Below are 119968 nucleotides of genomic sequence, written 5' to 3'. Positions count from 1 at the left end.
GATTATTCAAATTCTTAGTGAATTCAAATTAGGCACTTAAATGAAATATCCATCCAATAACATATGAAACTAATTGATTGTGGATAATAGTAATAGGATTCGAATTCAGAAACCGCCACAGCATCCTTTTAGAATCCGCTTCTTTTAACAAACCAATTTGTCCCATTTCTTCACCAGGAATGATGATAGGAATGACTTATCAAGGATTGCCTAGGAATTCACAATTATCAATGTTGCACAGAACTTTTTTTTTATTAATTAATGTGGCACACGGATGATAATGAGATTACAAGGGTAGGGTTTCTTGAAAGAAAGACTCATTACGTTCTCTTGTCTTCGAGGGGTTCAAGATTTATTTTCACGCAAGTTTGCGCCAAGTTAAACTGAGTCATAGTATAGCAAGGTGAGGTGAGGCCTTGGTGTGTGTGTGAAGTTAATTTTTTTTTGCTTCGGACCAAAATTATGTCTGATTTTTCTTTTGTTGTTGTCGAATTCAAGTCTCTTAATATAGTTGGTTTGTTTTTAAACGTCAGTCAGAATGTCTTCAAAGTCGGGGTTTATCAGGAACCTTATCAGCATATACTACATTCTTCCGATGTTGAACGCAATTTTTTCAACGTTGAATGAGCATTACTTGCATCAACAATCTTTTGTTGCATGCCATCTAAAATACTTTAGACAACAGTAACAATTAGTTTTCTATGTCTCTCTTCTTGAGAGACAAATCTTTTGGGCTCATTTGAACAAAGTGTTTCCAAGGGGGCATCTCTTCTCTATAAATAGAGAATGTCTTGGACACTATATAATATGATTCCAAGTGTTCTATTAACTCTCTCGTAGTCTTTGCTTAGTGTCTTTGGTTTTGTTCTATCGCTTATTGGTTTAGAGTTCTCCTTGTTTCATTCTTTTGGTTGAGTGAGCACAACCTAAATGTGTCTCAATGTGGTCCAATAAATTTTGATTTTCAAAAAATTAATTTAATATTATAAGGGCTTATGCCCAAATACCAAATATCAATATTTAACTAATAAGACATGAGTTGGTCTCTACAATTTATGCATGTATATTGTTGTTTTTTATCCTATGTTTTTTAAATCTGAATGTTTAAAACATGTATCACTCATTTTCATTTTTCTGCAGTTCTTGTTTGACCGTATTTTGACCGTCTGATTCAAATTCTAAGTTGCTTGCAACACATTGTGCATAGACTTTTTTTTTTCCGTTTTCGTTTTAACTAACTATAGGCGAGTCATGATTCTATCGTCGAGTAGGTGAGAAAGGGTTGTGATTGTGGTTACCTACGGACCTTTATCCGCTCCAGTACAACAGTCGTTGCTGTGCGTATCGTGCGGCGTAACAGCGGTCATGTCCACTGTGCACACATAGCCGCTGTTGCACTGCATGAAGCGTACAACAGCACTGCCTGTACAGCAACGGATAAAAATTCGGATACCTACGATCTTTTATTCATATGTAAATTCATCCCAATTGAAATTTGCTAAGTGATAAAATTAAGTATTAAAAAATTAAGAGTTATAGAGTAGGGCTGCAACAAGGTCGGGTTGGGCCGAGCTTTTTAAAACCCTAGCCCAACCCTAAGTCCCCTTAGCTAGGCCCAAGCCCTTCCTGACCCTAGCTCAGGGCCTAAAAACCCTGACCCTGACGGGTCAAGCCAAGCCCAAGGCCGCCTTGACCCTGACCCTGACCCTGACCCTGACCCTGACCCAAGCCTTTGCCCTGGCCCTGACTCTGACGGTCTGACCCTACTGCAATAAACAAATTAAAATAATTGAATGTTTATATAGCAACACAATAAAGGGACGGATTGACATTAATCTGGTTATTTTATTATGTTTCTTGTTCCATGGTCTAATGGTTAGGCTCCATTTTAAATAATTATATTCCTTGATCACATGTATCATAACTTCTATTTTTTGATAAATAAAGAAATTTCTTCATGGAGTACAACCCATAAATGATGCTTTAGTGAACCAATAAACAAAATCAAGGCCAAAAATCAAAGTTGGAATCACAATCGAGCTAAGCCCGAGGTCTCAACCCTAACCCGGCCCGACCCTGACTTACAGCCAGGAATTTCTGGCCCTAATCCGCCCTCAGGGCTAGAAATCTTTAGCCAAAATCTGTTTGGGCTCAAGGCAGGCCAAGGCAGGTTCGGGCTAACAGGGCCAAACTTACAGCCCTAAATAGAGTATAGAGAAGGTGTATATGAAAAATTGGATAGTTGACCAATATAGGGATGCAAAGATATTCATGGGGGTATTTGAGTGGATATGAATAGAAAAAGGGGGAGGGTTCTTTGAGCAAGTGGCATTGGGAAACGCATCAATGAGATGCAACAAAATTGTATCGTCCATAGGAGGACAACAAGATCACTTTATGTGATAAGGAGAGCGATAGACACAAAGGTGCTAGGATACCCCGCCCCCCAACTACCGAGAACTTTTTCCCTTATAAAATTTAAGAGAAAATGCTCTCAGAGCCTAAGATGTACATTGGGTCTTCTAACATGAATTTATTATATATTATTTTTTTGGGAAAGAGAACGCCACCCGGTTTTGCGTAGTGCACGCTGCCCTTGTGCCCTGACATAGGGGTACACGTAATGACTATCGCACCCCAGGAAAGATGGAAATGACCAAGGGTGTGGTGGTCATTTCACATGCCCTTGTGTCGGGTAGCAGGGGCGGTTTGTGCTGTGAGATCTGATGGCTTTTTTTTTCCTAAAAAATAAATAAAAGGGAGAAAGAGCAATTTGGCTATCCTCCAGCTGTGGCAGGAGCTGGAGGATCCGGCCTAGCATAACAAGGGGTGTTTGAGTCATTTCACAGGTGGGCCCCTGTGAAATGAGACAAATGACCAATCCTCCCCCACCTGCGTCCCTTGTTTTTGCTGGGCTGAATCCACCAGCTCCCGCCACAGCCGGAGGAAACCCAAGTCCGAGAAAGGGTGCTCATCGGTTCTAGGGTTCTCTTTGTGAGAATAATTTTAAATCTACCTAATTTTTATTAGAATTAACAAGTGTATCTCTACTTCATTTTTTTTTTGATAAAGAGTTTATCTCTATTCCATCTCTGAAGTCTGAAGCATCTCTATTTCTACGTAAGAGAGAGAGTCATAGTGGTCATCAGTTTCTAGGATTAGTTTCTGAATGAAAAGAAAATGGAACACGTGTCACATGACGGGCCGTAAGATTCAAACCACACTCCTACGCCGGACACCCCATACATACCCCCGTCGATATCCTCCCACACCTTTTTCAAAACCTCCAAAAAAAGAAAAAAAAAAAACTCCCACACCAAATTTCATTAATTAATTAATGGGGAAAGTTAATAAAGGTAAAAGCTAAAAACAATTTGCAGTTTTACTGTTAATAGACTGTTGAGGTGGTAGTTTTCCACTGCCACTGTTCCAGTTCTAGGCTTCTAGCTAGCAACAATAGTGACTGTCTTCCAGGCCCAGCCAGAGCCAGCATTTATAATAACAACAAGTACTGGAATCTGAAATCATGGTTGTGGTGGTCATGGTATCGTACCACTGCTTTTTATTTAGCTCAATTTATTGGTAAACATAGATAGATATTAGGGTATGTATGTATGTATATATGTATGTATATATGTATGTATGTATGTTGGAATTCAGTCCCTTCTCCTGTCCCTCACCTCCATCAAACTTCAAACCCTAATTTTATTCCAACTTCTTATTCAACCCTGGTTTAGCTAGCTGCTCATGTATATATTTTACTGTTACAGTAGGTAGCCAAAGTGATGTCCTCCTCCACTACTGAAGTGAAGAGAAATTACCAATCTCACAGTTGAAAATACTATTTTACCCCTTTTAAAAATAGATTTTTAAAACACAATTTCTTGTAATGTGTGCCTGCGAGAGAACAGAGAGAAAGCCAAATGTGATTTGAACAGGAAGCGAAAGATAGAAAGAAAGAAAGAACGAAAGACGAATAAGCCAAACAGATGCATGTGACCTTTGTTGTTGCTTCGTGCTAGCTGTGAAAATAACGGAAATATCGCTTTCTTTCTTAAGAGTAGAGCGGCTAAACGTACGTACGTACATACATACGTACATTACAGTTCATGCATAAACGACGCTTTCCGCTTCCACTACTTCAACTTTCCAAAAGCAAACATACAAAAAGAAAAAAAGAAAAAAAAAAGAGTCCAGATCAGTAATCACGTTGTTCACCGTTGTTTATCACTATAAGACAAACAGGGTCCTTAATTAGAATTTTTTTGTTTTTTGGTGTGGGTAAGACTTAAGAGGCCCTTAATAAGATTTTGATTCCTTACTTACCTCGAAATTAAAGATTATTATAATTCTGAAATGTTGTTTGGCCAAGCAATTAAAGCTACCCATTGGAAATTGGAATCCACACTTGTATTATTTTTATTTGTATCTTTTCTGATTGATAGATAAGATATTCTTTTTCCTAAACATTAGAGTCAAAGAGAAAGCCTCAAAATTTTACTCTACCCTTTTTTCACCTAGCTAGCTTTGGTTGTCCAATCTGCATTTTAAACTACTTTTAAAAGAAAAGTGTACTCTGTCAAAGTAGACTAGTTGATACGCCCAGGCCAGATTACTTATAATTAATCTTGGAGTTGAAGCGATTCGTGAGTGTACTGTGTTAGTAAAAGATTAAGCAGGTTTATTTATCTTAATTAATTATTATTTAGCAATATTAATGATAAATGGGGGGGGGGGTGGTTGACTAAACTAAGAAGATGATGATACTAATCACCGGGATTGTTGGGCCGCAGATTTCGCTAATCAAATGGTTATTGTTCAATCCCACGCACCCACATTCCCCAGTCCACTCCAAACAAAGAAATAAAGAAAGAAAGAAAGAAAAAAAGAAAAGCAGTTTCTAGTTTCTACTACTTTCTCTTATCAAGTTGTTGTTGGCATGTATACTTATCTTATAATCACTGTTACTTACTTACTTAGTCATACCTAAAAATAGTAGTAGGAGATGAACTGATGGTGAAGAAGTCTGTCTTTTTTTTTGGTTTTTTAATTTCTTCTTGAAAAGTCAAAGATAAGGAGGAGGGTGGGTGGTCAGCTCATCACTAGGTCATCATCGTCAATACTTCATCACCCACGTTGGTGTTGAAACTTGAAAGTTGAGAGGATCTGATCTGCAACCAGGTTGTGTGTGTTACATAGAATAATACCAGAGATAGGAATGAAGAAAAATGTGACTCAAATTCCTATTAATTGAAGTTGAAGTTGAAGTTGAAGTTGAAGTTGAATAGGAACGCCATTTCACACTTCTCTCTATGTCGGTCACCAAACACAGTGTCAAAATAAACGCTTCTATTCTAATTCCACCGTTATGAAAGAAGACTAGAGAAACCAAGAAGCAATTCTGGTGTAATTTAAAATGTGAAGGTCGTTGTGATTTCCTTTTATAATTTCCCCGCCCCCCTCGATTTTAAACATGATATTTGGAGAAGGAAAAAAAAAAAAAAAAAAAAGAGAGACAAACAAGGAACATAAAATCAGTAAATATCGAATCGAATGCAAAACCATTCTGATTGTGGTTGATTTCTATTTGATTCAGTTTTGATTTTATCTTGTTAAAATGTAAACCGTCTTAAAATCAGACCGAATATTAAAACCGGATCGATTGACACCCTAAATAACACGTTCTACCTCTCTATAAAATGAAAAATCCCCCCTGATTCATACTCCCATTGGACCCAAATGATGTAAAGGCCACCACCAACCGACCAATAGGGTTTCTGAAATCGGTATCGAATACAGGATTGGTCTTAGTCCATATTGATCTAGATCCCCGTATCAGTCTAGATTGGAGAGTTTTACCCCTGGGTTCTATTTAATAACAGTTTTTTTTTTTTTTAATTATGTATTTACCATTGGGATCGAGGGGATCTTAATCCTCTCAATTACACTGCCCGTACTTGACGTCAAGTACATCTAATAGAGGGAGGTGGACCCCACCTCGGGCAATGTGTTCAGACAGGGGGGTAGGATAGTCATTTCCACCTCCTCTGTTAAATGTACTTGATGTCAAGTACGGGCAGTGTAATTGAGAGGATAAAAATTCGGGATCGAGGACTCCAAAAACGGATATGGATTGGGCTATTCCACTTATCCCAAACCGATCCCTAAAATCATGTTGGCCTATGTTCGTACTTCCCTAAATTATTAGGGACTCTACTAATATCTTTAATAATTAAGGATGTTAACGGAGCGAGCATGCCAACCCTAGATGCCTTAACCTAAACCCAAGCCCAGCTTGGCCTTGCTAGGGCCAAGCATACCCAACCCAACTCGACCTTTGATTGGCCTTGCTTGGACCTGAATATCTTGACTCATTGAGATGTGTAACTAACAAAGTCCAATCACAATTCACGCTATAAAACTAAAGGTCACTTTTTGCAGAGGGGCTATTTACACACTCAAATCGGTATCCATTTGGTCATAATAAACTCATTATTTGTTATTTTTAGGCCCGGTCCGGTCCTGTCCAGGCTTAGAGTGGATTGAGGCTGATCGGATTTTTTTAATACTTTTATCCCTTGTATGTACCAGCACTATATCGGTATTGATGATTAACAAAATCGATATGTATCGTCCGATACAGATGCTACAATACCGATACCTCAAACCATGCTGGCCAGGCTCAGGGCGGGTTGGGGCTGGTCGGATGTTTTTTACACCCTTAATAAGTAATAATATCCTTGGAATAAAGTAACTGGTTCGTTTGTGTGTTGAGTGTGTGTAAGAAAGTTAGAGGAGGGAATTTTGTTGTTTTTAGGATGTTTGGTAGAGGGAAAAGAAGCGAGGGTGCAAAGCAAAAGAGTAAAAAGGGTATTTGCGACAAAAGGTCGTTGCTTGCATAGCTGCACAATTGCATGTGGGCATCGCATAACACTTGACAGTTTTACTAATCAGAGCAGAGAAGACCAAAACCAGTCTACGGTCTACAGTCTACAGTCTACTGGTCTACCTCCCCCCCCCCCCTATTAGTTTTTCCTTTTCCTTGGGTTACGAACTTGGAACAGACTCAACAGAGCCTTACCCCACTTGGATTTTAGAGGATTCTTCCCCATGGAAAATCCCTCCAATACCACGCGGTTTCAATCCAAAACCGCTTTTTAAATCCCAATGCCTTTTGTTTCACTATTCCAAAACCCCCTTCACACTTGGCCAAAGCTGCTTTACACTTGGCGGTTTATGGTCCCAACAGCTCAAAGTGTCAGTTAGTTGCAAACGTTAGTTGAAACTTGAAACTGCCCTCGGTTCTCTCTCTCTCTCTCTCTTCCCCAGCCCCCATCCCCCATCCCCCATCCCCCCTACCCCCAAACTTCTATTTATTCCCCCCCCCTCCCCCCATTTGCTACTCACACCCATCCGCACTCTCTCACCCAACTTTTTCCTCTTTTTTGCTTTCTCTATAGCCTCTTTCTTTGAACCTTCCTGGTTATTGTTTGCTTTTCACTTCGGGTCTTCTGAAGTTGTCTTTGAGAACCGTGCACTTATTTGTGCGGGAAAATGGCTTCTCTGGGGCTTTTCTTAGTGGGTTTTTTCTCATTGCTGTCATATGCTTATGGGTATGGAGGAGGGTGGATTAATGCTCATGCCACCTTCTATGGAGGTGGTGATGCTTCTGGGACAATGGGTACGTTTTGTTTGTGAAAATGTGAAATTACTTCTTCTTTCTTTTCTTGTTTTTGTTCTCTATGAGCCGGCCTAAGGCGCATTTTTATGAAATGTCCATTTGACAATTTTCTTTCTTTTCCCTTCTTGTAGGTGGGGCTTGTGGCTATGGAAACCTGTACAGCCAGGGGTATGGGACAAACACTGCAGCTTTGAGCACTGCCCTCTTCAACAATGGCTTGAGCTGTGGAGCTTGTTTTGAGATTAGATGTGTGAATGACGGAAAATGGTGCCTCCCTGGCTCCATTGTGGTCACAGCGACTAACTTCTGCCCACCCAACAATGCCCTCCCAAACAACAATGGGGGTTGGTGTAACCCTCCCCAGCACCACTTTGATCTCTCTCAGCCTGTCTTCCAACGCATTGCTCAGTACAGATCTGGGATTGTACCTGTAGCATACAGAAGGTTTGTGCCTTTTCTTTGTTCCTTTGCTGTGATGTAGCTTTTGCCTTGAAGTTCTTTCATGGTAGCCTTTTGGTGTACTGTCTTTGGGGATTAGTCTCTAAGATGGTCTTTATCTTGGTTTTCATATCTTACCACTATTTTCTTTTCATGAAAAAGAAAAGAAGTAGTTAAAGCACCACAGTGGTCATTTGGGTTTAGCTGAAATTTCATACATTGTTTAGAAGAAAAAAAGGGCCCCCAACAACTGATATAATTGTATTTTTTTGATTGGAAATACTTTAATGAGATTGTGAGTGTTTTGAGATGTAGACTCGACCAGAAACCCAAAATTTAGGGTGTTTCATCTTCCACACCTTTTCTCCACATGTTTTGCTGTCTGCTTTTTCTTTTTTACCCCAATAAAAAATCATGTTTCTAATTTTTTTAACTGTTCTTGAAATCAATGTTACCCATTCTTCTGTTATTACTTCAATGGAAGTGCTAAAGGGTTTTCTCTCTTGTGATGTTGTAGGGTGCCATGCAGGAAGAGGGGAGGCATCAGGTTCACTATCAATGGTCACTCCTACTTCAACCTGGTGCTCATAACCAATGTTGGAGGTGCTGGTGATGTCCATTCTGTTTACATTAAAGGATCAAGGACTGGGTGGCAACCAATGTCAAGAAACTGGGGCCAGAATTGGCAGAGCAACAGCAACCTTAACGGACAGAGCCTTTCTTTCAAGGTCACCACCAGTGATGGGAGAAGTGTGGTCTCTTATAATGCTGCCCCTGCTAGCTGGTCCTTCGGCCAGACCTTCAGTGGAGCACAGTTTCGCTAGAGAACTGTGATACTGATCGAATATATATGTTATATGCTCTACCAGTAGTATTCTAAGAGCTACTACTAGTGTTGCTAGGTTTAATTAGAGTCTTTTTTATTAGGGTAAAGACTGTTAGAATAGTATATATCCATGTGTAAGGGGTCAGTGTTGGGTCAACATGAGAAGGGCTTATTTTAAAATGTTCCTTACCCATTTGAACCTGTTAATTTGTTCTATTTTCTATTCATGAGGGGCCCCTTAGTTTTTTAGGCCCATGTAACTGTTGGGTGTGGAGAAGACAAAGACAAAGAGAAAGGAGAGAGAGAGAGAGAGAGAGGGGAACTATGGCTCAGTAGGCTGAGGTGAAACATTACCACCCGCCACTAAGTATGCTTAATTTTACTTGTTTCTATTCTATTTAGCTTTTGCTGAATATGTACTGTGCTTGGGGTTTGAGTTTTATTATGAGATGATTGTAAATTTAGATCTCCAGTTTCAGGAGTAATGAAATTAAGACTTCCATCTCTTGGTTATCCGTCTATCATGTCCTGTTCTTTGTTCTTCTCATTCTTTATGTTTGGATTATCTTCAATTGTGTGTTTGGTATGTGAAACTGACTGAAGCAGGAACTTCAATCCAATGGTTGTCTTAAAGGGCTTTGTTAGTGGTAAGCTGTTCAAATCCTGTGTGCTCAGCTCAACCCTAGCACTGGATTGGACAGGACTGGAGTCACTGGACCACTTGTTGCACAACAATTAAATTTAAAAAATGGGACTAAGGTTCATTCTTCCATGTCTCGAGAATCTCATTTAAACATTAAATAATAATCTAGAAGTCATCCAAGTAGGGCTTTTTTCTTGGGAATTTGCAACACAGCTTTGATTGTTGACCCCAAAAAACTGAACTTTTTTTTTTTTTTTGATAAAAAAAAAAAAACCAAAATTTGTAACGAAGGAAAAAGGTTACAGAAGAGAAAAGAGGGGTATAATAATTTTTTTCGGGACACTAGAGGCTATCAAAAATAGAACCTCTCAGCTAGTGGGCTCGGGGTAAAGAATTACAGCCTTTTTTAACTGTAGGAATGTATGATGATGATTTTGATATGAACGATGATGCATCATGCACTGATAGGCCCATCATCACCCACGAGCTGAACCTGGTATGGGCCACCATCATCACCACCATAGAAGATGATTCATGAAAAAGAAAAGTAGTATCTTCCTCCTTACTTCGCAATTGTTCGACAACTTCATTGTTAGACAATCTCCACAGTAGCATCCTTTTAGTAATTAGGGTTCAGTGGTACTGTCAAATAAGATAGTGGCATGTGGCATAAAAGATTAAAAGATTGATACCAAATACTTCAAAACATGTTCTGTAGTCCTCAGAAATGATCGGATTGGACATTTTTTTTAACCAGTTTTCTTTGACCTAGGGTGAGAGAATATTCTTTTATCTATGGCTATTGATACCCTTGTTGTGATACCCTGCATGATAGAAAGGTAATTTTGATTTCGTCAATAGTTAATTTATTTATGCGATAGAATTACATCACTAATGGGTTGGGGATTTTTCCTTCTCCATTGATAAAAGAAATTTTTTATCCATATTTTTCATGTGGGAAGTTAAATGGATTGACATTTTATAAAGAGATAAAATAGACTAGTGTCTCACTCATGTAGCCCCCAGAAACTCTGAGTTTATAGGTTTCCTAGATGCATTTGATAGCCCTATTCTTGAATATACAGAACTAAGAGAGCACCATTGTTGAGGCCCTAGATGTAAAGACACTGCAAGCCTTTGAAGCAATTAGAAAAGCGTAGAATTTGAAAAACACAAGGGGAAGATATCAATACGTATGGATATATGAATCAATTTCAGTATAAAATGTTACACAGTTAATTAATTCAAAGGAAAAAAGATTGTTGCAGTTTGACTCCCACATGATTTATTTATTATTTTGTCATTTGTTTTGAAAATATGGGTTTTATGTAGATGATACCTTTCTCAAGACATCCATTGGTGCACCGTGTATATTCCTCCTCCTTACACTAGTAGCACGGGGAACTCTCTCTCTTAATTCAGACCATTTTATAAATACCCAATTATTGAATTTATCATCATCTTTCCACGTAGCACAACTAGGTGTGTAATTTATAGAATGAGAAGCTTTTTCCTTTTCTATGTTTTCCATTAATGGGGGAAAAAAGTAATAAGACCCTATTTGTTTCTATGTAAAATTTTTCCAACAAATGATATTTTACATGAAAATTTGTCTCCAAGAAAGTTTTTCTAATTTTTTTATGCCTTTTTCTTTTATATTTTACATAAAAATATACAGTAAAAAAAAATCTTATTTCATCGAAAAATATCCTTTTCTGTTTATTTATAAAACAAATAGAGTCTAAAGAAAAATATTCCCTTGTTTGGTTCGACAGGACCACCTACAGAAGGTTTGTGTATGTAAGTCCATCATAGTATTTAAACTTGCTAAGAGATTCAAAATGCAAACTCAGAAACACTTTCGGCCTTTGGCAGATTGATCTTTTGAGATTCGAATTAAAGTGTTTCTTCCCTTTTACATTACTCCCCTCTAAGTCAAATCCTCCATTTGATTGAATGCTTCTGCTTTGCTTTTAGCCTCTTACTCCGAATTCCCAATGGTGACAGTTATGTTTCCTTGTTCTCTCATTTACTCAGTTCTAATTATGAAATGAAATTAAATAAAAAGACATTTTTAGTTTTATCTTTTAACTCCACTGAACAAAATGGTACACTCTTTAATATTTTGTGTAAGTCGGTGGAAGTGTGGGACTAATTAATGAGAATAAATATGCTGAATTATTCTGGTGTGAGGTGGGTTTGTTTCCAATTCAATGTCCCCCCGTCTCTTCTATTGTCATTTTCCTTGTCTGGTTTTAATGGGTTTTTACCAAAACTTCCAGTTGTAAAATGGGTTTTCAGTAGGGTTCTATGGCTTGAGATATGGTCACAGTGTCTATTCATTGTGATAAGAGACAAGGGTTTTTCACGTGGTCCAACAAATTAATTGTTTGATCTGAGAAGGACTGTAGAAAGAATAGACAGATGCTATTATGTTAACCCTTCTTGCCTTCAACTATACCCTATAATTTCTCTTCATGTAGGGTTACCTCTTGGAATAAGATCATAGACCCTGCTCTCAAGACTTATATTATCTTAGAGGGCGAGTCTTGGTGAAACTATAAAGATTGCTTCATTGTGATCAAGTGGTCATGAGTTCGAGTTTGAAAATAGTCAATCTCTCTACGAAAGCATCCAGTGCCCTTTATCTTAATAATCTAACTTAAAATTATCACTTAAATAACATAACAAGGGTCCTTCTATGTATCACGATGAAGACTGAAGTAGTTCATTTCACTATTTTTATAATTACCCTCTTAAGTTATTTTGGTGAGTTGAATTCCAATGATAGAATTTGTAAGTCACCTCTAATAGAATCTTATTGGAAGATTGTCCAAACACCGAACAATGCCCGATGACACTTCAGATGGTGAAGGGGAATTTTTTAAAGCCACCAAATTTGATTGGTGGGGTCCACGGTTCTTGGAATTGGCATCGGACTGCTTGAATCGGGTGATTCGTACCCATGCCATAATGCCCATAACGCAATTATGCAATGTGGGAATTGGGTAAATGCTCAAACCGGAAATTTATTTTATGGTATCAAAGACGAGTGTCGGGCAATTCCGAAACTGATATTGATATCGGTTATCGATGATTCCGTTGTATTATATGTTAGATATTGATATTAATATTATTTTACCTAAGGGTAAATGGTGCTTAAGGTGTTGTTTTTTTTTTTTTGGTAATATCTAAGGTTTTGACTAGGGCTGCATTAAGGTCGGGTCAAACCGGCCTAGTCTTTTAAAACCCTAGCCAATCCTAAGTTCCCTTAGCTTGGCCCAAGCCGACTTGGCCTTGATTCAGGCCAGAAAAATCCAACCCTGACCCGTGCTCAGGGTCTGGCAGGGCTGACCCTGATTGATCCTAACCATGGGAGAAGGGAGATGCATGGGCTGGCCAAGTTGGGAAGAAGAAGAAGAAGAAGAAGAAGAAAGAAGAAGAAAGAAGAAGAAAAAAAGAAGAAATAAGAAGAAGATGAAGAAAAAAAGAAGAAGAAGAAGACAGAGTCAGGTTGGGCCAGGTCAGGCTCAACCCAAGGCCTCAACCTTGATCCGGCCCGACCCTGACTCAGGGCCAACCTTGACCCGACCTAATGGCCAAACTTGCACCCCTAATTTTGACATATTGTAATTTAGGTATCCAACATTTTACATATTTCGTATGGAATAACTAAAGGATTATAAGTAACCAAATTCCACAATTTTTTCTATTTTCAATTTTACCCTTATAAAATTTATTTTTTATTTTTAAAAAAAATAATTTTCTGTCCAGGAGTGTGGTCTACGCCAATATTCCCATGTGTCTATCTCTCTTTTCCTCAAAACAAGGGGGCACTGGTGTCTTTTCAAATGAAAAGAAAAAAGACAGACTCATGGGAGTGTTGGCAAATGCCACACTACAGAGAACTTTCTCCCATTTTTTTAATATAAAAACTTAATAAGAACCACGTCACATCACCATCCCCTCTTCTTCTTCTTTTTCATTTTACTCCTCCCCCGCAACCCCACCGACCCCACCCGCCCGTAACCCCTTTGCTGCAACCCAACCCACCACCACACCCCGCCCTCCCCGCACTTTGATAGTGTACCTTGGATCATGTGAAAAGCAAGTGACATTAGAATAGTATGAAAGTTTATAAAATATATTTTTCAATGGGTAATTTTTTTTTCTTCTCCTATTTCCTCATCTATTGGTTGCTTTTCCAAACCATGTCACCGGTTGAATTGAAATCTCATGAGTTTAAAAATTAATTGGTAGCATATTAAATCTGATCTATAGGTCCCTAGATAGGAATTGAGTACCAATAACTTGGTAAGTTGTTAGGAGTATTTTTGTGTGTTGTTTTCTTTTTTTTAAACAATATTAGAACAAAAATGAAATCTTTGTCTGTACACTTCCCTCATCTGCTTTAATCTGATGTGAATAAATAATTTTATTTCAGACATCTTAACATGTGATAGAGCTTGTCTGCGGCCTGGAGTTGAGTGACCATCGTATTGTGCTCAACTCACATGTCGTCTCGTGGATTTCATGTCGATCTAATGTTTGGTAGACGGGCTCCTAGGTTGTGTGCGTGGCATTTTTGAAATTTAGAGCAGTAATTTTGAATTTTGAATTGAGCCCATCTAACAACCATTGGATCAACATGAAATCCATGTGACTGCCAGTGAGTTGAGCGCATCACGATGTCTGCTTAACCCCAGGCCACAGACGAGCCGAATTCTCTTAACATGTCTACATTGTATGTTTTGTATAGCCTAGCAATAGTATAATGAGGATTCAATGAAAGCATCAAAGTTCTGCATAATGAAGTCTGCTAGGCCTCCTTGGCCAACACATGTATTTTACCATTACTCTTTTTTCCTTTATGAATTAGAATTCCTTTCCAAGTCTAAGCATGCTAGTAAGCATGATTAGTTAGTGTGTCTTTTATAATTAAGTTTGAGGCATAAGATCGACTTTCCGTGTGGACGAGGTCCTTAATACCTTCCTAAATCCATCACCTGACACTTCCTCATTATCTCTAAATCAAGCTAAAGCCTTATCCATTGGAATTTTTCTCCCCCGAAAGGAGGAGACATTTATAGGTCTTAAACCCTTATCTTAACATTTCCCCCTCCCTCCTTATACCACTAAGTCATTACGAGAGGAGATCCCTTAGGGTAGTACATTTCCCGCACAATGGCAATTCCACCAGATACCGTAAAACTTCTGCATATGATTCATACTTAAGATTTTATTTTTGACCTACCATTAGCCTTCTTGTTTGGTTTTAGTTGTGCTAATTTCCATTTCCATGAAAAAATGCTGCTGACTCATGATTTTTTGGAGAGTATGTCATTGATACTTACAAAACCGAGATTTTATTGCAAGTCCTTGATCTTCATTTCTCTTCCAAGAAATATGATTTAATTTTAAAACCATTAACATCTGGCATTCAATTTTCCTAACAAAATCCAGAACCAGCTAGCTCCTCACAGATTGAAACAAAGAGGCCACCAGCATTTAAATACATCTTCAGGTAAGGAAACAGGGCTATCAAACAAACACTCCTGATTGGATCTGAACTTTATTCCCACATCACATAAGCCAATGTCTACTGTACAGGCCAAGATGTCCCGATAATCCCCTGAGATTCTGAAAGAGTTGCTGTTCTTCACTTGTATTCGAAAAGCAGGTTTGAATGGTCAAATGCTGTGAGCTTTATGAATCCAAAGTCATAGTCTCTGTAACAGCTCCACTTGGTCTGGACTCTGGAGGGAGGTGAACAGTGCAAGGGTAGCACCTCCACCACCAGCAACTACATGGATGGTCCCATTTAAAGGGCCCTTATAGTAGTATGTCTTCTTTTCTTCATTTGTGCAAATATTCTGTAAAAGAATAAACCCATTAAACTGTAAGCATGCATGCAAGGTCCAGAATCTGAATCAGACTCTTTCAGTCTTCCAGCAGAAGTAGTAATGATTTTTCATTAAAACTTCATTTGCAACAGTTACAATGATAATGCAAATCAATATATATCATCTTTGTGGGTTAAAAAAAATCCCAGTGAAGAGAAAAAACTACTCTTGGGTTTAGTGTCAATTGAACTTGGATAACTTAATTGAAATCTCATTTTTCATATTCCAAACCACTTCGATCATTTCCACACAAAAATAAAAAAATAAAAAAAATTCAGAGATGGGTTTGGTGGTGCAGTAAGTGGGTATACAGGAAGCAAAATCCCTCTGATGTTCACTCCTCCCCTCTTTGGGCAAGTTCCGAAAACGAGCTTTTGGAAATCAAAAGTCATCAAGGTTGGTAGAGTTTGCAACGATAACATGAAACAGTTTGTATTTTTACAAAATAAATAATCATAGGGAACATACCTCATAGATTGGACATGTTCTTTCATAGTTGTGGAACATGTCCAATTTTCATACTTCATAGCAATACACATTTTTTGTAAATTTTTTCCAGCTGGTGGACCCTTCCTTTGACTCGATTAGTGGTCATCAAGCATGCCAAGTGGGATTTCGATCCTCTACGGCCTTGGGTTGGGGTTGTGCTGCCATCATGTTGTGTGCGAAACTCTCAAGTCGCCATTTCAACACAGATGCCCATCAAATGGTTGTGCATTGAGCTCCTCAAAAATGCCATTTAAAATTTAAATTTGAAAGGAGCTTGATGCTCAATCATTGGATGGGCATATATGCTGAGGTGGCGACCTGAGAGTCACACGCAACACGATGACCGCACAACCCCACGCCACAGAGGAGCCCGATCCTGCCAAGTGAGCTCCATATACATATGGGTTGTGGTCCCATCCGTGTAAACTCATGTGCCAAATGGGGAAGCATAACATTTGATTACGTGCAATGATGAAGTATAGTTTTTTCCTTCTTTTATTGTGTATAGAAATGTTACAATCCACGCCCTGCCTCGACATACGTGTATGATGTATCTATGCCCAGACACAACCTAGCATGAACAAACCAACGGACCCCTGATCTTTTTCGTCTTTCTAGGGGATATGTCGGCCTTATCACACTGGGATGTGTTTGGGGGAAAATATTGGATTCAGATCCTCTACTGCCAAAGTCTTGGCAGCCATCATGTTGCCACGCTCCCATGGAGTGACACATGTATATATTACCACCTAACGGTTCACTTTATAAATATTCAAATTTTAAAATACCGACTTGATTATCTCCACAACTGGTCCGAGTTGACCAAAACAAACTGAACCAAATGAGATTCAAAAAACCCTTAAGAGATGAACCGGGATGAGAGAAATCAAAACAACAATTTTCAGATCGTTGTCTTCTTCCTCTCCTCTCCTCACCGTGCTCGACGGCCGACTGAAACTCAACCCTGAGTCCCAAGAGCGGCACGATGAAGAGAGGAAGTAGAGGACCGAAATGGTTTTTTTTTTTTTTTTTTTGGGGGGGGGGGGGGGGGTGAGAGTTTTCATTTTTTCCCACTGATTTGCACAACAATTCAAAAACTCACAAAATTGATTAAATTTTTAACTTTCAATAGGAACAATGCTTTCATATGCACTATTTTGTATAGTTTCAGCCGAAATCGAGTTAAAATTGAAATTTCATCAGGAACAGTGGATTTCAATACAAAATCTACATACCTAATGAAACATGTGTTTCTTTTAAACCGAACTATACCCACATGTCATGTACATGTAGCATGATATCTGGGGGAGTGAACGATGATGATTATGAATGTATATATATATATATATGGGCACGATTTTGGTTATCTAATTTATAAATAGATATGGAGCATTAGTTGTAATCAGTGTTGTGGATGTCTTATTAGTGTCTCTCTCTCTCTCGGTCCAAACGATGGATGCATTGCTAGAAGAAGGTGATGCGTGAGCAAGACACCATCTTTTCCAGAGAGTTTTTTAGTGACTCAAGAGGGTTAAAAGGTCTACCCCATGTTAACATTACCGGCCTCTCAAGTCTAATATTTTTGGCCAATTCTATAGTTGGGTAAGCACCCACCCACATTCATGATCATGGTATATTAATTGACCAGGAATTCGATCAGTCCCACCGTTTTATTATTTATATTTTATCTCTCTCTCTCTCTCTCTCTTCTCTCTCTTCAAAAGTCTAAATGGAAAATAATGGGTGATAAAGATTAGAACAACCCAAGAGGGTGGTGGTGGTTGTACTGTCAATGTCTTTCCCATCAAGAGCAAAGTGTGAGTATAGGTTTTAGTTTATTTTGAGTTCCAGTTGGGAAAACTAGATTTTGCTTAGACAACCCAAAAGTCAAGGGATGGATCCTGTGCTCCATCGGTCAAGTTTTTGTGATCTTAGCAAAACAAATTTTTGTAAAATTTTTTTCCAGTTGGTGGACCCTTCTTTTGACTCGATTAGTGGTCATCAAGCATGCCAAGTGGGATTTTGATCCTCTGCGGCTTGGGGTTGTGTTGTCATCATGTTGTGCGTAACTCTCAAGTAGCCATATCAGCACAGATGCCCATCAAATGGTTGGGCATTGAGCTCCTCAAAAATGCCATTTAAAATTCAAATTTAAAAGGAGCTTGATGCTCAACCATTGGATGGACATGTGTTGAGGTGACGAGCTGAGAGTCACACGTAACACGATGACCGCACAGCCCCATGCTGTAGAGGAGCCTGATCCTGCCAAGTGAGCTCCATATTGGTATTACAGGAATATTGTTTTTTAAACAGCTAGATGATATATGCTCATGCAGGTTTGGGAAGAATTCAAGGACATGAGTCATCGAAAGGCTACTTCAAAGGGGTCCTTATCGCCGCCAATACTGGGGGGGGGGTGCTGTGAGCATCGTGCGGTGCAACACCACTCACGTGTGCACGATGGGGCCCACTGTGCACACATGGGCGGTGCTGTGCCGCACGATGCGCACAGCACCGCCCCCAGTAGTGGGGGCGATAATTTTCCACTTCAGAGAGTGTCATCTAGGAGGGATGCCCCATCTGTTGATTAGAAAAACCTCAGAACCACATTTGACCAATATTGACGCTCAGATATGCGTGAGGTAATCACCAACTCACCACTCCATCTTCGATACTTTCCTGAAATTTTGAAGTAACACATACATGGCAGTATGATCGAAGCCGTAGCACTTAGAAGTGCTCCTACAAGTGCCACCAGAGACCCGAAAAAGGGAACAGTCAAGGCCACAATGACTGTACTAATCAATAATAAAAGTGATGTTTCATTGACAATAAAATGGGACCCAAAGTACAAGCTATGAGATCACCAAACTTAAAACCCACGTACAAGCGACGAGATCACCAAACTTAAAATCTTAAAACCCATGTACAAGCAACGAGATCACCAAACTTAACTTAAACAGAGGAATCTACAATTCACTGTACAGAAACGGCGTGGGGGGAGTGCCTTCTGGATCCCTTAAATAAGAGTACTTTCGAGAATCGATGGTAGAAGTGGGAGGTTCTATCCTTCTTTTTGACTTAAGCATTTCGATGCCCAATATATCGTTTTTACCCTGAGCGTTGGCACGAAAAATCTCATTTTCCTTGGCATAGCCTCTTTTGCAAAGCTTTAATGTCTTTGATTGAAGAAACACACCTCTCTGAAAATATACCAAAGACATTAAAGCTGTGCAAAAGAGACCCCGCCCGCTGAAGGGGAACGTCCACCTCTGCAACCTCCTTTAAAGACCTCATGGACTTCATTGTCTACCGATTTGGAAAGCATGTACAAGTGTTCAACACTGAAAATGACTTTGGATCCATGCAAAAATGTGACTATTGGAGCCATGTCACTCGTGCATGGTAATCACTCCCAGCCACCATGTGTCATCCACTTCCCTTTTACTTTCGGGTCTACTACTATCATTCACTACCAAAAGTGAAAATCTTCACGGTGGATTTACATATTTCTGGGGTGAAGTTTTTAAGTTTGTATCTCGTCACGAACAGAAATATGTAAATCCACCGTGAAGATTTTCACTTTTGATAGTGAATGCCAGTAGTAGATCTGAAAGTAAAAGGGAGGTGGATGACATATAGTAGGCGGCTGGGAGACATTACCATGTACGAATGACATGGGTCCAATAGTCACGTTTTGTATGGATCCAAAGACATTTTTAGTGCTAAACACTTGCACATGCTTTCCAAATCGGTAGAATGACGTCCACGAGGTCTTCAAAGGAGGTTGCACAGATGGACGCTGATTCCCCTTCAGCGGGCGGGGCCTCTTTTGCACAGTTTTAATGTCTTTGGTATATTTTCAGACAAGTCTGCTTCTTCAACCAAAGACATTAATGCTGTGCAGGCTCTGCCAAAGAAAATGAAAATTTTCATACCAAGGCTCGGGATAAAAACGATATATTGGGCATCGGAATGCTTAAGTCAGGAAGAAAGATAGAACCTCCCACTTCTACCATTGATTCTTGAAATAACTCGTATTTAAGGGATCCAGAAGGCACTCCCCCCACGCTGTTTCTGTAGTGTGACTTCTAGCTAGAGAAACCCAGAGGCCATGCGTTTGCTTCCCCCACGCCGGTAAGCGAATTTTTTGAACAGGCTATTTTTGCCCGCTTGCAAAATTGTGCTGGGAACCCCTCTTTTACGTCGTAGAATTTTGCTTCTAGAGGGGTCAATGGTGAAGCCTTTAAAACTAACCAAACAGGAGGCTTTGGGAGACCAATCTTGATCTCCCAATACTGAGTGACGGCATTTTCATCCGCTTGGGACACCTAAAAATTGAAGAAATAATAAGTAAATAAAAAATAAAATTAAAAGAACGACAGACAGACATAAAATGGATTCATTCTCTTACCCTAAGAACAAATAGTGCAACTAGTATTACACTGAAAGGATGCAGTACGAACGATGAGTAGGAGGAGGAGGATAGAAAAACGATGAGGAGGATGGAAAGAGATTTGATAGAGCTCACTAATATATACTAACTAAAGGGGTGGGGTTGAGAGAGAGAGAGTGAGTGAGTGAGTGAGTGAGAGTGGTTTGTGCCTTGTGCCAAATTAATTGGAACCCACCAAGGAATACAGAGATAAGCAGCAAGCAACGACACCTCTTTGTTTTATTTGTTGAGGAACCATTCGTATGGGAGAAGAGTAGTATTAGGTACTAGTCAAGTTGGTGATGGGGAAACCTTATCACCAAATTTGAAATGATCCAAATTGAAATCGAATCAGAATCAATAGAGATCAATTCATTCTAAATTTGTATTCCATCACTTTATTTGGGTTCTACTGCAAAAGGAAAATGAGATTGGCTGTTTGTGTGAACCAAGTAATCTAGTCTGCAACTTGCAAAATTAGACTTCATCTGGTGTTGTCTTCATTGTCTTGGCCTTGTCATGTCAAACATACATAGGAAGCTGGTTCTTCACTTAGCTAGCTAGCTAGGTTGCCTTCTTCTCTACCACTACTTTCACGTGACACACTATCAAACCTAACTCTTCCAATGCATTGGTCCCATGGTTTTAGGTATTGTTTTTTGTTCGGTATCCATCTAGCTTTTATAAGATTTAGATGTTAGTTACGGGTCCTTACATGAAACTGAATGCTTCCTCATTTATAGATGAGTCCACATGCAGGTGAAAAGCTAAAGCTGAGAAGCTACGTCACTGGGAGTGGGATTACTCTTTTCAGGTTTTGATGCCTATCACGTGTTCGATAAATTGTCACACTACACACCAAAACAAAACAGAGCCCCCCCAGTGAAGGTGGGGTCGAAGATGCAAATAGGTAAGTAGAAAACCAGGTTATCTATGGAGTCTGGAACTACTATGGATGCTAAATTACATTTGGGTTGTTTCTCATTGAATCAGATTCGCAGTTCTGATGAGGGCTTTCAAGGGCAAATGCATAAATATGGTAACTGAGTTGATGTGAGGAGAAAGAGTTTGAGAAAGACATGTGAGAGTGTGAGTGTGTTTGCGTTAGCCAAAAAGGATATTTAAAACAAAAAAAAAAAATACAGCAATTCCAATGTTCCTAGGGCTGTTTGCTTATGGCTTCCTACAATCCATCCTCAGGTTTCTCCAGACACAGACTGTTATAATACCACTAGTTTTATGCTCAGAGGTTCCATTAGTCTTCCATGTTGGCATCACATATACATTGGTTGTCCTCACACCTCTGGGAATCAGGGGAGCACCATTGACAGTAGCCATATTATTATGGATATCATTTCTAATGTTGGCTCTCTATGTTGACTATACCGATAAATGCAAGCATGCATGGGAAGGGTTTTCAATGGAATCATTCATCTCATTGCATTACATGTTCACTGAAGGGGGAAAAAAATAAAAAATCATAGAACAACGAAGCCCGAGACTATTCATAACTAACCAAAAAGGTAAACCCTAACATCAGTTTTTAGATCAATAAATTAGAGTAGCAGAAAAAAGGGGGAAAAAATCCTAGATGGATTATAAGAAAAAAAAACAAGTGAGAGAGCAGAGGTTTACGAGAGGCAGTTTTCCAGACAGAGAACTTCATGTTGACTCACCTTGTTTTTCTCCAAGACCGTTGATGATAACAGCGGCAAGTGAGAGAGCAGAGAGAATGCGAGACTTGCGGTACAGATGGGAACCGCGTGAGAGGAGTGGGTCATGGGTCGCGGTTGATGGTCACAGCGGCAACATCCAGCAGTTGTTGCCGTCTCCGGCAGCAACGTCCTTGCAAAAATCCCTCGCGGTTCTCTTCAGAGTGGGAGGAGTAGAGAGAGAGAGAAGGAAGTGATGTCGGCGACATTGCCGTTTCACGAGATCTGGGTTGGAGCAGATATGAGTAGCCGGAGCGAGGGATGGAAGAGAGCCGCTGGTTTCTACTTGCACTCACAGTGGCTACCTTTCCATTCTCCGGCGCATTCCCTTGAGAGTAGGAGAGAGACGGAACAGACTCTACCGTGAAAGAGGAGAGAGAGATAAAAAAAAAAATTAAAATGAAAAGTAAACAAAAACAAAAGTGATAAATTCAAATTTGAAAATGATTTTCACTTTTTACATTTAAACCGTTGGATCTTATCTTGACACGTGTCGAATATCTACGAATGTAATGAAGTAAAATTGAGCGTGTCAGTACAGCAGCAGATAAAAATCCCTCCCCTCCCTTGCTTTGATTGTCTCCAAAACCTATAAGATAATATATAAAGGGAGTGTCCTCTATTGGTGCATTTGGCATTTGGAAATTTTTTTTTTCTTGCCCTTTGTATTATTCTAAAATAATAATTAATTTAAAAGGTAAAATGGATTTTCAACTTATTTTGAAGGCATAGCATTCTTTTTGGGGGTTGAAAAAAGCATGGCATTAAATAGTTAGAATGAGCATGAAGAAAGGGGTTATCAACAAATTATTAGTGAAAATTACAAGATTATTCAGTTTTGAGTTTCACATTACAAAATTAATCATCTAATCTTTGATTCAACTAAAATGGTCAAAACAAAGATTGGTATTGCTAAAAAAAACCCAAAACAGTGTCTTTGTACACTGACCCTTAGTATGCTTCATTATTTGGACCATTGTATATAGCCCTATTTTCCTCTATTCCGCTCCCTTCGATCAATACTCAGTGTTTGGCTCTTTTTTTCGATTATTCAAGCAATCAGTCCATCGTTTGAACGATCAATCGTAATGAGTGATATATGATAAAGAGCGTGGACGTGCCAGTGTCACCAAGACTCAAAATGGAGAGAAATTAGACAATTCCTTTTTAATTATAAGAAGTGAAACCATTAGTTGTTAACCAAATTGTACATATTTATCTTATTTAAAAACTGATTATTAATTCTTGGTATCTATATACGGTCTATAGTATTTTGTAGTCAATTTATACCACATAAATTATTTTAAATTGTTTTTTTTATTTTTTATTTCTTAAGTAACAATTTGGACTTAGACGTCGTGATTGAAGTCCAACACGCCCTTTTTTTCTTCTTTTTTTATTGGACTTAAAAAATTGGTTCATTTCTAATTGGGATCAAAACTATTATTAAGTCAAACCGACAAACAAAATAAAAATCAAAACCAGCAAAGACCATTTTAACTAGAACCGTTTAATCGGAATCATTTTGTAATTGGTTTTAATTTGGGATATTAGAATTATTTAAGGTAAATAGTTAGTTCTCTTTTGATTTATACCCTTCATACGTTGAAATGAAGCAGAACCAAATCGATTAGCCGCGATTAACAAGACCCTTTAAACTAAGATAAATAATGAGATTAGAGAGAGGCCGGCCTTGGAGATGTTGACAATGGCAACACCATTACAACCCTATGGACAGTAGACACTAAAATCGTGTCAGTGAAGGTAAAAGCCTAACACAAGAAGAACCAGAGATTCTACTTCTAGTCATCAAGGTTGAAAATGGCTTCTCTGGGGTTTTTCTTGGTGGGTTTTTTTTCATTGCTGTCACATGCTTATGGGGAATGGAGGAGGAGGGTGGATTAATGCTCATGCCACCACCTTCTATGGAGGGGGTGATTGCATCTGGGACGATGGGTACGTTTTGTTCGTGAAAATGTGAAATTACTTCTTTCTTTTCTTTTTTTAATTTGTTCTCTATGAACCGGCCTAAGTCTTTGCATTTTTATGAAGGGACAATTACTATCACTATCCTATACTTAAGTCTATATTTATTAAAACTATCTTATCTTAAACTTCTTTTCTAAAATTATCCTGCTTTAAACTTTTACATCTCCTTCTACCCTCATGTTTTTAAATATCCAGATTGTCTTTCCTTTTCACCCAGTAATCTGTTAAACTATTTAACTTACCATTCTTCTTCTATTTTTTACTATTTTTATTATTAAAATAGTAAAAATTGAAAGCACCCACCCGTTTCTTCTTTCTCTCATTTTTTACTCCGTTTTTTTTGTCCTTCAATTTTTTTATTTAATTAATTTTTTATTCAACATTTCATCCTCATCGTACTTCTTCGAACAAATCATGGTTCTAAGTATCTGTATCGTATCGGGCAATACGTACTGGTTTTCCTGGTCACCAATACAATGTCGATACCGTATCGATAGCACGGTACGAACATGGGGTAAAATACTCAAAAAAATAATTTTTAAGGAGATCCAGGAGTAATTTTGTCCAATACAACCGATCTAGGCCAATTCCATATCAATATCATATCGGTTTTGCAGGTTATCGAAACCCGTTCTGATAGCGTGTACTAAAACCATGGAACAGATCGACTCTCTTTAAAAAATTAATTAAATAGAAAAATTGAAGGAAAAACGAATGGAGTAAAAAACGAGAGAGAGAAGAAGCGGATAGATGCTTTCATTTTTTACAATTTTAATGATAAAAATAATAAAAAATAGAAGAAGAATGGTAGGTTAAATAGATTAGCAGGTTACTAGGTGAAAAGGAAGGGTAATCTGGGTATTTAAAAATATGAGGATAGAAGAAGATGTAAAAGTTTAAAAGCAGGATAGTTTCAAAAAATAAGTTTAAGGTAGGATAGTTTTAGTAAATATAGGTTAAGTGTAGGGTAGTGATAGTAATTGCCCCTTTTATGAAATGCCCATTTGACAATTGTCTCTCTCTCTTTTCCCTTCTTGTAGGTGGGGCTTGTGGCTATGGAAACCTGTACATCCAGGGGTATGGGACAAACACTGCAGCTTTGAGCACTACCCTCTTCAACAATGGCTTGAGCTGTGGAGCTTGTTTTGAGATCAGATGTGTGAATGGCGGAAAATGGTGCCACGTGTATGTCTGAGCGACACATGTTGGCATCGATCTCCATCTAGCACTACCACACTGCCATGCCGAGCTTTAGAAATTGGAGAGGATAGTTTTCCGTCACTCCACAGCCACTAATATCTATATCCCAGTATTGTGGGTCACAGTGAAAACTACTAATTTGTACAAAGCACAATTGGTATGGGTCAAGATATATTACATAATTTGACACCATTCCCTGGACACAATCTTCTCTAAGAATCCCAATCTCGAGCATGTAGACAATCGAAAGAATTTTTATCTGCTGTTGTGCCATTGTGCGGCGCAGCAGCGGCTATGTGTGCACAACGGGCCCCACTATGCACACATGGCCGCTGCTACGCAGCACAATGGCACAGCAGCGCTGCAGTGCACAGCCAGCAGCGGATAAAGGTCCCAACCAAAAGCAATACTAGTGAAGGAAAAACTCTGCTTTCAATTGATGAATCCAAGAAGGCCGTGAGGTTAATCATGTCTTTCAGATTTAATTGTATACCAATCTCCATCTCTCTACCTATCATAATCAATTGAACAACATCATATAATTAAAAACTTAGATTAAATCTTTGGTTCTTCAATTCAACTAAACAAGTAGGAAAGTCAGCAACTAAAGTTAAAGCTACCAATCAATCTGATGGTTGGATCCTAACCATCTCAAAATTGAATCAGGGGAAAAAATCTATTGATTAAAACTTTATAATTTTGTGAAATTTATTCTGTTGAAACAAATCATGTCTAAGGCTGGTACTTGGTATGTATTCTCAAAATACATTTTGGGTTTAAAATGCATTCTGAAGTGAGAAAATAGAGAAGAATCAAGTTACAGAATGCATTGTAGATCCAAAATCTATTCGAATAATGCAAACCAAACACAACCTAAGTGACTACGGAACCCACAAGTAAAGCCCACAACCATTGGAAACCCAACGAACCCCTTCTGCCACCAAATTGGGCCGCATGCTGACACAATATGGGCTCTCATCATTAGAGAAAGGGGTCCAAAATTAGAGCCCATTTAGGCAGCTAGAACCGAGTTTTCCTTCACACACTTGAAGGAGCTTCGATGGTCGATGGACGAGCAGAATTTTGAAGAATTCGGATCAGCTACCCACATGGGGACGGGTGGGAACAGATCTGAACCCTCCACTGGGGCGTTCAGATCTGTTCCCACCCGCCCCCATGTGGGTAGCAGATCCAAACTCAATTTTGAAAACCACCATCCAGGATCCAGCCATCTGTCAGAAAAGTATTGGACGGTTGGGAAAATAATCTGCCTACGTGTCAATAAGCGTGTGACCCACAAGATTTTTATTTGACCAACAAAACAGCAACAAAGAAAGAGATTTGTGGATATGGCAAGAGTTGCACCGTGATAAGTTAAGGATAAGGAGCGAGAGCTCCCCATGGGTTGACATAACCCCATCACTGAATCTCAACCCTCTCACGGGTATCTCAATCCAACCGTTGGTCTTTAACAATGAATTTAGGCCACAAGATTATCACTGAACAAATACAAAAAGGATACTGAGTTAGAGTCACTACCAAACTTGGAGATCCAAATTTCTCAATTCAGATCGGAAAACAATGGCAACCGTCACAACGTAAGCTTCTCTGGCAGGCTCCGGCCATGCAAGTCGAAATTGAAGTTCCTGTTGTCTGGGTTTTCTGGCAAACTTACCAGAGGATTCTCCATCCGCAAAGCTGCTTCATCCGAGGCTTTATTGGGTACATTTTTATGATATTTTTTTAGCTTAAATTTATATCATGTAGGGCTGTTAACGGATCGGACTCGGCTCGGATAGTGCTATATCCGCATCCGCATCCGATTAGCTATTGGACAGATTCGGATAGTGCTAAATGGATACAGACACGGATATGGATCGGATATTTTATCCGTTTACATGTAAATATAGCTTTCCAGATAAATATAGCCTATCCGTATCCGCATCCGTTTAGCTTTCGGACGGATACGGACATGGATACGGAAACGGATTTCGACTATTCATTTACACCCCTATTATCATGGGACATGGGCCAACACGAGGTACACTATTTCAGCCTATTTCTAATGAATTGGCCATGTTCAAATGGTTGGAATATTCAATTTTAATGGGAAAAGACAAAATAAGAGGTGGTAAGATGGTATACCTCTTTATAAAATTAAAATATTCAGTTTTAATGGGTTGCACTGATTAAAGCTCGTTTATATTTAAACAGGCCTATAACCTGGTTCTGCACCATTTAGGACCCGATTAAGGACCACTTATGTTACCCAATTAAAACCTGAAGTCCGACCTAGCCCGACCTGGTATGGGATTTTCATCAGGATCTTCAAGCATTGTTGGACCGACGGGTTTGTGGGCATAACATTGGCAATTGACGGAAGCAACTTGAGAATTACACAAACAATTTGGGATCCAGGTGGAATTGTTTTTAATTTTATTTGTAATTTAATGGTCTTCAAATTTTAGGGGATGAAATGTTATGTGTTGATTTTATTTTTTTTTTAGTCGAGGTGTCGATTTTTATTTAGGTGTAGTGATTTGTGATTATAGCTAGTTATTATTAATTATATGTATGTATGGGATTGTGGTTATTTATTATACGTAGTTATTAAAAGTGGGATAACTTTAGGGGAGATATTGTAGGAGTTGAGAGATATTGTAGGAGTTGAAAAAAATTGTAGGAGTGGGAAAGTGGGTAGTTAATATTAGCTAGGGCTGCAAGTTTGGCCCTGTCAGCCCTTACCCGCCCTAAGCCCGAACAGGGCATTGGCTAAAGATTTCTAGCCCTGAGGGCGGGTTAGGGCTAGAAATTCCTGGCCTTGAGTCAGGGTTGAGATCTTTGGCTCAACCCGACCCTGATTTTGACCCTGATTTTGGCCCTGAAAAAAATTCTTTATTTATTAAAAAATAAAAAGTTATTATAGTTATAAACAAGTCCCTAGTGCACTTGGTTGCTTGTGGTTTGTAAAAGCCCATTCTTATTGGCAAATCTTAGGTTCAAGCCTCTTCTTTCACATATTCTTTATTGCAAGGTCAGGGTCAATAGGCCAAGGGCGGGTTTGGGCTGGGCTTGGCAGGTTAGGGTCAGGGTCTGGGCGGGTCTGGGCTCAGCTAAGGGGACTCAGGGTTGGGCTAGGAATTTAAAAAGCCTGGCCCAACCCGACCCTGTTGCAACCCTAATATTAGCCATGTATTTATTAATGAATAAACCCACACACCCCTTTCTTTTTCTTTTTTTGTGTGGGTTTAGTCCCACATCGGGTGTGTGAGTGTGGTGTGTGTTGTGTATCTCCGCCATTCCACGGTCCTAAAAGTCGGTTAACCTTTTGGGATTGGTGTGTAGTTTGTATGATTACACTTTCATCCACAAAAAAAAAAAAAAGAAAGGATTGGCAACCTCCCAATTACGTCTGGACGCCCGACTTAGTTCATAAAGCCAAATCTTTATCTTATCTGCTATCTTTTTCTTTTCTTTTTTTTTTAATTAATATTTTTCTCCTACCACTTCGTCATTCTACCTTTCATTACGTTTACTTGTATTTAAATAAGAAACAACTTAAGGATAACTATCCATACGTCTAAGTAACCCATTTCCATAATAACTCCTACTACTTACTAATAACTACTTCCCACAACTTAACGTTGATAACTCTCAATCAAATACTTAAAACTATTTAAAATAATAATTACATAACATCAATAAAATAATTAATAATTAAATATTCAATATATATATAACACTACCCTAGCTGAATAATATTGCACGTAACAACTCCTCCCTTAAAATTAGACCTTGTCCTCAAGGTCAAAACTTGGAGGCTCTATCTTTACAATCCTTGTTAAAACTAAGATCATATAGAATTGATATGCCAAATAATTTATAAGTTTGCTCCCATTTGCCCGTGAAACTATTGAATGCAGCATTCGAAAGTTCTTCATAACCTCCATTTTTAGCAAGGCACCCATAGCCCTTATGATTAACAAAATGCTCTTCCAAGGGTTGTTGGTAGTCGAACATCGTATCGTAGAGTTGAAGTACTTACATTTGCTTATACATCTACTTGTGGCTAGCCGTTACAGTATTAATTTGAGCTTCAACCCATTGAAGACGTCGTTCATTGGTTATATTCAGCTCCGAATTTATGTCGACCACGAACTTGGTATTGGAAGGTTGAGGATTCAATCTCTCGAACAACTCAGTAAGCTTGGATAGAATTTGTTGTTGACCGTCCAACTTGGATAAAATGAATTGTTGTCTTCTTGGAGTACATGAACATCTCTCTCCAACCTTGCTATCCTTTGATCCATAACCGACTCTGATACCAAGTTGTTAGATGCACGGATAAACTAAAGAGAAAATATATTTTAAAAAAAGAGAGAAATAATAGGAAGAGAGAGAGAAAATAGGATTTGGCTTTACAGACGAAGCCTGGCGTCACGGCATAATTGGGAGGTCGCCAATCCTCTTCTCAAGATAAATCTAGAGATAAATTTTGGATAATTCATTCTGCCTTTCATTACGTTTATTTGCATTTAAATAGGAAACAACCTAAGGATAACTACCCATACAATTAAGTAACCCACTTCTGTAATAACTCCTACCACTTACTAATAACTGTTCCTCACAACTTAACCTTGATAACTCCTAACCCAATATTTAAAACTACTTGAAACAATAATTATATAACACCAATAAAATAAGTATATATATATATATAACTACCCTAGCCAAATAATATTGCACGTAATAGAAATAGAGGTATTTGAGGAGATCTTGAACAATTTTAGTGAAGTCGTGTCTTCGAAAGGATTAGATATGACTGCCATGCATGAGGCCCTAGCTTGGGTTAAGTTAACGTTGTCGAACGATGTTAATGAGATTCTATGTGCCAGTCCATCTATGGAGGAGGTTTCGAACGCTTTATCCTCTATGGGACCTTTGTCATATGACACCATTTTATTTTCAAGTCTATTATTGTCATGTCTTTGCCTAAATTAAAAATCTACACGGTAGATATCCATCAATCGCGCAATCATGACCTACCATTTCGACATGCAGAAGTGTCGAAATGGTAAAAACTTTCAAACGGACGGTCAAATAAAATGTTAAAAAACTTTATTTACCAAATAAACATAATCGAGAATGATCAGATGCAACAATTATAATGACCAATCATAATGTAATTCAGGAACACATAAGACATAACCATGGCTCTGATACCTAGTGTAGGAAATTCATTCCCTTCTATCACACAAATAGATCTAGTCTAGCATACTTGAATCACAAAATAATAAATATATAAGAACAATGCATATCGTTCACCATGTAGTCGTTGATCCCCACAGACGACGTTGATGAAGCCATTAATGTCCTATTACGAATTTGTTACTGTAACGATTATCGTCACTTGATAGAGACTGAGTGACGGCATTTTCATCCGCTTGAGACACCTGAAAATTGAAGAAATAATAAGTAAATAAAATTAAAATTAAAAGAATAACAGACAGACATAAAATGGATTCATTCTCTTACCCTAAGCACAAATAGTGCAACTAGTATTACGCTGAAAGGATGCATCACGAACGATGAGCAAGAGGAGGAGGATGGAAAGAGAATTGATAGATAGAGACCGTGAGTTCACTAATATATACTAACTAAAGGGATGGGGTTGAGAGAGAGTGAGTGAGTGAGAGTAGTTTGTGCCTTGTGCCAAACAACTCCCACCCACCCACGGATTCAGATTTTCTACGGCCTCTCCTATAGCAGCCATCTTTCGGGCCTGCATCTTATGCCAAACAACTGTCACCCACTCACGGATTAAGCTCTGTGTATGTAACATTCTGCCAGAAATCCGTGTGGGGTTCCTCGGTGATTATCGACTATATATCTTGGAGAAGTGACGAAGGACACCTAAATGAATATATCCCAAAAACACTGGAGATATGCGAGAGAGAGGGCCCATTGGAGGGGAAGAAGTTTCCACATGTCCCATCTCCTTTGAAACTTGGTAGACTGTCTACAAATTTGGGCACTATGTGGAACCTTTGACCACTGAAAATGTCATGGGATCCTTCGAAAACGTTAGGATTGGAGCCATGACACTGGTTGGGAACCTCTTCGAGCCCCATGCAATTTGTCATATGGCACCATTTTATTTTCAAGTCTATTACTGTCATGTCTTTGCCCAAATTAAAAATCTACACGGTGGATATCCATCAATCGCGTAATCATGACCTGCCATTTCGACATGCAAAAGTGTCGAAATGGTAAAAACTTACAAACGGACGGTTAAATAAAATGGCAAAAAACTTTATTTATCAAATAAACATAATCGAGAATGGCCAGATGCAACAATTATAATGACCAATCATAATGTAATTCAGGAACACATAAGACATAACCATGACTCTGATACCAAGTGTAGGAAATTCATTCCCTTCTATCACACAAACAGATCTAGTCTAACATGCTTGAATCACAAAATAATAAATATATAGGAACAATGCATATCATTCACCATGTAGTCGTTGATCCCCACAAACGACGTTGATGAAGCTATTAATGTCCTATTACGAGTTTGCTACTGTAATGATTATCGTCACTTGATGGAGACTGAGTAACGGCATTTTCATCCGCTTGGGACACCTGAAAATTGAAGAAATAATAAGTAAATAAAAATAAAATTAAAAGAACGACAGACAGATAGTACAGACAGACATAAAACGGATTCATTCTCTTACCCTAAGCACAAATAGTGCAACTAGTATTACGCTGAAAGGATGCATCACGAACGATGAGCAGAGGAGGAGGATAGAAAAACGATAAGGCGGAGGAAGATGGAAAGAGAATTGATAGATAGAGACCATGAGTTCACTAATATATACTAATTAAAGGGATGGGGTTGAGAGAGAGTGAGTGAGTGAGAGTAGTTTGTGCCTTGTGCTAAACAACTGTCACCCACTCACGGATTCAGATCTTCTACGGCCTCCCCTATAGCAGCCATCTTCCGGGCCTGCATCTTGTGCCAAACAACTGTCACCCACCCACGGATTAAGCTCTGTGTATGTAACATTCTTTCAGGAATCCATGTGGGGTTCCTCGGTGATTATCGACTATATATCTTGGAGAAGTGACAAAGGACACCTAAATGAATATATCCCAAAGACACTAGAGATGTGCGAGAGAGAGGGCCCATTGGAGGGGAAGAAGTTTCCACATGTCCCATCTTGTTTGAAGACTTGGTAGATTGTCTACAAATTTGGGCACTATGTGGAACCTTTGACCAACCAAAATGTCATGGGATCCTTCGAAAATGTTAGGATTGGAGCCATGACACTGGTTGGGAACCTCTCCGAGCCCCATGCAATTTGTCATATAGCACCATTTTATTTTCAAGTCTATTACTGTCATTTCTTTGCCCAAAGTAAAAATCTACACGGTGGATATCCATCAATCGTGCAATCATGACCTGCCATTTCAACTTGCAGAAGTGTCGAAATGGTAAAAACTTACAAATGGACAGTCAAATAAAATGGTGAAAAACTTTATTTACCAAATAAGTATAATCGAGAATGGTCAGATGCAACAATTATACTGACCAGTCATAATGTAATTCAGGAACACATAAGACATAACCATGGCTCTACTACCAAGTGTAGGAAATTTATTCCTTTTTATCACACAAACAGATCTAGTCTAGCATGCTTGAATCACAAAATAATAAATATATAGGAATAATGCATATCATTCACCATGTAGTCGTTGATTCTCGTAGACGACGTTGATGAAACCATTAATGTCCTATTACGAGTCTGCTACTGTAACAATTATCGTCACTTGATGGAGACTAGTTTCTCTCTCTTCACTTTATCTGTATGTTCACAACACAATGGGAATATGTGAATGTATGGTAGAGAGGGGACCTTATCTCCTTATTTTATAGATAATTTCTAACCACCCATGAGACTAAAAATTATAGGGGGAGTATCTTATTAGTCCACAACCACCTCAAATATAGTAGAGATAGAATCCAATGAGAAACGTTGCATAAAGGTTGTGCAACGTTTATGTGACTTGGTCAATGGGCCAACAAAATAGGGGAGGATTATTATTTATATTAAAATATAAAAAATATCCTACATGGTCTTCCAAACCCTCCTGTTTGATTGGCCGAAAAGGCTTCCCCACTGACCCCTATTGAGACAGAAATGTACAATGTAGAAGAAGGCTTTCCAGCTGACTTTTGTAAATACGCAAACATAGCGTGCTCTACAAATTCCTTGGTGAAGAAGGAGGCTATGTACTTGACAGGCTTGCTACCAATAGCCGCATCGACTCTTGACAAAGTAAAGTATGATGGGGGAGTGCCTGCTGGATCGGTTGAATACCAAGGGGGACTCCCATACTTCCGAGAATCCATGGTTCAAAAGGAAAATCCCAACTATGAACAGGACAACGCATAACAAACTTTCTTTACCAAATAAACATAATCGAGAATGGTCAGATGCAATAATTATCATGACTATGCATATGTAATTCAAGAACACAAAAGACACAACTATGGCTCTAATACCAAGTGTAGGGAATTCATTCCCTTTTATCACACAAATAGATCTAGTCTAGTATGCTTGAATCACAAAATAATAAATATATGAGAACAATGCATACCGTTCACCATGTAGTCGTTAATTCCTGCAAATGACGTTAATGAAGCCATTAATGTCCTATTGCGAGTCTGCTACAATAACGATTATCGTCACTGGATGGAGACTGGTTTCTCTCTCTTCACTTTATCCGTATGCTCACGACACAATGACAATATGTGAATGTGTGATAGAGAGGGGACCTTATCTCCTTATGTTATAGAGAGGGGACCTTATCTCTTTATTTTATAGATAATTTCTAGCCTCCCTAACTACTAGAATTTACAAGGGAGTATCCCATTAGTGATTAGTCCATAACCACCTCAAATATAGGAGAGATGACATCCAATGAGAAACATTGAACAACGTCTATGTGACTTGGTCAATGAGCCAACAAAATAGGGGCGGATTATTATTTACATTAAAATATAAAAAATATCCTACATGGTCTTCCAAACCCTCCTGCTTGGTTGGCCAAAAAGGCTTCCCCGCTGACTCCTGTTGATACAGAAATGTACAACATGGAAGAAGGCTTCCCCACTAACTTTTGTAAACAGGCAAACATAGCGTGCTCTACAAATTTCTTGTCGAAGAAGGAGGCTATGTACTCGACAGCCTTGCCACCAATAGTCGTATGGATTCTTGACAGAGTATAGTATGACGGGGGAGTGCCTGCTAGATCGGTTGAATACCAAGGGGGACTCCCATACTATATATCGAGAATCCATGGTGCAAGTGGGAAGTTCTATCCTTCTCCCTGATCTAAGGAATCCCATGCCCTATACCTCATTTTTAGCCCGGCCCTTAGCAGCAAAAATCCCATTTTCCTATGGGGACATTGAGGAATTAAAGAAGTTGTTTGTGTGGTAGAACGAGGACACCTAAAAGAGTATATCCCAGAGACATTGAAGATGTGTGACAGAGGCCCCATTGATGGGGAAGAAGAATACACATGTGCCACTTCATTTGAAAACTTGGTAGACTTTGTTGTCTACAGATTTGGGCACCATCTGGAACACTGGAGCACGGATAATGTGGTAGGATCGTACCAAAATGTTATGATTGGAGCTATGACACTCGTACATGGGAACCTCTCCGAGCCACCTGCCATTTGTCATACCACACATTTCTATTTCCAGGTCTACTATTGTCATGTACTCTCCAAAGTTAAAATCTACACAGTCGATATACATGTTGTTGGGGAGAAGGTTAATCGTGCAATTATGGCTTGCCATTTCGATACTTCAGCATGGAATAGAAACCATATTGCTTTTAAGCTCTTGGGTTTTGGCCCAGGACTGATAGAGGTTTGTCATTGGATGAATTAGCATGGCATTATATGGACCAAAATTCAAACATGATGACCTTACAGGCAGTTTTACGTGGTTTGATAAAATGTTTGATTTTCAGTTGTGTTTGGGATATTCTATCTCTATTGTAAGTTTGTTGTTCCACATCTTTTACCCAACAACTCCCTCTTCAAGTTGTAAGCATGCATGCAGTAAGTTAATTTGTTTGTTTGTTTGTTAAAGGATTTGATCTCTAGCTTGTACGTGGGTTCTTCTGTTTTAAGTTGTAGGTTTAGTGTTGCATGTACTTTGGTTATCCCAAGTTATTGTCTAGTAAAATATCACTTTTAGTATCCTATCTTTAAAGGATAGCTTAGCTCATTCATGTGATCTTCTCTTCTCTTTCTGGTTCATTTCCTATCCTTCTTCTTCTTCTTTTTTTCTCAAGTACTATCTTGTAAAACTTATCCCTTTGTGAAGGCACCAAAGAACCGTTTCAAGTATTGAACCCACCCCACGTACGTACGTACCCTCCCCTCTCAATCTCCTCACCATTTTGGTCGGAGGTGATTCCTTGGTGTGCTGGGCTAGGTATATATCGCTCTACATGAAAGGATCTTGCTGTCCTCCAGGCATGGCTGGAGCTGGAGGGTCCAGCCTAGCACAAAAACAGCCAAAAACAGGGGAATGGTATGGTCATTTCATAGGGGGCACACTTGGGTCCAAACACTTTAGGTATGTTTTTCTCAACTCTTCTTTTATTTTACTTTCATGTATATTAATCCTTCTCTTGTAGCCAAACATCAAAGTATGTCCCACAAAATCTATTTTTCTTCTTGTACTTTATTTTTTATTGTGCTATAGTTTTATTTCTGTGTATGTTATACACTTATACTTAGTTTAGCCAAGCAATAGGAAGACCGGCTTGACTGGGCAAACTAGGGTGCCTACTTCCTTCTTCAGACTGTAACATGACTCGAACTCAGACCAATTGATTGATCAATCCCCGTGGAGAATCTGAAAATCATTAAATTCCGTGCCACACTAGGGTGTTACGCACCACCATTGTGAATATTTATGAGCTCTGGAGTAGGCTGATTGGCTGAATGACCTGTCTCATCGTGACATCCGTTGGCATTGTCAATGGTGGGTGGTTGTTAGTCCTGTGATGAGCTCCGCTGGCTATAACTACATGCGGTTGTTGGGATTGAAAACAAATTATGTCTAAAGCTGTGTTTGGTATGATTTTTCAGAATAGATTTTGGGTCTAAAATGCATTTTGAAGCGAGAAAATAAAGAAGAATCAAGTTACACAGAATGCATTCTAGATCTAAAATCTATTCGAAGAACGCATATTAAAAACATTTTTTTTTTTTTTTTGGGTTAGTTAAAAAACAACCTGACTGACTGCGGAACCAACCCAACGAGTAAATCCCACAACTATTGCAAACCCAACGAACCCCTTCTGTTACCAAATTGGGCCGTATGCTTACACAATATGGGCTCTCATCATTAGAGAAATGGGTCCAAAATTAGAGCCCATTTAGGCAGCTATCCTAGACGGCTTCCTCACAAAGTACCGAGTTTTCCCTCACCCACTTGAAGGAGCATCGATGGTCGATAGACGAGCAGGATTTTGAAAAAGAATAATCCAGCCATCTGTCAGAAAAATATTGGACGGTTGGGAAAAGAATCTGCCTTCGTGCCAGTAAGCGTGTGACCCCACAAGATTTTTATTTGACCAACAGCAACAAAGAAAGAGATTTGTGGATATGGCAGAGTGGCACCGAGATAAAGTTAATGATAAGGAGCGAGAGCTCCCCATTGGTTGGCATAACCCCATCACTGAATCTTAACCGTTGGACTCCCACGGATATCTCAATCCAACCGTTGGTCTTCAACAATGAATTTAGGCCACAAGATTATCACTGAACAAATACAAAAAGGATACTGAGTTAGTAGAGTCAACCAAACTTGGAGATCCAAATTTCTGAATTCAGGTGGGAAAACAATGGCAACCGTCACAACACAGGCTTCTCTGGCAGGTCTCCGGCCATGCAAATCGAAATCGAAGTTCCTGTCTGGGTCTTCTGGCAAACTTACCAGAGGATTCTCTGTCCGAAAAGCTGCTTCATCGGCTCCAAATTCGTTCAAGATTGAAGCCAAGGGTGAGTGGTTGCCGGGTTTGGCCTCTCCAGGGTATCTCAATGGCAGGTAAATTCATAGATTTATTATTGTATTATGATATGTATCATATGATTTCATACGTCTAACAAGTAATTGTTGATATTGAATACAGCCTCCCTGGTGACAATGGATTTGATCCTCTTGGACTTGCAGAGGACCCTGAGAACTTGAAATGGTTTGTTCAGGCAGAGCTTGTTAACAGCAGGTGGGCTATGTTGGGTGTAGCAGGGATGCTGCTGCCAGAAGTCTTCACGACGATCGGTATCATCAATGTTCCAAAATGGTATGACGCAGGGAAAGCTGAATACTTTGCTTCTTCATCCACCCTCTTTGTGATTGAGTTCATCTTGTTCCACTACGTGGAGATCAGAAGGTGGCAAGATATTAAGAACCCTGGAAGTGTTAACCAAGATCCCATCTTCAAGAACTACAGCTTGCCTCCCAATGAGGTTGGATACCCTGGTGGGATCTTCAACCCCCTTAATTTTGCACCAACTGAAGAGGCCAAGGAGAAGGAGCTTGCCAATGGTAACTTAGTCTGTTTATGCTCTCAGATAACCAGAACCCAAAGGGTTCAAAAATTCCTGAAACTAAGCTAATCTATCTATGTGTGGTTCTTTTGCAGGGAGGTTGGCAATGCTTGCATTCTTGGGTTTCATTGTTCAACACAATGTGACTGGGAAAGGACCCTTCGATAACCTCCTACAGCACCTCTCTGACCCATGGCACAACACAATTGTCCAAACACTCGGGGGAAATTAAATCAAATTAGAGAGGAATTGGATTATTCTGTAAGATCTGTAATCATGAGTGAATAGATTTTGAGTGGGGATGAGCTTCACTGTAGAAACAAAAAACCTTCAATGTACAGGGGAACTAAGAATGTATTATTACTTCAGTTCTATCCATGTTCATATATGTGCTACTGCTCCTCTAGGTTTAAACACTTGGATTCTGAAACAAAAGGAACAAAACACACAAATTCACAAGAAAATTAACAGAAAGATAACATTTATCTGAATCACTGTTATTACTATGAATTCAATTTACAGCTCATGTTACTGTGAAAGAATGAAAGGAGGGATCAATCTCTACCTCCTCTGTCATAAGTAAAATTGTAAAGAAAATGAAGACAAAAATTGATTGGAAATCCTGTTATATATGAGTAACTATACAGATGATTAAATACTCCCGATTTGATAGCTCAAAAAGACCAAATTTGCATCCTTTCGTCTCTGAGAACTAGATAAATGTCACGTTAATGTACACATACAATAGTTGCACTGAGCTGCCCATCTTTTCATATGCTGCTGCTGATGATTGAGGAGAGTCTTCTTCAACATCAACAACCGCTTGTACTTTAGGTTCTACATACCCAATTTTGGTGGAGAAGTATGTCTTTGGGCTACACAACTCAAGTCATAAATGAACATCACTTCTAAACTCAATTTGGTTGCTGCAAGAAACAAGTAAGATCATCTTTAAAATTGGAAGGTGGTCTTCAGCTACCTAAGAGCTAGGAAGTGGCAAGGGCAGGAATAGCATAAAAATTTGGAAACACAGGCCAAGCTGTTTGGCTGATCCCATATTGGGTCTTCACCAAGGAAATACTTATAGAGTTGTTCTATTATTTGATCTATTAAATTCATCTCTAAGGTTAGTCTTATGGGCTTTGTCAAAAACTAATGCATCATGCATCAGATAGCTAACAGCACTTGAATCTAGCATTCTAAGCCACCAGATCTCTACATGGACCTATCAAATCAATCATCCAAACTGATCACCTCTGATGTGGCCCACAAAGTCCTTTCATAGAAGAATGCACGTGATCCACACGCACAGATATTGAACGATTGAATGATGAGGTCAAGATATTAAAATTAAGAAAAATCTGATGCACTGGAACATCTGTTGTCGATCCTTTTAAACGACCTAGGTTTTCTTCTCAGTTGCTTCATCTGGATGTTTGGAAAGCTAAACGTAGAATACCAGCAGTGTGAATATTAAGGAAACTAACACTAACAGTAGGAATTCAATGCGCTGCAGTTTGTAGACTGTGATCGTTTGGGATATCATCTTTACCCGGAAAGCCCCAACAATTTTAAATAGACTGAGTTTAGTAGAACTCAGAGGAACAAGGAACACTTCACGAAAACTAAAGAGGCTGAAACCTTTTTGTGAAAATGGAGCATGTTACCAAAATGTCTACCTGTGGATAAGAATGGCCATCGAACATGCCATCAGGACAAGAACCAGATGTAGAAGCCCAACTTCCCTGATTGGGGTCATAACCTGGTCTAGCTGGTTCAAAGCCATTATTAACTTGATAATCCACTGGGTCTCCTTGTATGTTTATATCTGCGTCATGCTTGAATTTCTTTTCACTAAGCAGACTGAGACTGTAAGGTGGGTATGAGTATTGCCCACCTAGTTGTAGCCTCAGGCATGCATTTCTGCTCAACTCATTCATGGCACCACCTTGCGCTGAACTGTCAACATCTATTTGTTTGCCTGTGCAAAAATAACCAGAGTAGCTGGGAAGAGAGAGATCTGTTGAGCAGTCCAGATCTCTAGAAACCACAGCAGAGACACATCCAAAAATCAGGAACAGATGGACAGAAAATAGAGAATGACGCAGAAAATGACATATATTAAATAAAAATAACTGCTGTCGAGAACTTAAACATTAATGTAAGCTTTTATATTTCATGTAGTATACACACATATCAGTGCATGCTTGCTTGGAGAGAGAGAGAGAGAGAGAGAAGTAAACAGTTGCAGTATATAGAGTGATTCCCTAACCAATCACAGTCAAATGGACATCATATAGTGCAACAAGCTCAAAAGCAGTTACCCTCCAACAAAGCAACTCAAAACTTTTCTAAACTGAATATTTGTAGAAAAATGTTATATTATAATATTCTCAAATTACAGTAGTGAATTTTCTGCACATCTGCATCACATTTATACAAGCAGTACTTGAGAACTTTTAAGCTAAGGAATAATTACAGTTTTACATTCTCAATTCTACTGGGGTTGGCTGTAAGAATGTATAACTTTTGGAGGTCCTTTCTTTCCCCAATCAAACAGGAAACTCATAATCCCACTCAAAAACATTTTAACCACAGTGTCCATGAGAATCTAACAGCCAGCTCAATGAAGTAAAAGATGTTCATGGAGGGAATCAGAGAAGCAGTTTCCACCTGGTTTGGAAATATGTTTATTTGCCTAGGCTTCTAGTGTATCCCCCTTTTTTTCCCCTTATACAATCGAGAAAAAGAAAATGCAGAATTGAATTAAGAAGCTTGATAGAAGTAGCCATCTTACCTCTGAGGAAGTAGGTTTGGGTCCTCTGGCAACATCATATGTTGATTGTCATTACTGGGAAGCCATGATATTGGTTGTGGTTGCGGCTCATTTCCCATTCCCAAGGGTAAATGTATCCCATTCTGAAACTAAAAAACAAAATACATCATGTAAGAGTTTTCCCTTGCTTGCAACGATAAACAGTCAAAGATAACAGTGGCACAATTCGTTACCTGACTAGCACATTCCAGAGACATAAGTTGCTGCCTTCTGAAAATTTCCTGCAACCAAATATAGAACGACAAAAGGTTTAAGACTCTTGGATCAGATCCATGGCAGTCTAGGACATTTTGAGGTAGGCGTCTCAAATAGCAGGCCCCCACTGTTTGTTATCCATGTGTATGACACATATATAACAGGACAGAGATTAAGCATGTCAATGTCCAGACCCAAGTATTCCACCAATGAATCCATTTACCACTAAAGAACTAGTAAATGTGGATGTTAACCATAACCATACCAAGAAAGAATGCGGATGTATCATTCAAGGATATAGTCTAAAGTATCTTCTGACTTGAATGATTATTAAAAATGGGTTGTACCTACTAATTGATTCTATATAAATTCTTGAATTACCTAAAATAAAATTGAATTCCCAATAGAAATACATCATAAACCATCAACTCTGACAGAATGCACTAATCATACAGAAAAAATGGAATACCTTATGTGTTCGAATTCGGTTAACCGAATCCTTGAGAGATTCTTCCAGTGCCCCAAGATTTTCTAGGTCATTTATCTTATCTGGATGAGTCCAATAGCTGGAAGAGTGGAAAATAATGTCATTATTATATGGTCCGTCGATCAAAACTAGATTTTTTTTTGCAATACTTCCATACTAGATAACGTATTTTTAAGCCAAACCAGCTCCCTCTGTTATCTTACTTCTACTATTCTACATCATGTGATAGTAAAAGACATCTCAATACCACTATGTACAGTTGAACAAGGAATGTATAATTTTTTACAAAGAAGAGAAAACATGAAATGTTTTGATACGTATGCAGTTTCATCTAAGAAAACATGAAATGCTTTGATATGTATGTAGTTTCATCTAAGAAAACATGAAATGTTTTGATATGTATACAGTTTCATCTATCATTATCTCAATTTCTTAACGTAACAACAATAATATGACCAGGCTCAGGCCATCAAAAGATCACCTAGAGCTCCAGCTATCATTATATCAATATTAGATTGCAGGATAAATAATAAGATCGGACTCACGCCATCAAAAGATCGTCTAAACCTCCAGCTACCTTTACCCATATCAACCTTAAATAATAAACAATTAACCTCCATCTAAATTCATTAGAATAGCTGTCAAGTTCATCTTGCACAACCAATTATTGTATCTTTTCTTCAAACTTCCTCAGAAAACAAAGACTTTGTTAAATATATGATTGAATAAAGGAGATCAACTTCTATCTATGCTGTACCTGGAGTACCTTTGTTCCTCACAATGCGACACTAATGAGGACAACCAATAATCAACTAGAAGGGCCAAGACAAAGTAAATATGGCTTGGTGGGCTTGGTGACTTTCAAGATCTAATTGGAATATAATATATATATATGATACCTTAGAGAAAAATGAAATAAAGATTCAAATATAACAGGAAACTCTATTTACACATTTACACAGTAAGCTCATAGCAGGCTTCATGTCAAAAGTCACTGTACAAGAAACCAAAACAAAAGCACCACACTTAATGACAGTAGGTTCCAAATATGAACCTCAGTCTCTTGTGTACTTCTGACAGTTGAGCTTGCAATAGTCTTGATTGATTAGTCAATTCCTGCCCAGAGAAATTTTAGCAAAATAAACATATTATGAACATGAATAAGCTCAAACAGAAAACAATTAAAGTACATTGTTGACTCGTTCCTGATGCATACCTCAATTGTTTGGGTGCTGCAAGAAACCAAAAGAAGAATATCAGGTTTCTTTTAACTACCAAGCGGCACAACCAAAAGCTTGAGCCTTATTCAGATGGAAGAGTTCCAACTTCACTGAAATCATTACATACCTTGTACCCAGAAAGTCTTGAATATTTACGTCGTGATCCAATTTCTTAAATGTTTTCTTTAGTGCCTATACTCTCAAAGAAAGTGCAAGAACATTTTAATGAATATATAGTTATGATAGTTCAAAACCCAAGCTTTTTTCTTCTTCCTTTTTTTTTTGTGGGGGGGTGGTTAAAGCAAGGGTAATCTAGTGCATAGTAGAAGGACAAATTGTGACAGAAAGACTTACTTCAAGGCTCTCCAACTTCCTGTTAAAAAATACACCGAAAAGCTGTTAATCACTACTTTTAATCATATACAATCCATCCTTTAAAAAATAAAAAACAAACAAACAAATAAGTTCCAATTCAGAATGAAATTCATTGTACCTTTTTGCCCTTTCCTGTGGAGTGAGTTGGGCAAACTTTGCTATGACCTCTTCAATGGTGCTGAACATAAAATGGAAAAATCCAGATTTATCAGACAAAGTTTCAAACAAGAATGATGAATAAGAACAAAATGTAAAACTTATGTTGGTTGTGTAGAAGTGAAAGGAGCTCACGCATACTTTGTGGGCAGTCTTATTATCAATAAAATCACTCATAAAGAAAAGAAAGAAGAGACAGATCCACATAATTTTGAATTTAGATTAATTGTGGCTCTCAAGCAAAGTGTTTCTACCATTAGCATATGGTGCTTGTATGAACTGAATCAAAACCTTTACTGGTGAAATGATTCCCATAACCTGGGTAAACCCAAGTAAAATTATTCTCCAAATAAACTTATCTTTTCTGGAAAATAAATACTTGAATAAAAATAAAAAGAGAAACAGGCTTCAATTAGAAAGCATGAATTTCATGACTTAACTAACACTTACAGTTTACACTAAAATTTCTTACTTTTACATCAAGACAGAAAATAGCTAAACGACATGAATCATATTCTTCATAAAATTTGTAAAAAAACAGGAAAATATATGAAAATACACGTGACTAACATGAAATAGGGTTATTTTTATTTTCTTTGATATATTGGAAACAACATGCGGAGAGGGGTGTAATCAAGGATACTGACAGAAGGAAACTATTGAAGATTTTCTTTTTTCTTCCCTATTGTTCTCCCCTTTCTTAGATGGAGACATTCTGATTTGCAAAAAAACTACCAAAATGACATTCAGCATACACTGTATCATCCAAGAATCAGCTGTCTGACTCTAATAGAAGAGTTGGAAATGTGGTTCAGGTAAAACTAGATCAGAAGTCAGAACAACATTGTTCTTCTCTAGCCTCTTTAACACATATCTCTTAATTCATGTTTTCAAATGATTATTTATGATGTGATCTAGGCTCACTTAAACAGTTCTTTAGCCATGATACCGAGCACTCAATTCTGCATCAACAGCAAGTAAGGAAGAACTTCGGCCAATTCTGGTCATGGAGTGCAAGCAACCATTGCATTAGTTGCCCCATGTCAATCTCGGTCTGTTGCAAATGCACAGCCACCAAAATGTTGTTTCGGTAATTGTCAATACTATGTGTATTACTAGAAGAACACAATAATGGCCAAATGTATAAACATACAAGAAGGGGTAGCAATTAGCAAAGTGCATAAGAGACATCACACATAGCTAATGGCAAAGTGTGAATAAAGTAATATAGTTTTCTCCATTGTCGTTGAAGCTGAAACCTATACATTTTCAAACAATCCCGATGCCTAGGCGGGTAAGCCTATGTAACAGGCCTAATAACTGACATCTCAAGTAAAAGAGAGAATATATCAAATTTGACTAAGCCTGACAAAGAGGAAAAAGGAGTACCTTCGTTCTCCAAGGCACAACGTAGCCTTGCCGGTTGGTGAAAACATGAGAAGGGCAATGTCTATATCACACAAGATTGATAACTCCCTAGCTTTCTTCAAGATGCCAGCCCTCCTTTTGGAGTAGGTCACTTGTCGGCCACTGGTATTCTCCAATCTCTTTATCTTTAGCTTGACCCTCCCCATCCTACACCTTTTTCACCGCAAACCCCTTAATTCCTTGTCGCAAACCCTTCAAGATGATAGCTAAAATTTTGTCCGCCTCTTCATCTTTTCTACGTTAATGCATTTGTACATTTGCATCAACACAATTCCCTGAAGAATGCAACAGAAACTCCCATTCCAAACAACTTGAATTCCCATTAGAAACACACAGAGACATCAAATGCATCGAGCCCACCAGAAATTTAAACCCAATTCAGATTTAACAAGATTACCTCAAGATACAAACAACAACTCCCACCCAGCCTCTATTTATCCCTCAAACAAACTAAGAAAGATAAAAAAGATCCACAATTGGTAAAGAGTGAATCCAATCAATCCAAAATCCAAAATCCATGCTTAACATTTGCCGAACCTCATTCAAGGTAAAAACTCACTACAAACCAAACTGCACATTACAAAACCAGATGGGAAAAAACACCCAGTGTCACGCCAACCAAAATCAAGCAACAGTACCCAAATAGAGATTCCAACCTCATTCAAACAGAAAGAACAAAAAATCAAATGAAATCATGAAAAAAAAAAACTACATTAATCCCCCAAGCAACAGAACGAAACAAACTCGTTGAATCCAGCAAAAGAAAACAAATTACAGGCAATAATAAAAAAAGAAAAAAAAATTGAAAGAAATAAAAGAAGGCCTATAGAGATGTAGAGCTTACAACTCACGACCGGACGAGCTGCAAAATCGGTCTTTAAGGCGAACGAGAGAATCGGGTGGCGTCCGAAATTCCCAGACCAACCAACAAAATTACTTAACAAATAATCATTTAAAAAAAAAAAAAAGGGTAAATAGAGGGCTAAGAATCGATTTTGAGAACCACGAGATTCAAACAGACGGAAGTCCTGTTCTTCAACCTTGCTACACAGAGAATCATTGAACATTCTCAACCAAAAACGCCCAACTGAAAAGACCCGAAATATCCCCGACACGCATTTGATATTTCCTAATCCCTACATCTGAAATATTAAATTCCTGATTGAAGCCCGTTTAGGTATTAATTAATTAAGGGATGATGTTCTCTCTGCCGCAGCGCAGGCTGCTCCGAGGCACATGGGTGATGGGTCTGCCACTCAAGGGGGCAGGGTGATCATTGTGCCCACCACCCCCATGTGCCTGGGCGCAGCTTGCGCTGTGGCACAGAGAACAACACCCCAGTAATGAATTATTGTTTTCCATTGTTTTCTATTGGCACTTCCATCATGGTTTGAGGTATGGATCACTCGATATGTCAATACTGCACCGTTACTGTGCAATGTCGTATCAGTAAAACGATATGGACAAAAGGCAAACCAGTTAAAAAAACATTTTTTAAAGAAAATCATGGGCAAATTTGTCGAATACAACTGATCCGTGCCGATACCATATCAGTATTATATTGATTTTGAAGGTGACTCATATTCTATCCATACCGTGCACTAAAACCATGCTCCTATGACTCCGAGTTTTCTCATTTTTCAAATGGATTCATATGACGGGCTATACAAAAAGTATTTCATTTTAGGGGAAAATAACATTACTTGGTCACGTGGTCCCTGCACCTAGACATAAACTTGCAAAAGTATTGTGCTTCCCTCATTGAAAGACATAAATCTCACCCAAGACAATGCTTGTGTGCGCTCCCACTGGCCAGCGTACCCATGCAGGCTTTAGAGGCCCAGATAATTTAACTAATCAAATCAAAAGGTTTTTTTTTTGGTAATCAAAAGGTTTAAAACTGAATTTTTAGCTTTACTTTGTCTACCCCTTTAAATAAAGACAATATCTAAATGACGAATTTTAATGCTCTCCAATTCATAAAGTGTGTAGTGCGGCAGTGCTAGGTGGAGACGTTGATACCTAGCAACTCGGACATCCACCGGTCCATATCAATGAGTTCGGACTATTGGATGTCTGAGCTGCCAGGTGTCGGCATCTCCACCTAACATTGCCGCCCTGCACACTTTTAGGAATTGAAGAGCCCCCTAAATGACACCTCTCTCTCTCTCTCTCTCTCTCTCTCTCTCTATATATATATATATATATATATATATATATATATGTATTTATAGTGTAATTCTTTCTTGAGCTTTTTTTACTTTTAATTGCTCCTTGTTTTAAATCCAAAAATTCTTCAAGATAGGATATAAAAGCATTTTTTTAAATAATTTAATGGTGACATGTCATTATGTCATTTTCATACATATTTTATGCATGTCATTGTCGGAGAAAAGTTCTTTGTGAGGTAGAAATGACCGTCCCACCCCTTATGAAAGATAGAAATCCTGCATCCCGAGATGTTTCTACGCCTGCTCTCATTGGTCCTGTGCGCATAGAAGCCACGCTCCCCCACAGAATGGTCTCACATCATTGGCATAAATATTTTTCAAGTATACTTGTAAATGACACTATTGCCCTCATTGAAAATAAAAATCATGTACACTCTCTCTTTCTTATTGACAAGTGTTACCCAACTTCTACCAAAAAATAAAAAGACAAGTGTTACCCAACTCTACTCTCTTCTTCGGCCAACTGCTATTGCCAACATGAGTTTTTTCATAAATGCTCAAATAAGCTATTTTGCTAAGCATTGGTTTTGTTCGAGAGTTTTGCGTCAAAAGCTTCATTCTTATTATTTGGTCGATAGAATTATCATTTGTTCGAAAGAATGTCGAGAATAAGAAGGGAAGAGAGATGTTGTTTGGACAACAAAGAAGCTATTTGATGGCATGTCTTATCTATCCTTTTAAGAGTTTAGAGGTTTGAGACACCTCTCACACCCTGCTAAACACGGAGCCTTGTGCATTGGATATGACATTTTTTTAGGTTTGAGCCATTCCTTGACTTGGGATTTTAGTTGGAACCATTCAGCAAGTGACATGTCAATCATTCACTTACCTACAAACTTGTCGCATATATCAATTTCATAAACCATAAACCCTAAAAATTGACTGAAGATGGAGAACCTCTCTTCTCCATAGCATTTCTCCGGCCCGACTATTGTTACAAATGTGACGTATTTTGGATTGATTGATTAGAGAGAGATCAACTTTTCATTGGACGGTCGGAAAGTTAGAAGATTTGTAGTGGGCAGTTTTTTTTTTTTTTTTTTGGATAGGTGTGAACCAACAAGCTTGAATTCAAGACCTCCTAATAGCAATGAGCTTTTACACACCACAAGCTACTAAGTGTGCTAGGTACTTGTTCACTCAAGGATTTTTCAGTGGACAGTTGATGTCTATATCGCTGGCCTTCATGCCAAATAAAAGTATCTAGAATTTATGAAAACAAAAAATCTTTGGAATCATCTAAGTTGGACTTTTGGAGCCTAAGATATGGCCATATGAGTGTTTTAAAGTTTTGGGTTAAACCTGAGTAGGTCAGACCCAGTCCGGTCCAAAACAGAACCAACTTGTTTAAGGGCCTCGTTGAAATGTTGAAATTTGACTCCAAAATGGGTGAGTCGATGTGGAATAAGCTCAAAGTTGACGTCGAGCATGTCTCATTCGATGCTTGCTCGATGTCAGATCACATTCCAAGTTGAACTTCTCAATGTTAAGTGTTGACGTTCATAAATGGAACTTGTTCGACATCAAATGACCTCAATTCGATGCTGAATGTGCCTCCTTCATCACACATTCAACATCGAGGTTAATGATTTTGGTGTCGAACTGAGCTCATTGGACGTCAAATTCTTGATATTTTCAAAATTCTGGATTTTTTCATAGATTTTGTTATCACAAGTTCACAACACATTGTGGCTTTTCATAAAATTAGAAAAAAACAAAAAAAAAACACACACACACACATACTGTAGCTGATCCTTGAGAGTACATAAATTGTCTAGGCTCATTGTTTGGCTCCCAATAAGGCCCAAAGTCTTGACTTACCATATTATCACCTCAATTTCATTTGGTCAAGGGCTTTATCCCTCTTTGGGGGAAAGTATCGTAGGTCTTTAAATGGACCCATCATCCACATTTTGAAGGGTTCTTTCGGCTTATGTTAGGTAATTCAGTTCTCCTCCAATCGTGGTGAGAGTTGGAGGATCCAATCCAACAAAAATATGGGGATTTAGTAATTTTACAACAAATGATTTTGGATGCAAATTATCAAAGTCCACCAGAGAGGAAGAATTGGTCATGCGATCTTTTCTTGGACGTTGGACTTAGGCCAGTGCTCTACTATACTGAAAAACCACCACCACGCTAAGAAACATTTCCCCAGTCTAGGCTATAGTGACAGAGGCCACACTTATCACAGCCTGCTTGAATACAAAACTGTAACCAAACACGCTTGTGTCCGTCTCGTGTAGCCAAACACAGACCGACAGATCATCGAAGGATCAATAAATTGATCCGGCCTTCTCTCTTCAGCGATGGATAACATCGCATCAAAATCTCCGTGCTTCCCTCGCAATCAACCTAGCTTGTTTTTCCCTCTCGTTCCAGCAGAAAATTCAAGTAAGTATTAAACACATTCTCTGATTCAACGATCAATTGCTGGATTCGAGATGATAATTCGATTGCAATTCCCCCACAAACCCCCTCTCCTTTACTCCTCGCAGCCTTCTTCACCAAAACCCATCAAACACCCTATTCCTTCCCCAAGAAAACGCTCCGAAATTCTACTGGACGGCTTCACCCCTCTCAGAACCCGCACCCGCTCTACTCCTCTCCCCACACACCCAGCCTCCGCCTTCGATTCCGGTCTCCTTTTCCGCGAGAAGCTTCTCTACCTCGAAGCCCTCAACGTTGACTCCTCCAAAGCCCTCGAGAAGAACCCAGATCTTCGCTCCGCTCCTGTCGACTCCCTCAAGTCCGTCGAGCAATGTCTCTACTCAATGGGTATCGAACGCTCTAACTTCCGCCGCATCTTCGGAATGCATCCTCAGCTCCTCACCTGCGACCCCCACACCCATCTCTATCCTGTCTTCGATTTCCTCCTCAATGATGTCGGAATCCCATTTCACGATATCCGCACATCCATCGCTCGATGCCCCAGACTCTTGGTTTCCAACGTTCATGATCACTTGAAGCCTGCCCTGTATTTCCTACGCAGGCTTGGATTCGTGGGTTCTCACGCAATCACTTGCCAGACGACCCTCCTCTTGGTTTCCAGCGTGGAGTGCACCCTTGTGCCTAAACTCGAGTATCTGCAGAGCTTGGGATTTTCGTACGAGGAGACGTGTAAGATGGTTTTGAGGTCGCCTGGGTTATTAACGTTTAGTATTTCCAATAATTTTCAGCCCAAGGTGGACTACTTCTTGAATGAGATGAATGGAGATTTGGCGGAGCTCAAGAGGTTTCCCCAGTATTTCTCTTTTAGCCTGGATGGGAAGATAAAGCCTCGGCATCGGCTTTTGGTCGAGCATGGGCTCTTACTTTCTTTGTCGGAGATGCTGAAAGTTAGCGATGGTGAATTTAGGGAGCGTTTGATCGAAATGCGGCTGCGTTCTCTGGAAGAGAGAGCGTCTTTGTAAGTTATGTGCTTCTTTGTCTTTATTGTACATCAAATCAACAGGAAATCTACAACTAAAGAAAAAACTAGAAATTTGCTGGGGGAATTTGTTGTCTGATATTATTCCATGAATGTATAATTTTTATACCCCCAATAACCAAGAATATAATCACAATTGGCAATGGGATTTGTATATTGTAGACAAGCTTTTACTTCTACTTGGTTTTATTTCTGTCTGGAGCCCGATCAATCACATCCTGCAAATTATGGAAAACCATAGTCCATGGGTACACTATTAGATTATTTATCATCAGTTGCTGAATCCCGGGTATTTCTTTGGCTTGTTGAGAGAAAAAGGTTTGCTCTGGAGATTCTGTTGGAAGTCAAAAGCTGCACACTAAGTGGATAGGATGTTTTGAAAACTTACCTAACGACAGTTGCATAATTCCTTGTCATAAACACTTCGAGAATCCTTACACTATAATTTCTAGGACACTGTACTTTCTAGGAAGAAGTCTTAACCAACTAAGGATCCAAATTGCAGATTTTATCTGTTGGTCTTAAATTTCGAAATTAAAATAAAGATCCAAATGCGATAAACTCCAAAAGTGGAAATCCTGCCTTACTCTTATATCCTATTAAAATTGCTCACTATGGTTTTAAATTTTGCAATCTTTGAAATTTACTGGTGTTAATAACCTTGAGGACAATCTCAAGCCATACCATACTGGCATACGGGCATAGGAAAACATGACCCTGATGTAAAGTGATGAACTGATGATATTATGATCTCAGACATATACTGAATAAGTCCCATGGTGAATGTTTTGCTTGCCGGGTGATATAGTTTTAGTTGAGAAGACATACCAAATTGGAATTAAGAAGACTCTGGTATTTCCTCAGTTCAATCATCAATAGGGTAGGGAGAAACCGAGGAAGATGTTGCCTATGGAATTAGGACTGGGTGGATGAAGTGGAGAAGTCCCTGCAGAGTATTTTGTGTTCGGTGCATTCTATTAAAATTAAAAGGTTAATTGGGTTGTTTACTGTTAGAGTCTCTGTTGGAGGTCCATGGATCTCAGTCTCCTCTCGGAAAATCATTTGACGTACTTCTGAAGCTGATCAGCATTGCTGATCTTGTTTAATTGGTGTTCTCTATCATTCCATGCAGTACTCTGTTAGGGTACTTTTTCAGAAGGTAAGTATTACAAATTAATTTTGATCTGTCCATCAGATCTTGTTGAGCTTTTGGGGTTTTATTCCCCACCTATAGAATGCTCTTCGATCCTATTTTGGAGCCCATCTAGACTGCCGATCGTTGGTGGTAATTTTTCTCCCAAAACTTGCTGGTGGCATTCTGTTTTTTTGGCAGTTTTTCTTTTTTACTATGAATATCAATACTGTTATCAGATCTGTTTACCGGATTACTATGAGTTTTCAGGGCATTGTTCCCTACCTTTGAAGGCCTCCTTGATCAGTATTTGGTAGACTTTTGCTACCTTCTATTGCTGCTATTGTTTTCCCCCAAATTTTGGGGTGATTCCAAGGTGTTCTTGATATAGATTGGTAGTATGCTTTCGGATAAGGTGCTGTTCTGTTGAATTATTCTCCACTTCATTCTATTATATCAGATTTGTGCTGAGGTTACTATCAATTTCGGTTGGTTTCATTATGGTTGATCCCAAACCCACTACAGACACTGTTAATGTTCAGATTACCACTATCAAACTACATGGAGTTGCTAATTACCTGCTTTGGGCGCAGGCAGTAAATGTTTATTTTAATGCCAAAGGGAAGCTTAAGTATCTTCTATCTGACCCTCCTCCTGTTGATTCAAAGGAACTTGCTGATATGAAAGCTTATGAGGAGTGGATGTGTGAGAATGACACCCTCCTCATCTGGTTGTGGAACAGTATGGATCCCGCTCTTGCTGCCAATGTCATGTTCTACACCACCGCAAAAGGAGTGTGGGATGACTTGAAGCAAACATTTTCCCAGGAGAAGAAAATCTTTCGTGTTTATGATTTATATGACAAACTCTTTAACTTGAATCAGGGTGATTGTTCCTTGAGTGAGTATTTCAGTATTTTAAAGGGTATGACCAAAGAGCTCAACATTCATCAACCCCTTACTATTAATTTGGAACAATTTAAACTACAGCGAAAAGAATTTCATGTTGCCAAGTTTGGGCCTGCATGATAACACTTCTGTTTCTCTTTCTTTGTTTTTTGTTCCCTGGAACAAAAAAAAAAAAAGAATAAAAATGTGTTTGTTAATAATGATTTGTTTTTTTGTTCTTGTAAATGAACCGGTACAAAAAGTTGCTTAGATATAGAAAAAAAAAAAGCTCCAATTTGAAGCTTCTCTGTCCCAGAAATAAAAAGGAAGAAATGAGAGGGGGGGGAAGTTTCTCTTTAATGAGCACATGGTTAATTTGATGGGCAAAACAGTAATTTCATGTTCAAAATAAAACACCACCACTGCTACCACCACCACAATCTCCACCTCCACCTCCAGCATCGTCACCGCCACAGCTACCACCGCTGCCACCACCGCTGCCACCACCTCCACCAAAATTTTGGGTATTCAATGGCATTTTTTAAAATTTATGGAAGTTCCAGAAATAGAAATGATTGTGCATAACAACTGCGTTTCTATTTTTTTTTGTGGCCCAAAAATAGAAATTAGTTGACTAACAGAAAACAAATTTGAAGGTAAGTTAGGAACATGAAGAATAGATGTTAACTTAGGAAAGGAGGGTAAAGAGACCGACCCAAACACAGACACAAACAAAGTGGTAGAGAAGCCATCAGCAAGTATGACTCGAGAAGGATGTACAATCTTCTAAAGGGAAGAAAAAACATAAGACTTTCTAATCATATGAGTAGAGGCACTTGAGCCAATTATCCATGGAGTGGGTGAAGTGGAAGTAAGCAAGGGAAAGGTACATGTATGGGCCAAAGTGACTGTGGATGAGGAAGCACCATTTGTAGGCTGAAGATTTTGGAGAAGCTTAAGTATTTGATTGTAGTCATCACGTGTACTAGATGGTGAAGCACCATATTGGTGTCCAAATGAGGATGCTATAGTGGTGTCACAAAAAGCTACCTTCTCATAATTGCCATAAGATAAGCAACATTGACTAATGGTGGAGCCCACTCTAGTCGACCATGTTTTCCCAACATGTATAATACCAATGATTCAACTTGCCACAAAAAGAACACTATCTGTTGGTTCGGTTACCCTGTTGGCCACCTATACTACGACCATGACCTCCCTAGGAGCCACAAACTTTCATGGAGAAGTTGGAACCTCGGCCACGGTTAGCAACAAAGGCAAAACCATCTTTAGGAGAGGCATTAGCATGGGAAGGAGTAACGATTTGCTGAAGACGAGCAAATGACTCATTAAGTGAAGGAACTTTTTCCCTAGCAAGAAGTTGGCTCTTAACAGACTAGTAGTTGGAGTTTAATCCAGCCATAAAGGGCTTGCATGATAACACTTCTGTTTCTGGGCCATGTTTCTATTCCAGAAATGACTTTTTGTATTTTTGTTACTGGGCCAAATTTGTGGACGAAAAAGGCGTTTGTTAACGCATAAGTGAGGGCTTGAGAAGGATGGTCTCTACTACCTTGACGTCTCCACTACTATAGTTGCTTTTGCTACCGCTTCCTCTACCTCTCCGCTTCAGTGGCATTACCGTTTGGGACATCTTTTTCTTTCCAAGCTACAACAAATGGTACCTAGTTGCAAGAAGATCTTTCGCCTTGAATGTGAAGCGTGTGAGCTTGGAAAACATCACCGTACATCATTCCCACCATGCGATGTTACTCGTAGTTCTTCTTTGTTTGCTTTAGTTCATTCTGATGTGTGAGGTCCGTGTCTGAATTAAGAGCAAGGTTCGAGGTCTCGGTCTCTCGGCTGGTTTCTGTCAACCAAAAAACAGAGTTGTCTTGGTAACTCGGCGAGTTGGTGCATTTTTTTTGCGTCAAATCTCGGCCCTTGGTTTCAGTGGTCATATCTCGACCGAGTTGGTGCATTTTTTATGTCAAATCTCGACCCTTGGTTTCGATGGCCATATGACCTAATTAGGTCATGAAACTTACAGGACAACCTATTTTAAGCCCTATAAACGTGGTGGAACCGTTAGTTTTTTAAAAATACAACCAAAATGGTAGTTTGACTTAGGACCATACTCCATAGTACTAATCTCGCCACAGTCGGCTAGACCGAAACATTGTATTTTTCTAGGAGTTTTGCTTTGGCCATTTCGAGGTGCAAAATGCCAAAATACTGAAACGTAATAACCTAAATAATCAAAATTTCAACGGAATGGTGCATTTTTTAAAACCAAAATTACCGAAATGAGATGATCGAATTTCATATTGCATTTTTTCATTTTGACATGGCATCTCGTCTCGGCCAGGCCGAAATTTGAAATTTTGGCTAAATTTCACCGAGATTTAGTATTATGCTTGGGACCCTAGGTTGGTAGTGTACGCTGTATATCTATATATACTGATATGGCTTATTCCACACATCTTTAGTATTAGAACACATATAATTCAAGTAGAACAACTTAAATAAGCAATAGGAATGAAAAAACATCAAATGATGAATCATTTCATAAATCATATATCTAGCATTGTTTGTTATATAGAGTCAAATATACTTAAGTCAACATTTAACAATACAAGCCAACAACTACCAAGTACCAAGTTACCCCTATCCCTCTATACTCATCCTAATATTGAACGAATGTTGGGCCTTCATGTTCAAATGTCCTCCAAGGAAGGTTGTTGGGCAGCAAATATCCTCTAAGTGTTGTTCTTGAGCATCAAATCCAAGTGTTCCACACTTTGTTTTTTGGTAAGATTTGGAACAAATAAGTGATTTGGAACTGCTTTCTTCATAAACTTGCGAAACCAATCGAGTTTATCGAGAATAGGTCAAAATTTCTATCGAGAAAAGTCGAAACATGGTATTTATATAACTAACTTTGTGACATTTCAGCCGAGAAAATGTATTCTTATTTCGCACCCTATCTCAACTTGACCCGAGTCGAAACCGAGAAAATTGTCGAGATCTCACGAGACCTCAAGTACTGGTTAACAGTCAGTTAAGATTTGTTTATGTTGGCAGAATCGTGGGTTAGAAAGAGAGGAGAGAAAATAATAGCTTAGAATGTTGTTTCATTGATAGGTAAGCCCCTCTATTAATGATAGAGGGGAAATTACAAAGAGACTAAACTAGGTGATGTGGGACTAAAACCCACATAGCCGACCGACATAAACTTAATAATATAAGAAGAATAAAATTACCCAAAAAGACCAGAATACCCCCACGGTATTCTGGATTACATATTCCAACACTCCCCCTCAAACTGGATTATACAAATAAGTAAAGAAAGAAGATCCAGCTTGAACTAAAGAAAAAAAACTCCTAATAATGCTAACACTCCCCCTCAAGTTGACGCATACAAGGTACTAATGCCCAACTTGAACAAAATGGGAAAAAACTAAGTTGTAGCAGAATCCAGTTTCAAGACGAATGCAACTCCTAAATAAACCTTCAAGAACTTGAAAAAATAGATCTTCGAAACTTGGGCAGACTTGATCGGCAAACAGGGACTGGAATGTCTTTCAAAAAAGGCAGCTTTCACCAATCTTCTAGTGCTGTCCACTGATGAATCTCTGAATGATAATCTTGAAGATAAGTAACTAGGATAGCGAGCAGATGAATCAAGCAGCAGAAAAAATCAACTCAACTGTAGAACCTCATATAGGCAGGCAATAACTAAACATCTTCAATACTTTAATATCAATCTCCCCCTTACGGCAAACTCACCCCAATAACAAAGTAGATACCCATTGGCAATGGTGAAAACTCTGATCTTCTATGTTTTGCACCAAGTGTTCCTGCAAGTTCTGCTTCTTGCAATGGCTGCAGTATACTGTACATAATCCCCCCCTCAGGTGTAGTACACGTGGACATAACAGAGATGATGTAAGTGATAGGACAAAAACATAATATTCCAAAATTTTCCAAAAGGTGCCAAGGGTAATGGAAAGAGAAGAAATGGCAATTTAGAGAATACCATAAACTTCCAAGGTGCTTATGGGTATATGCCAAAGGTATGGTTTGGGAGGTGGTGAAGTGAAAAGAAGCAGTGGGATAATGAACCATGGACAAAGCAGCACAGTAATTTACAACCTTCTTTCAATCGATCAAACTAATTCCAAAACACCAATCTCCAATGATCAGATCTGTATTATAAAAAAACAGATCTAATTTGTAGAAGGAGAAGGTACCATGCTGCAAAAACTTGATCTAATTTCACACAAGGAAGTACTAGTGTGCAAAATTCCAAACTATAAACTCCCACAGGCTAAATAGAACTGACAAAAATATTTGGACAACAATGGATGTAAGAAGCTTCAACAAAAAACTTGGATCAGATCTGAATTTGTGAACAATGCTAGGATCGAGCTCTCAAAGGGAGCCGGATATGAACCAGAAAAGCTTCACATAACTGAATAGGTTCGTAGTTGCAACCAATAACCTTGGAACACACTGTTGTAATCCCAAATAAACTGATCTCCAGGGTAGTAGATTCGAGTCTTCAATAATGAAATAAATTCGATCTCCAATAGTAGGATACTCAGTCTCAATAATAGGGCAGCAATAGTCCACATAAAGGCAGCAGTAACATGTCAACCAGTCATCCTTACAGAAGTCAATCAATAGAACCAGCAAGGTAGTTAGTAAAGCTCAATAGAACCAGCAAATATAAGATAATCACTCAGTAGATCCAATAGGTAGTTGAAGCAGCCAGCTACATAAGAACAAAGAAAATAGGTTGATTATTGGAAAAATCGAGCCATAAGAATGAACCTGAATTTTGTCCAAAAATAACTGATGAATGATGCTGAAATATGGGTTGAATACTCCTCTGATATGTATAAGACTCTCCTTAAAATATGAGCTTGATAGGAAAACCTTAACCCTAAAATCGATTGTTGTTAAGGTCTTAGAAAACTCTGAAATTGAGATCGATTTAGGGAAAGGGGTCTGTAATTGCTGATGTAGACATGTAATAGATGCTGACCAAGGCTGCGAGAATGGAACCTCCAAGGTGAACAATCAATCTCCAGTAAGAGTGAGACCTGATCTTCAAAGGGGAGAGACTCCAAAAAATCACACACAGAAGTAGAGCAAGGCAGCATTACAGCACTACACCAGCATAAAGGACCTTCTTCAAGCCTTGAACTGATGAAGGAGAGTTCTCTTTTAATGTTAGAACCACCTCCAAAGCACTCGAATAGCAGCAAACATCCCTAGCCCAAATCGATTTTATCAGGGTTTGGAAAACCCTGAAAAGAAGAGATCGATTGGGGTAGGGGTCTTAAAAAAACTTGGATAGGTGCAATATTGAGGTCGATTGGTCCTTGAAGTGGGAGTAATCAGCCCTCCAAAAATTAGCAAAAACTGAAACTTGAAAGTCAGGGTTTTTGGCAGGTAACCAAATTAGCAGGTTAAGGAATTTTTGCTGTAGAAACAAATTTAGCCATCAGAAAGGGTCCAAACTTAGGTCGAGTAGGGCTTGTAGTAATAGGGAATCACCCCCAAAAGATTAGCTGCATCTGAAAAGGAAACACCAAAATCGATTGGAGTCAGGGTTTTGAAAAACCCTGACAAGTTGAGATCGATTAGGGTATGGTGGCTGGAATTAATTAAAGCTTGGAGAAAAAGGAAATAGGGAATGAGGATAATGGAATAGAGTAGAAAGGGGCTGGAGAAGGGTGCATAGGGAGCTCCAATGGTGGAGGGTCAGCCTTTAATAATAATAGGAAGTCGGTCTCCAAAAAATTCTGGAAAATCCCAAATCGTAGGTATGGCTTCAGCAGATTTCGAACAGAATTTTTTTTTAATAAAAAAGGTTGAAAGTGAGGGGGGCAGCAACTAAATCATTGATATGCTGTGTTTACCTCATTAGTGCTGCCCCTTTACAAGGTTGAGAAGAAGAAAAACAGAAGAAGGAGAAGCCGAGAAAGGGAGAAGAAGGGAGAAGTCGATTGAAGAGAAGGAGTAGGGTTTTTTTTCTCTTTTTCTAACCTAGATCAGACTAGCTCTGATACCATGTTGGCAGAATCGTGGGTTAGAAAGAGAGAAGGAGAGAAAATAATAGCTTAGAATGTTGTTTCATTGATAGGTAACCTCTCTATTAATAATAGAGGGGAAATTACAAAGAGACTAAACTGGGCGATGTGGGACTAAAACCCATATAGCCGACATAAACTTAATAATATAAGAAGAATAAAACTACCCAAAAAGACCAGAATACCCCCACGGTATTCTGGATTACATATTCCAACAGTTTATTTTGTTACTTTGTTGACGATCATTCTCGGATGACGTTATATTTGTTAAATGGTTGTTTTGATTATTATCCATTTTTTTTAGTTTTATTTTGAAATTAACACTCAGTTTGATGTGTCCATTAAAGTTTTTTGTTCAGATAATGCTTTAGAAAATACCCAGTGTGAAATATTTGAATTTTGTTCTTCTCATGATTTGATCCATAAAACTAGTTGCTCTTATACTCCTCAATAAAATGGTGTTGCTGAATAGAAAAACCAATACTTTTTAGAGGTTGCCCATTCTTTAATGTTTCATATGTATGTTCCTAAATATGCATATGAAACATGCATCCAAGATGAGGTTCCTAGTTTGTTTGCGTTTATCATAGATGACTTAACCAGAGGCATACAAGATGATGTTCCTTAGTGTATAATTTTTGTGGATGATATTGTTTTGGTGGATGAGACAGAAGTAGGGATTAATTCCAAAGTAGAACTATGGAGATCAACCTTGGAATCAAAAGGTCTGAAGATAAATAGAACTAAGATAGAGTATCTGGTGTGTAACTTTAGCAAGATTGGGACGGATAATAAAGGGGTGAATATTGGTGAGAGGGAGATCCCTCAAAGTGATTGTTTTAGATTATCTGCGATCAATAGTAAATAAGGAGGTGAAATAGAAGATGAAGTAGCCCAAAGGATTAAAATAGGGTGGATGAAGTGGAGACGTGAGTCCGGAGAACTATGCGACTGACGTATTCCTTTAAAGCTTAAAGGAAAATTTTATAGGACTGTCATTTGACCAACTATGATGTTGGGTGAGGAATGCTAGGCTGTTAAGAAGTGTCATATAAATAAGCTTTGTGTAGCAGAGATGAGGATGTTGAGATGGATGTGTGGGAAAACTAGGAAGGATAGAGTAAGGAATGACCACATTAGAGCTAGGTTGGGAGTAGACCCATTCCATGATAAACTTAGAGAGAGTCGTTTGAGGTGGCATGGCTATGTTCAACGTACGCCTTCAGATGCCCAGTATGGAGGAGTGACTTGATTTAGATTGAGGGAACCAAAAGTGCCAAGGGCAGGCCTAAATTAACCATTGGAGAAGTGGTCAAGGAAAGACATGCTTAGCCTAAGCCTCATTTCATGTATGACTTCAAATAGAGCTGATTGAAGAGCAAGGATCTATGTGGCCGACCCCATTTAGTTGGGATAAGGCTATTTGTTGTTGTTGTTGTTGTTGTTGTATGCATGTTCCCAAATCCTTTTGGGCTGATGTGGTTCTTACTGTTTGTTATTTGATAAATCGCATGCCATTTGTTGTTATCAGTCGTAAAACTCTTTTTTCTGTTGTGTTTCCTGATTCTTGTCTCATTGGTTTACCTCCACGTTTGTGTGGATGTACTTGTTTTGCTCATAATCTTCGATTTGATCTTGATAAGTTATCTCCGCGTGTTACCGTGTTTTCCTTGGCTATACTTGCACTCAAAAAGGCTTGGTTGGTTGCTAAAGGATTAAATTAGACATATAGGTTTATTATTTTGAGACCTTCTCTCCTGTGGCGTGTCTTAACTTTGTTCGTGTTCTCATCTCCTTGGCCGTGAATCTTGATTGGCCTCGGTTTTAGTTAGATATTAAAAATGTGTTTCTTTATGGTGATCTTGAGGAAGAGGTTTATATGGAACAACCTCTAGGGTATGTTACGTAGGGGGAGAATGCGTCTAAGGTATGTCGTCTTCACAAGGCTGTATATAGGATAAAACAGTCTCTATGTGCCCGGTTCGATAAGTTTAGTAAAGTTATTGGTGGTTGTGGGTTCACTTAGTGCTTCTCTGATCATTCTGTGTTTGTGCGTCGTCGGGGGGATAAGATTGTGATCCTAGTTGTGTATGTTGATGATATCATAGTTCCAAGAAATGACTCTTTTGGCATTGAAGAGGTCAAGACATATCTCCATCGAAATTTCAGATGAAAGACCTAAGGATACTTAGGTATTTTCTTAGGATTGAAGAAGTTTGTTGCAAAAAAGGGTATTAGTTTTTCTCAAAGGAAATACATTTTGGATCTTTCTGAAACTGGTAGGTTGGATATGTTGCGGCAAGAAACCGTCACGTCGTCCTTCCGATGATGACCTGCACAGAAGAATGAACAAACAAGGGAGCACCGGCATGGACTCTCCGATGCTTAAGTTAGATCTCTTTGCAACAGATAATTCCAAAGAGAGAAATCAGAAAATGTGAAATCCTCTCTTTACCTGATCCATACCTTGCTATTTATAGGCCTAGGGCTGTAGGCGGTTATGGAGAATCCCTTTATGTTATTAGGTGCTTTTATCTGGGTAGGACACCCCGCAGCAGGGCCCTTTTGAGGTAGATATTTCCTCTTTTCGAGAAGATTCCTTTGCCTTGCTGGATTGATTACTTGTTGGGCAAGGAATTGGATCTGCTGAGCTGGCAGTTCGAAGGACTTGGTTGGAAGGCTAGCTGATAAGATGATGATCAGGTCGGTTCGGTGTTTTCGTGTACTAAGAAGTTAGTCGACCCATGGGATCAGCTTGGAGCACTTATCCATAAAGTATTCACCTCGTTGCTTCGTTATTTGGCCTAAGGCTTGGCTTCTGTCAGGCCTATGAGACAAGCTAGTTGGCTGACTAGGAGGGTCGGCTCATGCGCAACAACACCTTGCTATCCCGTTCTGATTTGTCAGCACTTGCTTTATGGGTTCGGACCATGTATATAGGCCTGACCGACTTCTGGGGCGTACTGCACCTATCCTTGAGGCTTGGCCTTAGTAAAACTTGAGATTCACGCTTGATGGTCAACCTGTAGGGTCTGCTCGTACTTCCCCGTTTCCATGTTGATTCCTAATTTCCTATTGTAAGTAGGTGTTTAGATTTGCTGTTGTTTTTAGACCTTAGGAGTAGTGCTAGCTTAAGTGTTTCATTCCTTGTGTCATTGAATGATTTCTAATAAATAAAGCTGCTGGTGCAATAGGAGATTTACAGCCCCATCATCCAGCTTTCTCTCCCTCTTCCTTCTCTCCATTCTCTTCTTCCCATCTCTCTTTTCTTCTCATTATCAAGGTTTAATAGTGTTTCAGCTAATATGAGACTAGTGCTGCTTTACAAATGTTGGGTGACAAAAAACTAAAGGTACATAATATCCTAAGATGAGGATGTGTGAGAAGATCAGGAAGAGGGAGAAATGAAGGGTGGTGAAATTAATTTAAACATGAAAGGGGGAATTTTTTTAATTATGATTGTGTAACTAACTTGAGATTTTACCATATATGGAAATCAATTAAACATTTCGATTGCAATCTTTATTTTCCTATTCAAATCTAAGGAATTTGGTTGAAAAGTACAGTAAAATTTAGTTACTATATCTAAGAAGATTTTAGTTAACTGCACAACCAGTAAAGAGGATAATTACCGAAGTTTCCATATCAGTTTTGTTTTCATTTCATTTGCCTTCCATTCACTTCCCTTCCAAACAGACCGAACCTGGGAACGTAGGAGTGGGTTATTAGTTGACAAGATGGAAGAAGCTGTGCAATGATGGACAATGAATGACCACCTGTGGTGATTGTTTTGGCGAAACATGTAGGCACCGAAAGGACTAAGGAAATACAGAAAGTAGACTGTTGGTTGGGTAATCGGAAAAGAGGTAGACAGAGGTTAATGGATAAACATGATTTCTGTAGCCAACAATGAAAGTTTTATGCATGCTTTAAGAGTTTAAGGTGATATCTCCCAAGTCTACATTGTGAAATCTACCTCATTGTGGATTGTGTTTGTCCTGTCTTCTATATCGAGGACTTGGCTGATGAAATAGCCAAGTTTTGGGTAGGCAGATCAAATCTGTATTTTAGGGCCTTATCCTACTATGTGATGGTCTGCTGTTTTGGTTGGCCTTGGCCACTTGTGCTACTGTTGTTATACAATATCTTCTGTAGTTCTTCCTTGCCCCTCCAATAAACTCCAGTTATTCCTTCCACCTCCCCCCCTTCCCCCCAAAAATAAAAAAATAAATAAGAACGAAAGAAAGGGAGTTAGTCATGCATGGTTGCACTGCAAATAACATAAGCATTCAAGAAATGCCCTCTTGTTGAAGCCTAGTGGGTAAATATAAGGTGGCTTTATGAAAAATGGTTTATATGTCATAAAGAGGGTAATAAAGTTCTTAGTGATAGGTGATAGGAGCTCAATCTGGGATTGCAAGGGAATTAGTTTGGAGCAACAGCTTCTCAGTTTGCATCGTATGATTTGACACCATTGATCTTTCATTCATTCAAGTGGGGCATATGGTTGCTTGGGGATACTTACAAGATGACATAATTTTGGCTCCCTGTTATTGAGAGGTGCGGGTATGATTGGCATCTTAGGGACTATCTTTCAAAAGGTAGAAGATTCAAGACTCACTTATTGAAGCTTCACTACCAGGCATCCCCATCTTTCTGATGCAGAATGAAGGGTATTCAAGGAAGAATAAAGGCCATAAGGCAGGCCACACTTAAAAGTGTTTTATTAGCCCACGATAGGCTCTGTTATAGACTCTGTTTTAAGTGTTTATTCGGACCTGTATCAGGCCCATTTTTGCTGAATATAACTTATGCCCGTTAACTCATTAAAAGGAGCCAGCAGCCAGACTTATGAGGGAGATTCATGTAGATCACAAGTCCATATGTACCCGCAGGAACAAGTCCCAAAACCGGCCCACCAAGGTTGTGGATTCGACTGCTGTGAGAGGCAGCCTGGTCTGATGATGTGGCAAGTTTTTGTTGGTTCGATGGAGCATCACCTAAGGCAGCCACAGCCTAGAGAGAAGCACGAAGAAGATAAGAGACTAAGACCAAAAAAAAAAAAAATTTTTAAAAGAAGTTACTGTTCACTTGAACAGTGATTTGGGGGTGTGAAGATCTGATTATAATTTTTTACTATTCTCTTAGTAGTACTTAGTTACTAAAATCTATTAGTTCCTATTTAGTTATTCTTGCATGTGGTTGAACAATAAAGCCTAGTAGTTTCTAATATTAGTTACCCTTTATTTTAGTTAGGTTTTAGTAGTTTCTATTTTAGAACGTTTCTATTTTTATTGTAAGCTTGCCTAAGCTATTAATAGGCCCCCTATTGTAAGGAAGGATCAGATTTGGAGAAAAGAATTTTCAGGTCTTGTTGCCATCGGTTATGGGAGAAATTCCATGTTTCAACAGCTGGGATGGCTGTGGGTGAGAGATCCAGGCTGAGAGAGCCATTCCCCTACCCCCCTTCTTATCTTTTTTTTTATGTTCTTCATATGTAACAGAAAAGTAGCAATAAAAAAAAAAAAAGAGTTGCAGTTTTTAATTTGTTCTTTTCATTGTATTGATCCTGGCTGCAATCGATCTCCCGCTGGTTTCCCTGGTTCGAGGTTGACTTTTGCATTAGAGATTCTGTTTGAGGATTTTGTGGGCTCATGTGGCAGCTACATGGGTGTTGCTACTAGTTGTTTAGTGCCCAAGTTATTTAGTAACTAAATATTTATTATAACTAATTAGTTGTTTCTATTGTATTTACTTTCTATTTTTCATGTAATAGCTAGGGATCTCATTCTGGAAGATTCTAATTAGTTGTGGCTGCAAAGGAACCCTTGGCTATGCATAAGGCTTACCTTTTTTGTTCTTGGTTGAATGCTATTATAAATAAAAAGAGAAAGGGGGGGGGGGGGGCGTTATGCTGCCCATGATTTGGATGAACAACTTGCTCTCTTTGAGTTTTGCTACTGCAGTGAATCAGTTGCAGGCCTTAGGTGGTGACTCCTATGAGGTTTAGTTTGTGGTGAGGCTGGCCTAGGCTTAGTGGTGATACCAAGTCATATCCCCGACCCGTCTTCTATCTTTCTTCTTTCTCTTTCTTATTTTTACTTACTGTTCTATTGATTTCCAGCACCCATTCTTTCTCCTACTGTGCTACCAATAAGTAACATCCATCCTTTCTTTGTCTTATAGTATACCTATCATATTTCTATTGGTTACTTATGTTTTGCAGGTGGTTCTCAGTCTTCGTGCTTCATACGATTTCTTATTAACCTAACTGATATCAGGAACTTTGCTAATGCATCTCTTGATCTAACCATTAAATTGACCTCAGTTTCTGATATTGTTTACCCTTCCCTCTTCACTACAATCGACCAAAGTATGGTAGTCCTCTAATCAGTGGATTGAGAGTTATGGATCATTCTCTGACTTACTAATTTTTGTTTATATCAAGTTTTCATTTTCTTTTGGTACTTATTTCTTCCAATCCAAGTGTTGGTTGGATTTGGTATTTTAGGCACTTAGCCTACTCATTAGAGTCTTTAATCAATCCAAGTTTCAGCCCATCAGTTGTAGAGATTGAGAGATCTTTGCTGTCCAAGATTCTTCCATATATTGTTTTTGATTTTTTTTATTTTTTATTTTTGGAGGGGGGGGGGGGGGGTGGAGGAAGGGGGTTGAATAATTCTGCCATATAATGTTGGTTCTGTGATTCTGGTTTTTTTCTATTAGGATTTCTTGTGCTGTATTTTGAGCCTAGTAAACCTCATCCATTTCTCTTGTCACTTGTTACTCTTTCAGCGGCTATAGCTAACAAGTTTGAAACTTCTTACATGATTTTCTTTGGGATGTCTGGGATGAAGCCTTATATTATCATCTAGCTAAGCATGGAACTGTAATGGGGTTCTGATTGGTTCCAATTAGGTAGCAACCATGAAACTAGCTTCTTGAGAAGTATAACGAGCTATACATGATTCTATTAAAGCATTCGGTTGAAGGTAGTGAAACGTTCAGAGAATCTTTCTTTTGAAGGATGGTGGGTGCTTGGGTGTGCATCCTGTGGTGTTTTTCTGCAGTTCTCAACCTCACCCTCAAAAATGCCCTTAATTGTGGCTGTTGAGATGCATCCTGAATAATGTGATACGGAGTCTTTACAGTCTGTCAAGATCTCAATGTTGGAAATGCCTAGCCCTTGACCGACTTTAGCTTTGATGAAGCAGATCAGACCAAGAAGTAGAAATAAGGACCATAGAGTTTGGAAAAATGATGAGTTGGGAAAGGCAATTCCTTTTGGGAATTGGGATCAAGATCTTGGACTTCAGGGCATGATGGTACACTTACGATTGAATATCTCATGTCAAGAAGCCATGCTGAATGTGTGCCAGTGTTGCTTCAAGCTGAGGAGAAGGTTCATCATCTTCTTCTTCACTAATTTATTGTTCAGCAAGTGTGGGCTTCTTTCTTTATGGAGATGGGTCTATAGGTACAAACTGGTATACCTGAAAAGAAAAACTGATTTAGCACTAAATTGTGAGCATGAAAATATACATCTACAAACCAAACAAGGAGATCTCTACTGTTATTATATAGCTCCTCTGGATCAGCTCAGATTGTGGGCTCTTCCCTGACAAGTTGTGATCCTTCTAGAGTATTAGTTTTGTTGATTTAGAAAGTACTTTTTTCAGACTTATAGATGGAACTGGTACTAATAAGATCTGCTCGCTGCATGGTTTTTGAATAATGTACCTTTGTTGTTCTGATAGATAAAAAGCAGAAAGATTTTTGAAGCAATCAGGAAGATCCAATGGTTTACGGTCGTGGCTAGGGGCAAAGAATCTGATAACTGGATGGTTTTATATAGTGAGTGAATTTAGGGGGTTAGATACTTTTTGGATATGGGACACAAATACGATGGAAGTGTAAATGAGAAAGATTGTCTTTCTTTTTGCTAGTTGTGTAGCTAGGGGGAATGTGTTCTCGGATTTAAGAGGAATTATCTTTTGGTACAGAATCCTGAGTATGCAAGTTGTTTTTTACAAAATTTAATGAATATATTTTTACCTTTCTCAATTAGTTTTGGGAGATAAAACGAATTATCACTTGTTCATACGTTCAACCTGTACAGCTAGAGGTGTTACCCTGTTGGTGCCATGATTAGTGAGACTCCATCTGGCTTTTCTTCTAGGTGTTACCCTGTTGGTGCCATGATTAGTGAGACTCCATCTGGCTTTTCTTCTAGTTTTGTTGCACTCATACAGGCACAAGTTTCAGAGCTGACACAAGTATGGTGTGTCAGAATTGGCAAACCCAAATCGGGAAAAAAAGAGATATCCATGGGAGGATGTTAGTTGAACTTTTTAGTGGTTGGGTTGCCCCTTGCAATGGAAAAGGGAGTTGAATTATACTTTTTAGGGTGGTTGCAGAAGGGCAGTATGCTCATGAATGAAAGTTCCTTGATAGAAGTTTATGATTCTGCAGATGCTTTAGCTAGATATGGTACTTGTATCTCTTAAAATTAAGGTAGTTTTGTCCTGTTTAAATTGAATTGTCATCAAATACACCAGTATCTGGATGAATGGCCAAGATGGCTCTCCTCCCTATGTGATCAGGATGTTCATCTTGTCGCATAACTTTCTCCTAATTAATTTTTTTAGGCACACTTCACCCCCTGGATGATTGGAACCTTTAGGTACAGGAGAAGAGGGGAGGGAGAAGCAAAAAAAAAAAAAATAGAAGGTGCTGCGAAAGTTAAGTTGCTTGTAGACTAGTTTCAGGCATTGACGTCAGCAGGTTTATGAAAAGTTTGTCATCAGCAGCTTTTGAAACTATTTGTTGATTAGAACGTGATAATTGCTCTACTTTGTTTGGTAATAATATCATATTGATTCTGTTTGGCCTCTTGAGATACAATTTTCTGGCCTCATTTGATTGGATACATTATGATGATGACATGAGAATATCAGATGTATGTAGAAATTGAAGTGTTTTCTAAAGTTATGTCTCACTTCGCATGATGGATTCTCTTGAGGGCTTTATCAAACTGGAGCCAGCAAAAGATGTTGAGTTAATTTTAAGCGAAGAAACTGGGATCTCTGATTTACCATGGCTTACCTTCTTTATAATCCAGGTTGGCAGGGAGTGCACTTTCTATGAATCAGCTCCTTCATGTTCAAACCTTCTCTTTCTTGGACGTTTATGTTTAGTGGATGTAACTCGAACCATAACGGATGAGGAAGATTGTGGCCCTCTGCATGCTATATGAATGGCATATTCCTCTTCAAATTTTGGAGCATTTGTTGGCTGTTTCTGATATATATGGAATCTTGATGTCTTTGGAGGGGGGGGGGGGGGTGTTGTTTCCCATAGTTGCAGAGTTTGTTGTCTTCTACCCATGTCTTTTTAGCCATGAAATTCCTACTTTGATTCCTTACCTAGGGATGGAATCTTGTGTCCCAAGTCCGTATGCCATAATTTTTAGATGCTCCCACACTCCACATGCAGGAATAGAGACATTGTGCTTTGAGATGGAAGGTGTATAGTGGAGGGTTTCCCCATATAGATCTAGAATCCTGTATCCAGATCACAGAGCCTTGGTCTTATTGTGTTATTCTCATTCTTAGGTACTATTTGAGTCCAGTTTTTTTCTGAAAAGTGTCCCTAGCTGATCAAACTGTGGACCCTCTACAAAGTTCATTTTAAATTATAGAGAGGGATTGGTTATCGAATCTTTTGTTTTTGAGCTCCAAAGCCAACTGTGTTCTCACAGGAGCATCTAGATCTACCAATGCTGTTGAGATGGGTAAGGTAATAATATGGAATGTAACCATCGGTATAATTTCTCTGCGGCGGCGAAACCTTCCCCTGAATGGTTTCTTTCACAATCACAGCTCTTCGGCATATTTTAGCCGGCAGTCACGGAATTTAGAACTGCTCAATTGCTTCCTTGACGAAGTGAGGGTAAAAAAGTAAAATAATTATGTGTGGGCCGCATCCAACCATGGGTTGTGGACTGGATGCATAAAGCAGTTGTATGTAGATTATTTGGCGCCCCCCTTGAGGCCCAAGAACATGCACCTTCCTTCATGGATTGTTTTAATTCAATCAAAATCTGGTCTGCCGAGGGAAAGGAAATTCCAATCTAATGTCCTAAAGGTGGACTCTCTCCCATTCCTTATAAACCAAAGCTTTTGTTCAACCTTTCTTCGGCATGGGGGTTATGACATTGGTCACGTTAAACCAACCGTCATTGTCTAAGCTAAATTATCCGGCAAGAATCTTCTCCCATACCGTCATTGTTTGGAGGTGTTGATGGGTGAAAATGTTGAGGTAAAGTTACTTTTCTTATGAATAATAACCAAAGTTGGGTGGATGTGGGTAGAATTTTGAAGTATCACATCAGTAGACAACATTTAATAATGTTCCTTGAGTTTTTGTAAGTTCATCATCCTTTAACCAAAAAAGATTGGGATGCAATTTTGAAGTGTCACATCAATATTTTTCCACTCCAATTCTCCCACCCCATGTATTTATGTCCCCATCAAACAAACAAATGGGGGCCTTTAGATTTTTGTATCTTTGAAAGTCCCCCTTCATTTTTCCTTACCCCCCATTTGTTTGGAATTTTTTTTTACAAGGGTAAGGAAATTTTTCAAAAGTTTGTCCATTGAGAGTATGTATTTATGAAATGATACGACGTCACAAAAGAAACCAATTAAGCAAAACAAAAACAAGTATTTTGAATATTTTTATTTAAATTCATTTCAAAACCAATATGGTAATATGGTCACATAGGATAGGGTGGTCACTGGTCACACCAATAGGGCAATGTATTGTACATGATTATGCCCATCCAAGGGTTGAAAGTACGACTATGTACCATGCACGGTCGGGCAAGAAACCTTTTGTCAAAAACTTATTTAAGAGAGAGAGAGAGAGAGAGAGAGAGAGAGGGGAGATGGTTCTAGAAAATAAGAATTTAGCTCGTATCCAAGGAGCCTAGCATGTCCAGATGCTGCCAGCCGTTTGGCTGTGTCGCACACATTCTTACACGTGCACCAAGATATGTACGACACAGTTCAACCGCTAGATGCCCCCGACAACACCCTGAGCGTTGGACTCCCTGGAATCGATCGGAAAAATAGCTTCTATCTTTACCCATCAAAGGATGATGACAATCTTACCCAAAAAAAAAACAGATGATGACAATGACAATGAATCATTGATTCATTTATTGATGGGGGAACTGTACATAACAGATGATGGGGCTAAGGCCAGGGCCAGGGCCAGGGCCAGAGCCAGGGTCAGGGTCAGAGTCAGAGGGCTAAGGGAGGAAAGGGCTACAGCTTTTGGTGCGGAGATTGTAATTGTAACAGTGCCCTGAACCTTTACCATTTGTAGACACCCAAGTCGAAGGTCTGTGTCAGATGGTTAAAAGATCCCCTAACTAGTATATGGTAGTTGCCTATTCACATACATAAACATGGCCCACCAACCAAAGGCATCCCCCCATCTTATTTCAGTCTTCCACAGATCTGTTTTATTTTCCCTTTTCTTAAACATAAGAATTAAAAGAAGTTACCTTTCGGACTTTGAATCAGTTTCTTCAAGCCATGTTTGTTTATAAGGAATGATTATTTTTCTTTCAAATTTTAAATTAGTTTGAAAATGTTGCATTTATTTAATAATATCATCTCCATAGGGTTGACAAGGTGGGGGCATGTAGCATATTCATATAAATGGTATGAATTCATTTTAAAATATAAACTTTAACTAAACTGATATAATAAGATGACAAGTCGTTACTTGAAATAATGTGAAGATGGTTTAAAATTTCTATGAATTTTCGACAAATCAGTTTGACTGACCGAAATCAAAATGTTGGAAATTTATATAGTTATACATTTTAAAAAATTTCGAGCTTAAGAATCTCAATCAAAATCTTGTTTTTTTATTTTGTATTTTTTTCATAGATTTAATATGTTTAACCTTTAAATGACTATTTAAAACAAGGGCAAGAGATCGTTGTCTGATCGTGTAGTGCCTGCATCAGCATGGGGGCCAATGAGAGCTCACACAAGTGGATATATCTGAATGTGATTTTTTTTATTTCATTGGGGGTTTGAACAATAAATTCATGCGGTCTTGTGCATGAAAAAAGAATCACGCGACCGGTTACCATCCTTTTTGGCTTAAAACTAAGTACTTCAAATTCCCTAGCCTCTCTTTACTATTTACTAGCTCTTCACTAAACAAGAAACAATTTGTATAATAGTACCATCGCCTATTATACATTTGGGAGAATGTTCTCTGTGCCACAACGTAGGTTGCGCCTAGGCACATGGGCTTGCAACTCAGGGGGGCAGGTGGTCATTGCGCCCACCCCTGTGTGCCTGGGCACAGCCTGCACTGTAGCACAGAGAACAATGCTCCTACACATTTATACTATCTATTAGAAGAGGAGCAATTGATATTTGATTTTCATGTTCTACCAAAAAAAGATAGCTGATTTTCATACACTCCCCATCTTCAGTTATTGTATAATGTAATTCTTATTCATTTAATCTTCATTTTTCTTTGTAACCCCGCCCCCCAGCCCCAAAAAAAAAAAAACTCTTCATTTTTCAAATCCAAGATAAATTATATATTATTTTTTGAACAATAATGCAAAAAAATTTTATTAATGTAATTTTTGAAAGGACATTCAGGCTATGAGTTGGCACCCTCACTTCACAGAGTTGGAATCGAATGCTCAAAAAGATCTCCAATTTCTTCTTGACCAGCAGGAATCCCATTGGAAGCAGAAGGTTAGGATCTTATGGTTGAAGGAGGGAGATAGGAATACAAAATTCTTCCATTCCACTACACTTCAGAGGAGAAGTACAAATAAGATTTCAAGATTGTTTTCTGAGCAAGGGGAGTGGCTTGAGAAAGAGGTAGATATTGATCATGAGATTTTTTCCTTCTTCAATAATCTCTTTACTTCGAATGGTTCGCATAGCCTAGAGAGAGCTCTCCAATTTATCCACCTGAGCTTCACTGATGATATGAATAGAACTCTTTGCCTTCCTATCTCTGATGATGAGGCTAAAGTTGCAGCTTTCAGTATGAAACCCCTTAAGGCCCCTGGTCCTGATGGCCTTCCCCCTGTGTTCTTCAAGTCTTATTGGCATATTGTGGGCCCTGAGGTGTGCAAGGCAATGAGATCCTTTTTTGATTCGGGCCTCCTTCTTAAAAAGTTAAATAGAACTCATAGCCTTCTTATTCCCAAAGTGAAGGAAGGAGAAAGAGTTGACCAATTCAGGCCAATCAGTCTCTGCAATGTCGTGTATCGCATTTTTTCTAAAGTTCTTGCCAGAAGACTGAAGAAATGTCTTGATCTGATTGTGGCGCTCGAGCAAACTGCCTTTGTGGAAGGGAGGAGTATCTCCGAAAATGTTTTGATTGCACACGAGGCCTTTCACCATATTAAGCAGGTCCAAAGGGGGAGGAATTATTTGGCGGCAGTGAAGCTTGATATGAGGAAGGCTTACGATAGGATTGAGTGGAATTTCCTCTCTAGAATTTTGCTAAAGATGGGCCTATGTGACAAGTGGGTTCAGCTTATTAGCCAGTGTGTAAGTACAGTTTTCTATTCCTTCCTGCTAAATGGAGTCCAAAAGGGAGCTGTTGTGCTATCTCGTGGTATTAGGCAAGGGGATCCTCTCTCTCCAAGCTTGTTTGTTCTGTGCACAGAATGCCTCACATCCTTGATTGCGGGAGCTGTGAAAGATGGAAGCCTAAGTGGGATGCGAATCAGGCCTGCAAGCCCTTTGCTTACGCATTCTTTCTTTGCTGATGATTGCCTTATTTTTCTCCAGGCCAACCATGGCTCTCTGAGAAGCCTTCGGGATGCTCTGTCTCTTTATTGTGAAGCTTCGGCCCAGGCTATTAACGGGCAGAAGTCCTCCGCCTCCTTTAGCCCTAATACTCCACAAAGGCTAAGGCGTATTTTTGCTAGAATCATCAGAGTGGATGGTTTGATTAACCCTGGTACATATCTTGGTCTCCCCTCTGAGATTGGTAAAAATAAGAAGGTAGCTTTCCAACACTTGAAGGATAGAACCATTGCAAAGATAGCTGGGTGAAAGGAAAAGTTACTCTCTTAAGCTGGGAAAGAGGTTCTTTTTAAGGCTGTGGTGACTGCTTCTCCATCTTATCATATGTCTCACTTTAAACTCCCACGTGGTCTCCTCGATGACATTAGTAGAGCAAGCTGCAACTTCTTGTGGGGTTAGAAGAAGGAGGAGAGGAAGATTCATTGGGTGGGTAAGGACTGCCTCAACCTCCCCAAGCTTGATGGAGGCCTGGGCATCAAAGATCTAAATATCCAAAATCAAACTCTCTTAGCTAAGCTCGGGTGGCAGTTGCTTACTAAGGAGGGTTCTCTCTGGGCAAGATTGATAAAGAGTATCTACTTTCCTTCTTCTTTTTTGATGGCACAAGTTGGTGGTAGGCCATCTTGGGCTTGGAAAAGTATCCTCCATGGAAGACAGCTTCTGAACAAAGGACTGATGTGGATTGTGGGGAACGGCCTTTCAATTCACATCTGGGAGGACCCGTTGATTCCAGTGTTGGAGGGCTTTAGACTTCATCTTCCTCGGTCTCTAGATTGCCCCTTCCATAGAGTTTCTTATCTTATTGACTCCCAAGCTAAGTGGGATATTGTGAAGCTGCGAGCTTTCCTTTTGCCTTTTGAGATAGAGTGCATTCTGCAGATCCCTATTAGCTCGGAGAGGTGTTGTGATACGCTTTGTTGGGGCCCTTCTACTACTGGTATTTTCTCAGTCAAGTCGGCTTATAGATTGGGTACTCAGCTCCTTCAGTGCTCTTCTAAGTCTGCGATGAAGGCCACCTCTACCCCAAAAGAGGTTTGGAAGTGTATTTGGAATTCACTTGCTCCTCCCAAAGTGAAGTCCTTCTTGTGGAAAGCCTGTTTGGGTGTTTTAGGGGTTTTGAAAAATCTGAGGCAGAGATGTATCGTGGACTCAGATGTTTGTGTTGGATGCAGACTTGATGTTGAATCAATCGAGCATGCCATTTTGTACTACCCACTGGCCAAGCAAGCTTGGTTTGCATCAGTGGTTTTTTTGAGAGTGGATGCTCTTCCCTCTCTCTCCCTCTCAGAGTGGATCTTGGAATGGAGTAAGGGGCCGGGGACTTCGAGGAAGGATCGCAAGATTTGGTGGCCTGGGAAGTTTGGAAGCTGAGGAATGCCCGTTGCTTCAGATCTTCGGTTCCATCCTTCAAGCTGTGGATTGCCTCGGTCAATAGGAAAGTCGAGGATGTTCTGTCTGCCTTCGTGCATGTTTCGCAGTCGAAAGTTTTTGGGAGTTCAGTGGTGATTCCCCCCTCCCCTCCTGTGGGAACCTACTCCTTCTTCGTTGATGCGGTTATTGGTTCTAGCCCCAAGGCCCTTGGCATTGGCCGCGTCGTTTTTTATCTGGGTGGTGAGTTGTGCTTGATTGCCTCTGAGCATTTTGCCTTGGCACCGACGGTGGTTGGTGAGGCATTGGCAATCCGATTGGCTCTCTCAGCAGCTAGGAAGTTGGGAGTGCTCTCCATTCTGGTTTCGTCGGATTGTCTTTCCCTCATCAAATGCTTGTCCCCCTCCCCCCTTCCTTCTTCCCCTAGTTTCTCTTGTATTATTCAGGATATTTGTATCCTGAAAGCTTCTTTCTCTTTTTGTGATTTTGTTCATATTAGTAGGGATGCAAATGGCTTGGCTCATACTATTGCTAAATGGGCCCTCTATAGCCCGCTAAGCTGCTTTTGGGAACCCCCTTTTTCTAGGGACCTCATGGACATTGTAACTCCTTTCTTGTTTCGGCCTAATGAATAGTTTTTTTGCACCAAAAAAAAAAAAAAACACTTTTGAAAAGAAGTTTTCCAAAAAACAAACAAAAAATCTGAAAGGGAGAGGATTCTCTAGCAAGTATGGTACTCTACATTCTCTCATGTTTATTTTTGTAATCATTATTCTCTTACCTTTGCAAAATTACTATTAAGAAAAGGCTCTCTAAGCCTAACGCATACAATGTCCATCTTCACATCCTTTTTTTTTTTTTTAAATTGTTTTCCTCTCTTCCAATAAATGAATGAAAAGTAGGAAAAGAGAACACTACCTAGTCGCATGCATTGCGTGGCCCCTACGTCTGGACATAGGGCCATGCGGAATGACCATCGTACCCTCAGGGATTTTTGCCTTTTCGTGGAGGCACGATTGTCATTTCACGACACCCTGTGTTTGGGTGCAGGGGCTATACGCCCCATGCGACCAGTAGCGTTCTTTCTCCCGAAAATATATTTATGTAAGAGAGCGGAGAGTACCCTGCCTAGTTCAGAAAAACCTCTCCCATTATTATTATAATACATGTGACAAGGCATAGGGTATGCCTTAGGGTCGCTTTTTCCCATATCGAAAAAACTTTGGAAAGTTTTCAGTTTTCACTTCTCTCAAAATAGATGAAGGGGAAAAAGAACTCTACCAGGGGATTGTGGCCTATGGTGCGCAGTACTCTCATGAGTCTATCTCTATCCTCCCTGAATGAAAAAACACCTCTGTTTTTTGGAAACTGCTTCCAAACAGAAAACTAGTTCCTATAAATAAAATAGTGAAGAAAAAAGCAAAATCTCGGCTGAGTTGTTTGGAATATTTCATTCCAAGTCCTTATTTAAAACATTGGATACACTCATACACTCCTAGCTCAATCTCTGATATAAAACATGCAAGAGGGATAACTCATTTCACAGGTCATATATAACTCATAAGTCATAACAGTAGTGAGAATTTTTATTATACTTAAAATCTCAAAAGTTTGTTATTATGAAAGATTAAGAATTACTAATGGTGAATCGTTTGAGTACATGAATCATGAGAACAGATCAAGTAATTGCAATTGGTAGCCTTTTGAAATGTGAAAACGAGAGGAAGTTTTTCTACTCATGCTTCTGTTTATAGGACTTTCTTTCTTTGTTTTAAGGCGTGCTGGGTGAACAATAGAAAATTATAATAAAAAGGGAGAATGTTCTCAGTGTTGCAGCGCAGGCTGTGCCCAGACACATGGGCTTGCCACTCTTGGAGGGAGGATGATTATTGCACCCATCCCCCATGTAGGGCTGTAAACGGATCGGATTAGACTCGGATAGTGCTATATCTGCATCCGCATCCGATTAGCTATCGAACGGATTCGGATAGTGCAAAACGAATATGGACAAGGATACGAATCGAATATTTTATCCATTTACATGTAAATATAGCTTTTTGGATAGCTATAGCCTATTTGTATCTGCATCCATTTAGCTTTTGGATGGATTTAGATAATGCTAAACGGATACGAATACGAATATGAAAACGAATTTCAGTTATTCATTTACAACCTTATCCCCATGTGTTTAGGCGTAACCTGCACTGCCGTACAGAGAACAGCACCCCCTAAAAACAAGAGAGCTTTAATTTAATTGAAGAAGGTTATCTTTCTATTATCTACTGTTTTTGGCGGGTACATGGAAACTCATGATATTCTAAAATTATGTTAGGCAAGTTTCCAATTTCTTTGATCAATCAAATCAAATCAAGTCAAGTCGACTGAAATATGAGTAATGGTCAACCGGAGCAATGAGATGATCATGGAGACTTTTTTTTTTTTTTTTCGATAAATAATGATGATGGACTTAATAACTCTTAAGGCTTAAGGAGCATCATCATCATCATCCTCTGCTTCATTACTGTACGTAGAAAAGACGTTCGAATCTTATTTGAGACTGTATTACTGTTGTCTTGTGCAGTGTGCTAGCCTAGCCCTAATGCGCCCAAGCATCGTCATTCTAAAATAGTGTTAACAGCGCAACATTTAATAACAGCCATTGATGTACTTCAAAGCTAATCTTAATCGTTGATTATTTTACTAAACCTTTTAACCTATTTCTTTCTGTTACAATGATAACCGGTTGGGTTACCTCCTCTTCTATCGAATGTGAAGAAGCGAAGTGGAGATGGTGTGCAGAGGCGGGTCTGCAAAGGTAGGTGGAGCAGACAGAAGAGAAGACACAAGGGAATATCATGGTGCTGAGTTCTTTCTCGATCATCTTCATCAACATGGGCAACATTGAGAGACGATGACTACCATCGGCCTTCTGTTTAAACCCCAAAATTTTGGAAAGAAACCATTGAATTCTTTTGGGATTAAACACCCAAATTTCCGATGGAGTTTGAGTTCTTAATATCACTTCTAATTTCCGAATTTTCGAGAGAGAAAGAGAGGTGAAGCATGGTGGAACTTGAAAGAAAGAGAGAAAATGAGAGAAGTGAAGAGTTTCTCTCTGATCGATCCAAATCTAACCTCACCAAACTAATTTTTCCTAATCTTTACTTTTCACGAGTTAATTCCGATGACGTGGGAGGGGAGAATGATACACACCCGCTTCTCTCTCTCTCTTTTCACCAATTGATGCCATATTTTGCTTTCGGATGGGAAGTTGCAGTAGCGGAGGGTGGATTGCAGAGGGTTTCATTCATTGCAACAGCGGAGGAATGTGGCAGAGCCTTCAACTAGCACCAGTTTCATTCTGCTTCTGACAGCGCACCTCTGCGAGAAAGAGAGAGCCTCACCGTAACAGCCGGTTATAGGTTAATGGTGGGAAAGCAATGCTATAAATACATCGACGGTTGAGATTAATATATAATTCGTAGCAGCTCGCAGCGATCAAGTGCTGCTACCACTCACCCTAATCGATATATATCAATCTTGGGGGTACCTACAAACAAACACCGGTACTGCATGAGATAGGTGGGGAGAACCGTTGGACCTGTTTTGTTTATTCAGAACAGCACACCAACAAGGTCCATGCACGTGGCCCTTCCCCAAAATCATATCCCCTTGTCTTCTCTGTTCTCTCTCTGTGCTGCTTTGTGTAAACTGTAAAACAAGGAGAGAGAGAAATTGCAGACAATTCCCTCTGCCAATGCAAAGCCGGGACTCTTCTTCCTGAGTCAAAATTGCAAGGGTTGGTGGGGGGGGGGGGGGGATGAAATCTCAACAAAATCAAGAACTGTCCTGCCACTTTCATCCTTCATTTATCTTTCTCTCTCTCTCTCTCTCTCTCTCTCTGTCTATCTCTTCTGTCAAACCCCCCATCTGTAGTACAGTTATGTAACTTCTTTCATCTCTCCATTAAATCGTACAAGTGAGTTCAAACAGATACCATAAATAATAAGTAACAAGTAACACCAATCAATACTTCAATGTCTTGGGGGTCTCTCTCTGCCTCAGCTCTGTAATTATACTACCATGTACAGAGAGAGAGAGAGAGAGAAAGACAGTAAGCAGTGCACTCCACTCCACTCTGCTTTTCCTTTTGGGATGTCTTGTTTACATCTTGTAAATCATGGGAAAGAAAAGATAATTCTATTTTTATTTCCTATTTATGGTAATTAAGACCTAGCTATGAGGTCATCTTCTCCAGAACTTTACTGGCTATATGGTAGAGAATAGGAACTCTGTATCCTTTTTAGGATAATCATGGAAATCAGCATAACCCCATGCCATAAATCTTTTCTTCATCTTCTCCTATTTTTTTCTCTCTCTCTCTATTACTGTTTGTTTGTAGTCTGTGAACTCTGTACACTAACCTATACCTGGTGACTTCACCTTTGATTTTTATAATTAATAAAGAGATGCAGCAGCAGCAGCAGCAGGTGCCAGGTGTGGTGTTGTATACATATATACATGTACAGTGTAGTAGTACCTTGTGAATCTCACAATATCTACTGTAGACTTCTTTATCTGATCCTCATCCCTGATCCCACCCATGACAATACAAAAAAAAACACCTAATTTTTGTCCAAACCCTAGCTCAGACCAAATATCTTTCAAGGTGTGGCGAATACACCTGTGAGGCTGTGACCAATACCAACCATCATCATCATCATCATCATCATGGATGGATGGATGCATTTGCTGTTTGCAACTTCCATGGCCCATGATGCTCTCTCTCTCTCTCTCTCTCTCTCTTTCATAGCCTAATTCACTGTTTCCTTTCCTTTTGGGTAATGACTGCTACATTCAATGTCTCCTGAAGGGTGGTTGGGAGGATGGCATATATAATTGAATGTCCATGCATGGGAATGGGAAGATGGTTTTTATTTTTTTTATTTTTTTGGGGTTGGGGACTTAGGATTTGTAAGGAAGCAGATCTACCTAGGGTTTTATAAAGGAGACAAATTCTGAGCATTGAAGGCAGCTTCATCTTGGTTGGTAGGTTATCTAACCTTCAACGTTAAGTTATGGGTCTTAGGTTGTTAAAATATGTCATCCTCGGCCATTGAGTGCTACTACTGTGGGCTTTTATGTTTTGTCACTACCAGGCTCCAGAGAACTGTTGAAGATTTCATAAAGATTTTTATTCCCCAAATTACTATATGAGGCCAGGGCTTGACCCTACCAAGTATATATATATATTTTTTGTAGATCTAAAATCAGTCTATATGAGAAAAGGTTGTGTACGCCGTCAGGGTGTCTTGCATGTGTTTTCCTTTTTCCTTGTCTGTTGAAAAAAACTCTTTTGTCTTTTTATATGTGATTGGTGTATGTCGCTAGCTTACTGTAAATTTGCGACATACCCAACTCTCTCCCCATAATTTATTTTCGATTACTTTTTCAAGATGGGGAAAGGAAAAGTTAGAGGGCCTAGATTTAATAACTCGGTATCAAATATGATATCGAGCTCATCCATTGATTCCAATTTAATTTTAATTCGAAACTTTTTCAAGATCGATTAAGAATCATGTTAGAGATATGGTGCCTTGTATTCCATCATTTGTATTCCTTCGCCTGTAAGATATCTTGTATTTCATTGCTTGCATTTGTAGGTTGATTCTGAAATCGACTGGCAATCATGTTGGGGGTATGTCTTTTTTTAGGACTAAATGGGTATTTCGATAAATTACCAATATAGAATGTCACTATATCTGTAATGAGGACCCTTTCTTTATAATCAATCTAAGAGAAGTGTGAGGACAAGTAAGTGTAACCCTTCAATCCATTGATAATGAAGTAGATCTTATCTCATCGTGAATGTAGGCATTGTGTGATTGTTGTTTAAGTATTTGTTTGGGGTATTATTTTAGGTTTTCGTTTCCCGCAAATCAATCAAATTTGATCGGACTTAATGCGCATATAAATGGCATTAATTAAAATTGGCCCTAATCATCAAATTGGAATCAAATCAACTGATTTCTCCTGTTCATGTCGGTTGAGTTTGGTGTGAAACATTCATATCCTCCGTAGTTCACAAAGTAGATCTTGCTGATGAATTTTTTTTTTGTGAATAATAAAAATTTATTTATAAAAAATTAAAAGAAATATAATTCAACAGCTACAAAGGCTTCCCCAAGGGAGAGGACCTAACAGAGAAAACTAATAAAAAAAAAGGGTAACAATAAAACCCCAGTGGGAGGGACAAAACAATCCATCAAAGAGGAAGATATATAGAAAGGGAGAAAGAAGGCTACCTGAGATTGTCCCAGCACCCAGACATACGAGCGAGCGAAAATATCGCTGCACCCCATGGAAAGGCGAAAAGATCTACTTGACAAAAAGCAAATGATACAACAAAAACTAGGGGGAGAATTAAGAGAGAGATCCCATCAATTAATTAGAGATGTAAACGAATATTCGTAAATCCGAATTTGGGTTCATATCCGTATCCGTTTAGAGATATTCGAAAAAATATTTGAATAATTCGAAAGAAAAAAAAGCATCCGATTCAAATAGATATCCAACTAATAATAAAAAAAATTAAATAAATGATCTTGAAGGTTTTTGAATATTCAATAAGTTCTAACGACAAAAGAAATGAGAATCATGAAACTATAACAATTAACAGATATAGACTGAGAGTGAATCATGTTTCGGAGAGAAAGGTCTTGGTTACACAAGTTAGAGATGTATCGGATAGTAAAAATCCGAATTTGGTACCTGTTTACATCTCTACTATTAATAGGCATGATACTCAAATCGTGTTTTTTAGAACCTAAAATTGCATATATTCATGTGTACATGCATTTATTTGTTTAATACGTGTGAACCGACTTTGTGGGAAGCAAACAACTGCTAGCTCAGTTGATTGGTGACGTTGCAAGTTGGTGCATGCCCCCCAGGAGGTCAAGGGATCGATTCTCCTGGATTGCATATTATTGTGCCAAAAAAAATACCTTTCTCCCCCTCTCCCCTCCCCCCTTAATTGTAGATTGTGGGCTTGTCTTAGCCTTCCCCTTAGTTTGTAGGTGGTCTATGGGCCTTTGAGTAAGATAGTTTAAAAAAAAAAAAAAAAAAAAAAAAACTTTGTGGGAACGTTGATCTTTTTATGAAAAAAAAAGGGTTTTTTACAAATGCATCCCTTAAAAATGCTTATTTGTCGAAATATCTCCTTATAATTTTTTTAATTGCAAATTTTCTTTACTTTCAAAACAATGTAGCACTTTGGTCCAATCCGTTAGTTAGTCTGAGACGTTAGAGGTTAGTTTCAGGAAATCTATTGACCAAAATACCTTTATGATAAAAACCAACCAAAATTAATAAGTAAAATGACCAAATTGCCCTCATCTTCCCCAAATCATTTAGGTTCAAAATTGAAAATCTGAAAAAATCCTAAACTCTCAAAAAATAAGGAAAGCTCACCTGCAAAAGAAGCTGAATCCATCTTGCCCAGATGTGTTGGAATCGGACCCTCTAGTTTATTGTTTGCCACATTCATCAACCTTAAATTATTGGTGTTTTAGATAGATCTAGGGTTTTGAGATTGGTGAGTGTCGCAAACAATAAACTGGAGGGTCCAATTCCAACACATCTGAGTAAGATGGATTCAGCTTCTTTTGCAGGTGAGCTTTCCTTATTGGTTTTTTGGATAGAGTTTAGGGTTTTTTTTTTATTTTCAGTTTCAAACATAAACAAAAGATTTGGGGAAGATGAGGGTAATTCAATCACTTTATTTTTTAATTTTGGTTGATTTTTATCATAAAGGCATTTTGGTCATTAGATTCCCTGAAACTAATCTCTAACGCCCTAGACTAACGGATTGGACCAAAGTCCTACACTATTTTGAAAATAAGAGGGAGTTTACAATTAGAAAAGTTGTATAAGGGTATTTGGACAAATGGGTATTTTGAGGGGGGCATTTGTAAACATCCCCACCCCCAAAAAAAGAAAGAAGAAAAAGTACATCAAGTCATTCAATGAAGGTGACTCGATAGGTATATAGGTTCAATCATTTCTGCCTCGATCTTGTATTCCTGTTTGAATTGTTGAAAAGGATAGTTATCTACCCTTTATTATTTTTGATAAAAAAAAAAATAAAGTTATCATAACCAGGTTGTGATTTCATCCATCATCCATCATCCTGGATTCACATCCTCTACTTCCAAAGATTGTATTTCCATCTTTCTTCCATGAGTTTTTACTGTGTCACTTGGCCTGACATGTATCTAATGGTTGAGATTAAAAAAATTCAAATTTTTTTGAAAACCTCATGACATCCTTTTTGAACCATTTTAGACCCCAAAACAAACCCATCCACCGGTTCGACTCATCAATCCAAACCCATTTCACTCAAACTAAACCCAAACCTCTCATCTACTTAAGGGTTTCAGATCGTTTAGAAAATTCCCAAGTCCAAAACCATCGCTCCCTTCTTCTCTACTTCCAATCTCTACTTCCAACAGAACTGTCGACGATACACCGGCTCAGAGGGCAGAGAGGTTCGATGGTCAGAGGGGTTCCCGGTAAGCGAGATGTTCAGAGGGGTTCGATGTTAGAGAGAGAGAGACAGTAAATGGGGAGTAATACCTGAATCTGTTTTGTGATTCAATCTAAGCTGTTACATCTCAAATTCCATGATCAATTGCTCCTAAAAAACCAAAACTAGTTTTTAATTGTCAACAATAGCGTATAACTCACCAAATGTTGAACCCCATGCTTATATGCAGAATTGCAGAAATGAGGGACATTAATGAGGAGATCCATTTATAAGTTGTTCTTGCACTTTTTTCCTTGATGCCAATAGAAAAGAAAAGAGATTTACATAGAAAACAGATCTGCCACAGAAAACAGATCTTCCATTTTCCATTCGTGTTAAAACTTTAATCTACAAAATCCACTTTCTCAATGGAAATTTTCGGCACCAAAACTGGTTCTCTATATATGAAAGCAGAGGAGGAAAGAAATAAAAAGAAAAGATGAAAAGGGGATCGTTAATCTTCTTGGAGGCACCTTAGATCTTATATACTATCTCACTGCTCCATTTCTTCCACAACCCCCCATTTTCCTCTCCCTCTCTAATGGTTTCTGCAACTAAGAACCTTCAACCACAAACCCACAAACTTCACTTCAAAACCCATAAAAGCTTAATTTCTCCAAACCCTTTAACTATTTCGTTCGCATGATAGAAACCCAGAAGTATTATTTTCAATCTAAGGGGTCTTCTTCTTTTTCTTCCAACTTTTAATAAGCTGGGTCCCCTCAAGTCAACCTCAAAAATCTAAGTTTAAGCTTCTGGGTATACACCCAATATCTGAGCCGGTGTATCATCGTTGGCAGTTCTGGTGGAAGTACAGAAGAAGAAGGGAAGGTCTGTTCGTTGGAGAGGTTGGGACGTTGGGTTCTCAGATGTGTTGATGGGTTTGGGTTGGGTGAGTTTGAACCGGTGGGTGGGTTTGTTTTGAGGTTTAAGGTGGTTCAAAAAGGATGGCATGCGGGTTTCAAAAAATTTTGAATTTTTTTAATCTCAACCGTTAGATGTATGTCAAGCCAAGTGGCACATTGGGAGCTCATAGAAGTAGGATAGAAGTACAAGCATTGGAAGTAGAGGATGTGGATCCTTTGATCCTGCCAAAGTAATTTGCGTTGTGAACCGTTTCACCTCATGTTGGATGGGGAAAAATGGTTAAACAATATATTTTTAAAGAAGGATCAGGGGTGAATTTATTCGATACGATCGATCCTTACTGATATTGATCTGATATTGTATCGATTTTTTTGTTGATCGATACCCATTCTGATACCGTGCACTAAAACCATGGATGGGTCACACTGTTACAAAAAGAAAAAAAAAAACCCAGGTTCAAACCAGACCCAACTGTTTGGCATGATGGGCATGTTCGGACTATATGGTGACTGTCTAAACATCAAATCAGTATCATTCCCATCCTTATTAGAGTTGTTTTCTTTTTTTGATAAAATTATTAGAGTTGTTTTCATGGGTGTTCATTTCATGCCTAGCTAAAAAAATCAGTATTTAGGGTTATGTAGTTTTAGGGTAAAGGTCCCCCACAAGAGGTGCAAGGGGTTTCATGGTTGTTCAAGTAGTGCTTCCAAACAAATCAATTTAAAGATCGTAAAAGCCAAAGAAAGGTCCAAAGCTTGATGTCCTCTCACAATTCAATTCACCTATTGATGGTAACTCTTGCCTCCCAGTACCACAGTAGTTCTATCAAAGTGTTGGGGTTTGTCTTGTTTTAGGGGTAGCTGTGGGGTATGCAATAGCTACAGTAACCTTGAATTAAAGCACAAGGATGGATGCTTTCCTTTTCATGTGGTTCCAAGGGGAACAAACCCAACAGAATCTTATGGAACAGTCCTTGACTCTTTATATGGTGGACCATTTTCATCACCTTATTGCCTTCTCCCCTTACCTGCAAAAGCTTTATCTTTTTATTTTCCGTGCATAAGTGGCCCATAGAGGGCAGGGCTTGGTTGGTTGCCTTTGAGATCTCATATTTTCCTTATTAGTGTGTCATTCCCAAAGCATGAGCCATTCTTTCATGTTCAATATAACCACTCATGAAAGTACTCCAATTTCTACAGGAAACGTTGCATCATATCCTTCACTCATAATAGCTCATCAAATGGGAAGTCCAACCATGTTACCTCATCTTTTTAATAGTTCTTTTTTTTGGTCCCCAGTTATTCAAAGATGTCACATTAATAAGCTTCACATCATGTGACTCCCCTGTAACTACCTATCTGTCTTGCTTTGGATGAACTAGCATGCTATCTCCACTACTCACTAGTTACTATATCTGTATTGGGCATGAGATTGCTGCCTGACTGTGTGGCTCCTACATTAGCACAAGCGTATTAACAAAGATGAGATTTTTTATTTTATACGATAGGATGGTAATTAATTTCACGTACTCCTCTATCTAGATGCAAGCTCTACGTCACCAGGCGGTATTCTTCTTCCATATGTATTATAATTGTATGTACAGAATATTCCAAATCGCTGTGGAAATACATTTAGGGTGCTTTTATTATGCATATTTGTAATGCATTATTGGTCGATAATGCATTCCAAGCATGGATCTTTATCGTCTCCATTTATTTGCCCCTCCATTTCATCTCATAGGAGGGGGGAGAAATGACCACCCTACCCCCTGCCCGGGTGGGGTCCACTCCCCCCCCTATTAGATGAAATGGAGGAAATGGAGGGGCAGATAAATGGAGACAATAATTTTCCTTCCAAGCATCCCATTCACTGTGGGACAGGAAGACATTAGGAGGTTATTTTTAGAACATACTAAAACCCCGTAGGGATTTATGAACCCTAGGATGATGGATGAACCGTCATATATGGGTGAAAGAAAACTTTCTCTTATATTTAACATATTAGGCCTCTCCAAGTCCTCCCTCCATAACCAGGCGTTAATTCTTAAGTTGGGTTGGAGACTTCTCAATGAACCCTCATCTTGCTGGGCCAAAATCTTGAAGGCCAGATACTTTCCCCACTCCTCGATTTTTGACCCGAGGATTGAAAGGAAGAGAGGGTCTTGGACCTGGAACAGTATAGCAAAGGCCCTATCTGGTTTAAGGAATATTGTCTTTAGGAAGATTAGTAACGGCCATACTACGTCTTGTTGGTTTGATCCTTGGGTCCAAATGAAAACAGGACAGGTTGTGCCTCAGGTACTTCTCCCTTCTCTAAATTGCAGCTCTGTTTGTGATTTTATAATTAACAACAGATGGAATGTTTCTAAATTGAGGGCCTATTTTCCACCATCTGTTGTGCATACTATTCTTCAAATCCATATCACTGGGGATGAGGACTCGTGGTGGTGTACCCTTTCAACAAATGGGACCTTCTCGACCTAACGGGCAGCCCACTTTCTAACAAATTCTTCTTCCACAAACTCTAATTTTTCCAAAGTGGTGGAAATTTTTTTTGAAATTGAAAATTCATCTACGATTTAAAATCTTTTTTTGGCGTGTCTTACATGCAGGGATCCCTACACGCGGCACCCTATCGAAATGGATGGTTATCGAGCCTCAATGTGCTCTCTGCGGTTCTTGTGTTGAGTCCATCTGGCATCTCTTTTTATCTTGTGATTGGACTAAGCATATATAGGCTTCGAGTCCCCTTGGATTGAGAACTGAGCATCTAGCTGCTCCATCTCTCCTTGCTCTCGTGACCTCTTTACTTGGCACACTACACTTGGATAAGGCTTCCCTGCGTTGGTTTTTTTCGGTCTTTATTTTAACTTTCTATTTTATTTGGTTTGTAAGAAACAAGGTAATTATGTGTAATAGTATTGCGGACCCCATGTTGGTCCTTGACAATGTTTCCTGCTGGTTAGCGGATATGGATATTTCACCCCCTGTCAGGGCTTCTGATGAAACCTTCTCTCCTCGATTATTGTCACCTCCTAGTCTTAGTCAACGGTTTAACTTGAATTTATCTGGTTTGGTGATCGCAGGAATTTTTGAACCAGATCTTAAGTTAGCTCGATGGACTTATTGTGTTTTGCTAGATGGGCAGAGTATCCTAACAGGTGCAAGTTGGCTGACTACAAAGGTGGCCCTAGAGGCGGAGGTGTATGGTCTTTGTGTTGGATGGGAAGCTGTGCAACAACACAATATCTTGGTCACCAATATTTGGGTGTCTAACCCAACTCTCCTCAAACTTCTAACTTTCCAATCCTTCTCTATTTCTCGAACTTACTTACCTTTTTTGCTTAGTTTCCTAGATGCTACTGAACACTTACAAGGTCTAACTTACCAACTGTATAGGACTGATAATAACTGTCTAAGTCTTGGCTGTACCCCTGTTAGTAAGTAATATATTTTTGGGTAATTTACACATACCACCCTTGAGGTTTGACAAAAGGATAATTTTACCCCCCAGTTTTGGAAAATTCTGCATACCCCCTGAGGTTTGCAAACGGTAACAAATAAGCCCATTCCGTCAGTTCATAACTAACAACGTTAAAAATATAAAGTGAACTGACCAAATTGCCCTTATAAGAAAACAAAAAAAAAAGCTTGCAACTCATCTTCCCCAAATCGTTTGGGGAAGATGAGTTGCTAGAACAGAAGAAAACACAAATAAAATAAGGGCAAACGTAGGTGTCTCCTCCTCCAGATCTGATGTTTCTGAAATTAAATAATCAAAACAGATAAACAGAAGAAACTTCTTCTTTTCATTAAAATTGCGTTTTCATTATCACAATCTATTCAATAATCAAGCCAGAGCACCATCACTTCTCCTTGTTAATTCGATTCGCAAATCCTATCAGATCCATGAAAATGAATTTTATGAACAGTTTTGGTTTCAGGAAGAGTCCTCACATACCCTATCCACACCAAATTTGGTTTGATTATAGTTGATTGAAGAAAAAATATCCATATAGACGATTCCAAGAGAGAAGACATAGCAAAAAAAACCCTAACCCTAACCCACCATAAAAGGTCCTGCCTTGCCTCTTAAGAGCATAAACCACATCCATGGCGGTCACAGTCTTCCTACGAGCATGCTCTGTATAAGTAACCACATCACGAAGCAACCCTCGTTGCCCATCAATTCATTCAATGTTCATCGATTGCTCATCACCAGTGTCATGGTCGCTGCCAAATTCATGGATGACATGTGAGTTACCTCCCAGGAAGAGCTTTGAGAGCTCTCTCGTAAATCACAACTCTTTTCTTGAATGGCGCTTTGCTCCGAGCGATGAGATACCTCCACCATAGTTTCAAGCTGAACGGATTCCTTAGTATCTCTTCTTCGTAGAGCAGATCATCTTGACTAGGGTAGAGTTCCTTAGGAATGGACATTGATGGTGAAGTTTCAGACACTATGAAAAAACCTATCTGTGATTTGCTGAGGTCTGCTGAGGATGAGGACGGTGTATAATGATAGTGTATGGTGAAGTTGCAGGTTTCAGACACTTATGAAAACCCTATTTTGTGATTTGCAGAGGACGAGGAGATGGATAACACTTCCAAAAAAAAAAACGAGATACTAATGATTTCCACCGATGTCCAAATTCTGGAGATTGCTTCTCTTCCACCGCCCTCTCGCCGGATTCCTGCCGAAGAACGACATACAACCTTTGTACATCGTCGGATCTGTGAGCTTCTTCTTTGTCTACCTTTGGCCTGTAAAAGAAGAATATTTCCCCTCTTTCCCAATCGATTTGGAACAGGGACAAAAAGGGAAAAAAAGAATCCATTAACACTTGACAAGAGAGAGAGAAAGAGAGAAAGGGATACCTGCAACTCATCTTCCCCAATCGATTTGGGGAAGATGAGTTGCAGGGTTTTTTTTTTTTGGGTTTTCTTTGCAAGGGCAATTCTGTCAGTTCATATCATAATTTTAACACTGTTAGTCATGAACTGACAGAATGGGCTTATTTGTTACCGTTTGCAAACCTCAGGGGGGTACGCAGAATTTTCCAAAACTGGGAGGTAAAATTATCCTTTCGTCAAACCTCAGGGGTGGTATGTGTAAATTACCCTATATTTTTTGTTTGGTTTTGCATAAAAAAATATGAGCAAGAGTTCTCCATGGGGGAGCGTGGCCTTGTGTGCATGCAGGGGACAATGGAAGCATGTGCCGTGGAATCAACAAGACGGACATTATCGCCTTTCATGGGTCGGGCGATCATTTCACTCCCCACTCTATGTCTGGGTGCAAGATGCACGCTCCCCGTTGAGAACTTTCTCCCTTAGCGTATATTTGTGGTTTCATCTTTACAACCTCAACATTTTGTTGGTTGCGGCCCTACCCTCAGTTATGGTTTGAGGTATCGGATTGCTTGATACAGTTGATACTGCACGATTTTGAAGATGATCAATACCAATACCTGGTTGATACCATATCGGTGAAACGGTACAAATAAAGGGTAAACTAGTCAAAAAAAAATCTGAGGTAAATTTGTCCCATACAATGGATCGTGCCGACATCATATCAATTTTAAAGGTGACCGATACCCACGATCCAATACTATACACTAAAACCATGCCCTCAGTTCCATACCCGCTGGAGATCTCAACCCTAAAGCATATGGCAGTCATAGTAGTACGATTGGAACACGTGAGAGAATAGGGAGAAGATCAAATTTGCTGGATTTGGCCAAAGGTGAAGATTTCCTGATGGGAGCAATATATTCTCTCATGCAGTTAGTTACCAGCTGACAACACAGGTTTTTTTTTTACCTGTTTCCTTCCCTTCTTCGTGTGGCTTTTTAAAAGTTGGAGACCGGATAACCAACCGTCCTTTGTCTGATATGATATTATATAATATAGCACATTGGGTCGTTACTTACTAGGACATGTCTCTTTGCTTCCCCAATTAAACAAAACTTCATAACTAACTAATCCATATTTCCATCTCATTTTCTGTATTACTTGTTATTGCTCCATATATTCAAAGATAGTTTCAAACTAGTATAATACAGGGCTTTTTCTTTTGCTTTTCACCTTATCCATCAATGGGAAGTCCTGTTTGACATAGATGGATCCACCAGAAGGATCATGACCCACCAAGTCCCATTTGTTGGACTTAGTACTAACCCAACAACCCCACAAGGTCCCAACTGAAATGGGCACTTTTGGAGATTTCTTGGATCAATCACAAGACAGATATGATTAGAGCCCCAAACAACAACAATTTGATATTAAAGTAAGTAAAAAAGAGATCTGACTTGTTTACCTAAGTATGGTTTTAAAGGAAAAGGGAAATGACCCAGTACATCAAATCACCCTCTTAAAGCACAAAGGTTCTCATCATCTGATGATCAGCATGTATAGTTCAGAAATGCACATGCATGCATGCATGCACCCCTCTTGTGGAAGTACAGTCTAAGAAGAGGTCTATTGGAGACTGTACTAATCCACATCACAACATGCCACCTGTGGGTCCTGCTTTGGACCAATGGTCTAAAGAAAGGTCCTGCCTTACTCCAGAGGAGTTTTGATATAACTGGAATAGGTCCAACCCTGTTTTTGGATTCTCTGTAATGGTTTTCCATCTATTTGGCCTTTTAGCCTTTTAGTTAGGTTGTTTTCCACAAGTAGCACATTTCAAAGTAATTGACCACAGTGTTGCTCTGCTCTTTTGCAGCAAATAATGTACATTCCTGTAGTAGGACTGTAACGTCATTAAAATGAAACGTCTGGCATTGGGTTTACCAGTGGGTGAAAATTTGAATTTATTTTAGCACCCAAAAAAACTGAAAATTTTGCAATAGTTTTTTTTAAAGTGTGCAAAGTGTTCGGTGAAATGACTCAATTGGAGTGCAGCTACAGCCAACAGGCCAAAGACATCCTTACCTGATATCATGCAATCCCCAGTTCTATGTGCACTGTCATACACACAGATGTTCATTACAGCTTTGATTTTGGTAGAGGCATTGAGTAACAGACAATTATGATGTAGGAAACAGAAGAGCAAAATCGATTTGAGAACAAAAGAAAAAGTGGAAATGTGGTGGCAGGATTTTGGTGGTGGAATTGAGTTTCAAGAAAACAATAAAAAGCAATAATAAATATTGAATTGGAACTTGGGCATACAGAAGCAAATGAAGTGAACAAGAAGCTTTAGGTGGAATTTGGCACCATCTGCAGAGAAAATAAAGGACAAAGTAAATAAGAAGATGGAAAGGTTTGTGGGGTTCTGATCTGACCTGAGATTAAATGCTAATCTGGATGGTTTATTATAAGTCAAGAAGAAGAATATATGATAAATGTCACTCTTAACAATATGGGCTTTGCTGCTGGGTCTCCTTCAGGTGGTTACCTGAAACCCAGGTTAGCCCTTCTCAAGTTAAAGAGGGATTGATGTGGATGGAGAGTTGTGCTATTTACTAGCGTTGGCAGGAGCTGTTGTGTCAAGCCCTCATATTCGGCCTTGAAAAGAAAGGTGTCTTGGCCTGTGCAGGCCCCAAGCTAACACAGAGCACGGTAGTGTTTTTTTTTCTGTCAAGGTGGAGAGAGACAGCCCTAAGAGACATGGTGTGAGAGAGGGAGACTGTGAGAGGGGAGGTCATTCTCTCACGCGTGAAATGGGGTACATTCACACGAGTAAGTGACGTGGATTTGTTAAAGAAGAAAAAGAATAGTTAAGACAAAGGTCAGGGTCAGTCAGGGTGGTGAATGGTGATTCACACTGAACTCTCATTCTTAAGAGAGGAGAAGACGTGTGAGTTTCTGTTAGAACACTTTTGCTGTTTCAAGCTTTTGCCTTCCTTTGCAACACCCTGTACCCTTTATTCATCTTCAAGCTGAGGTTCTGTCAAACTCCCCTTCTCGTCTCCTCTTCCAATTTGTTTCTTTCTTCTCTGGCCATGAACATGACCTTGCAACAGTTCTGTGGCAGCAGCAGCTGTAACCAAGAAAAAGAAGGTATTAACAGAGAGCTGACCCCAAATATTTATGCACCAGATAACTCATGGAATTGGCTCAGCAATTATTCCTCTACTTCCTCATCCCCTCCTTCAATGGGGGTGTTTGCTGATATGGGTTCTCTCTCCCTCAGTCCCAAGTATGGAGTAGTTTCAGCTGGTTCTTCTTCAAGAGATAGTTGCCATTGTAAGGGCTCAGATTCCAACGATGGGTTTGTAGAAAACAATGCCGCCATGGAAGACAGCTACAACAATTTAAATGAGGAGAACCCAAATGTGAATTCAATGAATGGGAAGGAAATAGATAGTGGGCAGTCAAGGCTTTGTGCCAGAGGGCATTGGAGGCCCGCTGAAGACACTAAACTCAAGGAACTTGTTGCTCTTTATGGCCCTCAGAACTGGAACTTAATCGCAGAGAAGTTGGAGGGAAGATCAGGTAAGAAACAAGAGATCGGAGAAATTAGAAATTAGAAATTAGTTCTTTACTCAAATGAACTAACTCTTATGTTTTTCCTTCTTTTAGTTTCCTTTGAAGAAGATTGAGAACTATTGTTTCCTTTTGATTTTTTTTTTTTTTTGGCTTTGTAGGTAAGAGTTGTAGATTAAGATGGTTTAACCAGTTGGATCCAAGGATCAACAGAAGATCTTTCAGTGAAGAAGAAGAGGATAGGCTAATGGCTGCTCATAGATTGTACGGAAACAAATGGGCCATGATTGCTAGGCTCTTTCCTGGGAGAACTGATAATGCTGTCAAGAACCATTGGCATGTTATCATGGCCAGGAAATACAGAGAGCAGTCCAGTGCTTATAGGAGAAGAAAGTTGAGCCAAAGTGTTAACAGAAGGTTGGAGGAAGGTGTTAGCTTTTACTCTGCAGATGCAGCTACAAGATCAGATTCCAACTGTCTCAATCTCTGCAATGGTGCCTTCACCAACCCTTCTCATCCCTTCCCATTTGCAGTTCTCATTGGTGGTGGTGATGGTGGCTCAAATGGTTTACCCCATCTGACCAGTGGTGGAGAGGATTCATTTTCAAACGGTAGGGATATGTTTCATCATGGTTATTCCTCCACCAGCAACAATCTCCCTCATAGTGGGTTTTCTGCACAACCAGAGCAGGTCCCTTTTGATTTCTTCTCCGGTATGTCCTTTTTGATCCGTTCCTACCTTTTCTATAGTTTGTTAGTTTTCTGTGCATTTGGGTATCCGTGCTGTTCTGTTCTGATTGCTTCTTTATTATTATTATTTTTTTCTTCTTTCTTCCTTCCTGGTGGGACAAGTTCTAACAGTTGATAGCGAGGAATTGGATGATTGTATTATCTATGACTGATTACATATATAGAGTAGGAGATCCCATTGATTGAGGGATAAGAATGAAAGAAAAAAGAAAGAATATCTGTACAGTTGGTGAGGTTTATCTACACAGCTAGGAGACTTGATTTGAGCCGGTAATTAAGTCCAATAGTTTGTAATGTCCACTCCCTCTGATTTCGCTTTTTCTTTAACTAATTTAAGATGGGTCTCCAAATCAAGGATTTGTCGTAGGGAAACTGTTCCTTTTCCTCACTTATGGGACCAATTAAGGGTCACTAAATCTTCCAAAGCTACTTCTTCCATCTCTGTGTGAGCTGTGATTGGGTGTTCTGCAGGTCCGAATATCCAAAACAAGCCGGGGTTCTTGAGTCAGAACAGGTCTTGTGATAGGCCAAGCGAGGAATCCAACTACAATGGTTCGTGCTATACCCAACATCCAACGATGATGGCAATGAAACAGTCAAGCTATCATCACCTATATTGTTTCTCAGGTTCCAGGACATCAGCTTCCCAAGTTTCAGTCGCTGAAGCATCAACAGCATCCGTCACAGAGAACAATGCAACCAGCCATTTTGAGAGCAGCAGCGTTGCACCACCATTCATAGATTTTCTTGGGGTTGGAGCCACTTGAAAAGGGAGAGCTGGGGAGGGAGAGACTAGTTTCTAAAGCTAAAAGCAGAGAAGGTTTCAAACTGAAAGTGTGTCAAGTGAAACTGAGCTGTCACTACCCGGACAGGTAAAAAAAGGGTAAAGAGATGTTGTTTAGTTGTTACAGTTTTGGTGGCAGGCAGTGAGATGATCATAAATATTTCTCAAGTTATCTCCCCCTTGTTCCGACCTGTGACCCACGAATCTCCTTTTGTGATTTGTGAGTGAGTCTTCTTCCCCTTCAAGGAAGAAACAGGAAAGAAAAAGAAAATTTTAATTTTGAGTACAAGTACCATTACTGCTATCTTTCTTGGTTTACAGTTCTACTCTTCTATGAGATAATGGGTTACTGGGTTAGGGTTTCCCCTTCAAAGTGGGAAAGGACTAGAAAGCGTGAGCGTGATTAGAACAAGGAAATAAGAGTGGAGAAGGAGAAAGTGCTGGCTAACTGGAGCTGGAAAACAGCATAATTCAAATGGTACTTCAAATAAAACATCCTTTTTTGTTTGGTCTTTTTTTTGGGTTCTCTCACGGGTCTGAACACAAACACTTTCCAACTTTCCTCCATGCGCATTCATGACGGAAACTGTTCAAACACCCAAGGGAACAAAAACCCACCTCCACATCCACATGAGATCTGCACTTCCCTTATTTGTGTGTGAAGATTAGACTTTGAGAGGGGGAAACGAATAATGTTGCCTTGCTATAATGTCAACAAAAGTTCCAGACATTCCAAAGTGAGAAATTATAGGATGAGGTGAAAGGACACAGCGGTCTGGGTAGAAGAATGAGTCCTTACTCCTTAGGGTGTACCGTAACATAAATACAGTGGTTTATTTATTTTGGTAAAAAAATAGTGGTTCAAAAAGTCATATTGATGATTTTAATCAATTATGCATTTTGATTTACCAATTGAACGGTTAGAGAGATCAGCTTAGATTGGATGATGATTCTAACAATTCTGTGGGCCAAATCATGGATTTCATTCGGGCAGCGACCATGGTTTGAGGTATCGGTTTGGGATGCGGTCGGATCGGGATTTGGTTATCGATGAAGCCCAATCTTGATACTCACCCGAACTGAAGCAATCGTGTTGGGTATTGGGTCCATATCGGGGTATATCCACAGATACTCATTCCAACACTTATTTTTAAAGTAATAAAATCCTATTTAAAATAACGAAATTTTACTACTACACTTGTAACTGAATAATTTTTCAAACAGTCAAAACTTATATTTTATATATTTTTTATTTTTTCGGTTAATACCTGAGCTGTTACAATATATATATATATATATATATATATATATATATATTAGCATGTCTTGTGGAAGTACACTCGGGCTTTGATCAGTTGATCATGAGGTGCCATGCATGAACTCGGTCCCATCGATGGCTTAGTATTTTCTGTTTTGATAGGTGGGCTTCACAGTTTTAAATTGCGTTATATCATGTAATGGTGGCCATAGTATATATACGCATTTCATGGCACATCCTTAGACGATATGCGATATGGGATTTTCGATGATTCTACAGATCGAATCCTTTGATCAGCATTTGGTGTTGGCACGCACTACCCCCCCCCCCCCCCACCACACCCACCTCGGGCTGATCTTGGGTGTCCATTTCCAAGCAACCCCCTTGGGCGCCCACCTAGTGGCTTATGAGCCCTTGATAGGTTGAATTTAAAAAAAACAAAAAACTAACAAAGATGCATCATAGCCCAAAGATAACACAAGGATGATTACTGAATGATTTGTATTTGAGTCGATATGAAATGACCCCAAAATGACTGTTATTTTCGGGTTGGTAGTTGATATGAAAATGACCTATTTCCTTTGCCATTTTTGTAAATAAATCCAAAACCACCCAACCTAAACACAGATTTTATAGGGTAATAATACCTTATAATAGTCTCGTCAGGTTGGCGTGTATGTGTCAAATATTGCCACCGTTATTTAACTCATTTCTTACATTTGAATAACAGGCCCAGCCCATCTTACATTAGGGCCATTTTGTCCTAGCCAAGGCACATTTCCACGTCCTTAATGTTTCATCATTTATGAGGGAATAATGCAGTAAATTATATCATAAAAAATACAATAAAATAGGTGGAATTCTTAGGCTCCGTTTGGTTGCAAGGGAAATTAAAAATCACAAGGAATACGAAAATTTTTTTTACACTGCATTTCTTAGTAGGCTTTCCTACCGAATTCATCATTTTTTTGCCACAAAGATGGGTAGATAGAGGACCATCTCGATTAGCCATATATGAAATTTCACTACCAAAATCAATTATAGACTCTTTAGAAAAAATATCCCAATTTACAGGAATGTCAAAATTCTATGTTAGGAATTAACAACACAGTAGAATAATGATAGTAAAAAATAATAATAAATAAATAAATAAATAAATCACACACATAATACAATGATTTTAGTGGTTCGCCCAAGAGGAGCTATATTCACGTCAAAGCGATAAACTAAAGCTTCAACTATTCTAAATTCTAATGAAGAAATTACAAACCCTCAAACATACCTCCTTACGAGATCACTTCCTATATATATAATTTTAAGATGCTTTACACTATGGAGAAACCCTAGATCCTTGAAAGTATAAAACTACTACCCCTAGCATAAACTTCTCCAAAAGATGTTGGGGAAAAGTGAATAACAATCTGGTGGTGTTTGAAGGGAATGCCAGACAAGGAGATCTTGGACAATTCAAACCATGGTTCGTAAATCTCATATCGATATCGGCTGAGACTAATCCCAATCTGGTACTGATCCACTTGTACGGCCAAGGGTAAAAAGATAATAAAATTGATTTTTTTTTAAATTAAAAAGCAGGTGTAAAGGCGCATTCAAATCGATCCAATTCTTGGTGATCCCGAGACCAATCCAATACACTAATACCGCAATACACTAATACCGAGATTACGAACCATGATTCAGATTCAGACCATAGTTTCGAAGGGCCCAACATTTGACGGTTTCCTCAAAAAAAAAAAAAAAATTTGTGGGAAAAAACTAGGCCGTCAGATTGTTTGGACTGCAACTGCTTGGGCCAGTCATTAAAAGAACAATTGCCACTAGAAACTGATTGCATATCCACATGGTCCTGGTAAAATGTTGTTGGATCCAGTTTCTCTTCCCAGATCATAACATCAAATCACCATCTCCTCAGCTATGGTGAAGAAAAACTAACTGATATTTAATTGATTTGTTCACATCCTTAGCCTCAAAAAGTTGCTGCATTATAGCTCAGTTGACTGTGTTGGGTAGAGGATCCTTTGTGCTTACAGGACTATTTTTTTTCCCTTAAATGTGTTCTTTTATTGTTAGTGGAACCTCTGGGATCTCTTGAAGTCTTGATGAGAGGGCCTTCGGAACTCTGAACTTCAAACTCAAATACACACACACACAGTTAAAACTCAATCCACCATAATTGATTATTTGTATTAAATGAACAAAAGATGTAAGCCAACAATTATTTGTTTCGATTCAATTGAATCTAAAATCTCCCTCTGAAACAATACTGTACAAAAGAAGAAAGAACAAATTCATCAAAAGCTAATCTCCATAATTTTCGCAAATTCAGTGAAATCAATCCGTCCGTCTCCATTGGTGTCAAATGATGCAATCATCCTCTTGCACTCCTCCAACTCCAATCCTTCCATGAAGCCCAGATCGCAGAGAACTCTCCGTAGCTCCTCTGCATCTATATACCCATCTCTGTTCTCATCGAACACCTCAAAAGCTTCCTTCAACTCCTCGGAGGTCGGTTCTTTTTCCTCGAACAGGAGCGAAAGCCCATCCAAACCCAATCTCTCCTGAAGCTTCTCGCCATCTGGATCACAAGAAATGCCCAACTTCTCCATCACCATCTCTACTCCTCGGCACAGCTTTCCATCATCTACCTTCTCATCCAAGCTTAATTGTTTGTTCAAACGTTCAGGATTCAGGCTTTTCCTCTCAGGTTGAACATTCAAATCATCACCAAATACAAAGTCGTTTCGGGATTGGAGGAGTGACTGAAAAAAACCAGAGTAAAACTGGAGAATTCTGATCCCCGAATTGAGAATTGTTTGAAATATAGGGAACCCTACAAAACCAACTAAATAGAAAGGAGAGACGGGAAATGTTACAATCCTCTCCATTGTAAGGTAATATTGGTTGCTGAGACAAAAGGGGTGAAGAAGAATTGGAGAGGAAACAGATTTTATTACTAATGAAAGGTAGTTCTTGAATGACGATGTGCGTAAGAGGAGGGAAGGGGGAGTTGGGTTTTATACATGAGAATGAAAGCGTGTTGGAACTTAGAAAGCATCTGAGGATGAGAGATGTGGTGGGTCAATGTTCAAAGTTTCCATCGGAAAGATGATTCTCTACTCCAACGACTGTGGAATTGGGTATGTGGAGACTGGAGAAAGAGAGAGACAGAGAGGGAAGGGAACATTTCCGTCTTTTTCAATAATGGTGCGGTGAGATTAGGCGAGGAGACAGGTGAAGTCGTCGATGTTGCGAGGAAATGGCGTTACAGGGGACCCTGGTCTGTTGGGCTAATAAAGAGTCAAGCTTTCTAACAAATTTCCCTCGAAACCAAGAAGATGAGACAAAGAAATAGCAGCATATTCCGTACCACACCACCAAGAAGTCTCCTGGAAGGGGAAGAAGCCCCAACCCCAATACTCCTAAGTCCTAACTTCCCCAATACTCCTAACTTTGAGCCAGCAAAGGGGGGGGGGGGGGAGGGCCAGCCTGTGAAATGACCCAAACACCCCTGTTTTTGGTGGGCTAGATCCTCCATCTCCCGCCACGGCTAGAGGAGAGCCGCATATCCTTTCTGGGTGCGGATGAGTGTTTTAAGAATTGATATCAATTAGTTGGGAAGCTTTGGGCAGACCATACTATCACTTCAGTTAACGATTTGTGAGGCTAGGGCCTATTGTATCAGTACCTATGCTTGAGTAATCTCTTGTACTTTTTTCCTTCAATTAATACATACTTGCTGACCTTCTAGCAAAAAAAATATAACGGATTTCTAAGATTAGTGCACATTTTAGTCAATTCTATCTCCAAATCAATTTCAATCTGGGTCAGAATCGGCCAGGACCGATCCTCGATACTCTGGGCTCTAGATTGGGACTTGTGGTCCAAGGAGGCCAAAGACGGGTGAATTGAATAGATCACCTGTGGTGCGCATGGGGCTAACTCACCCCACACTTTATTCATTTGTTCCCGAAACGCTGAGGCTCTCTTTGGTATGATTTCTATCTACTTTATATCATATTTCTCATAATTTTTTTTTTCTAAACACAATTTATGGGCCATGTTTGATAACTAATCAACAAGATTGATTCGTCGAGAAATAGATTTGGTATGCTCAGGTGCATAATAAATTCTACAACCATGACATTAGCATAAATAACTATTCCAATCAAATTTAACCATAGAGCTTTAGCCCAAGCAAGTAGCTTGATTAATATATATTTTTTGGGTACAAAGTTGCTCCTCAAGCTGCCTATGTTTCATGAATCATGATATTATTGTGGGGGGGGGGGGTGGGGGCATGGGTAACCCCTTCATTTTATTTAATTCTAACACACTACTCTTTCTTCGTCCCATCTCTTGCCTTGGAAACCAAAAGGAGTTGGCATATAATGGATCAAAAAGGTCAACTAAAATAAAATATGCAATTAAAAAAAAAATTTCTTCCCCCACTCCCAAAGGATTTAAAACATAACCATGTCTTCTCATGCTCTCTCTCCTCTTTTCGGAAAGAATACCATGTTAATATGATGGCTCACAATTGCAACCCATGTCTCTATTAAGGAGTGTGGCCCAGGTCCTCGTGCGAGGACACTTCTTGTGACCTGAGCACCACCCACATGGAATCCAGAGGGCTCGAGGACTTGAGCCGGACTCATTAAGAAGTCCCCTCCCACACGGCCTTATTTCCTCAACTCTCACGAAATGGGAGTACATAGCATGCAAAGATAACGCAAAATAAATGAGGGATGACCAATGCTTGTCTTTGATAGATAGACGGCAAATTATAAATTGAAAATCTTCCTCCAATCCTACTTTACCTACTAAGTTATGCTAATGAATGGTTATAGATGGTTTCTTTGGGCTGGTTTTGATTTGGATTTCAGTTTATCACAATTTAAGTCCAAAACTTTTACTTTATATGACATTTGTGAGAGTTATTAGACTTCACATGTTAAATCATCAATATAATTAGAAAAGTTATTTGTGGCATTGCATATGAGGAAGAACCATTTTGTTGAATATTGTAGTATAATAGCACCAATAAATAGAGAAATAGGACTTATCTTGGTGACCTAACTACTTGAAATGGAACAATCACAAACACTGGTGATCTGCAACAACAAAACTTCAATAATATAGAATCATGGTGGGGTTGAGTCATGTCATTGATCACTTTATTTATGATTAATGTTGATGATTGATCAGACGACACACCCGATGTCAAAATCTCAACTTCACACATTAGACAAAAAATGATACATGTCGGTATGAGTACAATGATTTTTTTTACCATCATTTCAAAGGAAATCTTATCCTCATGGCAAGAAGTAATTTGATGTCGCTACTTAGATTAAGGTCTATAAGTCATATATAAAAACATGACTCTATCCAATTCACCCATTTAATTCAGTAAGGAGAAATCTTTACTTCTTTTTAATTCAAAATTTCTTTGGATTCCAATCAATTCTGGGCCGATTTGAATCGAAATCGATGGAAACCAATCTCATTTTTTATTTCGAGTTCTTAAATTTTGATTACTTGTGGCCCCATCCACCTTATATCAGCCAAGTGGAAGTGGGGTTTCTCCTCAACAACTCAGAAAAAAAAATAACTGAATTCGAAGTGTGGTTGGACAGAGTTGATAACCGAACTTGGGTAAGGAGAGAAACCTTTGAATATTCTGCCATTTGTAGCCTTTCCATTTATGGCATAACACTGTAACACCAATCATGAACCGTGGGTAGGGATGTAAACGGATTGGATTCGGCATGGATAGTGTTATATTCGCATCCGCATCCGATTAGTTTTCGGACGGATTTGAATAGTATTAAACGGATACGGATCGGATATTTTATTCGTTTACATGTAAATATAGTTTTTCGGATAGCTATCCATATCCGTATCCTTTAAACTTTCGAACGGATTCAGATAGTGTTAAACCGATACGAACACGAAAACAGAAACGGATTTTGACTATTCATTTGCATCCCTAACCGTAGGTCAAACCATTTGTAAAAAAAAAGATGATTAATTGGCTTGAAAATGAAGAGCCCCCCCTGAGCTCTGACGGTTGCCAAGATTGGCTTTGTTTAGAGCCCCTACCCCAAAGGCATTTTTTTAGTGAAGTCTGACATTTGTAGCCCTTCCATTTATGGCTTGTTGCTTCGGTTGCCCCTAATCCTAGTATGTTATCAAAGCAAACTCTATTCCCAAGGAGGTGCGGCGGAAGATCATGTGGAATGTCAAAATCCAACCAAAGGTCCAAGTTTTTCTTTGAAAGGTTTGTTTGAATGCTACTGATGTTATGAGATAGAGGCTCTTGATCATATTTCTAGCTCCTCCTCCTCCTTTGCGGTTGCCCCCTAGTCTATCGATCATCATTTATACTGATGCAACTCTGTCTGTGAGACCAAAAGCTTGGTTGTCTTGGTTGTCTTGCACTAAATGCTAACCCCGAAAGCTTCTCTTCATCACCACATTTCTATATTCCCAAGTTTTGCTGTTGTTGGGGAAGCCTTGGCCTTCAAGACGGCTCGCCAATTTTCCCTTCTTGCATGTCATCATCCATTTCGATTCTCAGGTCCTGATTGGATGCCTCTATGACTACTGTTTAATCCAACCTCCATCTACAATATCTATAATTGTTCACGATATTAAGTTTTTTTAGACCATTTTTGAGGTTTTCCTTTTACAACATGAATATAGGTCAGGAAATGTGTTTGTCTACTCTATTTCTCTTTTCCTCACAACCTCTTACAATTGCCAAGATGTTTAAGGCAATTCAACAAAATTTCATTCATCTTCGAAACAAATCTTATCATTGCCTGATGAGTTAAACGTTATCCCCTGTACAAAGGTGTTTGCAAAAAAATAAAATAAAAATTATCAATCCATATTATTTCTAAGCATCTAATTATCAAAAATTTTTAATCATCTTTAAAAATAATTATCTAAATTTCTCAATCATCTTTTAAAAAAAGGACATATCTAATGCACAAGGCTCCCTCCCGCCTCTACAAGGTCTAGGAATGGTCATAATGACTGCAACTTTAACACTACTTTCACAAAAAGATTATTTCCTAACTCGAATCCGAAACCTCTTAGTCACAATGGAAACACCTTACTGTAGCATCAAGGTCCGCCTTCTTCGCATACAATATATATATATTTTTTTTTGTTTTTTTGGGGTAAAGTCAGTCCTACATGACAAATTAGCTACTTATGTTAGTAAAGGCTGAGCGCGTGCTGAATTTTCTTTCTTCCAATAAAATAAATAAAAAGGAAAGGCTAACGCATAACTCCCAGAAATTGGAAATGAAGCCCAGAAAGGAAGGGAGAAAGAGAAGTGCTTCATCTCCAAGCAGGGACCGGACGGTCGATTCGTTTGGGTTCGAGCCAAGGCCACCTAGTGGGTCTCGCTTTTCTAGGGGTTCTCGTTCCCCTACCGCGTCCCTTCTTGACACTGATTTTGTGTGCGAAGACATTGATGGCTTCGCAGGTCTCCGAATCTCACCTGATGACAATACCAACCCTAATCCCAATCCAAGAAGCTTCCCTTACAATGTCAAGCTGCAGTGCTGGGAGAAGGCGGAGAAGCTCAAAGGCCGGGATCCCGATCGTTGGAGGCGGGACGCGCTCGGCAATGTCGTCTTTCGGAAGTTAGTTGGATGCCCTGGTTGTCTCTGCCATGATTATGATCACATTGTTCCCTATTCCAAGGTATGATCGTTTATATTTAAATTCCTTTTTTCTATCTGTTTGTGTCTTTTTGAAGAGCTCTGCGAACTAGTTTGCTTTGTTCCAGAATCGATTGGCTCACTTTCGTTCATTTCGTAATTCAGTAGTTTATGTTGTTGGACTTTGTAAGCTTTTTTTGAAATGGGGTATATATAATTACTGTTTACTTCAGGAAGAGACATGATATGTTAGCTATGTTACTCTTTCTAGTTGCATTTTGATTGGAAGGATGAAATTGACTTACCATTTTAGTGCTATAGTGGATAATTTCGGGTCTTCCACGAAACAAGCGAATATCATTGCGATAAATTGCAAAGGTAGAATGGGTAGTGACAGTTCACTTGTTACAGTTGAGGTCCCAGTTGTTCCCATATGAATTTGATAAGGGGATGAGCTGTGTTCAGCTGGTTTCCTTTACGATTCGGGTGTGCTATTCAACGGTTTTCCTTTCTATTTAAGTATTCAAGTTGTTCACATTTACATGGCTCTGATACCATAAAGCTCCGAGGATGAAATACAATTGACAAATAAAAAAGAAGATTGTAATTGCAAATGTAGGAAACAAAACAAAAATTGTAAATAAAGTAAAAACTTGTTAAAAGTTAGATGGGGTTAGATGAAGTTAGTATGATCCCAGAATTTAGATCCACTTGGCATAGCCATGGCGGTGTTTTGTAAAATTAGAGTTCAAATCCACGGTCTGGACCAACATGGTGTTCTGCTGGTTAACCAAGATGAGGAAGACATGGTAAATGAAATTTAAACTATGAAAGGAAAACTCCTTTGTTTGATTATGAGGTTGTGGTGTGAGACACCTTTGAAGGTATTACAAGAAGACTTGAGAATAGGAGGAAGGAGAGAAGGATAGAGAAAGGTTTGTGATCACACTCTTTTTCATCTCACACTTTATTTACAAAATTCTCTCAAGACGGAGCTTCTCACTTGTAGTTCTCTCTTGTCAAGCTTGAGCTCAAGTGAAACAATTCCTTGGACGCCTTGGACACCTTGGTGGTGACTCCTTGCATCTAGACCCCCTCCAATGCCTTGTGTTGCCTAGATGCCGTAACAACTATGATTTGCAGTGCCAAGTGATGGTGTGGTGTTTGTGTGTGCATGGTGATTGTGGTGTGTGTTCATTTTTTTCTTTAAAAAAGAACTTGCTAAGGAGAATGTGATCCCATAGTAGTCATCCTCATTGCTTTATAGATAATTGGTGGGATCCTCACTGTCCGTCATTTGCTCTGTATGAGTGCTATTGCCTCCTTTAGTTGGTCCATTATTCTTGTTCTCGTCTTTGTCCAACCTCATGAGTGTTTCTTGGTGATACAACTGATTATATAATTTTCTCACTCAGGATGGGCAGTGATTGCCCTTGTGGTTTTGTTGCCTTTATCAAATTTAAGGTACTTATAAGATCAGTTGCTTTTATTTGGTCTTCGATAATTCTTTTGGGCGGGGGGGGGGAGAAATGGGAATATTTTTCTGTTGTTTCTTCAGGAAGGTGCTCATTTCATAATTTATCCTTGATTATATGGTGCAGAATTAACAGTGCTTTTGTGAATGGTGATGTTGGGATTTTCTTTTTGTATCTGTGAAGTTGTCTGTGCTTTGATGCTTGTTTTTGGGAAGAGAATCGAGAAAGCATAGTTTTGTATTTCATCCAAATAAGAAAGGATCACTTCATTAGACTTTTTTGGATTAGTTGTTTCTTTATTTAATAGGGAGCATGTTGGAGAGATCAGGCTAACTTTTATTTGATGCTTATTAGTATAGAATCCTCAAGGTTTGGTCTTTCGGAAATCTTTTGCTCTTCCCGGGTATGTCAGCCATAGGTTCCCCCCCCCCCCTCCCTTGGGCTTTTTTCTTTCTTGCTGTTTTGATAACTCTTTGATCACTGGTCTTATTGTAGGTTCCTCATCAGTAAGCAAACTAGTACTGCCCATTTATCATATACTTTGTGTTTTAATGTGGAGAAAATTACTTGGACACCACCTAGACTATGGCCATTTTGCTTACTATCCCCAACTTTTCAAACAATTACTTGAACACCCCCTGCATTTTACTATTTCTTTCAAGTAGGTCCTGTCCGTTAGTTTAGTGATGATGTCATCAGTTAAATTTTTTGTAATGCCTAAACTACCCTTAAAGGGTAGTGAAGTGACCCTTTTACCCTCTTCCTCCTTCTTCCTACAACCCAATTTCAGATTCAAACCCTAATCGATTTCAGAAAAAATTCTTTTTTCTTAAACAAATTTCAAATCAAAATAACCCAAAACCCTTAATCGATTTCAGATTTAAACCCTAATAAATCTCTTTCATGGCTGATTCAAGTACAAAATAGGATTTCAGATTTAAACCCTCATTAGGATGATTCCATTTAGGAAGACAAATTTCTGATTTTCGTCTTCCTCTTCTTCTTCTTTCTGCACTTTGAATTCCTCTTTCTTTTAAGAGAACCCACCCCATTGTTTCAATTTGGTGATTCTGTTCTTCATTGATTTTTCTGCAAATCAAAGAAATGGACTTGGGAATTGGGATTAACCAAGTTGTATCCATCATCTTTCCTCTTTTTTTTTGGGTTGAAAAGTTGTATCTATCATCAAGGAAAGTATATTTATAGAGTAATTGGGTCTGAGATTGGTGGGTTTTATGATTGTGATTATGTTGAGTTGTTAATATAGATTTATGAATGTATGATGTTGATGATGACCTTCGTACTCTATATTTTTTTTTAATGGGTACTGAAGGAAGAGAATAAATTGTTGTTTTGTATCAATTTCAATTGTTATCCAAGCTTCTCTGCTTCCCAGTTATTTATTTAGTTCTTTGCCTTCTGAAAGTAATCCGTGAAGATCAGAGTATGAAAAACTTTTCATTTCTTTTCTGTTCTGTTTTTCTTCTGGGCTCTTAGTACAGAGCAAGAAGGAGAACAGTAGCTTAGTTTCAGAGTAAACAACAAGACTCCTGCAATGGCGCTAACCCGTCACATTCATGCAAAGAGGCAAAAAGTTGAAAAAAACCTAAATCTCTCCGCTTAAAAGCCATCAATTAAATGCTTTGCTTGCTATAAGAAGAAGGAGGAGGAGGAGGAGGAGAAGGGGGGTTGCAGGAAGAAGAAGGAGAAGGAGGAGGAGAAGGGGGGTTGCAGGAAGAAGGAGGAGGAGAAGGAGGGTAAATCTGTCAATTTCACTGTTTTCTATTGAATATGTGATAAGGGTAAAATGGACTTTTCCATTCGACCACTAACAGCAAACTAACACCGTCAGGTTTCAGTGGGTGTCAGGTAATTGTTTGAAAAGTTGGGAATAGTAAGCAAAATGGCCATAGTCTAGGGGGTGTCCAAGTAATTTTCTCTTTAATGTATTAATGTGCCTCAAGTAGTGACTTTGGGATTGGATACTTTATTCAAACTCTACTTTTGATGTGTTGCTGTCAAGACAAGTGACCTTTGCCCTTACAATTTTCCCATAACTAAACCATGTACAAGGATTACTTTTGCTTCTGCTTTTTCCTGCTTATGTTTGAGTTTTATTTTCCTATATATGATACAGTAGGGAGCCCTATTAAATAAGTCTACTTCTAGTTTATTTTTAAAGACGATATGATTGGTCTAGTTGGCCACCATAATTAATAGTTACCTACCAACCTGCCACTTGCATTCTCTTTCCTCCTTAAATTGAGTGCTTTAGTAATCTTGATCATTTCAAGCCATTGTTCGAATGGCTGATTGAGGGTATTTCTCTAATTTTCCCATTTCAGGGGGGCAAGAGCACTTTGGAGAATTGCCAGGTTTTACAGGTTTGTATGAAATCTTGACTTGTAGGCTGTAGCATCTGGGAATTTTCTTTTGCAATTTAATTACTAATGCTTTGAACTTTTATCTCAGTTTCTAGATGAACATTTCACTTTTCTTTTTTGTTGCTACATGAAGTTTTGCTTCTGACATTATGAAGGATGATTTATCGCCTACTAATTTGACTATGGTATAGTAGAACTATTACTTGTAAAACACAGCTTCTTTTCGTCTCAAACTTGTATTGAATGGTTGCTTCATTTAATGGCATTGATAATTGAGCTTAAACATCTCTTTTTTTTTCTTTTGTTGGAAGAGCTAGAGGGTCTCAGTGATGGGAACCCTCCACTTGTGCGAATGCCTCTGCATATTTACCCAATGGCTACCATTATGCCCTTCTTCAACAATACTTTTTGTATTTATTCACATAAAAAAAATTTGTACGTAAAAATCTGAGTCTTTCATTAAGATTCTGATCATCTGATGTCTACCCAATAACAACTTGCAGCAAGGGCAATGGTTTTGTAACACAGTGTGCAGTTAGCCAGTATACATCCGTTTAGATGTTGAATGCTGCCTCTATAATGGACATTGAACAATCCAATATGATCATAACAAATACTGTTTTGGCTCCTCCTAAAATAGATTCTTATCAGATGACCCTAGCAATTGCTCCACGCCTCTCTTTCATCATTTTTCAATGATTGCAATTATTTGGTGGGTTTGAACCATCTATATGTCTGTCCAGGAGATTTTTGAGTTGAGATCCTTTCATGGGAAAACTTCGATTGCTTTGCATGTGTCTGTCATATCAACAAGTTAGACCGACTGTAAATGACTGAATATTGAGTCAATGCTGGACTTATACTCTCTGGCTAGTTGCTCTAGGTGAGATGCTATTGAGCTTTTTCTACTTGTAGTTTATGAAGGTAGGTCTTGCTATCTTCTTTTTCTTGTCTTCAAGCAGATGCATTTTTACAATACCTGAACTGCCTTCTGGATACATTTTTATCTCTCGATAACACTATTGAACCTTAAGTGGTTGCTGATGTCAGTATTACTCAGTTAAATTGAGTACATAAAGGCGCGTTGGTTGGTTCATTATCAATACATATGGTCTCATAACAATGTCTTTCGGATGATGGCTATCATGCCTCTGCTAAACAAACTGGTTCACAACTCTTTGTGGAACAGGCTTCAGTTAACCGATCCAAGGGGAATAAAACTGAGATATCCAGAGCTGATCTCATACAGAAGAGTTCTTACTGTCGTGTATCTGGTACTCTGAAACACTCTTTTTCTTTTTTTTTTTATTGTGTGTTTTTTTTACCTGGTGAAACTCTCAGAACATTCAAAATCAAAGAAAGCTTTCCCATCCCATTTGATTTTGAACATTGTTGCTAGAAAAAAATTCCATTAACCCATTAATTTGTAGTCAGTAGTCTTGTCTTGATCATCGCTGTTTGGCTTTGGAATACAGGTCGGGACATGGATCTTCTTGAACTATCTGCGTATGGCAATGTTCGTCGTGGTCAAGATTCAGGAGGTTGTAGCATCCAATGACCAAGGAGAGACAGCATCATCATGCTCAATCTTTTTTGTATCAAATGATGATCCAAGATTCCAGATCCTAATCTGTTAAGCAACTTGGTGAACTGGGTCAGCTTTCATTAGATTAAGGTGAGGCTTTGAGCTTAATAAAAGCTGATATGATGCTAAGATGCTGTATGGCTTATGAACTGCATAGCAAAATGTGGTACCCTGAAGGAATTTTTTATTCTGACCAACAGTCATAACTATTTGATTTTTAACCACCTTTGGGTTTCTGTAAGTCAGAGGACACCTCCAACTACTCGTATTCACGAAAATATTACTTGCAGGAATGTATATAGCACATTCAATAGTTATATCTTCCATGTGACCATCTCTCCCTTTTCGTACATACACTCAGCCATGCATACATACACAGCTTTATTTTCTTTATTAATATAACAGCATGGGAAAATGGTTACTTACATGCCTGTCATGGGAACCTTTCCCATTTAGCTATGTGGATAGATGATGTTGACATTTTGACAATTGGATAGAGAAGTCATGGTATGGATTTGTTGCTTGTTTCACAATTGGATAGAGAAGTCATGGTATGGATTAGTCGAGTGTCAAATTTCAGAGTAATTCATTCCAATTCTTTCCCATGTATAGACATACATCCCAATGTATGTTCATGCATGTTTTCAGTATTCCCAACCACTATTGTGCACTCTCCCATATCCTTGGATTCATTAAACCATGGCTGCCATTGTCTCTTCTGAAGAGATTCGTTGAGTGCAAACAGATAGGTTTTGGTGTAATGGTAGTTCTCTTCACCCACGGTGAAGGAGATCTTCCTTCATTCGTACCCATCGTTACCATGGGATGACTTTCTCTAGCGTATACAGAGAATTTTTCCCCAAGTATTCAACACATGGTTTAAGACTTAGAACCAGGCACTGGATTGTTCTCCATTGATTCAGATCTGATTCCAATTTGAAACAATCAGAATTCTTTTTTCAAAATTAAAAAAACTACGGATTGGGTACAGTGGATTTTGATTCAAATCAGTTGATTCCGATTTTTAACACCATGGTTTCACGTTAGTACTTCTTGTGGGAAGTTTTGATTTTTTGATTCGCAATGGGAGAAAGAGTTCATACTGTGTGCAGCTTACAGAGTGGAGTGCAAACCAGGGAGATATTACAAAGAGTTCATAATATTTGGAGATTAAGCGTGTGAGAGCAAACCCAGAGAGATAATGAAAGTCCTGTTTGATTAGAAAGTGAGGCAAAGGAAGCTAAACTGAAATGGAAAAATTACTTCCCATAGGATATTTGGTTGGAAGTGAACTTTAACCCACTTCACCTCTAACCAAATGACCCCTTAATTTTGGCCATTGGACCTGTCACTGTTGGAAGTTCATGAAGTCAATGCCCATGTAGCCTGTTTCCATTTTCCATTTGTCTCAAAAAAGGATATGGATTGGGCACATGGGTTACTCGAATAAGTGAGTTAGTTGGTTTGGATTGGAATCGGCTGTGATCGATCTTGATTTTGACTGATCTGACACGGCCGATTCAGACCCATAAATCTTAGAAACTTCCTGTTTTGTTTTGGATTTGAGGATCAATTCTAGGGATGTTGGGGACTGGTTTCGGTCAATTCTGATCCCAATAGACACGAACCAATTCCATCTCTAATTCTGCGGTTTAAAATCCTGGTTGGGCAGGGTCAGACCGGCTTCCACCCACAAAGTATATACCAAGTCAAAAAAGTGAAAATGGGCCACTACGAATCTGCTTCAAATTCCAAATAGGAACTAAAAGTTGAAACAAGAAAAGACCTCTCTGGGGATTCCAGGGTTAAATTCAGCAATGGTGATACATAAAATCACATCCAGGACAAAACCAAAATTAAAACAAGTGACCAAACAGTGATGAAATATAACAAGTAACATGTTCAGATATATTAATGGAAGGCACTGAAAGACTATCTTTATTTTTGCCTCAAATTAACCAGAACCTTGTGGAGGAGCAGGGGAAGGAGGGATAGTCAGATATCCATTTCTTGGGTTTGTGTTCGCCTTTGGTTCCGAGTAATCCATCACTTCTATCATCGCCCTTCCCTGAAATTGATAACACCCAAGAAGAAAATTTAAAGATAATCACAAGTTCAGATATTATGCACATTAAACAGACTTGAAAAGAGGAAATAAAAGAGAGGGCAAAAACAATTAAACAAACCCACCTGGTTTAGTAGAAGAGATTCTTTCTCCAAAAACCTTACTTTTCTCCCGGTTCCTGCAAATAGTGAAACGACTGGAAAGTATTAGGCATAAATTTAAGAAACTAGAAACAACAAACCCAATAGGTTTGATATGAAACTAATTGAAAACCTTGAGAGTGTAAGAGAGCCAGAACAGTTATGATAATTAGCGCAACAGAGTGACAGTAGGAGCGACCCATCGTTTCTTAATTTTTGGCTTCGGATCTGCTCTTTCGGGGCTTTATTCCGTATTTATACGAGTAGAGAGAGAGGTGGGTATCTTAAGAATACAAATCATGTGAGTCCAAAAACCGCTCTTCTTTGGTTCTACAAAACGGCTTTTTTCTAATGTCAATCATCTGCTTGATTAAATGCCTTTGTATAATCAAATAACCCCAATCCTCATTAACTACCATATTCTTATTAGTAAGTCAGCTCTTCGAAGTTAGAACTTGAAATACAATGTGTGATCTCTTTTTTCGGTGATAGAATGTTGTCTGGGCTTCTAGAGTCTGCACATGTGCCTTGACCAATGAGAGTGCACGCACAAACGTAGACTTGAGAAAGATTTCCATCTTTTTATGAGGGACAGGACGGTTCTATATCTAATCACAGGAACAAGTATCGTTTTTCTTTTCATTTTTTATTCTTGCCTTGGATCAACTCATAATTCTGACATATAAACCCACTTGAGTTGTTCTTTAAACCATACTACACGACTACCTCCTACCTGGATTCCAGTTTAATTAAAAGCTGTAAGCAAAGATAACTATTAATCTTGACAACTTCGTTTTTAATTGATTCATGTTTATTCTTTTGATGAAACTGAGGTATGATGCAATCTAAAAAAGCCCAAATCAGTTGGAGATAATAAATGTTAAACCCAAGAAGAAATGTAAATCGATCCATTATCGGATAGAATAAAAATTTTAAAAAAAATTAAAAAAAAAAAAGAGAATAAAAACTAGTCCAGGTTTTGTTGGATCCCGATTCTTACCAGTTCTCGTTCCTAAGTAAAGTTTCCATTAGTTAGTAGTTAGTCTAAAACGTTATAAAATATGAAAGAGAGCTGTCAACTATAATGTTATTTAACAAAGCCAAAGCCATCAATTAATCTCCATTATATGACTTGATCTACTTTCACACACCAACCAACCACTAATCTATAAAAACTCCCTCGATTTTCTAACTCTTTAACTCATAATATATACATTTAGCATTCAACTGGGGATGGGTATGGAATGATGGATAAGCAAACCCCATCCACAAGATCTGAAATTGCAGCTTTTGAGTGACCCAAAAAGATTGGATGATCGATCACTTGCACACTTGCACTGTACTGCATGTGCTGTATAACCAATAGTATTTATTTATGAAGTGCTTAATTACTTTGTTAAGACAAAATAGAGAGAGAAAATATCTAATCTATCTTTAGATTTTCTTAAGAAGTACTACTAAATTTGCATTTCCATTGCTTCTTATAGTATAGACGATGACGGTGTTGATGACCATAACTTTTTCTTTTTAAATAATAATAATATTGAGAAATGCTGGTAGCACTAAGTAGTAAGAATGGAGTAGTGGTGGGTCCATTTTCAAATCTGTCTGTTCTGTATGTAAGCTGATACATAGCTTTTAAAAATATGAATATAAAAAACCAGGTATGAAATGACTGTCCTGTCTCTTGTGAAATGAAAAAATCCCATCTTTATTGGATGTTTTTGCACGCATTCACTCCCTATGTCGATGGAGGGACCACACAGCCTAACAGTTGCCTGCTCTCATATAAAAAAAATCTAAATTTTTCTATCTTCATATAGATAGAAGTTCACTTCGTAGAAGTGACTTGTTCATTGTGCTAGCATTCTTCAATTATGTACATATAGTCAATGAAAGTACGTATAGAAATGAAGTCAAAATTAATAATTCATCAAATCTTAAGCGAGATAGTCGATACCATAAATGCACCTCGCTATCATGTAGGCAAGTATTCATATATATATATATATATATACCACCCTACTGACCTACTCCTTGGGTAGAGGAAAACTTTCTCTTAAAAAGTCTAAATTTCTATATTAATCAAACAAATACTTTGGTAAACATACAATAGAAGAAAAATGTTTATTGAATATTTAGGGGACGACATGCTTATGCAGCTTTGGTTTTGACAAAATTTACATTTCTATCATCATGGCCATTATTTTCTTTTCACCCACATGAAGAGAGAGAGAGAGAATCTCTTCACTCATGGGTTCTAATGCTTAACGTTTGGATGGGACTCCTAGAATAATGAAAAGGGTGTTTGGGGTTTCATTAATAGGGGTTGGGAGTAACGATGAAATCTTAGTGGTGAGTGAAGAGATCTCACAAGTGAATGAACACTTTTCCCAGATAATTTTGTCTCCTCCAATGGGTCATTTGATAAATTGTTATGCAGCAAAATTGATCTGTTTAGTAATGATATAGTTTTATGACCTGAGACATATCACAAACCATTGTGAGCTGAAGAGCAAAATTAATTCAAAAGGGAAAGAGGAGGCTACACCTATGACCTACCCACTAAATCTATATTGGAAAACGAGTACGATCCCTAAGTTGGGCTTATGATCCAATTTGAATGGGCTTGACCCACCACAGATGACCCTGGTTTACAAAATACAAAGCAACCATCATCCTTTGAGGGTTGGGCCCAATCCCATTTCGTTGAAGAAAATTGAGAAGGTGGGGGAGAGAGAGAGAGAGAGAGAGAGTTCAGGCTGTGAGGTATTAAGTTTGGCCAATTGTATTAGTTTCATGGAAACACCAAAGGTTCATCAAATTGTAGAATCTTCTAACCTCCCCTTTCTCCCAACGAGGAAAGGGGGAGGGGGTGGTTGGGGTTGAATATATAGGATCGATTTAGCCTTGGTTGATCTCGCCGAACCCGTATGTGTTTATGTAAGTCTTATTGTAATGTGTTTGTCTGGAAATATACGTACTCATATTTTTCTACTACGATTTGCATATCGTGTCATTGCTTGTTGCCCTGCTTTTATTTGTCTAGATGGAGTTTGATCGAGTTTAAGTGCTTGAAAAGTGTATCTAGCTACCAAAAGTTCAAAACAAATACGATTGTCTCAATAAGATATTCCCTTCATTCTACCTCTCTATGTTACAAGTTAAAGGTCTTCTTTGTATGAGAAGGTTCCAACGCAAATGCTCTAAATGGGCTTTTGCTATCCTATATTGTCCAACAAGAGTGTCTTCCCTGCTTCTTCCTTTCGTGCTAGTGCTTATTTGTTACTTTCTGGATTTGGTTTCAAATCCTTACAAAGCCTTTGTTAATAGGATCTTCTAAAACTAAGCAAATGGTATCTCATCATATTGTATGCCGCTAAGGTGTGAATAGAGGTGGGAAAAAGCGGTTCTTGAGAGCTTGGATAGAAGTGACGTCGAGGTATTTTAGAAAGTTAAAATTTTTAAAATAAAAATTAAGTAGATATAAAACAAAATTTAGACCTATTTGTCTTGTAATTATTGTTATTATTATTTTTTAAATCTCGTGGCTATTATAATTACCCTTCTACATTTTTGGTATTTGACAAATTCACTCCAAGAGAACAGAAAAACGAGCAACACTGAAAATATTTCTTAAAGTATTTTCAAACATGGCTTAACTGAAAATATTTCTTTACATATTACCAAACAAAGCCTAATTGATTTACCAATGGTATGACAAAGAAAGTGGGATCCAGATTATCTATGGCGTACTGCCCATAGTGGCTTAAACAGCGCGTAAATAGGATACAATGCAATGACCACCTTAACCCTGCTCGGGCACTTTGCCTGACTAGCGATAAGACAATCATTGCAGCACACCTTGTTTATGCACCGCTTGGACCACTACGGGCAGCGCACCGGAGAGGATCTGAGCATGGAGATAACTCTAACTAGGGTTGCTATGCTCACTTATGCTACGCCTAGTCTATACAGCATCCACTTAAGTATTAAAGTTGGGTTGTAATAATTGATGTCCTTATCTGAGAACAAATTTACAACTTTTGTTTTTTCACTTCTTATCAGTTTTCAAAGCTGTACTCTGCAACAAGTTAGAAAATTTGATATCTCAAAACAAAACTCTTGAGTACTGAATCCTGAGTGCTGTGTCCTTAGTCCTTCTTCTTAATCCTGACTGGTACGATCTGATTATAGAGTGCGCACGTGGGACAATTTGTGCCACGAACTATATGTACATGTACCAAAAATAGACCCATCAAATCAATCCATTGAATAAAGAAATTCCAAAACAGATGCTCTAAGACAAGGCAGATCGCACAACATGAAAGTACTTTTTTTTTTTCTATTTTTTATTGATAAAAGAGAAACTGAAAGTACACGCTAATGCTTTTGTTTGGATAAATAATGGGGTAAGAAATCGCTGCTTGATTGTGTAAGTTTCTGCACCAGCATGGGATCAATGACACTAAGCGTGAGAGCATCAACATAGATGAGATTTTTTATTTCTTAAGAGGTATGATTGTAATTTCATGTGCTCTTGTCTTCAGGCGCAATAGCCATGCTATCAGACAATGTTTCCCTCCTCTCCCCATATTTGGGAAGTGGTTCTCTATCTTGAACCTACGCCAACACTCTTTATGTTTATCTTTCTCTTCTCCAAAACAAGGGGCAGAAATTTCTTTTCACATGGGAAAGAGAGAGATAGCATTGGTGTAGGGCATGGTTTGGGATATATTTTTTTTTTCTCATAATATTTTTTTTGGGAAAAAATTCTCTAAGCCATTGGGGTGAGTACACTAGCACCTCTATAGCAATCTCTCTTTTCATATGAAATGACATTGCAACCCTCCAATGTACAAAACCATTTTATCGCACATCATTGGTGTGTTTTTCTATGCCACTTGCTCATAGAACCCTCTCTGTATCTTGTTTTAAAAATGCTAAATATTATTATAGAGAGGATTCTTTAAGGAAACAGCATAAGAGAGTGTACCATTGAAGTACAACAAAATAATATTATACATACAAGAGCAACGAGGTCATTTCATGTGAGATGGAAAGAGATAGACACAGAAGTGTAAATGTATCCTACTGTAGCGGTTCGGAGAACTTTTTTCCCATATTATTAATGATAAAAGTTTTTGAGGAATCTAATTACAATCGGTAGAGATAAGGATAAGTCAAGACCCGATCTTGCATCAAAACAAAGAGGAAGGACTTTAGGGTGAATAATGAGTGCAATGTTCCCCTATTGTATAAAGTTAAAAAAAAATATATATATTTTGAAATTAATTTTGTATCAAAAATTTAATATTTTTATGTGAAGATTATTTGTGGATGGATTACCTACCAAGTTGTAATTTTTTGAATGGACAAAAAATGAGGATTTATGTATTTTTTGTAGTCAAAATCCAGAAACTAGTTGGCATCTCTTTCTTTCTTATGATTTCTTTAAAGGTCTATGGGCTGAAAGAATCTTTGGCTCGAGAATTAAATCTTGACTTGGGGATACATTGACGGAAATGTGTTCCTCTTTTTTCAACTGTACAGATCTTTCTCAAATTGAGCTTGGTTTATGGGTTGATTGTTGTTACTGCCTACTTTATCTGGATTCATAGGAACCAAATGCTTTTTCAAACTACCTACTTAATCTAGGTTAGATACTCTTGAGCTAATGCATTCGGATCATTCTATCATCATTTGTCATGGTACGAATAAGAGGTAAAATGGTCAAAATTTCATTTTTAAATGAGGTTCACGGGTAAATATGTTCGATATGGTAAATAATAATTTTACTAAATTTAATTATTTTTTTGGTAATTCTATGGTAGTTAATACGCGATTTTTAGCTGAGAAAGCGAGGCTGAAGAGGCGAGGTGTGAGATCAATACGCCTATTTATGACTTTGTAGCCGACCTTGTTATGTTTTTTCTTTCCAAAAACAAAAGAACAAAGAGGGAGGAGAAATAATGGTTTTCACTTAAATTTAGTTTCCTGAAGACAAAAAAATGCTTCTCACTTAATGTATTTTAATATGATTAATAGGTACCTCATTTTATATTAATTAGATACGTTATCTGCAATGTAGCAAGTCAAGTGGGATCCACTGCATTCTTTTCTTGTATGTTGAGTTTTAGTTCAAAATAGACTTAGACTATGTTAAAATAAAATAATAAATACATATAAAAGACAAAAGTTTTTTTTGTTTTTTCGAGGTCTATTAACTAAAGATGGGATATGATGGTCTAAACTTATTATTTCGATGAAAATAAATATTTGTTATTCCCCCAAGTTGACGAAGTTTCTTAAATATATATTTTTTTTATCTCATACAAGAATCATTATGACTGCCTTTTTAAACCATCTATCAAAGAACAACTGCCTTAATATAAAAAAAATTTGGCCGAGAGAATGCTGTCTGGGCTTTTAGAGCCTATACTTGCATAATGATCAATGGGAGTGCATGTGGAAGCATCGACTAGGGCGAAATTTTCGTCTTTCCATGGGGGCAGGGTGGAACTGTGTTTAGACGCTAGCCACGCGACCAAGTAACGTTCCTTTTCCGAAAAGAAAAAAAAAACATGAATTCTAGTTTTATTATTAAAAATACAAGAAAAATACCTAGTGTCCTCTTACTATTTTACAACTTAGGTCCACACACTGTGACAATTGAGTTGCTATCCTGACTCCTCTCCCCACCCACCTCCAAAGGAAAAAAAAAAAAAAAGGTAAAAAGGAGAAGGATAAAGTTCTTTGCACCAGGGGTGCAGGGTGCGCCCAAAATCATGGGAGTGGGTGAAATGATCGGCCTGCTCCCCCAGCCCTAAATGCCCAAAATCTCACCCCATGTGTATGGGTGCAATATATGCCCAAATGCGCTCTCAGACAGAGAACGTGCACCCAAAAGAGAATATATCATATAATCTAAGTTTATTTATCCATGATCCTCAAGCTCCTAACATTGTGTCTACCAAGCAATTTATCAATAAGGGCTTTTACTATTTTGCCAATTACCATATTTTGATTTAGGTAGTAAATAGTTCATAATTCATACATCAACCAAGGAAGAGCCAAATTTATTACAAAAAGATAGACAACATATACAATGTAGAATCTAGGGTTGACACAAATATTTTTTTTCGATTTGACAAGTTATATTATATGGTGCTAGAATTTTAATAGACCCTAATGTCCCCATTTCATGTTAAACTTCTGTCCAAATGGCAAGATAAAGTTTTGAAATTCCCCCCCCCCCCCACCCCCAAAAAAAAAATAGAAAAAAAATAAAAATATTGAATAGCTGAAAATACAAGGGGGGATTTTTTACTCAATTTAGGTTTTATTATATCATCCTTCCACATGGTACAACTTGATGAAGAGTGAAGAGATTCCCTCTTACAGCCTAGAGAATCTTTTTTTTCTAAAAAAAACTCAAAATTTTCCTTATTCATACAAGAATCTAGGCTGTCCTAGAATTTGTTAATCAAGTTGGGACTAAATTAGACCAATTCAAACCTGGACCACGAAAACCCTAATAAGACGGCATTGAAGCCTTGAAGGAGACTAATACCAGGTAAGGATGTAAATGAATAGCCGAAATCCGTTTTCATATCTGTGTTCGTATCCGTTTAGCAGTATCCGAATCCATCCGAAAGCTAAACGGATACGGATACGGATAGGCTACAGCTATCCGAAAAGCTATATTTACATGTAAACGGATAAAATATTCGATCCGTATCCGTTTAGCACTATCCGAATCCGTCCGAAAGCTAATCGGATGCGGATGCTGATATAGCACTATCCGAGCCGAATCCAATCCCTTTACATCCCTAATACCAGGGGTAGCAATGGGTTTGGTTTGGTTTACCAATTTGTTTAGCCCAAAAAGATCCTCTCTAGCTTGCCCATGGTAGGACCCATATAAGTTTTAGTGGTTTGCCCATCACTTGGAACTTAGAAGTGGAGATTGTAGAAAGGTGGACTGTCTGATCTGAGTAATTTGGTTGGAACATTATCTTGCTTCTTCTTTTACAAGGTGCATGTGGTGACAGTGTCCAAACCTGTAAATTAGAGAAGGGGAAGGGATTCTTCATGCATGGAAGATTCTGTGTTTTGATTCATCAAGAAGGGGGCAGAGGTGTTATGGTCATTTTGGATGAGAATTTATGTCCATTTGACGATATTTAATGCCGACCATGCATATGCACCGGCACCACTACAGTGCATAAAAAACTTTTGCCTTAGAAGGAGAAACATGAAAATATGAAATGATTGTTCAAAGGACAACCCATCTCTATAGTAATGGCTTGTTACTACCATACAGTACCGTTGGGGGAAAACATGAACCACATGATTTGGGCAAATTACATTTTATGGAAGTTCCAAACATATAAAGTCGCTGTCAAAGTATCGTGAATAGATTTTATTGATCATTGCGATGAAGATTATTAGAGTTATTAGGAATTCTTTGTAAACACAGAAAAGCGCAAAAAATGTGTAACTCATTCTCCATTGTTAATAAAAACTGTTTTCATCTTTCCGTGGACATATGCATGTAGCCGAACCACATAATTCCTGGTCGTATTTTGGTTACGTGATTGTTTCTTCTTTCTATTTTTGTCGTGTTTTCTGCATCATGAATAGGGTTTCATCTTTACAAGGCTGGTGGCTCTTGTAATGAACAAACTGAGATTTTAAAATGACTTCGCAAAATTGAAGAATCAGATTATGTTGAAGTGGGAAGTCAAGTTAGCATACTTGCCTCCATATGAAAGGAAAAGAACAAAAATAAAGAAAGAAAGCAACAGGGGAAACCAAAAGGTTTCATGGCCTCACATGCGTTGGGTCCCCTAATAACTCATCTTCCTACAATTAATGTGGTCTCTCTCATTGTCCATAATATACCACAAAATATCTTGAGTGTTTCACCAGATTTCAACCTAGAGATCATATACTTCTTTTCATTTCCAGAATACAAAGTCTTCAAACAGATTTCATCACACTACTACAGTTTACACAAAGCACCCATTCTTTTAATGTAGAATAAAGTAAACTTGGTGTGTTTGTCACTAAAGATTGATGATCTTTCCATTGTACAATCTTTGATTAAGCTCCAAACAGTGTTAATGGGTGTCCATTTGGCTTAGAAAAGCTCCACCATCACCCCCCACCCCCACTAAGGAAGAAAAAATAAATGAAAAGTGTTGACCATTAGCTAGTGTTATAATAAAGTAACTTTTCATCTATAAACTTTCTGATTCTTATTCTTTTTACCAGAAAGAAGAAGCGAGAGAAAAGTTTCTGATTTGTTATTCAACCCAACTGGAAAAAAAAAAAGGAGAGAAAAATAAAAAAAGAAAATAGAGAATATAATAATAAAAAAAAAAAAAGGAATACTTTATCATTAGCTTTTCTAGCTTTTGGTACTAGTTGTTTGGATTCTCAGGTCTTGAAAAAGAAAGACGCTTGGCTTTTTGTGATAGGAATTCAAGCCCGCCAACAGAGATAGGCCTACAAAAACATTTGTTTCTCTTTATTATATGCTCAGTCTCAATCTCCATTTCAACACCCCACTATCCTGTTGTTGGTGAAGCCTGATTTGGTCTAGAAAGTGCGGTTGAGACCTTTGAAGGATCGTTTTGACCTCAAAATGATCTCGGAATACTGTAAAATGGCGGGGCTCCATGCCAAAAGATGAAATTGTGTTGGGCTCGTCGATATCTTCGAAATGAATACTTTTGAACCATGTGTTATGTTTTAGTCCGATTGAGGTTTTTTGGCATTTTTTTTGGGCTAAGGGCATTTGTATACTTTCTGGGGTTACAGTTTTCTTATATATTGTTCTTATCTCTTTGAGATAGGATCATGAGGGTTTGTAACATTTCCAGACAAGATAGTGAAGCATGTTCTATTGCTCAGCCGTGGACGTAGCTTCCATCTTGGAGGTGAACCACGTAAATCTCTATGTTGTGCGTTGTGTGTGCTCTCTCTATTTTCGTTTTTCTTCTGCAAATTACCATTCTGGGCATTGTTTTCTTAACATATCCCCCCCCCCCCCCAAGAATATTATTTTAAGCAAAGCTGTTAGACATGGCTTCTACGATCTCACCCTCATCCAAACATATACAGAATGAATTTTCTGATATTTGCAACCAAATATAGAATTCAATCTGTTTCACTTGATTTTGTTAAGTTCTAAATCTGCTATGTCTACCTATCTCCATGGGATCTTAAGCTCCAAGGTGTGCTACAGTTGACGTC

At 38.7% G+C, this 119968-nt stretch overlaps 7 protein-coding genes and 3 long non-coding RNA genes across 17 annotated transcripts; 6 read left to right on the top strand and 4 right to left on the bottom strand.

Annotated features, from left to right (window-relative positions):
• The first annotated feature begins 7493 nt into the window (after positions 1–7493).
• On the top strand, positions 7494–8982 carry LOC122656220 (expansin-A10-like). The gene is made up of 3 exons (XM_043850697.1): positions 7494–7681; positions 7813–8125; positions 8637–8982. The coding sequence occupies exons 1-3, from the start codon at positions 7555–7557 to the stop codon at positions 8941–8943; spliced, it is 747 nt and encodes a 248-aa protein (XP_043706632.1). The 5' UTR covers positions 7494–7554; the 3' UTR covers positions 8944–8982.
• Positions 8983–10606: 1624 nt separating this feature from the next.
• Positions 10607–25297, bottom strand: LOC122656222. Its single transcript, XR_006332062.1, has 3 exons — positions 25186–25297; positions 17475–17477; positions 10607–10636 (listed from the first exon to the last, which is right to left on the bottom strand). It is a non-coding gene; the product is annotated as an uncharacterized LOC122656222 (long non-coding RNA).
• A 1557-nt stretch (positions 25298–26854) lies between these two features.
• Positions 26855–38364, top strand: LOC122656218 (chlorophyll a-b binding protein P4, chloroplastic). 2 transcript variants are annotated; one of them, XM_043850696.1, is made up of 4 exons: positions 26855–26897; positions 37263–37464; positions 37550–37965; positions 38063–38364. In XM_043850696.1, coding segments are annotated over exons 1-4 (756 nt in total). In that variant the 5' UTR covers positions 26855–26896; the 3' UTR covers positions 38200–38364. The 2 variants fall into 2 exon arrangements, with proteins under 2 accessions (XP_043706631.1, XP_043706630.1); XM_043850695.1 differs by lacking the exon at positions 26855–26897 and having other exon boundaries at positions 37221–37464.
• Positions 38365–38422: 58 nt separating this feature from the next.
• On the bottom strand, positions 38423–45508 carry LOC122656217 (agamous-like MADS-box protein AGL65). Of its 3 annotated transcripts, none has more exons than XM_043850692.1 (12): positions 44938–45508; positions 44626–44906; positions 43199–43258; positions 43060–43093; positions 42833–42897; positions 42702–42717; positions 42540–42601; positions 41468–41564; positions 40977–41024; positions 40765–40892; positions 39647–40007; positions 38423–38893 (listed from the first exon to the last, which is right to left on the bottom strand). In XM_043850692.1, exons 2-12 carry the CDS (start codon positions 44808–44810, stop codon positions 38882–38884), a joined length of 1068 nt encoding a protein of 355 aa, XP_043706627.1. In that variant the 5' UTR covers positions 44811–44906; positions 44938–45508; the 3' UTR covers positions 38423–38881. The 3 variants fall into 3 exon arrangements, with proteins under 3 accessions (XP_043706627.1, XP_043706628.1, XP_043706629.1); XM_043850693.1 differs by having other exon boundaries at positions 38423–38890; XM_043850694.1 differs by having other exon boundaries at positions 43060–43078.
• LOC122656221 lies at positions 44754–45612 on the top strand. Its single transcript, XR_006332061.1, has 2 exons — positions 44754–44903; positions 45504–45612. It is a non-coding gene; the product is annotated as an uncharacterized LOC122656221 (long non-coding RNA).
• Positions 45613–49303: 3691 nt separating this feature from the next.
• On the top strand, positions 49304–50504 carry LOC122656781 (transcription termination factor MTEF1, chloroplastic). The gene has a single exon (XM_043851431.1). It carries the CDS (start codon positions 49340–49342, stop codon positions 50306–50308), a length of 969 nt encoding a protein of 322 aa, XP_043707366.1. The 5' UTR covers positions 49304–49339; the 3' UTR covers positions 50309–50504.
• A 40319-nt stretch (positions 50505–90823) lies between these two features.
• Positions 90824–93193, top strand: LOC122654704 (transcription factor MYB105-like). Of its 4 annotated transcripts, none has more exons than XM_043848915.1 (5): positions 90824–91123; positions 91181–91579; positions 91732–92163; positions 92197–92283; positions 92792–93193. In XM_043848915.1, exons 1-5 carry the CDS (start codon positions 91087–91089, stop codon positions 93085–93087), a joined length of 1251 nt encoding a protein of 416 aa, XP_043704850.1. In that variant the 5' UTR covers positions 90824–91086; the 3' UTR covers positions 93088–93193. The 4 variants fall into 4 exon arrangements, with proteins under 4 accessions (XP_043704850.1, XP_043704847.1, XP_043704851.1 ...); XM_043848913.1 differs by having other exon boundaries at positions 90825–91123; positions 91732–92038; positions 92069–92283; XM_043848912.1 differs by having other exon boundaries at positions 91732–92283.
• Positions 93194–96584: 3391 nt separating this feature from the next.
• Positions 96585–97328, bottom strand: LOC122654707 (probable calcium-binding protein CML46). 2 transcript variants are annotated; one of them, XM_043848921.1, is made up of 2 exons: positions 97121–97328; positions 96585–97090 (listed from the first exon to the last, which is right to left on the bottom strand). In XM_043848921.1, the coding sequence occupies exons 1-2, from the start codon at positions 97263–97265 to the stop codon at positions 96672–96674; spliced, it is 564 nt and encodes a 187-aa protein (XP_043704856.1). In that variant the 5' UTR covers positions 97266–97328; the 3' UTR covers positions 96585–96671. The 2 variants fall into 2 exon arrangements, with proteins under 2 accessions (XP_043704856.1, XP_043704855.1); XM_043848920.1 differs by having other exon boundaries at positions 96585–97328.
• Positions 97329–101685: 4357 nt separating this feature from the next.
• LOC122654706 lies at positions 101686–107850 on the top strand. The gene is made up of 4 exons (XM_043848919.1): positions 101686–102099; positions 105877–105915; positions 107105–107189; positions 107391–107850. The coding sequence occupies exons 1-4, from the start codon at positions 101695–101697 to the stop codon at positions 107471–107473; spliced, it is 612 nt and encodes a 203-aa protein (XP_043704854.1). The 5' UTR covers positions 101686–101694; the 3' UTR covers positions 107474–107850.
• Positions 107851–109412: 1562 nt separating this feature from the next.
• Positions 109413–109891, bottom strand: LOC122654708. The gene is made up of 3 exons (XR_006331955.1): positions 109839–109891; positions 109691–109743; positions 109413–109568 (listed from the first exon to the last, which is right to left on the bottom strand). It is a non-coding gene; the product is annotated as an uncharacterized LOC122654708 (long non-coding RNA).
• Between the last annotated feature and the right edge of the window lie 10077 nt (positions 109892–119968).

Source organism: Telopea speciosissima, chromosome 3, assembly GCF_018873765.1.
Source record: "Telopea speciosissima isolate NSW1024214 ecotype Mountain lineage chromosome 3, Tspe_v1, whole genome shotgun sequence".
Classification (NCBI taxonomy): Eukaryota; Viridiplantae; Streptophyta; class Magnoliopsida; order Proteales; family Proteaceae; genus Telopea; species Telopea speciosissima.
Note: the sequence above shows the minus strand (reverse complement) of the source record. Positions and strands in the feature narration are given on the sequence as shown.

What these genes read in the sequence shown, in the direction of transcription:
- LOC122654704 (XM_043848912.1), top strand. Translation starts at nt 91,087, where the DNA reads ATGAACATGACCTTGCAACAGTTCTGTGGCAGCAGCA. An exon ending in ACAGTTCTGTGGCAGCAGCA is followed by an intron (nt 91,124 to 91,180) that starts GCTGTAACCAAG and finishes ATATTTATGCAC; the next exon opens with CAGATAACTCATGGAATTGG. An exon ending in CCCTTTTGATTTCTTCTCCG is followed by an intron (nt 92,284 to 92,791) that starts GTATGTCCTTTT and finishes GGTGTTCTGCAG; the next exon opens with GTCCGAATATCCAAAACAAG.
- LOC122654707 (XM_043848920.1), bottom strand. Translation starts at nt 97,265, where the DNA reads ATGGAGAGGATTGTAACATTTCCCGTCTCTCCTTTCTATTTAGTTGGT.
- LOC122656217 (XM_043850692.1), bottom strand. Translation starts at nt 44,810, where the DNA reads ATGGGGAGGGTCAAGCTAAAGATAAAGAGATTGGAGAATACCAGTGGC. An exon ending in GGAAGTTGGAGAGCCTTGAA is followed by an intron (nt 42,898 to 43,059) that starts GTAAGTCTTTCT and finishes TTGAGAGTATAG; the next exon opens with GCACTAAAGAAAACATTTAA. An exon ending in CTCTGGAATGTGCTAGTCAG is followed by an intron (nt 40,893 to 40,976) that starts GTAACGAATTGT and finishes TTTGTTTTTTAG; the next exon opens with TTTCAGAATGGGATACATTT.
- LOC122656220 (XM_043850697.1), top strand. Translation starts at nt 7,555, where the DNA reads ATGGCTTCTCTGGGGCTTTTCTTAGTGGGTTTTTTCTCATTGCTGTCA. An exon ending in TGATGCTTCTGGGACAATGG is followed by an intron (nt 7,682 to 7,812) that starts GTACGTTTTGTT and finishes CCCTTCTTGTAG; the next exon opens with GTGGGGCTTGTGGCTATGGA. An exon ending in GTACCTGTAGCATACAGAAG is followed by an intron (nt 8,126 to 8,636) that starts GTTTGTGCCTTT and finishes GTGATGTTGTAG; the next exon opens with GGTGCCATGCAGGAAGAGGG.
- LOC122654706 (XM_043848919.1), top strand. Translation starts at nt 101,695, where the DNA reads ATGAAGCCCAGAAAGGAAGGGAGAAAGAGAAGTGCTTCATCTCCAAGC. An exon ending in ACATTGTTCCCTATTCCAAG is followed by an intron (nt 102,100 to 105,876) that starts GTATGATCGTTT and finishes TTCCCATTTCAG; the next exon opens with GGGGGCAAGAGCACTTTGGA. An exon ending in TTCTTACTGTCGTGTATCTG is followed by an intron (nt 107,190 to 107,390) that starts GTACTCTGAAAC and finishes TTTGGAATACAG; the next exon opens with GTCGGGACATGGATCTTCTT.
- LOC122656781 (XM_043851431.1), top strand. Translation starts at nt 49,340, where the DNA reads ATGATAATTCGATTGCAATTCCCCCACAAACCCCCTCTCCTTTACTCC.
- LOC122656218 (XM_043850696.1), top strand. An exon ending in CCAGGGTATCTCAATGGCAG is followed by an intron (nt 37,465 to 37,549) that starts GTAAATTCATAG and finishes TATTGAATACAG; the next exon opens with CCTCCCTGGTGACAATGGAT. An exon ending in GGAGAAGGAGCTTGCCAATG is followed by an intron (nt 37,966 to 38,062) that starts GTAACTTAGTCT and finishes GTTCTTTTGCAG; the next exon opens with GGAGGTTGGCAATGCTTGCA.